General features: G+C 51.9%; 1 protein-coding gene across 2 annotated transcripts; it reads left to right on the top strand.

Annotated features, from left to right (window-relative positions):
- Positions 1–94,850: 94,850 nt before the first annotated feature.
- On the top strand, positions 94,851–143,576 carry LOC144807241 (eukaryotic translation initiation factor 4E type 2-like). Of its 2 annotated transcripts, XM_078673092.1 has the most exons (8): positions 94,851–95,007; positions 98,804–98,903; positions 118,482–118,616; positions 121,648–121,752; positions 121,930–122,082; positions 123,897–124,033; positions 142,578–142,621; positions 142,761–143,576. In XM_078673092.1, the coding sequence occupies exons 1-8, from the start codon at positions 94,988–94,990 to the stop codon at positions 142,925–142,927; spliced, it is 861 nt and encodes a 286-aa protein (XP_078529218.1). In that variant the 5' UTR covers positions 94,851–94,987; the 3' UTR covers positions 142,928–143,576. The 2 variants fall into 2 exon arrangements, with proteins under 2 accessions (XP_078529218.1, XP_078529219.1); XM_078673093.1 differs by lacking the exon at positions 142,578–142,621 and having other exon boundaries at positions 142,761–143,575.
- The last annotated feature ends 603 nt before the right edge of the window (positions 143,577–144,179 follow it).

Here is a 144,179-nt window from a genome sequence, read left to right as displayed (position 1 = left end):
CAAGAGCCTCTCTGGGCCCTTCACAACCACTTTGGCGCCTGGAGCCTCTCTCCGGGCCCTAAGAAATAAATGTGGCCCTCCAGAGCCTCACTGGGCTCTAAGAACAAATGGGCTGCCCCTGAGCCTCTCTGGGCTCCTTAATACAACAATGTGGGACTCAAGAGCCTCTCTGGGCTCTTCAAAACAACTGATGCCCCCACGAGCCTTTCAGGCTCACAAAACAGAGGAATGCCGCCTGGAGCCCTCGTGGCTCGGATACACACTGGCCCCTCTGAGCCTCGCTAGGCTCTCTGTCAGAATGCGGCCACTGGTGGAGCCTAAACGGGCTCAAGACAAACAATGCCCCCTTCTTTGGAGCGGCCCTGCTGACCAGGGGGGGCCGCTCGGTGATACTGTGGCAAGGTCCGGAGCTCTCTCTCCCCCCCCACCTGGCAACTCTCACCGGGCTCGCGCTGGGCTCTCCAGCGACGTCTCTGCTCCGCCGGCGCTTCCCCTCTCCCCGGGGCTCTCCTCACTTTCTTGGAGCCTCGGGGGGGACAGGTGCCGGCTTCTTCTTCTCGCGCTGCTCCTCGCTGGGTCTCTCTCCTCCTGGGGGCCGGGGCAGGACGGGACTTCCGGTTGTCCCGCTACAGCCTGCCTGACTTCCTGTGACTGGGGGCCGCCAATGGCAGCGCGGCCCTCGGTCGGGAGGCGGGCCCTCGAGGCAAACTCCGGGCAGCGGCGGTGAACCCTCAAATTTAGATAGAAGGCGAGGTGGGCTCTCGCTATGGCCACGACAATAGCGGCACAGTCCCTGGCGAGGTGGGCACTCGCCAGGGGCTTCCAAATTGGCAAATAGAGCAGGCAAAAGCACCCAGAGCGCTCTCAAGCGCCAAATGAAATTTAAAGCGCTCCCTGCGCTAAAATGGCAATTTCAAGCGCTATTAAGCGCTGGGTCACAGCAAAGCGCCCTCAAGCGCCAAAAGTCAATAAAAAGCGCTCCCAGGCGCTAGGGGCTAATAAGCCCAGCAGAAGTCCTCCTTGGTAGGCAGGGGGGCAAGACTGGGCCCAGAGCCAGCTCACTGGGTCTCCAGGCAGGGAGACACCCCAAGTGGCGGTCCTCTGGCCCAGCAGCAGCAGCAGCAGCCCCCTCAGGATCCTGGAAGAGAACAACATCTGTGGGGACACAGCCCCATTTTTATACAGTGCATTCCTTTGTTCAAGGGTGTAGAGTGGGGGCGGAACCAGTCGCAGCTGGTTCTTGAGTACTCTGTTTACCTCAACCACCCTCTCTATTCACTGGCAGGGCTTGGGTCATTAGACACACCACAGGGGGGCGGAGCCAGCATTGTGTGGGGAAAACCCAGCCCATCCAGGACACAGGTACACTCCTCCCACACATTACTCATGCAGATCTCCCACTCACCACCGGGCAGACCCATCCAGACTTCCTGGAGCCTGGCATGCCAGCCAGCTCCAGCCAATCACACGCCAGCACCCTCACAGCACACGTACAGCCATGTCTAGAAATGGCGCTTCGCTACTAGACACATACATGCTGCATACACCATCTCGCAGCATTCACTCTCACGAGTTCACACATACCAGACTCAAGCCTGTACACCCCACGCATCAGGAACTACCAGGGACACATACATTCCCCATGCATTCCTATGGGCGGGCAGGCCTAGCTCAGCACATGCACTCAGAGTGCGCACGCACTTTCCACTGGGACACAGTGAAAGTGCGCAGAATCCCAAAAATCACCATTGCCAGGTCACCATTTCACGCAAAAAGTCTAGGGGTGAACCTGCCCTAAGGGCCAAAGTCCAACATAACCCCCTTCCAGCCAAAACGCAGGGGAGAACAATCACCACCGTGATGGACTTCCCTGCTTGGGGCGATAGAACACGGACGCGGGCCCGCAACTGCAGGGACACCCTCCTGTTCTATGCCACGGTGAACCCATGGGATTCCTTCTAAACACACTGTCTGGACCAACTGGGCTACCCCACTGGTACTCCCAAGTTGTCCGCGGCCAGGACCAGGCCCTGGGCCACCCAGGTGCCACTGGTCCATGCCAATTCGCAGAGCGGGGGGTAGTAACCCCTGGCACATAGGAGCCATTCTCCACTCTTCCTGTCTGCAAGATAGGACTAGACTGCCACTGGTACTCCAGCCTAGGGCCTACAACCTCAGGCGGACCAGGAGTCTCAGGGAAGGCTCTCCTCCCCCTACCTCTTCTCCTATTGTTCCTCCTCCCTCTGCGAGGGGTACCCCTAGAACGCCATTCCAACCCAGGGCTAATCCACTCAGGTTGCACCGGGGTCAGAGGTGGGCTCTCCCACCCTCTGCACCCCCTTCCAGAGGTCTGCCCTCTCCCACCTGGAGAAGTTCCTCTGGAAGAAGAACTGGTCAGGACACTGGTTACAGTCGTCCTACCCTTCAGGTCAGGCTGATCCTGAACCTGGCCTTCCAACCTCTGGTCTAAAACCTTCGGTGGAACAATTGCCTGGCACTCCAGGACTTCTGGGGATTCACACGCAATCCCCCTGAGGCTGACACATGGCCCATGTGTCGTGTGACTGTCTGTCTGGCGCAGATCTCCCGCTCCCTGTCCACCTGACAGTGCGCGAAGATCCCCCAGACCAGAAGTGGTGTCACCATGGTCACTACACGGGAACCTAGCCCAACTGGGTAGTCCCTGACCCACTGGTCCAGCCACTGGGGAACTCCCCCAATCACTCCTCACTCTGGACTCCTGTACCCCCCCTACCGGAGCGGTACTGCCAGACTCTAGAACCACAGGAGCTCTGGTTACAGACACTCCAGGTCCTCTACTCACTAGGAGATCCTCCTCAAATGGGCTAACAGGACAGCCTAGGTCCCCAACCTGGTGTTCCCTCAAGAAACCACCCAGGTTCTGAGACAGGGCTTCGGGCCTCTGGGGGCTCTCAGCCACCCACTGACTCCTGCTCCACTGAGCCAGGCAGTCAGCCCCTACACCCTTCTCACTAACCAGGGACCTAGCTGGGCTACACTGAGCCTCTTCCACCACGCTGGGCTGGAAGATCCCTGACCCACTACTTTTGGAGTCACTCACCAATGACTCTACAGAACCTCTGGTCCCTTCCCAGCGGTCTGCTTCCTCTGCCAGCTCACATGGTTCAGACAATCCACACCCTAACAGGTGTTGGCGCAACCCTGGTGAACAACAACTGAGCAACTGCTCTCTGAGAAGCATATCGAACAATAGGTCCCAATCACATTTCGTGGGCTCCCGTACCCAATCACACAGGGCTTCACAACAGTCATCCTCAAAGTCTTCCCAAGACTGATGAGACGGTTTCCTAAGGTTCCTAAACCTCAACCTATTCTCCTCCTCTGGGGAAACAGGAACCATACCCTGGGAACTGGGACTTTCTAGACTGAGATTTAAATAGCTGCCACCACTGGACCCAACCCTCCCTGGGGGATCCAGAAACTCAACACTGCGCGCAGGGGATAGTCTACCCTCCAGAGCTACTTTGCCTCTGGTGGCGGCCCTCTCAGCCTCCTCTATCCTTTCCTGCGCTAAGACCCTCTCGGTCTCCAGCTGTTGCTTTCTAATGCCCAGCTGTGCCATAGCCTGGGCATGCTCCAACCTGAGCTTTTCTAAAGCCAGCTGGTGCTCCCTTTCTCTCCTCCTATCTTCCAGCTCCTCTGGGGACAGGGAAAGGGATGAGGCGCTGCCTCCTATGCTGGACCCAGCAAGGGACTCCCTATCTATGGGGTCCTCACTATCTGCTGGCGTCCCTGTGCTATCATTTTCTTCCTCCTCTTCTGAATCTTCAGGGCTCCCCACAGACCCACCACCCTCCTGGTGTGAAGCCCGGGCCCTTTCCTCACTGCGCTCAAGGTCCCACTGACACTTTTGCCATAGGATCAGGCTGCTCCTAAGTTCGGACTGAGTGTCTAACTCATCCACCCCTATGTCTCTCTCTTCACAGAACCTTACCAACTCTCCCATACTGTATCTAAACAGATCACAGACATCAAAAGCAGGCTCCATTCTGGCAGGCGTTCTAGAGAAGAGATCACACAGGGAACCTAGGGGTCTGAGCTAACACAGGAGTACACAATTCACAAGGTATCAGCAAGCTCTCTATCCCAGAGAACTCCACTCACTTGCCTAGTGCCAAACACCATTCATCCACACACAACCCCCCCCTCGGACTAGTAAGGCAGTTTCTACCACCCCTGACTTCTCAACCTGACCACAAGTGACACAGGTACCAGACTCTGGGCGCGGGGCAGGGGAACAAATGCACGGGACACAATTGCACAATGATACCTTCAGGAGAAGAAAATATGAAACTTCCAAAAAAACAATCCCCTTAAAATGTGGTCATCTAAAATGCAGAGCTTTGTGGTGCAGCCAGCCGCTACTAAGGTACAAGGCAAACACAAATCCTTATCCCGCCGCTTGCCGCCAATGTTGGAAATGGGATCCCCGGCTGGCCAGGGCTTTCGCCAAAGTCAGTCAGAGACCACCACCCCCAAGTCAGGGCAAGGGAGTTACACGCCAAGATAACCCCTACTCACCCTCTAGGTAACGTGGCGCGAGCAGCAAGGCTAAACTTGGAGGCGATGTAGGCTAAGTATTTGCGCACGCACCCCAGCAACAACAACCAAAGGCGCACCACAAAGGAAACTCCACACAAGGTTATATAAAAATAGCCTTTGTATTACACCAAAACACATTAGATAAAACACACACTTTACAATGTGCCAGAGGCACGGGCAGAATTTACAAGGGATATGTACAAGACAGGGCCACCTGGACCACTGTCAGGAATCAGAAGTAGCACTTTCAGAAATAGCACTTAGTACATAGAATATAGCACAAAATAGCACACAACCAGTAATTACTGGTAACCAGGACCTCACTAGCACCACCTGTACTAGGGAGAAAACAACCACCTATGTATTACAATACCTGTAGGGGTGTAAGAGGAAAACACATGATGCAATGCATAACATTCATTCAGAGGTGTAAAGGCACATGACGCATAAACAATACATTCAGAGGTGCATAGAAAAGTACAATTGCGCCAAACTCACGTAAGTCACCCTCTGTGACTGTCCCTAGGCCCTCTGGCCTTGTTGGGGCTAGGACGCCCTGTGTCCAAAGTGTCAGGGTCCTAAACGTAGCAGTTGCCCACAAAGTGCTGGGCAGCTGGTGCAACAATGTTTGAGCCTGCCAGGGCTCAAGAACAACAGTGGGGGCTCAAGAGCCTCTCTGGGCCCTTCACAACCACTTTGGCGCCTGGAGCCTCTCTCCGGGCCCTAAGAAATAAATGTGGCCCTCCAGAGCCTCACTGGGCTCTAAGAACAAATGGGCTGCCCCTGAGCCTCTCTGGGCTCCTTAATACAACAATGTGGGACTCAAGAGCCTCTCTGGGCTCTTCAAAACAACTGATGCCCCCACGAGCCTTTCAGGCTCACAAAACAGAGGAATGCCGCCTGGAGCCCTCGTGGCTCGGATACACACTGGCCCCTCTGAGCCTCGCTAGGCTCTCTGTCAGAATGCGGCCACTGGTGGAGCCTAAACGGGCTCAAGACAAACAATGCCCCCTTCTTTGGAGCGGCCCTGCTGACCAGGGGGGGCCGCTCGGTGATACTGTGGCAAGGTCCTGAGCTCTCTCTCCCCCCCCACCTGGCAACTCTCACCGGGCTCGCGCTGGGCTCTCCAGCGACGTCTCTGCTCCGCCGGCGCTTCCCCTCTCCCCGGGGCTCTCCTCACTTTCTTGGAGCCTCGGGGGGGACAGGCGCCGGCTTCTTCTTCTCGCGCTGCTCCTCGCTGGGTCTCTCTCCTCCTGGGGGCCGGGGCAGGACGGGACTTCCGGTTGTCCCGCTACAGCCTGCCTGACTTCCTGTGACTGGGGGCCGCCAATGGCAGCGCGGCCCTCGGTCGGGAGGCGGGCCCTCGAGGCAAACTCCGGGCAGCGGCGGTGAACCCTCAAATTTAGATAGAAGGCGAGGTGGGCTCTCGCTATGGCCACGACAATAGCGGCACAGTCCCTGGCGAGGTGGGCACTCGCCAGGGGCTTCCAAATTGGCAAATAGAGCAGGCAAAAGCACCCAGAGCGCTCTCAAGCGCCAAATGAAATTTAAAGCGCTCCCTGCGCTAAAATGGCAATTTCAAGCGCTATTAAGCGCTGGGTCACAGCAAAGCGCCCTCAAGCGCCAAAAGTCAATAAAAAGCGCTCCCAGGCGCTAGGGGCTAATAAGCCCAGCAGAAGTCCTCCTTGGTAGGCAGGGGGGCAAGACTGGGCCCAGAGCCAGCTCACTGGGTCTCCAGGCAGGGAGACACCCCAAGTGGCGGTCCTCTGGCCCAGCAGCAGCAGCCCCCTCAGGATCCTGGAAGAGAACAACATCTGTGGGGACACAGCCCCATTTTTATACAGTGCATTCCTTTGTTCAAGGGTGTAGAGTGGGGGCGGAACCAGTCGCAGCTGGTTCTTGAGTACTCTGTTTACCTCAACCACCCTCTCTATTCACTGGCAGGGCTTGGGTCATTAGACACACCACAGGGGGGCGGAGCCAGCATTGTGTGGGGAAAACCCAGCCCATCCAGGACACAGGTACACTCCTCCCACACATTACTCATGCAGATCTCCCACTCACCACCGGGCAGACCCATCCAGACTTCCTGGAGCCTGGCATGCCAGCCAGCTCCAGCCAATCACACGCCAGCACCCTCACAGCACACGTACAGCCATGTCTAGAAATGGCGCTTCGCTACTAGACACATACATGCTGCATACACCATCTCGCAGCATTCACTCTCACGAGTTCACACATACCAGACTCAAGCCTGTACACCCCACGCATCAGGAACTACCAGGGACACATACATTCCCCATGCATTCCTATGGGCGGGCAGGCCTAGCTCAGCACATGCACTCAGAGTGCGCACGCACTTTCCACTGGGACACAGTGAAAGTGCGCAGAATCCCAAAAATCACCATTGCCAGGTGTTGGACCTGGGCCTCTTGGCAGGGTCATCCCTAAACTTTTTGCCTTCCTCCAATACTCTCTCTGACCTGTTTTTGTTGGTTTAATGACTCTGGGCACTTTGCCACTGCTGACCAGTGCTAAAGTGCATATGCTCTCCCTGTGTAAAGTGTACATGTGATTGATGTCCATGATTGGTTCATTGGATTTACTGTTAGTCCCTAGTAAAGTGCACCAGGAGTGCCAGGGCTTGTGAATGCCAACACTGCTAGTGGGCCTGCAGCGCTGGTTGCGCCACCCACAGAAGCAGCCTTAAAATGTGTCTAGGGTCTGCCATTGCAGAACCTGCGTGCAGTCTGGTACTGTCACCCTGGCTGGGCAAGTGCACACACTTGCCAGCCCCTAAACCTTCCCTTAAACTTCATATTAGTCACCCCTATGGTAGGCCTGAGGGCAGGGTGCATTGTAAGTATAAGGTAGAACATGCCCTGATGGGTGTGGCATGTTCTAATAGTGAATTACTGCCAAATTCGTTTTTCACTATTGTAAGGCTACCTGTTCCCTTCTAGGCCAGATGGGCTGCTGGAATTATTACACTCTATAATCCCAGCAGGCTCAGGGAACATGGTAGAAATTCATGTTTAGTATGCCTGAACTCAGAATAATAAAATACTTCTTTTAGTAAAGTTTATTTTAATATCCTGTGTTTGCAAATGCTACTTTTAGAAAGTTAGCATTTGCTTGCCTAACCATTTCAGCCCGCCTCTGCTTGGATGTGGATCTGACTGTCTGGTGTGTGTGAGTGACAGGGCTGGGAGTTGACAGGTAGTGAATAGCCAGATGACACCTTAGTGGGTGGTGGGAGTTTCCCCTGAATGATGCATCAGGCTGTGCTCTGCCTCCACAATGCTGGCTCCGCCCTCCTGGGGAGCGACTGATGACTCAGCCTGCACCTGGCCCAGGAAGGACCGAAGCTTGTCAACAAAGTGCTCAGGCCACTCCTGCCCTCACAATGCCGGCTCCGCCCCCCTGGGGAGCGGCTGATGTGCCTGCACTCACACTGAATACAGAAGCCAGAAGTACCCACAACAAGTACTCAGAGACTGAAGCAGTTATGCAGAGGCCCCCCTGGCCAGTGAGAACAAAAGAAACTGTGTATAAAAGTAGGAGCCCTGCTCCTTGTAAATTAGATCCTGTTTGTGCTACAGAAGAAACTCTGCCCGAAGAGAAGGACCTGGAAGGACAAGGAGGAGTGCTGTCTCTGGCCTGTGTCTGGTGCCTTGCTGCCAAAGGAGAGGAAAGAAAAGACTACCAAAGACTTTTGCTTATTGAAACTTTGTGCCAAACTCTGCTGAAAGATCTCCAAGGGCTTGCCTGTGAACTTGCCCCCTGACCAGCGCTCCAGGAACAGTGAGCGCTACCCCCTGACCCAGGAACCACTGGAAGACGCTGTTTTCCTTTTGCAAGCCTCCCCAGGAAAAAGCGGAGCGCGCTGTGTCCATCGCGCTCCTCAGCAGCGCTCTGGGAGCTGCCCGCCCTCTAAGCAAAGTGACTGCCGCCTGCCTGGCCCAGAAGCATCGTGAAGACCAGCCCAGCTGATCTGAACACCGTGACTGACCCCGAGCTGCAGCTCGCAACGTGAAGAAGGGTGGTGCCCGGTGCCTGCTTGCACCCCTTCGTGTCTGTGTGCCCCTGAACGCGCCGCCGCTGTCCGAGAAACAGCTGTTGCGTGGGGTGCCTGAACGTCGCCTGGTTTAACAGAGGCCTGCGCCGAGGATCTCTGCCCTCTGCGTGTGCCCTCCTGGTCAGGAAATCTCAAGGTGCTCCGTCCCTGTGGCCCGGCCCGCGCCGCAACGCCAACCTCCGAGCTCGAGCCGAGCCGCCGCTCGCTCCAACCCCGGGAGGAAGACCCCGCGACGCGGACCACCGCGCTGACCTGTGGCCGGACTGCCTCGACCCTGTTCATCAAAGACAAAGGTACTGTTGTTGCCCCCGCGGTGCGAGCCTCTAGCTTGTTCGCTCGCACCGCCCTCTGACCTGCCAAGCCCTCGGAGTCGCGTGTGGAGCGCTCCCAGGGCCCCCGCTCTCTCCCCCGCCAGCCGCGCACAGCCGTGCGGCTCGCACAGAGGGGCGGACTCGAGCCAACCTGCCGCCGCTCCCGCTAGTAGCGTGAGCCCGGGCCGGTCGGGCCCATTCAGTCCTCGGAGGTGCGCCAAGGCCCCAGCAGGCAACTCCGCCTTTGTCTTGATAAAACGTGAACAGAAAGGCCCCCAAAGTAATACCATATTTGGGGGAATTGGAAGCTGATAAAGAACTGTTTTGAAACGCTAAAGATTGCCTATTGCTAGAAAGAACTGTGGCAACCCAACTAAGTAAACTGGAACCGCTATTGAAAGTTTGACAACTGTATTTACAAGCCTGCTTGAAATTTATATAAAGAAGATATATTTTTACAAATACAGTTTGGTGTCATTGTGTGGTGGGTTGGTGGTGATGGTGTAATGTTGCAAATGTTTAACCCTACATGCCCCAGAGATTAGCCTAAGACTGCTTAAGCCACACTACCTAGAGGGTAAGCAGAGGTTGTCTTGAAGGTAACCCTCAGCCCTGACGGGGAAGAGAGAGTCCCTGCTTGTCCCCAGTGCTGCACTGCGCCAACTAGAGACTCCCCCTTCCTACATTGGACGCAGCGGTGAGGATCGCGAATTTACATTTGCAGTGTTCATACATTTACTATTGACCATTGCACAGTGATGACAGTCCAGTAACTAAGCCACAGACTTTTTTTTGTGATTTGTGAGAAGAGATCTCCATGTGTTTTGAAGTCATGCCTGTGTCAGTGAAAATGGAAGAGGCAGCATCCATTTCTTCTATTGACTGTGATTGGGAGAAACTAGAAAACTACACTGGGAAACAGCTCAGGAGCTTCTGCAAAAATTTGAACATTTCCATGACCGGACTCTCCAGAAGGGAGCAGTTCCAAAAGGCGCTGAGGGCCTGGGTCAAGGCAAGGAATGCCCCTGGAAAGGATTTTGAATTTGAGGATGCAGAACAGCAGCTGGAGGGACCCCTGACTCCAGAGTGTAGGGGTGCAACCTCCCCATTGGGTAGCAGTGTGTCTGGCCGAGGTCTGTCGCCAGAGGAGCTGGCGGACAGACAGGCAACCCGAGATCATGAATTGAAGTTGGCAGAGCTGGAAATAAATGGGCAACTGGAGCTAGAATCTAGGAGGTTAGCCCTGGAAGTAATGAAAATGGAGCTTGCGCATGACTTAAGAATGAGGAAACTTGACTTGGAGCTCGAGGCGCTTGAGGCCAGGAGGGCTTCAGCCCAGCAACAAGAAATGTGTGTAGCTCAGAGATTGAGCTTTGCTGAGTTGGAGGTGGAGTCCAGCTCAGATGGTGGCAGCAACATTCAGGTATCTAGTGCAGACAGCATAGCGCGCGCACCTAGAGATATGGCACCTGACTTGGAGGGGGTTAACATACACCAGGAGGTTCAAGGGCATGAGGTAGCTCCAGTAGTGCGCAGCGTCCCTGAAGGGAATAGGGTAGCTGGCGTAGGAGTTCATGGTCCTAGTGGTGGGAGGGATTCCCCCATGGTTGAGGTCCTGGTGGGTGAGTGTAAGGACCGCCCAGAAGAGTGTGGGTTGTGTGACAGAGACAGTTCGCTACTGTCTGGCCAGTCTCAGAAGAATGGTGTGGAGTATGTGTGTGAGGCGCTGGATGGTGAGGTGAAGGATAATTTGGTTAACCCTACTAGGGGGCTGTGTAATCCAATTGTGGGAGAGCATACTTTAAGTCCCAGTTTTCCAGAGCTATGCCAACACCTGTTTGAGAGTGAGTTCTCTGGCCCCAGGGAGCTCACATTGGAGGCAGACCTTGTGGTGGATTCCCGAGGGTCTGGAGAGGCATTGGGGTGTGATCCTGTGGGGAGTGTCTCAGGTATCTTCCAGCCCAGAGTGGTGGAAGTGGCGCAGAGTAGCCCAGCTAGGTCCTGTAGTAGTGAGATGGGTGTAGGGCCTCACGTCCTGTCCTTAAGGGGAAGGAGTGAGAATGGGTTTTGTCCCGGTAGTGCCCAACCTCAGTCTCAGAGCCTGGATGGTTCTTTAAGGGAACACCAGGTGGGGAGCCTAGGCTGTCCGGATGAGTCACCCGCTGAGGGGGATCCCCCAGTGGCTAGAGAACGTGGAGGCTCTGTAAACAGGGCTCCTGTAGTTCTGGTGACTGGCAGTACCACTCCAGTTGGGAGGGTGCAGAAGTCCAGAAAGAGGGGCGAGAGGGGGAAAGAGTCCCCAGTGGAAGAACCAGTGGGTCAGGGGCCAGCCAGCAGGGCTGCGTCCCCAGTGAATGACCAGGGGGACACCACTTCTGTCCTGGGGGATCTTCCCGCACTGTCAGAGGGACAGGGGTTGGGAGATCCGCGCCGGGCAGGCTGTTGCACGACACATGAGCTATGTGCCACCCTCAGGGGGGGCAGGCGTGCTCCCCGGAAAGTCCTGGTGCGCCAGGCAAGTGTTCAACTGCAGGGTTGGGTCCCTGAGTTGAGAAGCCAGGGTCAGGTGTTGTCTGACCTGGAGGGCAGGGCCACTGTAATCAGTGTCCTGGCCCATGTCACTTCTAGGGGTACCACTCCAGTTGGGAGTGGGCAGTACTGTGGAAGGGGGTGCAGAGGGAGGGAGTCCTCGCCTCTGACCCCGGTGCAGTTTGAGGGTTTAGACCCTAGGTTTAAGGGCCAGGTGCAGGGTGTCCCCCCTGACCTGGTGCCCCAGTTGCAGGATAGCACCCCTGAACTGGTGGGCGAATTGTGCAGGTCACCTGCCACAGGTGCCCTGACAATTCTGGAAGGGGGTACCACTCCAGGTGGGAGGGTACAGAGCCCCCAGGAGAAGGACCGGGTGTGGGAGAGGCCACCCCAGTCTTTAGTACAGCCGTCAGGTACAGACCTGAGGCTGGTGGGTCAGTGCCAGGATGGCATACCTGACCTGACAGGAGGGAGAGTGGACCAAGGGTGCCAAGCACCTGGGGCTAATGCCCCCCACTCTTTAAGGCCACAGAGGTTTGAGAGCCCTGAGAGGCGTAAGGCTTGGGTCTCATTCCTGACTACTGTCAGTGGCCACTGTGACATTTTTCTGTCTGCCTGTTGGGACACACCTGTGAGCGAATTAAGGTTCAAGGCTGCACAGGTGGTGTCCACAGGTGTAGAGAAGGGTTTCCCATGGAGGGGCTCGGTGGACCCTGAGAGTATGAACAGAGGATTTAAAGTAGGTGCAGATTGGCGTAGAACTGGAATGTGCCCCTGCTGTTGCGGGCCAGGTCCAGGTTCTATCGCCCAAAGCAGGGAAGCCCATCACAGTGGTGATTGGTCTACCCTGCGTTTTGGCTGGAAGGGGGTTGTGTTGGACCTGGGCCTCTTGGCAGGGTCATCCCTAAACTTTTTGCCTTCCTCCAATACTCTCTCTGACCTGTTTTTGTTGGTTTAATGACTCTGGGCACTTTGCCACTGCTGACCAGTGCTAAAGTGCATATGCTCTCCCTGTGTAAAGTGTACATGTGATTGATGTCCATGATTGGTTCATTGGATTTACTGTTAGTCCCTAGTAAAGTGCACCAGGAGTGCCAGGGCTTGTGAATGCCAACACTGCTAGTGGGCCTGCAGCGCTGGTTGCGCCACCCACAGAAGCAGCCTTAAAATGTGTCTAGGGTCTGCCATTGCAGAACCTGCGTGCAGTCTGGTACTGTCACCCTGGCTGGGCAAGTGCACACACTTGCCAGCCCCTAAACCTTCCCTTAAACTTCATATTAGTCACCCCTATGGTAGGCCTGAGGGCAGGGTGCATTGTAAGTATAAGGTAGAACATGCCCTGATGGGTGTGGCATGTTCTAATAGTGAATTACTGCCAAATTCGTTTTTCACTATTGTAAGGCTACCTGTTCCCTTCTAGGCCAGATGGGCTGCTGGAATTATTACACTCTATAATCCCAGCAGGCTCAGGGAACATGGTAGAAATTCATGTTTAGTATGCCTGAACTCAGAATAATAAAATACTTCTTTTAGTAAAGTTTATTTTAATATCCTGTGTTTGCAAATGCTACTTTTAGAAAGTTAGCATTTGCTTGCCTAACCATTTCAGCCCGCCTCTGCTTGGATGTGGATCTGACTGTCTGGTGTGTGTGAGTGACAGGGCTGGGAGTTGACAGGTAGTGAATAGCCAGATGACACCTTAGTGGGTGGTGGGAGTTTCCCCTGAATGATGCATCAGGCTGTGCTCTGCCTCCACAATGCTGGCTCCGCCCTCCTGGGGAGCGACTGATGACTCAGCCTGCACCTGGCCCAGGAAGGACCGAAGCTTGTCAACAAAGTGCTCAGGCCACTCCTGCCCTCACAATGCCGGCTCCGCCCCCCTGGGGAGCGGCTGATGTGCCTGCACTCACACTGAATACAGAAGCCAGAAGTACCCACAACAAGTACTCAGAGACTGAAGCAGTTATGCAGAGGCCCCCCTGGCCAGTGAGAACAAAAGAAACTGTGTATAAAAGTAGGAGCCCTGCTCCTTGTAAATTAGATCCTGTTTGTGCTACAGAAGAAACTCTGCCCGAAGAGAAGGACCTGGAAGGACAAGGAGGAGTGCTGTCTCTGGCCTGTGTCTGGTGCCTTGCTGCCAAAGGAGAGGAAAGAAAAGACTACCAAAGACTTTTGCTTATTGAAACTTTGTGCCAAACTCTGCTGAAAGATCTCCAAGGGCTTGCCTGTGAACTTGCCCCCTGACCAGCGCTCCAGGAACAGTGAGCGCTACCCCCTGACCCAGGAACCACTGGAAGACGCTGTTTTCCTTTTGCAAGCCTCCCCAGGAAAAAGCGGAGCGCGCTGTGTCCATCGCGCTCCTCAGCAGCGCTCTGGGAGCTGCCCGCCCTCTAAGCAAAGTGACTGCCGCCTGCCTGGCCCAGAAGCATCGTGAAGACCAGCCCAGCTGATCTGAACACCGTGACTGACCCCGAGCTGCAGCTCGCAACGTGAAGAAGGGTGGTGCCCGGTGCCTGCTTGCACCCCTTCGTGTCTGTGTGCCCCTGAACGCGCCGCCGCTGTCCGAGAAACAGCTGTTGCGTGGGGTGCCTGAACGTCGCCTGGTTTAACAGAGGCCTGCGCCGAGGATCTCTGCCCTCTGCGTGTGCCCTCCTGGTCAGGAAATCTCAAGGTGCTCCGTCCCTGTGGCCCGGCCCGCGCCGCAACGCCAACCTCCGAGCTCGAGCCGAGCCGCCGCTCGCTCCAACCCCGGGAGGAAGACCCCGCGACGCGGACCACCGCGCTGACCTGTGGCCGGACTGCCTCGACCCTGTTCATCAAAGACAAAGGTACTGTTGTTGCCCCCGCGGTGCGAGCCTCTAGCTTGTTCGCTCGCACCGCCCTCTGACCTGCCAAGCCCTCGGAGTCGCGTGTGGAGCGCTCCCAGGGCCCCCGCTCTCTCCCCCGCCAGCCGCGCACAGCCGTGCGGCTCGCACAGAGGGGCGGACTCGAGCCAACCTGCCGCCGCTCCCGCTAGTAGCGTGAGCCCGGGCCGGTCGGGCCCATTCAGTCCTCGGAGGTGCGCCAAGGCCCCAGCAGGCAACTCCGCCTTTGTCTTGATAAAACGTGAACAGAAAGGCCCCCAAAGTAATACCATATTTGGGGGAATTGGAAGCTGATAAAGAACTGTTTTGAAACGCTAAAGATTGCCTATTGCTAGAAAGAACTGTGGCAACCCAACTAAGTAAACTGGAACCGCTATTGAAAGTTTGACAACTGTATTTACAAGCCTGCTTGAAATTTATATAAAGAAGATATATTTTTACAAATACAGTTTGGTGTCATTGTGTGGTGGGTTGGTGGTGATGGTGTAATGTTGCAAATGTTTAACCCTACATGCCCCAGAGATTAGCCTAAGACTGCTTAAGCCACACTACCTAGAGGGTAAGCAGAGGTTGTCTTGAAGGTAACCCTCAGCCCTGACGGGGAAGAGAGAGTCCCTGCTTGTCCCCAGTGCTGCACTGCGCCAACTAGAGACTCCCCCTTCCTACACCAGGTCACCATTTCACGCAAAAAGTCTAGGGGTGAACCTGCCCTAAGGGCCAAAGTCCAACACGAGCTATTCCATTCAATAGCACCAAACATTTTATATCTCCAGGTCAATGTATCCTGGGGTCACATTGGATGGATCTCTCAAGAGTCTCTTTAACAGGCAGGCCAGCTTTGAACTGCCTCAACTCCCAGCTGCTAGAAAGGTCCACCCCCTCCCCCCTCCCTGACATCAAATGTTTGAGTCATAAGCTTTCCCCACTCGGTACAATGATGGATGTACCCTTTCTGGTCCCCTTCAATCTGAAATCTTACCTTAACATTGCTTTGCTCTCTGCTCTATGTCCAATCAGGCAGGTGTTTAAATCACTTCCGACATCCCCTGATGATTTGCACTACACTTTATTCCACTTGTTCTGTTGTTCTTTATTCAATCAATCCATTTGTTAAATAACATTTCTTGTCATCACTTCCAGAACTAATTCTTTTGCCAATGTTATGCCTTTGTTTAATTCCCCAATCCCCAATGTGTTTCGGGCTGTACCCAAAGCCGCCCTTCTTCAGGGGATGAAATTTTTTCTCGGTTTCGTGTAGGATTCGACCCGTGATTGCGGCGGGATCACTACCGCGGTGTGCTCCTGTTCGTCTTGTAAGGGATGTGGATCATCTTATTCCTCACCAATGCCTCAGTTTTATACTCACCAGGCTGGATGTTCTTGTGTCGTCAGGGCGGATGAAGGTGCGCGTGGGAGCGGAGGTCAGTCTACCTCGCATGCATGAGTGTGCGCATGGAGGCTGAGGTCAGTCTTCATCGAACGGATGAGTGTGCGCATGGAAGCAGAGGTCAGTCTTCATCGAACGGATGAGGGTGCACATGGAAGCAGAGGTCAGTCTTCATCGAACGGATGAGGGTGCGCATGGAAGCAGAGGTCAGTCTTCATCGAACGGATGAGGGTGCGCATGGAAGCAGAGGTCAGTCTTCATTGAACGGATGAGGGTGCGCATGGAAGCAGAGGTCAGTCTTCATCGTGTGGATGAGAGTGCGCATGGAAGCAGAGGCCAGTCTTCATCGAACGGATGAGTGTGCGCATGGAAGCAGAGGTCAGTCTTCATCGAACGGATGAGTGTGCGCATGGAAGCAGAGGTCAGTCTTCATCGAACGGATGAGGGTGCGCATGGAAGCAGAGGTCAGTCTTCATCGTGTGGATGAGAGTGCGCATGGAAGCAGAGGCCAGTCTTCATCGAACGGATGAGTGTGCGCATGGAAGCAGAGGTCAGTCTTCATCGAACGGATGAGGGTGCACATGGAAGCAGAGGTCAGTCTTCATCAAACGGATGAGGGTGCGCATGGAAGCAGAGGTCAGTCTTCATCGTGTGGATGAGAGTGCGCATGGAAGCGGAGGTCAGTCTTCATCGAACGGAGGAGGGTGCGCATGGAAGCAGAGGTCAGTCTACATCGCGCTGATGAGGGTGCGCATGGAAGCGGAGGTCAGTCTTCATCGAACAGATGAGGGTGCGTATGGAAGCAGAGGTCAGTCTACATCGAACGGATGAGGGTGCGCATGGAAGCCGAGGTCAGTCTTCATCGTGTGAATGAGAGTGCGCATGGAAGCAGAGGTCAGTCTTCATCGAACGGATGAGGGTGCACATGGAAGCAGAGGTCAGTCTTCATCGAACGGATGAGGGTGCGCATGGAAGCAGAGGTCAGTCTTCATCGTGTGGATGAGAGTGCGCATGGAAGCAGAGGTCAGTCTTCATCGAACGGATGAGGGTGCACATGGAAGCAGAGGTCAGTCTTCATCGAACGGATGAGGGTGCGCATGGAAGCAGAGGTCAGTCTTCTTCGTGTGGATGAGAGTGCGCATGGAAGCGGAGGTCAGTCTTCATCGAACGGATGAGGGGGCGCATGGAAGCATAGGTCAGTCTACATCGCGCTGATGAGGGTGCGCATGGAAGCGGAGATCAGTCTTCATCGAACGGATGAGGGTGCGCATGGAAGCAGAGGTCAGTCTTCATCGAACGGATGAGGGTGCGTATGGAAGCAGAGGTCAGTCTACATCGAACGGATGAGGGTGCGCATGGAAGCAGAGGTCAGTCTTCATCGTGTGGATGAGAGTGCGCATGGAAGCAGAGGTCAGTCTTCATCGAACGGATGAGGGTGCACATGGAAGCAGAGGTCAGTCTTCATCGTGCGGATGAGAGTGCGCATGGAAGCGGAGGTCAGTCTTCATCGAACGGATGAGGGTGCGCATGGAAGCAGAGGTCAGTCTACATCGCGCTGATGAGGGTGCGCATGGAAGCGGAGGTCAGTCTTCATCGAACGGATGAGGGTGCGCATGGAAGCAGAGGTCAGTCTACATCGCGCTGATGAGGGTGCGCATGGAAGCGGAGGTCAGTCTTCATCGAACGGATGAGGGTGCGCATGGAAGCAGAGGTCAGTCTTCATCGAACTGATGAGGGTGCGCATGGAAGCAGAGGTCAGTCTACATCGAACTGATGAGGGTGCGCATGGAAGCAGAGGTCAGTCTACATCACGCGGATGAGGGTGCGCATGGAAGCAGAGGCCAGTCTACTTTGCGCTGATGAGGGTGCGCATGGAAGCGGAGGTCGGTCTTCATCGAACGGAGGAGGGTGCGCATGGAAGCAGAGGTCAGTCTTCATCGAACGGATGAGGGTGCGCATGGAAGCAGAGGTCAGTCTACATCGAACTGATGAGGGTGCGCATGGAAGCAGAGGTCAGTCTACATCACGCCGATGAGGGTGCGCATGGAAGCAGAGGCCAGTCTACATCACGCGGATGAGGGTGCGCATGGAAGCAGAGGTCAGTCTTCATCGAACGGATGAGGGTGCGCATGGAAGCAGAGGTCAGTCTTCATCGTGTGGATGAGAGTGCACATGGAAGCAGAGGCCAGTCTTCATCGAACGGATGAGTGTGCGCATGGAAGCAGAGGTCAGTCTTCATCGAACGGATGAGTGTGCGCATGGAAGCAGAGGTCAGTCTTCATCGAACGGATGAGGGTGCGCATGGAAGCAGAGGTCAGTCTTCATCATGTGGATGAGAGTGCGCATGGAAGCAGAGGCCAGTCTTCATCGAACGGATGAGTGTGCGCATGGAAGCAGAGGTCAGTCTTCATCGAACGGATGAGGGTGCACATGGAAGCAGAGGTCAGTCTTCATCGAACGGATGAGGGTGCGCATGGAAGCAGAGGTCAGTCTTCATCGTGTGGATGAGAGTGCGCATGGAAGCGGAGGTCAGTCTTCATCGAAAGGATGAGGGTGCGCATGGAAGCAGAGGTCAGTCTACATCGCGCTGATGAGGGTGCGCATGGAAGCGGAGGTCAGTCTTCATCGAACGGATGAGGGTGCGTATGGAAGCAGAGGTCAGTCTACATCGAACGGATGAGGGTGCGCATGGAAGCAGAGGTCAGTCTTCATCATGTGGATGAGAGTGCGCATGGAAGCAGAGGTCAGTCTTCATCGAACGGATGAGGGTGCACATGGAAGCAGAGGTCAGTCTTCATCGAACGGATGAGGGTGCGCATGAAAGCAGAGGTCAGTCTTCATCGTGTGGATGAGAGTGCACATGGAAGCAGAGGTCAGTCTTCATCGAACGGATGAGGGTGCACATGGAAGCAGAGGTCAGTCTTCATCGAACAGATGAGGGTGCGCATGGAAGCAGAGGTCAGTCTTCATCGTGTGGATGAGAGTGCGCATGGAAGCGGAGGTCAGTCTTCATCGAACGGATGAGGGTGCGCATGGAAGTAGAGGTCAGTATACATCGCGCTGATGAGGGTGCGCATGGAAGCGGAGGTCAGTCTTCATCGAACGGATGAGGGTGCGTATGGAAGCAGAGGTCAGTCTACATCGAACGGATGTGGGTGCGCATGGAAGCAGAGATCAGTCTTCATCATGTGGATGAGAGTGCGCATGGAAGCAGAGGTCAGTCTTCATCGAACGGATGAGGGTGCACATGGAAGCAGAGGTCAGTCTTCATCGTGCGGATGAGAGTGCGCATGGAAGCGGAGGTCAGTCTTCATCGAACGGATGAGGGTGCGCATGGAAGCAGAGGTCAGTCTACATCGCGCTGATGAGGGTGTGCATGGAAGCGGAGGTCAGTCTTCATCGAACGGATGAGGGTGCGCATGGAAGCAGAGGTCAGTCTTCATCGAACGGATGAGGGTGCGCATGGAAGCAGAGGTCAGTCTACATCGAACTGATGAGGGTGCGCATGGAAGCAGAGGTCAGTCTACATCACGCGGATGAGGGTGCGCATGGAAGCAGAGGCCAGTCTACATCACGCGGATGAGGGTGCGCATGGAAGCAGAGGTCAGTCTTCATCGAACAGATGAGGGTGCGCATGGAAGCAGAGGTCAGTCTTCATCGAAAGGATGAGGGTGAGCATGGAAGCAGAGGTCAGTCTTCATCGTGTGGATGAGGGTACGCATGGAAGCGGAGGTCAGTCTTCATCGAATGGATGAGGGTGCGCATGGAAGCAGAGGTCAGTCTTCATCGAACAGATGAGGGTGCGCATGGAAGCAGAGGTCAGTTTTCATCGCGCGGATGAGGGTGCGCATGGAAGCGGAGGTCAGTCTTCATCGTGCAGATGAGGGTGCACCTGGGATCAGAGGTCAATCTACATCACGCGGATGAGGGTGCGCATGGAAGCAGAGGCCAGTCTACATCGCGCGGATGAGGGTGCGCATGGAAGCAGAGGTCAGTCTTCATCGAACGGATGAGGGTGCGCATGGAAGCAGAGGTCAGTCTACATCGCGCGGATGAGGGTGCGCATGGAAGCAGAGGCCAGTCTACATCACGCGGATGAGGGTGCGCATGGAAGCAGAGGTCAGTCTTCATCGAACGGATGAGGGTGCGCATGGAAGCAGAGGTCAGTCTACATCGAACGGATGAGGGTGCGCATGGAAGCAGAGGTCAGTCTACATCACGCGGATGAGGGTGCGCATGGAAGCAGAGGCCAGTCTACATCGAACGGATGAGGGTGCGCATGGAAGCAGAGGTCAGTCTTCATCGAACGGATGAGGGTGCGCATGGAAGCAGAGGTCAGTCTACATCGCGCAGATGAGGGTGCGCATGGATGCAGAGGCCAGTCTACATCACGCGGATGAGGGTGCGCATGGAAGCAGAGGTCAGTCTTCATCGAACGGATGAGGGTGCGCATGGAAGCAGAGGTCAGTCTACATCGAACGGATGAGGTTGCGCATGGAAGCAGAGGTCAGTCTACATCACGCGGATGAGGGTGCGCATGGAAGCAGAGGCCAGTCTACATCACGCGGATGAGGGTGCGCATGGAAGCAGAGGTCAGTCTTCATCGAACGGATGAGGGTGCGCATGGAAGCAGAGGTGAGTCTTCATCGAACGGATGAGGGTGCGCATGGAAGCAGAGGTCAGTCTTCATCGTGTGGATGAGGGTGCGCATGGAAGCGGAGGTCAGTCTTCATCGAACGGATGAGGGTGCGCATGGAAGCGGAGGTCAGTCTTCATCGAACAGATGAGGGTGTGCATGGAAGCAGAGGTCAGTTTTCATCGCGCGGATGAGGGTGCGCATTGAAGCGGAGGTCAGTCTTCATCGTGCAGATGAGGGTGCACCTGGGATCAGAGGTCAGTCTACATCACGCGGATGAGGGTGCGCATGGAAGCAGAGGCCAGTCTACATCGCGCGGATGAGGGTGCGCATGGAAGCAGAGGTCAGTCTTCATCGAACGGATGAGGGTGCGCATGGAAGCAGAGGTCAGTCTACATCGCGCGGATGAGGGTGCGCATGGAAGCAGAGGCCAGTCTACATCACGCGGATGAGGGTGCGCATGGAAGCAGAGGTCAGTCTTCATCGAACGGATGAGTGTGCGCATGGAAGCAGAGGTCAGTCTACATCGAACGGATGAGGGTGCGCATGGAAGCAGAGGTCAGTCTACATCACGCGGATGAGGGTGCGCATGGAAGCAGAGGCCAGTCTACATCGAACGGATGAGGGTGCGCATGGAAGCAGAGGTCAGTCTTCATCGAACGGATGAGGGTGCGCATGGAAGCAGAGGTCAGTCTACATCGCGCAGATGAGGGTGCGCATGGATGCAGAGGCCAGTCTACATCACGCGGATGAGGGTGCGCATGGAAGCAGAGGTCAGTCTTCATCGAACGGATGAGGGTGCGCATGGAAGCAGAGGTCAGTCTACATCGAACGGATGAGGGTGCGCATGGAAGCAGAGGTCAGTCTACATCACGCGGATGAGGGTGCGCATGGAAGCAGAGGCCAGTCTACATCACGCGGATGAGGGTGCGCATGGAAGCAGAGGTCAGTCTTCATCGAACGGATGAGGGTGCGCATAGAAGCAGAGGTGAGTCTTCATCGAACGTGTTGGAAATGGGATCCCTGGCTGGCCAGGGCTTTCGCCAAAGTCAGTCAGAGACCCACACACCCAAGTCAGGGCAAGGGAGTTACACGCCAAGATAACCCCTACTCACCCCCTAGGTAACGTGGCGCGAGCAGCAAGGCTAAACTTGGAGGCGATGTAGGTTAAGTATTTGCGCACGCACCCCAGCAACAACAACCAAAGGCCCACCACAAAGGAAACTCCACACAAGGTTATGTAAAAATAGCCTTTGTATTATAATAAATATACATCAGATAAAACACACATCTTGTTACACTGTGCCAACAGGCACGGGCGGAATTTACAAGGGATATTGTACAGGACAGGGCCACTTGGACCACTGTCAGGGGTATCAGCACTTTTAGAACTTAGCACTTGTAGAAAGAAAAATCAGTGTAGCACACAATATAAAAATAGAGCACACAACCAGTAACTACTGGTAACAGGACCTCACTAGCACCACCTGTACTAGGGAGAAAACAACCACCTACATATCATAATACCTGAAGGGGTGTAAGAGGAAAACACATGATGCAATGCATAACATTCATTCAGAGGTGTAAAGGCACATGACGCATAAAAACACATTCAGAGGTGCAGGGGAAGGAAACACATGATGCAGAACCTACATTCAGCGGTGTAAAAGCAAAGCACATGACGCATAAAAACACATTCAGAGGTGCAGCACAAGAGAACACATGATGAATAAATTACCCATTCAGAGGTGTATAGAAAGTACAATTGCGCCAAACTCACGTAAGTCACCACCTGTGACTGTCCCTAGGCCCTCTGGCCTTGTTGGGGCTAGGACGCCCTGTGTCCCAAGTGTCAGGGTCCTAAACGTAGCAGTTGCCCACAAAGTGCTGGGCAACTGGTGCAGGGAAAGTTAGGGCAACGTTGGAGCCTCTCTGGGCTCTGGGCAAGAAAATGGCACCCTCAGAACCTCTCTGGGCTCTCAGACACGAAGGGGCACTCGAGCCTCTCTCAGGGCTCGCAAAGCAAAAGGGCTGGAGCCTCTCTGGGCTCCAGAACGAGGGAATGGCACTCTCAGAGCCTCTCTGGGCTCGCAGACAACGGACTCTGCCTCACTAGGCAGGGGGGGTCCCTCACGGGGGACCCAGGCACAACTGGAGAGCCTCTCAGGGCTCAAAGAACAATGGCCACGTTGGAGTCCCTCTCGGGGGACTCGGGACAAAGACAAATGCCCCCAGAGCCTCACAGGCTCACGAACAACGAACTGCCCCTCCTCGAGCCGTCTCTGGGCTCGCAAAATACAAAATTGCCCCCAGGAGCCTCGGGGCTCCTCAGTACTGGTGGGGGCTTGGTTGGAGTCCCTCACGGGGGACTCAGAGCAGGGGCAACAGCCCCAAGAGCCTCAACCGGCTCTACACCAAGAGATGCGGTACACGTTGGAGCGGCCAACGGGGCCGCTCGAGAAGAACCCGCCCCCGCACTCACCGGGACTTCACTGGTGCTGCGGGAGGCGGGAAACACGGCCGGCTTCTTTTCTCCTGGGCGGCGCGGGCTCCTCGGGCACCACGGAGCCCCGCCTGCACCTTCCGCCGCCGGGCTCCTCTCTCCACTCGGGGAGCCTCGTCACTTCTTGCTGCTGGCTGCGGGGGCGGGACTTCCGCTCCTTCTTCCAGGGCCGCGCAGCGATTGGCCGGCCTGGGAGCTCCTTCCGGGTCGTCGCGGGCAGCGCGGCTGCCCGGCTCAGGCACCGCAGGCGGGGGGTGAGTTTCCCGAGGAGTGGGCTCCCTCGAGGGAAGAAATGCACGGGCAACAGCGGCAATCTGGGGGCAATGCCGGGTGGGCACCGGCTGTGAACGTGCGGCAATGAGCGGGGTGGCACCCGCGCCGCTTGGCACAAAAACACGGCAATTTACAGCGTGGGCAGCCGCAAGAGTAAAGCGCTCTAAGCGCTAGAGGCCACACGAAGCGCTCCCAGCGCTAGGAGGACAGGAAAAGCGCCCCCAGGCGCTATGGGGACAAAGGTAAAGCGCTCTCAGCGCTAGAAATCAGAGACAGCGCTCCCAGCGCTATCAGGAAATCAATAAGGCGCTTCCAGGCGCTAGAGGCTCCAAAAACACAGCAAGAGCCCTTTAAGAAATGCAGCACGCAGTGGGGGGCAAGGCTGGGCCCAGAGCCAGCACACTGGGTCTCCAGGCAGGGAGACACTCCAAGTGGCGGTCCTCTGGCCCAGCAGCAGCAGCAGCCCCCTCAGGATCCTGGAAGAGAACAACTTCAGTGGGGACACAGCCCCATTTTTATACAGTGCATTCCTTTGTTCAAGGGTGTAGAGTGGGGGCGGAACCAGTCGCAGCTGGTTCTTGAGTACTCTGTTTACCTCAACCACCCTCTCTATTCACTGGCAGGGCTTGGGTCATTAGACACACCACAGGGGGGCGGAGCCAGCATTGTGTGGGGAAAACCCAGCCCATCCAGGACACAGGTACACTCCTCCCACACATCACTCATGCTAATCTCCCACTCACCACCGGGCAGACCCATCCAGACTTCCTGGAGCCTGGCATGCCAGCCAGCTCCAGCCAATCACACGCCAGCACCCTCACAGCACACGTACAGCCATGTCTAGAAATGGCGCTTCCCTACTAGACACATACATGCTGCATACACCGTTGCGCAGCATTCACTCACACGAGTTCACACATACCAGACTCAAGCCTGTACACCCCACGCATCAGGAACTACCAGGGACACATACATTCCCCATGCATTCCTATGGGAGGGCAGGCCAGCCATACTACACGCACGCACTTTCACTCTGGGACCCAGGGGAAAGTGCGCAGAGACCCAAAAATCACTGACACAGGGTCACACATAAGGCAAAAAGTTTAGGGGCGAACCTGCCCTGCGGGCCAAGTCCAACACAACCCCCTTCCAGCCAAAACGCAGGGGAGAACAATCACCACCGTGATGGACTTCCCTGCTTGGGGCGATAGAACACGGACGCAGGCCCGCCACTGCCGGGACACCCTCCTGTTCTATGCCACGGTGAACCCCTAGGGTTCCTTCTAAAGCTACCGTAAGGACCAGCTGGGCTACCCCACTGGTACTCCTCAGCTGTTTGCGGCCAGGACCAGGCCCTAGGCCACCCAGGTGCCACTGGTTCCTGCCTACTCACAAAGTGGGGGGTAGTAACCCCAGGCCCATAGTAGCCACTCTCCACTCTTCCCGTCTGCCAGACAGGGCTAGACTGCCACTGGTTCTCCAGCCTAGGGTCTACAACCTCAGGTGGACCAGGAGTCTCAGGGAAGGCTCTCCTCCCCTTACCTCTTCTTTTAGGGTTCCTCCTCCCCGTGCGAGGGGGACACCTAGAACGACATTCCAACCCAGGGTTTAACCCCTCAGGTTGCACCGGGGTCAGAGGTGGGCTCTCCCACCCTCTGCACCCCCTTCCAGAGGTCTGCCCTCTCCCAACTGGAGAAGTTCCTCTGGAAGAAGAACCGGTCAGGACACTGATTACAGTCGTCCTACCCTTCAGATCAGGCTGATCCTGAACCTGGCCATCCAACCTCCGGTCTAAAACCTTTGGTGGAACAATTGCCTGGCACTCCAGGACTTCTGGGGATTCACACGCAATCCCCCTGAGGTTAACAACTGACACATCTGTTGTGTGACTGTCCGTCTGGCGCAGATCTCCCGCCCTCTGTCCACCTGACAGTGCGGGACGATCCCCCAGACCAGAAGTGGTGCCACCCGGGTCCCTCCAAGAAGATCTAGCCCAACTGGCTAGTCTCTGGTCCACTGGTGCATCCACTGGGAAACTCATCCCCCAATCACTCCTCACGCTGGACTCCTGTACCCTCCCTACCGGAGCGGTACTGCCAGCCTCCAGAACCACAGGAGCTCTGGTTACAGACGCTCCAGGTCCTCTACTCACTAGGAGATCCTCCTCAAATGGGCTAACAGGACAGCCTAGGTCCCCAACCTGGTGTTCCCTCAAGAAACCACCCAGGCTCTGAGACAGGGCTTCGGGCCTCTGGGGGCTCTCAGCCACCCACTGACTCCTGCTCCACTGAGCCAGGCAGTCAGCCCCTACACCCTTCTCACTATACTGGGACCTAGCTGGGCTACACTGAGCCTCTCCCACCACGCTGGGCTGGAAGATCCCTGACCCACTACTTTCGGAGTCACTCACCAATGACTCTAGCGAACCTCTAGCCCTTTCCCATCGCTCTGCTTCCTCAGCAAGCGTGTCTGGATCAGTCAACCCATAGTCCAACAGGTGTTGTCGCAACCCTGGCAAACAACTACTGAGCACCTGCTCTCTGAGAACCAGATCAAACAGTTTTACAAAATCACCTTCTGTGTGAACCGATGACCAATCAGACAGTGCATCTTGACATTCATCCACAAACTCTCCCCAAGACTGGTGAGACAGTTTCATACTGCCCCTGAATCTCAACCTATACTCCTCCTCTGGGGAAACAGGTACCAGACTGGGGGAGCTGGGACTGAGATTTCCTATACTGGAATCTAAATAGCTGCCACCACTGGACTCAACCCTCCCTGGGGGATCCAGAACATTATGACTGCGGTCAGGGGATAATCTACCCTCCCGAGGTACTCTCTCTCTGGCAAAGGCCCTCTCAGCCTCTGCAATCCGCTCATTCACACCCAACTGCGCCATCTCTCTGGCATGCTCTAACCTGAGCTTTTCCATGGCCAGCTGGTGCTCCCTCTCTTCTCTCCTATCCAACCACACCTCTGGGGACAGGGAAAGGGATGGGGTGCTACATCTGACACTGGACCCAGCAAGGGACTCCCTATCTAGGGGGTACTCGCTCTCTGCTGGCGCCCACCCACTGTCAAACTCACTCTCCACATCAGACTCTTCAGGGCTCCCCTCAGGCCCACCACCCTCCTGGTGTGCGGCCCGGGCCCTCTCTCTCTCTCTGTGCTCACGCTCCCAGTCACTCTTCTGCCACAGGATCATGTTATCCCTAAGCTTGGACTGGGTGTCTGACTCACTCACTGGGATGTCTCTCTCCTTACATAACCGTACCAACTCATGCACACTGTACTTAAACAGGCCACAAAGGTTAAAAGGCGATTCCATCTTGACAGGATGCTCACAGACACGTGCAACACAAGGGACCTTGCAATCTGAAGTAGGAGTACACAATTCCAAAACTTCCACACTCTCCTTAAAAAAAGAACTCACTCATGCGTCCAGGGAAACACACCATTCATCCACACACACCCTCCCCTCGGATCGGTAAGGCAGTTTCTACCACCCCTGACTTCTCAACCTGACCAAAAGCGACACAGGTACCAAACTCTGGAAGCAGGGCGGGGGACAAATGTACAGGACACAATTATCAAATGACACTCTTCAGGAGAAGAAACAATGGAATTTTACCAACAACAATAATCCCCAAAATGTGGTTATCTAAAATGCAGAGTTTTGTGGTGCAGCCAGCCGCTACCAAGGTACAAGGCAAACACAAATCCTTATCCCACCGCTTGCCGCCAATGTTGGAAATGGGATCCCTGGCTGGCCAGGGCTTTCGCCAAAGTCAGTCAGAGACCCACACACCCAAGTCAGGGCAAGGGAGTTACACGCCAAGATAACCCCTACTCACCCCCTAGGTAACGTGGCGCGAGCAGCAAGGCTAAACTTGGAGGCGATGTAGGTTAAGTATTTGCGCACGCACCCCAGCAACAACAACCAAAGGCCCACCACAAAGGAAACTCCACACAAGGTTATGTAAAAATAGCCTTTGTATTATAATAAATATACATCAGATAAAACACACATCTTGTTACACTGTGCCAACAGGCACGGGCGGAATTTACAAGGGATATTGTACAGGACAGGGCCACTTGGACCACTGTCAGGGGTATCAGCACTTTTAGAACTTAGCACTTGTAGAAAGAAAAATCAGTGTAGCACACAATATAAAAATAGAGCACACAACCAGTAACTACTGGTAACAGGACCTCACTAGCACCACCTGTACTAGGGAGAAAACAACCACCTACATATCATAATACCTGAAGGGGTGTAAGAGGAAAACACATGATGCAATGCATAACATTCATTCAGAGGTGTAAAGGCACATGACGCATAAAAACACATTCAGAGGTGCAGGGGAAGGAAACACATGATGCAGAACCTACATTCAGCGGTGTAAAAGCAAAGCACATGACGCATAAAAACACATTCAGAGGTGCAGCACAAGAGAACACATGATGAATAAATTACCCATTCAGAGGTGTATAGAAAGTACAATTGCGCCAAACTCACGTAAGTCACCACCTGTGACTGTCCCTAGGCCCTCTGGCCTTGTTGGGGCTAGGACGCCCTGTGTCCCAAGTGTCAGGGTCCTAAACGTAGCAGTTGCCCACAAAGGGCTGGGCAACTGGTGCAGGGAAAGTTAGGGCAACGTTGGAGCCTCTCTGGGCTCTGGGCAAGAAAATGGCACCCTCAGAACCTCTCTGGGCTCTCAGACACGAAGGGGCACTCGAGCCTCTCTCAGGGCTCGCAAAGCAAAAGGGCTGGAGCCTCTCTGGGCTCCAGAACGAGGGAATGGCACTCTCAGAGCCTCTCTGGGCTCGCAGACAACGGACTCTGCCTCACTAGGCAGGGGGGGTCCCTCACGGGGGACCCAGGCACAACTGGAGAGCCTCTCAGGGCTCAAAGAACAATGGCCACGTTGGAGTCCCTCTCGGGGGACTCGGGACAAAGACAAATGCCCCCAGAGCCTCACAGGCTCACGAACAACGAACTGCCCCTCCTCGAGCCGTCTCTGGGCTCGCAAAATACAAAATTGCCCCCAGGAGCCTCGGGGCTCCTCAGTACTGGTGGGGGCTTGGTTGGAGTCCCTCACGGGGGACTCAGAGCAGGGGCAACAGCCCCAAGAGCCTCAACCGGCTCTACACCAAGAGATGCGGTACACGTTGGAGCGGCCAACGGGGCCGCTCGAGAAGAACCCGCCCCCGCACTCACCGGGACTTCACTGGTGCTGCGGGAGGCGGGAAACACGGCCGGCTTCTTTTCTCCTGGGCGGCGCGGGCTCCTCGGGCACCACGGAGCCCCGCCTGCACCTTCCGCCGCCGGGCTCCTCTCTCCACTCGGGGAGCCTCGTCACTTCTTGCTGCTGGCTGCGGGGGCGGGACTTCCGCTCCTTCTTCCAGGGCCGCGCAGCGATTGGCCGGCCTGGGAGCTCCTTCCGGGTCGTCGCGGGCAGCGCGGCGGCCCGGCTCAGGCACCGCAGGCGGGGGGTGAGTTTCCCGAGGAGTGGGCTCCCTCGAGGGAAGAAATGCACGGGCAACAGCGGCAATCTGGGGGCAATGCCGGGTGGGCACCGGCTGTGAACGTGCGGCAATGAGCGGGGTGGCACCCGCGCCGCTTGGCACAAAAACACGGCAATTTACAGCGTGGGCAGCCGCAAGAGTAAAGCGCTCTAAGCGCTAGAGGCCACACGAAGCGCTCCCAGCGCTAGGAGGACAGGAAAAGCGCCCCCAGGCGATATGGGGACAAAGGTAAAGCGCTCTCAGCGCTAGAAATCAGAGACAGCGCTCCCAGCGCTATCAGGAAATCAATAAGGCGCTTCCAGGCGCTAGAGGCTCCAAAAACACAGCAAGAGCCCTTTAAGAAATGCAGCACGCAGTGGGGGGCAAGGCTGGGCCCAGAGCCAGCACACTGGGTCTCCAGGCAGGGAGACACTCCAAGTGGCGGTCCTCTGGCCCAGCAGCAGCAGCAGCCCCCTCAGGATCCTGGAAGAGAACAACTTCAGTGGGGACACAGCCCAATTTTTATACAGTGCATTCCTTTGTTCAAGGGTGTAGAGTGGGGGCGGAACCAGTCGCAGCTGGTTCTTGAGTACTCTGTTTACCTCAACCACCCTCTCTATTCACTGGCAGGGCTTGGGTCATTAGACACACCACAGGGGGGCGGAGCCAGCATTGTGTGGGGAAAACCCAGCCCATCCAGGACACAGGTACACTCCTCCCACACATCACTCATGCTAATCTCCCACTCACCACCGGGCAGACCCATCCAGACTTCCTGGAGCCTGGCATGCCAGCCAGCTCCAGCCAATCACACGCCAGCACCCTCACAGCACACGTACAGCCATGTCTAGAAATGGCGCTTCCCTACTAGACACATACATGCTGCATACACCGTTGCGCAGCATTCACTCACACGAGTTCACACATACCAGACTCAAGCCTGTACACCCCACGCATCAGGAACTACCAGGGACACATACATTCCCCATGCATTCCTATGGGAGGGCAGGCCAGCCATACTACACGCACGCACTTTCACTCTGGGACCCAGGGGAAAGTGCGCAGAGACCCAAAAATCACTGACACAGGGTCACACATAAGGCAAAAAGTTTAGGGGCGAACCTGCCCTGCGGGCCAAGTCCAACACAACCCCCTTCCAGCCAAAACGCAGGGGAGAACAATCACCACCGTGATGGACTTCCCTGCTTGGGGCGATAGAACACGGACGCAGGCCCGCCACTGCCGGGACACCCTCCTGTTCTATGCCACGGTGAACCCCTAGGGTTCCTTCTAAAGCTACCGTAAGGACCAGCTGGGCTACCCCACTGGTACTCCTCAGCTGTTTGCGGCCAGGACCAGGCCCTAGGCCACCCAGGTGCCACTGGTTCCTGCCTACTCACAAAGTGGGGGGTAGTAACCCCAGGCCCATAGTAGCCACTCTCCACTCTTCCCGTCTGCCAGACAGGGCTAGACTGCCACTGGTTCTCCAGCCTAGGGTCTACAACCTCAGGTGGACCAGGAGTCTCAGGGAAGGCTCTCCTCCCCTTACCTCTTCTTTTAGGGTTCCTCCTCCCCGTGCGAGGGGGACACCTAGAACGACATTCCAACCCAGGGTTTAACCCCTCAGGTTGCACCGGGGTCAGAGGTGGGCTCTCCCACCCTCTGCACCCCCTTCCAGAGGTCTGCCCTCTCCCAACTGGAGAAGTTCCTCTGGAAGAAGAACCGGTCAGGACACTGATTACAGTCGTCCTACCCTTCAGATCAGGCTGATCCTGAACCTGGCCATCCAACCTCCGGTCTAAAACCTTTGGGCCAAGTCCAACAGAACGGATGAGGGTGCGCATGGAAGCAGAGGTCAGTCTACATCACGCGGATGAGGGTGCGCATGGAAGCAGAGGCCAGTCTACATCACGCGGATGAGGGTGCGCATGGAAGCAGAGGTCAGTCTTCATCGAACGGATGAGGGTGCGCATGGAAGCAGAGGTCAGTCTACATCGCGCGGATGAGGGTGCGCATGGAAGCAGAGGTCAGTCTACATCGCGCGTATGAGGGTGTGCATGGAAGCAGAGGTCAGTCTTCATCGAACGGATGAGGGTGCGCATGGAAGCAGAGGTCAGTCTTCATCGAACGGATGAGGGTGCGCATGGAAGCAGAGGTCTGCCTTCATCGTGCGGATGAGGGTGCGCATGGAAGTGGAGGTCAGTCTACATCGCGCGGATGAGGGTGCGCATGGAAGTGGAGGTCAGTCTACATCGCGCGTATGAGGGTGCGCATGGAAGCAGAGGTCAGTCTTCATCGAACGGATGAGGGTGCGCATGGAAGCAGAGGTCAGTCTTCATCGAACGGATGAGGGTGCGCATGGAAGCAGAGGTCAGTCTACATCGCGCAGATGAGGGTGCGCATGGAAGCAGAGGTCAGTCTACATCGAACGGATGAGGGTGCGCATGGAGGCAGAGGTCAGTCTACATCGCGCGGATGAGGGTGCGCATGGAAGCAGAGGTCAGTCTACATCGCGCGGATGAGGGTGCACATGGATGCAGAGGTCAGTCTTCATCAAACGGATGAGTGTGCGCATGGAGGCTGGGGTCAGTCTTCATCGTGCAGATGATGGTGCACCTGGGATCAGAGGTCAGTCTACATCGCGCGGATGGAGGTGCGCATGGAAGCAGAGGTCAGTTTTCATCAAACGGATGAGGGTGCGCATGGAAGCAGAGGTCAGTCTACATCGCACGGATGAGGGTGCGCATGGAAGCAGAGGTCAGTCTACATTGCGCGGATGAGGGTGCACATGGAAGCAGAGGTCAGTCTTCATCAAACGGATGAGGGTGCGCATGGAAGCGGAGGTCAGTCTTCATCGAACGGATGAAGATGCGCATGGAAGCAGAAGTCAGTCTACATCGCGCGGATGAGGGTGCGCATGGAAGCAGAGGTCTGCCTTCATCGTGCGGATGAGGGTGCGCATGGAAGCAGAGGTCAGTCTACATCATGCGGATGAGGGTGCGCATGGAAGCAGAGGTCAGTCTTCATCGTGTGGATGAGAGTGCGCATGGAAGCCGAGGTCAGTCTTCATCGAAAGGATGAGGGTGCGCATGGAAGCAGAGGTCAGTCTACATCGCGGTGATGAGGGTGCGTGTTGGACTTGGCCCGCAGGGCAGGTTCACCCCGAATCTTTTTGCCCTTATTTGTGACCCTGTGTAGTGATTTTGGGTCTCTGCGCACTTTTCCCTGGGTCCCAGAGTGAAAGTGCGTGCGTGTAGCATGGCTGGCCTGCCCTCCCATAGGAATGCATGGGGAATGTGTGTGTCCCTGGTAGTTCCTGATGCGTGGGGAGTGCAGGCTCGAGTTTAGTATGTGTAAACTCGTGAGAGTGAATGCTGCGAGATGGTGTCTGCGACATGTATGTGTCTAGTTGGGAAGTGCTACTTCTGGACATTGAGATATGTGTGCGTGTGCTGTGAGGGTGCTGGAGCGTGATTGGCTGGAGCTGGCTGGCATGCCAGGCTCCAGGAAGTCTGGATGGGTCTGCCCGGTGGTGAGTGGGAGATTAGCATGAGTGATGTGTGGGAGGAGTGTACCTGTGTCCTGGATGGGCTGGGTTTTCCCCACACAATGCTGGCTCCGCCCCCCTGTGGTGTGTCTAACGACCCTAGCCTCCCCAGTGAATGAAATGGGTGGTTGGGCCATTAAGAGTGCTCCAGAGCCAGCTGAAACTGGTTTTCCCCCCACCCTGCACCTTGAAACAAAGGATTTGTTACTATAAGAAGGGGCTGTGTCCCCTTAGAAAATGTTCTGCTTTTGGATCCTGCCAGAGGGGGCTGTTGCTGCTGCTGGGACCAGGAGGACCGCCACTTGGGGTGTCTCCCTGCCTGGAGACCCAGTGTGCTGGCTCTGGCCCAGCCTTGCCCCCCTGCCTGCCTCCAGCCCCTGCTGGAGCCCTGTCCTGTCCTTCAGTGCTGGGGAGCACTGAGGACTTCGTTGCCTGCAGCCTGAGAGCGCTGCTCTCTGCCCTCCAGCGCTGGGAGCGCTGAGATCGCCTGCCTAGCGCTTGGAGAGCGCTGGATTGTGCCCGAGCGCCGTGAGCGCTACATTTTGGCCGCCCTGTGTGGTGGTTTGACGGCGCGGGTGCCACCCCGCTCATTGCCGTATTATTTTGCCCGGTTTTGAGTGATCTACGAGGGAGCCCACTCCTCGGATCATCTGGGAGCCCGCCTGCCTGCCTAAAGCGAGCCGCCGCGCTGCCCGCGGCGACCCGGAAGTGAAGGGATTGCCGGCCAATCACAGCGCGGCCCAGGAAAGGCCGACCGGAAGTCCCGCCTCCCTCGCCGAGCCGCGAGAGAGCCTGCCGAGGCTCCCCGAGAGGAAAGGAGAGCCCCGGGACCAGCGGGAGAGACCCGCCGCCGCTGGAAAGCCCAGCGCTAGACCGGTGAGTGCCTGCCTGCAGAGGAGGGGGGGGAGCGTCGGGACACATTGCCGGTGTCCGCCCCGCCCCCTCTCTGTAGCGCGACCTCGCGCCTGGGTGTTTTGAGCCTGAGGGCTCAGGGGGCATTTCCTTATTTCACGAGCCCTGAGAGGCTCTGAGCGCCCCACGTTCACGTCGAGTCCCCAGAGGGGGGACTCCCAAAGAGAGGCGCCCGTGTGTTTTGAGCCTGAGGGCTCAGGGAGCATCTCCGCGTTTTGGAGCCACGAGGTGCCCCGGGGGCACCAGTTGATTTAGAGCCCAGCGTGGCTCTTGGCGAACATCATTGCTTTGGGTCCCCAGAGCGAGGGACCCCCCAGCCCAGCGAGGCTGCACCTGTTCATTGCTGGAGCCCTGAGAGGCTCAGCAGCCCCCCCCCTTACTGGTGAGAGAGCCTAAGAGAGGCTCACCAGTGCCACAGTGGTGGTTCTTTGAGCCCAGAGAGGCTCCAACTTTGCGCTAACTTTCCCTGCTCCAGTTGCCCAGCACTTTGTGGGCAACTGCTACGTTTAGGACCCTGACACTTGGGACACAGGGCGTCCTAGCCCCAACAAGGCCAGAGGGCCTAGGGACAGTCACAGGTGGTGACTTACGTGAGTTTGGCGCAATTGTACTTTCTATACACCTCTGAATGGGTAGTTTATTCATCATGTGTTCTCTTGTGCTGCACCTCTGAATGTGTTTTTATGCGTCATGTGCTTTGCTTTTACACCGCTGAATGTAGGTTCTGCATCATGTGTTTCCTTCCCCTGCACCTCTGAATGTGTTTTTATGCGTCATGTGCCTTTACACCTCTGAATGAATGTTATGCATTGCATCATGTGGGTTGGAAATGGGATCCCCGGCTGGCCAGGGCTTTCGCCAAAGTCAGTCAGAGACCACCACACCCAAGTCAGGGCAAGGGAGTTACACGCCAAGATAACCCCTACTCACCCTCTAGGTAACGTGGCGCGAGAAGCAAGGCTAAACTTGGAGGCGATGTAGGCTAAGTATTTGCGCACGCACCCCAGCAACAACAACCAAAGGCCCACCACAAAGGAAACTCCACACAAGGTTATATAAAAATAGCCTTTGTATTACACCAAAACACATTAGATAAAACACACACTTTACAATGTGCCAGAGGCACGGGCAGAATTTACAGGGGGATATTTACAAGACAGGGCCACCTGGACCACTGTCAGGAATCAGAAGTAGCACTTTCAGAAATAGCACTTAGTACATAGAATATAGCACAAAATAGCACACAACCAGTAATCACTGGTAACCAGGATCTCACTAGCACCACCTGTACTAGGGAGAAAACAACCACCTATGTATTACAATACCTGTAGGGGTGTAAGAGGAAAACACATGATGCAATGCATAACATTCATTCAGAGGTGTAAAGGCACATGACGCATAAACAATACATTCAGAGGTGTAAAAACAATAATAATTGCGCCAATCTCACAAGTCACCACCTGTGACTGTCCATGTGTCCCAATGTCAGGGCCTAAACGGAGCAGCTGCCCACGAAGTGCTGGGCAGCTGTGTGAGACAATACTGGGGCCAACGTGGGAGCCTCGCTGGGCTCGGTGCCCCAGAACAAAGATGTGCCCCCTAGAGCCTCTCTGAGCTCTCAATGACACATGCGCTGTGGAGCCTCTCTGGGCTCTTAGTAAACCAATGGCCCCTGAGCCTCTCTGGGCTCTGAATACACAGGTGCAGCCTCACTGGGCTGTGGGGGTCCCTCACGGGGGACCCGGGATACTGGGAGTGCCTCAAGCCTCTCTTAGGCTCAAGCACAAATGCGGGCGTGTTGGAGTCCCCCTCCTGGGGACTCGAAGCACAAGGAAATGCCCCCTGAGCCCTCTTAGGGCTTTAGACCACACTGGCTGCCAAGAGCCTCGCAGGCTCTCCAGAATCACAGGCGCGAGGTCGCGCTAAGGAGAGGGGGCGGAGCGGACACCGGCAATGTGTCCCGACGCCCCCCTCTCCCCTTTCCAAGCACCAGCACTCACCGGGACGTGACGCTGCAGCTTTCCTCTGCCCGGCGGCTCTTCACGGGAGCTCCCGCCCCTCAGGGGCTCCCTTCCCACACTTCTCCCTCTTGTGGGCGGCGGGGCTCTCCTCTCCGCAACGGGGCCCCGCCGGCACCTTCCCGCCGCCTCTCCTCGCTGCTGGGCTCTCCTCTCCGGCGGCGAGGCGGGACTTCCGGTTGCTTCCCCCCGGGGCCGCGCACGGATTGGCCGGCCGGCCCTTCACTTCCGGGTCACCGCGGGCAGCGCGGCGGCCCGATTTAGGCAGGCAGGCGGGGGATGAACTCACCGAGGGGTGGCCTCCCTCGAGGCAACTTCAAATCAAAAACAGCGGCAATGTCCCGGGCAGGGTGGGCACCTGCCAGGGGACTCCTCAATCAGCAAAAGCGGCGTGGGCAGCCGCGGAAGGACAACAACAGCGCTCCCAGCGCTCAGCTGACAAGCAAAGCGCTTCTAAGCGCCAGGGCCGCAAATAAAGCGCTTCCAACGCTTCAGGGGTAAGAGAAAGCGCTCTCAAGCGCTAAGGGCCACAAGGAAGCGCTTCCAAGCGCTAGAGGCAAAGTTCAGGCCCCAAAGTCCTTGTAGGCAGGCAGGGGGCAAGGCTGGGCTCAGAGCCAGCACACTGGGTCTCCAGGCAGGGAGACACCCCAAGTGGCGGTCCTCTGGCCCAGCGACAGCAGCAACAGCCCCCTCAGGATCCTGGAAAAGAACAACTTCAGTGGGGACACAGCCCCATTTTTATACAGTGCATTCCTTTGTTCAAGGGTGCAGAGTGGGGGCGGAACCAGTCGCAGCTGGTTCTTGAGTACTCTGTTTACCTCAACCACCCTCTCTATTCACTGGCAGGGCTTGGGTCATTAGACACACCACAGGGGGGCGGAGCCAGCATTGTGTGGGGAAAACCCAGCCCATCCAGGACACAGGTACACTCCTCCCACACATCACTCATGCTAAACTCCCACTCACCACCGGGCAGACCCATCCAGACTTCCTGGAGCCTGGCATGCCAGCCAGCTCCAGCCAATCACACGCCAGCACCCTCACAGCACACGTACAGCCATGTCTAGAAATGGCGCTTCGCTACTAGACACATACATGCTGCATACACCGTTGCGCAGCATTCACTCTCACGAGTTCACACATACCAGACTCAAGCCTGTACACCCCACGCATCAGGAACTACCAGGGACACATACATTCCCCATGCATTCCTATGGGCGGGCAGGCCTAGCTCAGCACATGCACTCAGAGTGCGCACGCACTTTCCCCTGGGACACAGTGAAAGTGCGCAGAATCCCAAAATCACCATCTCCAGGTCACCCTTTTCCAGCAAAAAGTCTAGGGGTGAACCTGCCCTAAGGGCCAAAGTCCAACATAACCCCCTTCCAGCCAAAACGCAGGGGAGACCAATCACCACCGTGATGGACTTCCCTGCTTGGGGCGATAGAACACGGACGCGGGCCCACAACTGCAGGGACACCCTCCTGTTCTACGCCACGGTGAACCCATGGGATTCCTTCTAAACACACTGTCTGGACCAACTGGGCTACCCCACTGGTACTCCCAAGTTGTCCGCGGCCAGGACCAGGCCCTGGGCCACCCAGGTGCCACTGGTCCATGCCAATTCACAGAGCGGGGGGTAGTAACCCCTGGCACATAGGAGCCATTTTCCACTCTTCCTGTCTGCAAGACAGGACTAGACTGCCACTGGTACTCCAGCCGAGGGCCTACAACCTCAGGCAGACCAGGAGTCTCGGGGAAGGCTCTCCTCCCCCTACCTCTTCTCCTAGGGTTCCTCCTCCCTCTGCGAGGGGTACCCCTAGAACGCCATTCCAACCCAGGACTTATCCACTCAGGTTGCACCGGGGTCAGAGGTGGGCTCTCCCACCCTCTGCACCCCCTTCCAGAGGTCTGCCCTCTCCCACCTGGAGAAGTTCCTCTGGAAGAAGAACCGGTCAGGACACTGGTTACAGTCGTCCTACCCTTCAGGTCAGGCTGATCCTGAACCTGGCCTCCCAACCTCTGGTCTAGAACCTTCGGTGGAACAATTGCCTGGCACTCCAGGACTTCTGGGGATTCACTCGCAATCCCCCTGAGGCTAACAAATGTCACATCTGTTGCGTGACTGTCTGTCTGGCGCAGATCTCCCGCCCTCTGTCCACCTGACAGTGCGTGACGATCCCCCAGACCAGAAGTGGTGTCACCATGGTCACTACACGGGAACCTAGCCCAACTGGGTAGTCCCTGACCCACTGGTCCTTCCACTGGGGAACTCCCCCAATCACTCCTCACTCTGGACTCCTGTACCCTCCCTACCGGAGCGGTACTGCCAGACTCTAGAACCACAGGAGCTCTGGTTACAGACACTCCAGGTCCTCTACTCACTAGGAGATCCTCCTCAAGTGGACTAACAGGACAGCCTAGGTCCCCAACCTGGTGTTCCCTCAAGAAACCATCCAAGTCCTGAGGCAGGGCTTCGGGCGTCTGGGGAACCTTGGTCTCCCCCTCACTCCTGCTCCACTGAGCCAGGCAGTGAGCCCCTACACCCTCCTCGCTATCCTGGGACCTAGCTGGGCTACACTGAGCCTCCTCCACCACGCTGGGCTGGAAGATCCCTGAACCACTACTTTTGGAGTCACTCACCAATGACTCTAGAGAACCTCTGGCCCTTTCCCAGCGGTCGGCTTCCCTTGCCAGTAACTCTGTATCAGTAAATCCAACTTGCAACAGGTGTTGGCGCAACTCTGGCGAACAACCACTGAGCACCTGCTCTTTGACTATAAGATCAAACAAGACTTCAAAATCAGAGTCAGTGTGAACCTCTACCCAAGCCCACAGTGCTCCACAACATTCATCCTCAAACTTCTCCCACGACTGGTGAGGCAGCTTCCTACTGCCCCTGAATTTCAACCTATACTCCTCCTCTTGGGAAACAGGTACCAGACTGGGGGAATTGGGACTGGGATTTCCTACACTGGAATCTAAATAGCTGCCACCACTGGACCCAACCCTCCCTGGGGGATCCAGAAACTCAACACTGCGCGCAGGGGATAGTCTACCCTCCAGAGCTACTTCGCCTCTGGTGGAGGCCCTCTCAGCCTCCTCTATCCTTTCCTGCGCTAAGACCCTCTCGGTCTCTAGCTGTTGCTTTCTAATGCCCAGCTGTGCCATAGCCTGGGCATGCTCCAACCTGAGCCTCTCTAAAGCCAGCTGGTGCTCCCTTTCTCTCCTCCTATCTTCCAGCTCCTCTGGGGACAGGGAAAGGGATGAGGCGCTGCCTCCTATGCTGGACCCAGCAAGGGACTCCCTATCTATGGGGTCCTCACTATCTGCTGGCGTCCCTGTGCTATCATTTTCTTCCTCCTCTTCTGAATCTTCAGGGCTCCCCACAGACCCACCACCCTCCTGGTGTGAAGCCCGGGCCCTTTCCTCACTGCGCTCAAGGTCCCACTGACACTTTTGCCATAGGATCAGGCTGCTCCTAAGTTCGGACTGAGTGTCTAACTCATCCACCCCTATGTCTCTCTCTTCACAGAACCTTACCAACTCTCCCATACTGTATCTAAACAGATCACAGACATCAAAAGCAGGCACCATTCTGGCGGACGTTCTAGTGAAGAGATCACACAGGGAACCTAGGGGTCTGAGCTAACACAGGAGTACACAATTCACAAGGTATTCAGCAAGCTCTCTACCCCAGAGAACTCACACTCACTTGCCTAGTGCCACACACCATTCATCCACACACAACCCCCCCCTCGGACTAGTAAGGCAGTTTCTACCACCCCTGACTTCTCAACCTGACCACAAGTGACACAGGTACCAGACTCTGGGCGCGGGGCAGGGGAACAAATGCACTGGACACAATTGCACAATGATACCTTCAGGAGAAGAAAATATGAAACTTCCAAAAAAAACAATCCCCTTAAAATGTGGTCATCTAAAATGCAGAGTTTTGTGGTGCAGCCAGCCGCTACTAAGGTACAAGGCAAACACAAATCCTTATCCCGCCGCTTGCCGCCAATGTTGGAAATGGGATCCCCGGCTGGCCAGGGCTTTCGCCAAAGTCAGTCAGAGACCACCACACCCAAGTCAGGGCAAGGGAGTTACACGCCAAGATAACCCCTACTCACCCTCTAGGTAACGTGGCGCGAGAAGCAAGGCTAAACTTGGAGGCGATGTAGGCTAAGTATTTGCGCACGCACCCCAGCAACAACAACCAAAGGCCCACCACAAAGGAAACTCCACACAAGGTTATATAAAAATAGCCTTTGTATTACACCAAAACACATTAGATAAAACACACACTTTACAATGTGCCAGAGGCACGGGCAGAATTTACAGGGGGATATTTACAAGACAGGGCCACCTGGACCACTGTCAGGAATCAGAAGTAGCACTTTCAGAAATAGCACTTAGTACATAGAATATAGCACAAAATAGCACACAACCAGTAATCACTGGTAACCAGGATCTCACTAGCACCACCTGTACTAGGGAGAAAACAACCACCTATGTATTACAATACCTGTAGGGGTGTAAGAGGAAAACACATGATGCAATGCATAACATTCATTCAGAGGTGTAAAGGCACATGACGCATAAACAATACATTCAGAGGTGTAAAAACAATAATAATTGCGCCAATCTCACAAGTCACCACCTGTGACTGTCCATGTGTCCCAATGTCAGGGCCTAAACGGAGCAGCTGCCCACGAAGTGCTGGGCAGCTGTGTGAGACAATACTGGGGCCAACGTGGGAGCCTCGCTGGGCTCGGTGCCCCAGAACAAAGATGTGCCCCCTAGAGCCTCTCTGAGCTCTCAATGACACATGCGCTGTGGAGCCTCTCTGGGCTCTTAGTAAACCAATGGCCCCTGAGCCTCTCTGGGCTCTGAATACACAGGTGCAGCCTCACTGGGCTGTGGGGGTCCCTCACGGGGGACCCGGGATACTGGGAGTGCCTCAAGCCTCTCTTAGGCTCAAGCACAAATGCGGGCGTGTTGGAGTCCCCCTCCTGGGGACTCGAAGCACAAGGAAATGCCCCCTGAGCCCTCTTAGGGCTTTAGACCACACTGGCTGCCAAGAGCCTCGCAGGCTCTCCAGAATCACAGGCGCGAGGTCGCGCTAAGGAGAGGGGGCGGAGCGGACACCGGCAATGTGTCCCGACGCCCCCCTCTCCCCTTTCCAAGCACCAGCACTCACCGGGACGTGACGCTGCAGCTTTCCTCTGCCCGGCGGCTCTTCACGGGAGCTCCCGCCCCTCAGGGGCTCCCTTCCCACACTTCTCCCTCTTGTGGGCGGCGGGGCTCTCCTCTCCGCAACGGGGCCCCGCCGGCACCTTCCCGCCGCCTCTCCTCGCTGCTGGGCTCTCCTCTCCGGCGGCGAGGCGGGACTTCCGGTTGCTTCCCCCCGGGGCCGCGCACGGATTGGCCGGCCGGCCCTTCACTTCCGGGTCACCGCGGGCAGCGCGGCGGCCCGATTTAGGCAGGCAGGCGGGGGATGAACTCACCGAGGGGTGGCCTCCCTCGAGGCAACTTCAAATCAAAAACAGCGGCAATGTCCCGGGCAGGGTGGGCACCTGCCAGGGGACTCCTCAATCAGCAAAAGCGGCGTGGGCAGCCGCGGAAGGACAACAACAGCGCTCCCAGCGCTCAGCTGACAAGCAAAGCGCTTCTAAGCGCCAGGGCCGCAAATAAAGCGCTTCCAACGCTTCAGGGGTAAGAGAAAGCGCTCTCAAGCGCTAAGGGCCACAAGGAAGCGCTTCCAAGCGCTAGAGGCAAAGTTCAGGCCCCAAAGTCCTTGTAGGCAGGCAGGGGGCAAGGCTGGGCTCAGAGCCAGCACACTGGGTCTCCAGGCAGGGAGACACCCCAAGTGGCGGTCCTCTGGCCCAGCGACAGCAGCAACAGCCCCCTCAGGATCCTGGAAAAGAACAACTTCAGTGGGGACACAGCCCCATTTTTATACAGTGCATTCCTTTGTTCAAGGGTGCAGAGTGGGGGCGGAACCAGTCGCAGCTGGTTCTTGAGTACTCTGTTTACCTCAACCACCCTCTCTATTCACTGGCAGGGCTTGGGTCATTAGACACACCACAGGGGGGCGGAGCCAGCATTGTGTGGGGAAAACCCAGCCCATCCAGGACACAGGTACACTCCTCCCACACATCACTCATGCTAAACTCCCACTCACCACCGGGCAGACCCATCCAGACTTCCTGGAGCCTGGCATGCCAGCCAGCTCCAGCCAATCACACGCCAGCACCCTCACAGCACACGTACAGCCATGTCTAGAAATGGCGCTTCGCTACTAGACACATACATGCTGCATACACCGTTGCGCAGCATTCACTCTCACGAGTTCACACATACCAGACTCAAGCCTGTACACCCCACGCATCAGGAACTACCAGGGACACATACATTCCCCATGCATTCCTATGGGCGGGCAGGCCTAGCTCAGCACATGCACTCAGAGTGCGCACGCACTTTCCCCTGGGACACAGTGAAAGTGCGCAGAATCCCAAAATCACCATCTCCAGGTCACCCTTTTCCAGCAAAAAGTCTAGGGGTGAACCTGCCCTAAGGGCCAAAGTCCAACAATGTGTTTTCCTCTTACACCCCTACAGGTATTGTAATACATAGGTGGTTGTTTTCTCCCTAGTACAGGTGGTGCTAGTGAGGTCCTGTTACCAGTGATTACTGGTTGTGTGCTCTATTTTCATATTGTGTGCTACAGTGATTTTTATTTCTACAAAGTTCTAAAAGTGCTGATACCCCTGACAGTGGTCCAGGTGGCCCTGTCTTGTAAATATCCCCTTGTAAATTCTGCCCGTGCCTCTGGCACATTGTAAAGTGTGTGTTTTATCTAATGTATTTTGGTGTAATACAAAGGCTATTTTTATATAACCTTGTGTGGAGTTTCCTTTGTGGTGGGCCTTTGGTTGTTGTTGCTGGGGTGCGTGCGCAAATACTTAACCTACATCGCCTCCAAGTTTAGCCTTGCTGCTCGCGCCACGTTACCTAGAGGGTGAGTAGGGGTTATCTTGGCGTGTAACTCCCTTGCCCTGACTTGGGAGTGGTGGTCTCTGACTGACTTTGGCGAAAGCCCTGGCCAGCCAGGGATCCCATTTCCAACATTGGCGGCAAGCGGTGGGATAAGGATTTGTGTTTGCCTTGTACCTTGGTAGCGGCTGGCTGCACCACAAAACTCTGCATTTTAGATAACCACATTTTGGGGATTATTGTTGTTGGTAAAATTCCATTTTTTCTGCTCCTGAAGAGTGTCATTTATAATTGTGTTCAGTGCATTTGTCCCCCGCCCTGCTTCCAGAGTTTGGTACCTGTGTCGCTTTTGGTCAGGTTGAGAAGTCAGGGGTGGTAGAAACTGCCTTACCGATCCGAGGGGAGGGTGTGTGTGGATGAATGGTGTGTTTCCCTGGACGCATGAGTGAGTTCTTTTTTTTAAGGAGAGTGTGGAAGTTTTGGAATTGTGTACTCCTACTTCAGATTGCTAGATCCCTTGTGTTGCACGTGTCTGTGAGCATCCTGTCAAGATGGAATCGCCTTTTAACCTTTGTGGCCTGTTTAAGTACAGTGTGCATGAGTTGGTACGGTTATGTAAGGAGAGAGACATCCCAGTGAGTGAGTCAGACACCCAGTCCAAGCTTAGGGATAACATGATCCTGTGGCAGAAGAGTGACTGGGAGCGTGAGCACAGAGAGAGAGAGAGGGCCCAGGCCGCACACCAGGAGGGTGGTGGGCCTGAGGGGAGCCCTGAAGAGTCTGATGTGGAGAGTGAGTTTGACAGTGGGTGGGCGCCAGCAGAGAGCGAGTATCCCCTAGATAGGGAGTCCCTTGCTGGGTCCAGTGTCAGATGTAGCACCCCATCCCTTTCCCTGTCCCCAGAGGTGTGGTTGGATAGGAGAGAAGAGAGGGAGCACCAGCTGGCCATGGAAAAGCTCAGGTTAGAGCATGCCAGAGAGATGGCGCAGTTGGGTGTGAATGAGCGGATTGCAGAGGCTGAGAGGGCCTTTGCCAGAGAGAGAGTAGCTCGGGAGGGTAGATTATCCCCTGACCGCAGTCATAATGTTCTGGATCCCCCAGGGAGGGTTGAGTCCAGTGGTGGCAGCCATTTAGATTCCAGTATAGGAAATCCCAGTCCCAGTTCCCCCAGTCTGGTACCTGTTTCCCCAGAGGAGGAGTATAGGTTGAGATTCAGGGGCAGTATGAAACTGTCTCACCAGTCTTGGGGAGAGTTTGTGGATGAATGTCAAGATGCACTGTCTGATTGGTCATCGGTTCACACAGAAGGTGATTTTGTAAAACTGTTTGATCTGGTTCTCAGAGAGCAGGTGCTCAGTAGTTGTTTGCCAGGGTTGCGACAACACCTGTTGGACTATGGGTTGACTGATCCAGACACGCTTGCTGAGGAAGCAGAGCGCTGGGAAAGGGCCAGAGGTTCTGTAGAGTCATTGGTGAGTGACTCCGAAAGTAGTGGGTCAGGGATCTTCCAGCCCAGCGTGGTGGAAGAGGCTCAGTGTAGCCCAGCTAGGTCCCAGTATAGTGAGAAGGGTGTAGGGGCTGACTGCCTGGCTCAGTGGAGCAGGAGTCAGTGGGTGGCTGAGAGCCCCCAGAGGCCCGAAGCCCTGTCTCAGAGCCTGGGTGGTTTCTTGAGGGAACACCAGGTTGGGGACCTAGGCTGTCCTGTTAGCCCATTTGAGGAGGATCTCCTAGTGAGTAGAGGACCTGGAGCGTCTGTAACCAGAGCTCCTGTGGTTCTAGAGGCTGGCAGTACCGCTCCGGTAGGGAGGGTACAGGAGTCCAGCGTGAGGAGTGATTGGGGGATGAGTTTCCCAGTGGATGCACCAGTGGACCAGAGACTAGCCAGTTGGGCTAGATCTTCTTGGAGGGACCCGGGTGGCACCGCTTCTGGTCTGGGGGATCGTCCCGCACTGTCAGGTGGACAGAGGGCGGGAGATCTGCGCCAGACAGACAGTCACACAACAGATGTGTCAGTTGTTAACCTCAGGGGGATTGCGTGTGAATCCCCAGAAGTCCTGGAGTGCCAGGCAATTGTTCCACCAAAGGTTTTAGACCGGAGGTTGGATGGCCAGGTTCAGGATCAGCCTGACCTGAAGGGTAGGACGACTGTAACCAGTGTCCTGACCGGTTCTTCTTCCAGAGGAACTTCTCCAGGTGGGAGAGGGCAGACCTCTGGAAGGGGGTGCAGAGGGTGGGAGAGCCCACCTCTGACCCCGGTGCAACCTGAGGGGTTAAACCCTGGGTTGGAATGGCGTTCTAGGTGTCCCCCTCGCACGGGGAGGAGGAACCCTAAAAGAAGAGGTAAGGGGAGGAGAGCCTTCCCTGAGACTCCTGGTCCACCTGAGGTTGTAGACCCTAGGCTGGAGAACCAGTGGCAGTCTGGCCCTGTCTGGCAGACAGGAAGAGTGGAGAGTGGCTACTATGGGCCTGGGGTTACTACCCCCCACTTCGTGAGTAGGCAGGAACCAGTGGCACCTGGGTGGCCGAGGGCCTGGTCCTGGCCGCAAACAGCTGAGGAGTACCAGTGGGGTAGCCCAGCTGGTCCTTACGGTAGCCTTAGAAGGAACCCTAGGGGTTCACCGTGGCATAGAACAGGAGGGTGTCCCGGTAGTGGCGGGCCTGCGTCCGTGTTCTATCGCCCCAAGCAGGGAAGTCCATCACGGTGGTGATTGTTCTCCCCTGCGTTTTGGCTGGAAGGGGGTTGTGTTGGACTTGGCCCGCAGGGCAGGTTCACCCCGAATCTTTTTGCCCTTATTTGTGACCCTGTGTAGTGATTTTGGGTCTCTGCGCACTTTTCCCTGGGTCCCAGAGTGAAAGTGCGTGCGTGTAGCATGGCTGGCCTGCCCTCCCATAGGAATGCATGGGGAATGTGTGTGTCCCTGGTAGTTCCTGATGCGTGGGGAGTGCAGGCTCGAGTTTAGTATGTGTAAACTCGTGAGAGTGAATGCTGCGAGATGGTGTCTGCGACATGTATGTGTCTAGTTGGGAAGTGCTACTTCTAGACATTGAGATATGTGTGCGTGTGCTGTGAGGGTGCTGGAGCGTGATTGGCTGGAGCTGGCTGGCATGCCAGGCTCCAGGAAGTCTGGATGGGTCTGCCCGGTGGTGAGTGGGAGATTAGCATGAGTGATGTGTGGGAGGAGTGTACCTGTGTCCTGGATGGGCTGGGTTTTCCCCACACAATGCTGGCTCCGCCCCCCTGTGGTGTGTCTAACGACCCTAGCCTCCCCAGTGAATGAAATGGGTGGTTGGGCCATTAAGAGTGCTCCAGAGCCAGCTGAAACTGGTTTTCCCCCCACCCTGCACCTTGAAACAAAGGATTTGTTACTATAAGAAGGGGCTGTGTCCCCTTAGAAAATGTTCTGCTTTTGGATCCTGCCAGAGGGGGCTGTTGCTGCTGCTGGGACCAGGAGGACCGCCACTTGGGGTGTCTCCCTGCCTGGAGACCCAGTGTGCTGGCTCTGGCCCAGCCTTGCCCCCCTGCCTGCCTCCAGCCCCTGCTGGAGCCCTGTCCTGTCCTTCAGTGCTGGGGAGCACTGAGGACTTCGTTGCCTGCAGCCTGAGAGCGCTGCTCTCTGCCCTCCAGCGCTGGGAGCGCTGAGATCGCCTGCCTAGCGCTTGGAGAGCGCTGGATTGTGCCCGAGCGCCGTGAGCGCTACATTTTGGCCGCCCTGTGTGGTGGTTTGACGGCGCGGGTGCCACCCCGCTCATTGCCGTATTATTTTGCCCGGTTTTGAGTGATCTACGAGGGAGCCCACTCCTCGGATCATCTGGGAGCCCGCCTGCCTGCCTAAAGCGAGCCGCCGCGCTGCCCGCGGCGACCCGGAAGTGAAGGGATTGCCGGCCAATCACAGCGCGGCCCAGGAAAGGCCGACCGGAAGTCCCGCCTCCCTCGCCGAGCCGCGAGAGAGCCTGCCGAGGCTCCCCGAGAGGAAAGGAGAGCCCCGGGACCAGCGGGAGAGACCCGCCGCCGCTGGAAAGCCCAGCGCTAGACCGGTGAGTGCCTGCCTGCAGAGGAGGGGGGGGAGCGTCGGGACACATTGCCGGTGTCCGCCCCGCCCCCTCTCTGTAGCGCGACCTCGCGCCTGGGTGTTTTGAGCCTGAGGGCTCAGGGGGCATTTCCTTATTTCACGAGCCCTGAGAGGCTCTGAGCGCCCCACGTTCACGTCGAGTCCCCAGAGGGGGGACTCCCAAAGAGAGGCGCCCGTGTGTTTTGAGCCTGAGGGCTCAGGGAGCATCTCCGCGTTTTGGAGCCACGAGGTGCCCCGGGGGCACCAGTTGATTTAGAGCCCAGCGTGGCTCTTGGCGAACATCATTGCTTTGGGTCCCCAGAGCGAGGGACCCCCCAGCCCAGCGAGGCTGCACCTGTTCATTGCTGGAGCCCTGAGAGGCTCAGCAGCCCCCCCCCTTACTGGTGAGAGAGCCTAAGAGAGGCTCACCAGTGCCACAGTGGTGGTTCTTTGAGCCCAGAGAGGCTCCAACTTTGCGCTAACTTTCCCTGCTCCAGTTGCCCAGCACTTTGTGGGCAACTGCTACGTTTAGGACCCTGACACTTGGGACACAGGGCGTCCTAGCCCCAACAAGGCCAGAGGGCCTAGGGACAGTCACAGGTGGTGACTTACGTGAGTTTGGCGCAATTGTACTTTCTATACACCTCTGAATGGGTAGTTTATTCATCATGTGTTCTCTTGTGCTGCACCTCTGAATGTGTTTTTATGCGTCATGTGCTTTGCTTTTACACCGCTGAATGTAGGTTCTGCATCATGTGTTTCCTTCCCCTGCACCTCTGAATGTGTTTTTATGCGTCATGTGCCTTTACACCTCTGAATGAATGTTATGCATTGCATCATGTGTTTTCCTCTTACACCCCTACAGGTATTGTAATACATAGGTGGTTGTTTTCTCCCTAGTACAGGTGGTGCTAGTGAGGTCCTGTTACCAGTGATTACTGGTTGTGTGCTCTATTTTCATATTGTGTGCTACAGTGATTTTTATTTCTACAAAGTTCTAAAAGTGCTGATACCCCTGACAGTGGTCCAGGTGGCCCTGTCTTGTAAATATCCCCTTGTAAATTCTGCCCGTGCCTCTGGCACATTGTAAAGTGTGTGTTTTATCTAATGTATTTTGGTGTAATACAAAGGCTATTTTTATATAACCTTGTGTGGAGTTTCCTTTGTGGTGGGCCTTTGGTTGTTGTTGCTGGGGTGCGTGCGCAAATACTTAACCTACATCGCCTCCAAGTTTAGCCTTGCTGCTCGCGCCACGTTACCTAGAGGGTGAGTAGGGGTTATCTTGGCGTGTAACTCCCTTGCCCTGACTTGGGAGTGGTGGTCTCTGACTGACTTTGGCGAAAGCCCTGGCCAGCCAGGGATCCCATTTCCAACAGTGCGCATGGAAGCGGAGGTCAGTCTTCATCGAACGGATGAGGGTGCGTATGGAAGCAGAGGTCAGTCTACATCGAACGGATGAGGGTGCGCATGGAAGCAGAGGTCAGTCTTCATCGTGTGGATGAGAGTGCGCATGGAAGCAGAGGTCAGTCTTCATCGAACGGATGAGGGTGCACATGGAAGCAGAGGTCAGTCTTCATCGAACGGATGAGGGTGCGCATGAAAGCAGAGGTCAGTCTTCATCGTGTGGATGAGAGTGCGCATGGAAGCAGAGGTAAGTCTTCATCGAACGGATGAGGGTGCACATGGAAGCAGAGGTCAGTCTTCATCGAACGGATGAGGGTGCGCATGGAAGCAGAGGTCAGTCTTCATCGTGTGGATGAGAGTGCGCATGGAAGCGGAGGTCAGTCTTCATCGCGCTGATGAGGGTGCGCATGGAAGCGGAGGTCAGTCTTCATCGAACGGATGAGGGTGTGCATGGAAGCAGAGGTCAGTCTTCATCGAACGGATGAGGGTGCGTATGGAAGCAGAGGTCAGTCTACATCGAACGGATGAGGGTGCGCATGGAAGCAGAGGTCAGTCTTCATCGTGTGGATGAGAGTGCGCATGGAAGCAGAGGTCAGTCTTTATCGAACGGATGAGGGTGCACATGGAAGCAGAGGTCAGTCTTCATCGTGCGGATGAGAGTGCGCATGGAAGCGGAGGTCAGTCTTCATCGAACGGATGAGGGTGCGCATGGAAGCAGAGGTCAGTCTACATCGCGCTGATGAGGGTGCGCATGGAAGCGGAGGTCAGTCTTCATCGAACGGATGAGGGTGCGCATGGAAGCAGAGGTCAGTCTTCATCGAACGGATGAGGGTGCGCATGGAAGCAGAGGTCAGTCTACATCAAACTGATGAGGGTGCGCATGGAAGCAGAGGTCAGTCTACATCACGCGGATGAGGGTGCGCATGGAAGCAGAGGCCAGTCTACATCACGCGGATGAGGGTGTGCATGGAAGCAGAGATCAGTCTTCATCGAACGGATGAGGGTGCGCATGGAAGCAGAGGTCAGTCTTCATTGAACGGATGAGGGTGCGCATGGAAGTGGAGGTCAGTCTACATCGCGCGGATGAGGGTGCGCATGGAAGTGGAGGTCAGTCTACATCGCGCGTATGAGGGTGCGCATGGAAGCAGAGGTCAGTCTTCATCGAACGGATGAGGGTGCGCATGGAAGCAGAGGTCAGTCTTCATCGAACGGATGAGGGTGCGCATGGAAGCAGAGGTCAGTCTACATCGCGCAGATGAGGGTGCGCATGGAAGCAGAGGTCAGTCTACATCGAACGGATGAGGGTGCGCATGGAGGCAGAGGTCAGTCTACATCGCGCGGATGAGGGTGCGCATGGAAGCAGAGGTCAGTCTACATCGCGCGGATGAGGGTGCACATGGATGCAGAGGTCAGTCTTCATCAAACGGATGAGTGTGCGCATGGAGGCTGGGGTCAGTCTTCATCGTGCAGATGATGGTGCACCTGGGATCAGAGGTCAGTCTACATCGCGCGGATGGAGGTGCGCATGGAAGCAGAGGTCAGTTTTCATCAAACGGATGAGGGTGCGCATGGAAGCAGAGGTCAGTCTACATCGCACGGATGAGGGTGCGCATGGAAGCAGAGGTCAGTCTTCATCAAACGGATGAGGGTGCGCATGGAAGCAGAGGTCAGTCTACATTGCGCGGATGAGGGTGCACATGGAAGCAGAGGTCAGTCTTCATCAAACGGATGAGGGTGCGCATGGAAGCGGAGGTCAGTCTTCATCGAACGGATGAAGATGCGCATGGAAGCAGAAGTCAGTCTACATCGCGCGGATGAGGGTGCGCATGGAAGCAGAGGTCTGCCTTCATCGTGCGGATGAGGGTGCGCATGGAAGCAGAGGTCAGTCTACATCATGCGGATGAGGGTGCGCATGGAAGCAGAGGTCAGTCTTCATCGTGTGGATGAGAGTGCGCATGGAAGCCGAGGTCAGTCTTCATCGAAAGGATGAGGGTGCGCATGGAAGCAGAGGTCAGTCTACATCGCGGTGATGAGGGTGCGCATGGAAGCGGAGGTCAGTCTTCATCGAACGGATGAGGGTGCGTATGGAAGCAGAGGTCAGTCTACATCGAACGGATGAGGGTGCGCATGGAAGCAGAGGTCAGTTTTCATCGTGTGGATGAGAGTGCGCATGGAAGCAGAGGTCAGTCTTCATCGAACGGATGAGGGTGCACATGGAAGCAGAGGTCAGTCTTCATCGAACGGATGAGGGTGCGCATGAAAGCAGAGGTCAGTCTTCATCGTGTGGATGAGAGTGCGCATGGAAGCAGAGGTAAGTCTTCATCGAACGGATGAGGGTGCACATGGAAGCAGAGGTCAGTCTTCATCGAACGGATGAGGGTGCGCATGGAAGCAGAGGTCAGTCTTCATCGTGTGGATGAGAGTGCGCATGGAAGCGGAGGTCAGTCTTCATCGCGCTGATGAGGGTGCGCATGGAAGCGGAGGTCAGTCTTCATCGAACGGATGAGGGTGTGCATGGAAGCAGAGGTCAGTCTTCATCGAACGGATGAGGGTGCGTATGGAAGCAGAGGTCAGTCTACATCGAACGGATGAGGGTGCGCATGGAAGCAGAGGTCAGTCTTCATCGTGTGGATGAGAGTGCGCATGGAAGCAGAGGTCAGTCTTTATCGAACGGATGAGGGTGCACATGGAAGCAGAGGTCAGTCTTCATCGTGCGGATGAGAGTGCGCATGGAAGCGGAGGTCAGTCTTCATCGAACGGATGAGGGTGCGCATGGAAGCAGAGGTCAGTCTACATCGCGCTGATGAGGGTGCGCATGGAAGCGGAGGTCAGTCTTCATCGAACGGATGAGGGTGCGCATGGAAGCAGAGGTCAGTCTTCATCGAACGGATGAGGGTGCGCATGGAAGCAGAGGTCAGTCTACATCAAACTGATGAGGGTGCGCATGGAAGCAGAGGTCAGTCTACATCACGCGGATGAGGGTGCGCATGGAAGCAGAGGCCAGTCTACATCACGCGGATGAGGGTGTGCATGGAAGCAGAGATCAGTCTTCATCGAACGGATGAGGGTGCGCATGGAAGCAGAGGTCAGTCTTCATCGAACGGATGAGGGTGCGCATGGAAGCAGAGGTCAGTCTTCATCGTGTGGATGAGGGTGCTCATGGAAGCGGAGGTCAGTCTTCATCGAACGGATGAGGGTGCGCATGGAAGCGGAGGTCAGTCTACATCACGCGGATGAGGGTGCGCATGGAAGCAGAGGCCAGTCTACATCGCGCGGATGAGGGTGCGCATGGAAGCAGAGGTCAGTCTTCATCGAACGGATGAGGGTGCGCATGGAAGCAGAGGTCAGTCTACATCGCGCGGATGAGGGTGCGCATGGAAGCAGAGGTCAGTCTTCATCGAACGGATGAGGGTGCGCATGGAAGCAGAGGTCAGTCTACATCGAACGGATGAGGGTGCGCATGGAAGCAGAGGTCAGTCTACATCACGCGGATGAGGGTGCGCATGGAAGCAGAGGCCAGTCTACATCGAACGGATGAGGGTGCGCATGGAAGCAGAGGTCAGTCTTCATCGAACGGATGAGGGTGCGCATGGAAGCAGAGGTCAGTCTACATCGCGCAGATGAGGGTGCGCATGGATGCAGAGGCCAGTCTACATCACGCGGATGAGGGTGCGCATGGAAGCAGAGGTCAGTCTTCATCGAACGGATGAGGGTGCGCATGGAAGCAGAGGTCAGTCTACATCTAACGGATGAGGGTGCGCATGGAAGCAGAGGTCAGTCTACATCACGCGGATGAGGGTGCGCATGGAAGCAGAGGCCAGTCTACATCACGCGGATGAGGGTGCGCATGGAAGCAGAGGTCAGTCTTCAGTGAAACGGATGAGGGTGCGCATGGAAGCAGAGGTGAGTCTTCATCGAACGGATGAGGGTGCGCATGGAAGCAGAGGTCAGTCTTCATCGTGTGGATGAGGGTGCGCATGGAAGCAGAGGTCAGTCTTCATCGAACGGATGAGGGTGCGCATGGAAGCAGAGGTCAGTCTACATCTAACGGATGAGGGTGCGCATGGAAGCAGAGGTCAGTCTACATCACGCGGATGAGGGTGCGCATGGAAGCAGAGGTCAGTTTTCATCGCGCGGATGAGGGTGCGCATGGAAGCGGAGGTCAGTCTTCATCGTGCAGATGAGGGTGCACCTGGGATCAGAGGTCAGTCTACATCACGCGGATGAGGGTGCGCATGGAAGCAGAGGCCAGTCTACATTGCGCGGATGAGGGTGCGCATGGAAGCAGAGGTCAGTCTTCATCGAACGGATGAGGGTGCGCATGGAAGCAGAGGTCAGTCTACATCGCGCGGATGAGGGTGCGCATGGAAGCAGAGGCCAGTCTACATCACGCGGATGAGGGTGCGCATGGAAGCAGAGGTCAGTCTTCATCGAACGGATGAGGGTGCGCATGGAAGCAGAGGTCAGTCTACATCGAACGGATGAGGGTGCGCATGGAAGCAGAGGTCAGTCTACATCACGCGGATGAGGGTGCGCATGGAAGCAGAGGCCAGTCTACATCGAACGGATGAGGGTGCGCATGGAAGCAGAGGTCAGTCTTCATCGAACGGATGAGGGTGCGCATGGAAGCAGAGGTCAGTCTACATCGCGCAGATGAGGGTGCGCATGGATGCAGAGGCCAGTCTACATCACGCGGATGAGGGTGCGCATGGAAGCAGAGGTCAGTCTTCATCGAACGGATGAGGGTGCGCATGGAAGCAGAGGTCAGTCTACATCGAACGGATGAGGGTGCGCATGGAAGCAGAGGTCAGTCTACATCACACGGATGAGGGTGCGCATGGAAGCAGAGACCAGTCTACATCACGCGGATGAGGGTGCGCATGGAAGCAGAGGTCAGTCTTCATCGAACGGATGAGGGTGCGCATGGAAGCAGAGGTGAGTCTTCATCGTACGGATGAGGGTGCGCATGGAAGCAGAGGTCAGTCTACATCACGCGGATGAGTGTGCGCATGGAAGCAGAGGCCAGTCTACATCACGCGGATGAGGGTGCGCATGGAAGCAGAGGTCAGTCTTCATCGAACGGATGAGGGTGCGCCTGGAAGCAGAGGTCAGTCTACATCGCGCGGATGAGGGTGCGCATGGAAGCAGAGGTCAGTCTACATCAAGCGTATGAGGGTGTGCATGGAAGCAGAGGTCAGTCTTCCTCGAACGGATGAGGGTGCGCATGGAAGAAGAGGTCAGTCTTCATCGAACGGATGAGGGTGCGCATGGAAGCAGAGGTCTGCCTTCATCGTGCGGATGAGGGTGCGCATGGAAGTGGAGGTCAGTCTACATCGCGCGGATGAGGGTGCGCATGGAAGTGGAGGTCAGTCTACATCGCGCGTATGAGGGTGCGCATGGAAGCAGAGGTCAGTCTTCATCGAACGGATGAGGGTGCGCATGGAAGCAGAGGTCAGTCTTCATCGAACGGATGAGGGTGCGCATGGAAGCAGAGGTCAGTCTACATCGCGCAGATGAGGGTGCGCATGGAAGCAGAGGTCAGTCTACATCGAACGGATGAGGGTGCGCATGGAAGCAGAGGTCAGTCTACATCGCGCGGATGAGGGTGCGCATGGAAGCAGAGGTCAGTCAACATCGCGCGGATGAGGGTGCACATGGATGCAGAGGTCAGTCTTCATCAAACGGATGAGTGTGCGCATGGAGGCTGGGGTCAGTCTTCATCGTGCAGATGATGGTGCACCTGGGATCAGAGGTCAGTCTACATCGCGCGGATGAGGGTGCGCATGGAAGCAGAGGTCAGTTTTCATCAAACGGATGAGGGTGCGCATGGAAGCAGAGGTCAGTCTACATCGCACGGATGAGGGTGCGCATGGAAGCAGAGGTCAGTCTTCATCAAACGGATGAGGGTGCGCATGGAAGCAGAGGTCAGTCTACATTGCGCGGATGAGGGTGCACATGGAAGCAGAGGTCAGTCTTCATCAAACGGATGAGGGTGCGCATGGAAGAAGAGGTCAGTCTGCATCACGCGGATGAGGGTGCACATGGAAGCAGAGGTCAGTCTTCATCGAACGGATGAGGGTGCGCATGGAAGCAGAGGTCAGTCTTCATCGTGTGGATGAGAGTGCGCATGGAAGCAGAGGCCAGTCTTCATCAAACGGATGAGGGTGCGCATGGAAGCAGAGGTCAGTCTTCATCGAACGGATGAAGATGCGCATGGAAGCAGAAGTCAGTCTACATCGCGCGGATGAGGGTGCGCATGGAAGCAGAGGTCTGCCTTCATCATGCGGATGAGGGTGCACATGGAAGCAGAGGTCAGTCTACATCATGCGGATGAGGGTGCGCATGGAAGCAGAGGTCAGTTTTCATCAAACGGATGAGGGTGCGCATGGAAGCAGAGGTCAGTCTACATCGCGCGGATGAGGGTGCGCATGGAAGCAGAGGTCAGTCTTCATCAAATGGATGAGGGTGCGCATGGAAGCAGAGGTCAGTCTACATCGCGCGGATGAGGGTGCGCATGGAAGCAGAGGTCAGTCTACATCAAACGGATGAGGGTGCGCATGGAAGCAGAGGTCAGTCTGCATCACGCGGATGAGGGTGCGCATGGAAGCAGAGGTCAGTCTTCATCAAATGGATGAGGGTGCGCATGGAAGCAGAGGTCAGTCTACATCGCGCGGATGAGGGTGCACATGGAAGCTGAGGTCAGTCTACATCACGCGGATGAGGGTGCGCATGGAAGCAGAGGTCAGTCTTCATCGCGCGGATGAGGGTGCGCATGGAAGCAGAGGTCAGTCTTCATCAAACTGATGAGGGTGCGCATGGAAGAAGAGGTCAGTCTACATCACGCGGATGAGGGTGCTCATGGAAGCAGAGGTCAGTCTTCATCGAACGGATGAGGGTAGTAGTAGTAGTAGTAGTAAGTATACTTGTAAAGCGCACTGTTACTCCATCTCGGAGTGTCCTGGCGCTGTATACCGCTGGGGAACCCGTCCTGGCTTTCCCTGTGAGATGGTCCCTCCTGGGCACCTCCAAGGTGAAACCAGGCATCCCCGGCGCTGATGGGGCGGTTGTGGAGATTAAGCAAGCTATTGCCCAGAGTTGCAGAGTGGGACCCATGGTTAGCGTAGGCACCTCGGCGAAATTATCGAGTTCACGGACATTGACCCAAGACCCTGCCGCGTCAGGAATTGAACCCTGGTCCCGGGCCGATCTCTGCTTCAGGGTCTGCCGCTTCTGACCAGTGAGCCACATTTCTCCACTGCGCATGGAAGCAGAGGTCAGTCTACATCACGCGGATGAGGGTGCGCATGGAAGCAGAGGTCAGTCTACATCGAACGGATGAGGGTGCGCATGGAAGCTGAGGTCAGTCTACATCGCGCGTATGAGGGTGCGCATGGAAGCGGAGGTCAGTCTACATCGCGCGGATGAGGGTGCGCATGGAAGCTGAGGTCAGTCTACATCACGCGTATGAGGGTGCGCATGGAAGCGGAGGTCAGTCTACATCGCGCGGATGAGGGTGCGCATGGAAGCAGAGGTCAGTCTACATCGCGTGGATGAGGGTGCGCATGGAATTGGAGGTCAGTCTATATCATGTGGATGAGGGTGCGCATAGAAGCAGAGGTCGGTCTACATCGCTTGGATGAGGGTGCGCATGGAAGCAGAGGTCGGTCTACATCGCGTGGATGAGGGTGCGCATGGAAGCGGAGGTCTGCCTTCATCATGCGGATGAGGGTGCGAATGGAAGTGGAGGTCAGTCTATATCATGGGTGTTAGACGGGGACCCTGAGGGTCGGCCGGATACCGAGGGAGAGATCCCCGAGGGGGACCGTCTCCGGCGATCGTACAGACAAGTACCCTCCCTCCCCACAAACAGGCACCACACCAAGTCGAGTTCAAGGCTTTATATAAGGTTCTTAAGGCAAGGATATCAGCGATACAGGATAACTTGGACCCGGGGGTCCTCTCACTTCTAGTCTCTGTAGGGAAAGGGGGTAGCGGGACAGTCTTGGTACCGGATCGGTACAGGTAGTGGTAAAAGGCGAGCTCACAATCCTCGAGCTGGAGGGTCTGTGGATCGGGCCGCGGCAGCGCCAGCAGGCCAAGGTGATAGTCTCATAAAGCAGAGGGCCGCGGCAGCGCCAGCAGGCCAAGTCGATGGTTTCACGAGGCAGAGGGCCGCGGCAGCGCCAGCAGGCCAAGTCGATGGTTTCACGAGGCAGAGGGCCGCGGCAGCGCCAGCAGGCCAAGACGATGGTTTCACGAGGCAGAGGGCCGCGGCAGCGCCAGCAGGCCAAGACGATGGTTTCACGAGGCAGAGGGCCGCGGCAGCGCCAGCAGGCCAAGACGATGGTTTCACGAGGCAGAGGGCCGCGGCAGCGCCAGCAGGCCAAGACGATGGTTTCACGAGGCAGAGGGCCGCGGCAGCGCCAGCAGGCCAAGACGATGGTTTCACGAGGCAGAGGGCCGCGGCAGCGCCAGCAGGCCAAGTCACGGATGAGTTCTTCTCGGGTCTCTCGACTCCAGGATACAACTGCCTTCCTGGTCTGGCCCTGCCCCAGTTATAGGTCTGGTCCCCTTTGATGTCCGGACCCTCGCGCCTGGGGGCCGGGAGGTCCGGGATGAGGGAGTCCAGACACCCAGCAGGGGGGTGGAGCCAGCGCCCAGGCGGCCTGGGGTGATCGACACCTGGCGGAGGAGAGCCGTTGACGATTCCTTCTCCCATTGACTTGCCAAGTGATCACTCTGCCTCCTGGGAGGATGGTGGGGCCTCGATGTCGGGGCCGGCCGGGCCCGGGGTTAGGGTCGAGTTGAGGCCACGCGGCCTCGTGCTGCAGTGCCCCAAGATGGCGGCCGGGTCGATGTCGTGGGGTAGATGGTGACCCGGGCCAGCTGGGTCCGGAGCTGGTGTCTTGTAGTGGAGGGATTGCAGGGTACTTCGGGTGGTCGTTTGTGGACTCTGGCTGGGGATGCAGGGAGAGCCAGGGTCCTGGTCCCATTGCGGGGAGGGGGGGCAGCTCGAACATGCGGCCTGTCCAACATGCGTCCCCCCCAGCTGAAGGCGGGGAGAGTCAGCCATCTTCCTGGGGACTCTCCTCGCTGAGGCGGAAAAAGCGTGACAGGCCGTCGGCGTTGGCGTGGTCCTGGCCTGGACGATGTTCCACCGTGAAGTCCATCCCCTGCAGGGAGATGGACCAGCGCAACAGCTTCGGGTTCTCCCCCCGCATTTGCATCAGCCATTGCAGGGGTCGGTGGTCTGTTTGCACCCGGAAGTGGGTGCCGAAGAGGTATGGCCGGAGCTTCTTGAGTGCCCAGACTACGGCGAAGGCCTCCCTCTCAATGGTGCTCCAGCGCTGTTCTCGGGGCAAGAGGCGTCTGCTGATGAAGACCACCGGATGGTCGACCCCTTCGGTGTTGAGTTGGGAGAGGACGGCCCCCACACCATGATCGGAGGCGTCCGTCTGCACAATGAATTCCCGGCTGTAGTCGGGAGCCTGGAGCACGGGGGCCGTGCACATGGCGGTCTTTAGCTTCTCGAAGGCTGATTGGCAGTCCGGGGTCCAGTTGACGGTTTTGGGGCTCTTTTTGGAGGTGAGCTCTGTGAGGGGCCCCACGATGCTGCCATAGTCCTTCACGAACCGCCGGTAGTATCCGGTGAGCCCCAGGAAGGCCCGGACCTCCGTTTGGCTCGTAGGGGGTTGCCAGGCCTGGATGGCAGCAATCTTGAGTTGGAGAGGGGCCACCAGCCCGCTTCCCACTTGGTGTCCCAGGTAGGTCACGGACCCTTGGCCAACTTGGCACTTGCTGGCCTTGATGGTGAGCCCGGCTTGCTGGAGGACGTGTAGAACCTCCCGCAGGTGGCGGAGGTGGTCGGTCCACTGGTGGCTGTACACAGCAATGTCGTCCAGGTAGGCGGCGCTGAAGTCTTCCAGGCCCGCCAGTACCTGGTTTACCAGCCGTTGGAACGTTGCCGGGGCGTTTTTCATGCCGAAGGGCATGACTTTAAAGTGGTAGTGCCCGTCTGGGGTAGAGAAGGCGGATCGTTCTTGGGCCCTAGGGGTGAGGCCGATCTGCCAGTAGCCCGCTGTTAGGTCGAAGATGCTCAGGTAGCGGGCGGCCCCCATCCGGTCAATTAGCTCGTCTGCCCGGGGGATGGGATGAGCGTCGGTCCGGGTAACTGCATTCAGCCCTCGATAGTCCACGCAGAACCGGAGCTCAGGGGCAACGCCCGGGGCAGCTGCTTTGGGAACCAGGACGACTGGGCTCGCCCAGGGACTGTCTGAGGGTTCGATCACTCCTAGGGTCAGCATCTTGGACACCTCGGTCTGGATGCAGGTTCGTACCCGGTCTGGTACGCGGTATGCTCGGTGTCGAATAGGAGGGCTGTCCTCGGTGTCCACATCGTGGAGGCACCAGGGGGTGACTCCGGGGGTGAGGGAGAACAGGGAGGCGAACTGCCTCAGGAGCGTTTGGCAGTCTTGGCGTTGCTCCGGGGACAGGGCCTCGGAGAGCTGGACCCCTTCCACTGAGCCATCCTGCTCGAGGGCCCTCAGTAAGTCCGGAAGGGGTTCGGAGTCTTCTTCTGTCCCAGTATCGGTAGCCATCAGGAGGCTGAGTTCGGATCGCACAAAATGGGGTTTGAGCCTGTTGGCATGGAGGACCCGTAGGGGGTTCCGGGCAGTCTCCATGTCGATTAAATAGGTGACGGGCCCCTTGCGTTCGATTACCTTGAAGGGCCCGGACCATCTGTCTTGGAGGGCACAGGGCTCAACCGGGGACATCACCCAGACCTGTTGTCCAGGTTCGAACTCAATGGAGGACGTGTGCTGATCGTACCACCTCTTCATGTCCTCCTGACTGGCCTCGAGGTTGGCTTTGGCGGTGTCTCGGAACCGCCGGGTCTGGTTGCGGAGAGCCAGGAGATACCGGTAGATGTCCGGGGGAGTTTTCTGGGGAGGCTGCTCCCAACCTTCCTTGACTAGGCTGAGGGGGCCCCGGACGGGGTGCCCGTACAGTAGTTCAAAGGGGCTGAAGCCGAGGGACTTCTGCGGGACCTCCCGATAGGCAAACAGGAGGCATGGAAGCAGTACGTCCCACTGGCGTCGAAGGGGTTCTTCTAGACCCATAATCATCCCCTTGAGGGTGCGGTTGAATCTCTCGACCAGTCCGTTTCCTTGCGGGTGATAGGGGGTCGTGAATTTGTAGGTGACCCCGCATTGCTGCCAGAGGGACTTCATATATCTGGAGATAAAGTTCGTGCCCCTGTCACTGACGACCTCCCGGGGGAACCCCACCCGGGAGAAGATCCCCATCAGGGCCCGGCCCACCACGGGGGCCGTCACAGTCCGAAGAGGGATGGCCTCGGGATAGCGGGTGGCGTGGTCTACAAGGACCAGGATGAACCGGTGTCCTTGGGCTGTTCGAGGGTCGAGGGGCCCCACAATGTCTATTCCCACTCGTTCAAACGGGGTGGTGACGACAGGAAAGGGTTGTAATGGTGCTTTGATTTTTCGGCCACTTTTTCCGCTGGCCTGGCAGGTGGGGCAGGCCTTGCAGTGGTTGGTGACATCCTTCCGCATGTGGGGCCAGAAAAAATGGGTCACCAGGCGGTCGTAGGTTTTATCCTGCCCCAGGTGTCCGGCAAGGGGGACATCGTGGGCTAAGTTCAGGAGGAAGTCTCGGAAGCGAAGGGGCACCACCAGCACCCGACTGGCCCCTAGTTCTGCAATTTTCTGCTCGCTGTAGAGCAGGTCTTGGTCCCAGTAGATCCAGTGGGCCCCCGAGGTATCCCCGGTGCTCTGGGCCAGGGCTTGCTGCCGGAGTCCTTCGAGAGAAGGACAGGTTTTTTGCTCGGCCCGGAATTGTTCCTGCGTGGGGCCTCCCTCCTGCCGCCATTGTGCCAGGTCAGGGACGTCCCGAAGCTGGTCGGGTCCTTCTTCGGTTTGGGTCAAGGGAATGGCTTCTGGAGCGGCCTCCTCTGGGATGAGCGCGGGAGGAGGTTCTGGCCACTCGGGCTCTTCTGGGCTGGGGACCGCGCGGGCGGTCATGGACCGGGTCGTGACGCAGACCCATTCGGGGAGGCCAAGCATCCCCAGGTGCTCCCTCCGTTCGACAGCTGCCCAGGGAGAGCTTTCAAGGTCGTTTCCTAGGAGGCAGTCCACGGGGGCATCATCGCGGACAGTTACTTTTAACATCCCTGTTACTCCTCCCCACTCGAAGGGGACGCAGGCCATGTGGCATAGGCTTTCGGAGTTGTCGGCTGATCGAACAGGGCAAAGAATGTTCGGCAAGATTTGGTCTGGAGTGACGAGGTGGCGTCGGACCGCCGTTACACTGGCCCCGGTGTCGCGGAGGGCTTCCGCCCGGCGACCATTGATGTTAACCCATTGACCGTACTTCTGTGTGTTGGCGGGAAGGGGGGCCCGCGGAATCATGTCTCTCTCCCCTAAGCAGACCAGTGCCATGGCGGCGGGTGCCCATTCCGAGGGATCGGTCTCGTACTCCTCTTGGTCTTCCGGGATTATTTCTTCCCCTAGGGCCGCCGCTGCAACTTGGCGGGGAGTCGTGTTCGGATTATTTGGGCAGTTGGGATCACTGGCGTAGTGGCCGGGTCGCTGGCACCTGTGGCACGTAATGTTGGCCCGGAAACCGGCCCGGACGGCAGGGCTTCCCCGGCCAACCGGGGTCGAGGGGTTTCTGGGGGGTGACGAGGGGCCGGGGTCTCTCCCCCGACCCTGACTTCCTCCTCCCCCTCGGGGGCGATACGATCTGGATACCTCGCTGGGTGCGCTCCGGCCAACTCGGGTGCTTTCCCACCGGTCGGCTTCGGCGGCGAGTTGTCGAGGGTCGGTTAGCTTGCTGTCCAGGAGGTGTTGCCGGAGCTCCACGAAGCAGTTGTTCGACAGGTGTTCCCATACGATAAGGTCAAAGAGTTGTTCGTAGGTGGTTACTTTGTTGCCCTTGATCCACCCCTCGAAGGCTCGGCTAAAAAAGTTCACGTACTCCACCCAAGTTGTACCCGGAATCCGTTTGCAGTCGCGGAACCGTTGGCGGTACATCTCAGGTGTGAGCCCGTATCGAGTGAGGAGGGCGGCCTTCATGTGGTCGTAGGAGGTCATCAGCTGGTCCGGGAGTTGCAGCAGGGCGTCCCGCCCTTCGTTGACAAACCTCCCCCATAATCCGGCTCCCCAATCGCTTCGGGGAATCCGGTGGGAGGTCATTGCCACCTCATAGGCTTTAAACCACTGCTGGATATCATCGTTCTTGTGGTATTCCCGGATGACATCTTTGGGGATGTGAACCTTGGGCTCGGTCGAGGCAGACGGGGTCGGTCGTTCGGGGAGCCCGAGGTCTTTATTCTGTTTCTGAATCTCCAGTGCTTTGAGATTGCGCTCATGTTCGTATTCTAGTCTCTTTTCCTCTAGCTCCCTCTGTCTTTGCTTGTCTTCCCGCTCTTCCCTGAGCCGTAAGTGTTCCAGGGTTATTTTTTGTTCTGCCAGCTTGAGTTCCCCATCCAAGCGAAGTCGGGCAAGTTCTAATTCGTGGAGTCTGGTTTTTTCTCTTTCTCGGATCTCTTCCAGGGAGAGATCCGCTCTTTCTTTAGTTGGTGCGGGGCTCGTTTCGGTTGTTTGTGTTCGGGGTACGGCCGTACCCGTTTCTGCCCAAGCTTCTAGGGCTCGTTTGAAGTCTTCCTTTGTGCTAAGACCTGTGGTTGGAAGTCCAAGTTCTATGCAATATTGCTTCAGTTCCCGGTGGTTGTAGTCTTCCAATTTTTCCATCTGAAATTTTTCCGTTGTTCCGCTCTCTATTGACATGGTTGTTGTGTGTGGTGGGGCGAGTGACTTTCTGTCCGATTATGCGTAGGTTCGGATCCCGTCGCTGGCCACCAATGTTAGACGGGGACCCTGAGGGTCGGCCGGATACCGAGGGAGAGATCCCCGAGGGGGACCGTCTCCGGCGATCGTACAGACAAGTACCCTCCCTCCCCACAAACAGGCACCACACCAAGTCGAGTTCAAGGCTTTATATAAGGTTCTTAAGGCAAGGATATCAGCGATACAGGATAACTTGGACCCGGGGGTCCTCTCACTTCTAGTCTCTGTAGGGAAAGGGGGTAGCGGGACAGTCTTGGTACCGGATCGGTACAGGTAGTGGTAAAAGGCGAGCTCACAATCCTCGAGCTGGAGGGTCTGTGGATCGGGCCGCGGCAGCGCCAGCAGGCCAAGGTGATAGTCTCATAAAGCAGAGGGCCGCGGCAGCGCCAGCAGGCCAAGTCGATGGTTTCACGAGGCAGAGGGCCGCGGCAGCGCCAGCAGGCCAAGTCGATGGTTTCACGAGGCAGAGGGCCGCGGCAGCGCCAGCAGGCCAAGACGATGGTTTCACGAGGCAGAGGGCCGCGGCAGCGCCAGCAGGCCAAGACGATGGTTTCACGAGGCAGAGGGCCGCGGCAGCGCCAGCAGGCCAAGACGATGGTTTCACGAGGCAGAGGGCCGCGGCAGCGCCAGCAGGCCAAGACGATGGTTTCACGAGGCAGAGGGCCGCGGCAGCGCCAGCAGGCCAAGACGATGGTTTCACGAGGCAGAGGGCCGCGGCAGCGCCAGCAGGCCAAGTCACGGATGAGTTCTTCTCGGGTCTCTCGACTCCAGGATACAACTGCCTTCCTGGTCTGGCCCTGCCCCAGTTATAGGTCTGGTCCCCTTTGATGTCCGGACCCTCGCGCCTGGGGGCCGGGAAGTCCGGGATGAGGGAGTCCAGACACCCAGCAGGGGGGTGGAGCCAGCGCCCAGGCGGCCTGGGGTGATCGACACCTGGCGGAGGAGAGCCGTTGACGATTCCTTCTCCCATTGACTTGCCAAGTGGTCACTCTGCCTCCTGGGAGGATGGTGGGGCCTCGATGTCGGGGCCGGCCGGGCCCGGGGTTAGGGTCGAGTTGAGGCCACGCGGCCTCGTGCTGCAGTGCCCCAAGATGGCGGCCGGGTCGATGTCGTGGGGTAGATGGTGACCCGGGCCAGCTGGGTCCGGAGCTGGTGTCTTGTAGTGGAGGGATTGCAGGGTACTTCGGGTGGTCGTTTGTGGACTCTGGCTGGGGATGCAGGGAGAGCCAGGGTCCTGGTCCCATTGCGGGGAGGGGGGGCAGCTCGAACATGCGGCCTGTCCAACAATGGGGATGAGGGGGCGCATGGAAGCGGAGGTCAGTCTTCATCGAACGGATGAGGGTGTGCATGGAAGCAGAGGTCAGTCTACATTGCGCGGATGAGGGTGCGCATGGAAGCAGAGGTTGGTCTTCATCATGCGGATGAGGGTGCGCATGGAAGTGGAGGTGAGTCTACATCGCGCGGATGATGATGCGCATGGAAGCAGAGGTCAGTCTACATCGCGCGGATGAGGGTGCGCATGGAAGCGGAGGTCAGTCTACATCGCGCGGATGAGGGTGCGGATGGAAGTGGAGGTCAGTCTACATCGCGCGGATGAGGGTGCGCATGGGATCGGAGGTCAGTCTTCCTCGCACGCATGAGTGTGCGCATGGAAGCAGAGGTCAGTCTTCATTGTGCGGATCAGGATGCGCATTGAAGCGGAGGTCAGTCTTCATCGCGCGAATGAGGGTGCGCATGGAAGTGGAGGTCAGTCTTCATTGAACGGATGAGGGTGCACATGGGAGCAGAGGTTAGTCTTCATCGCGCGGATGAGGGTGCGCATCGAAGTGGAGGTCAGTCTTCAACCCATGGATTCTTTAAGTTGACTGAGAAGCAAGGGAGTTAACAACAAATTTACATTTTAACTTTTTTGTGTCGCATATCTTGTTAATATGGTTTCCCACATCTGTGTAATTTTCCAAGTTGGGTTTATGCCATATGAAAAGTGTCAAAGAACACAATTAAATGATAGTTAACTGCAATGTCACTTCAAATCAATCAATCAATTAATCAATCAATACATTAGTACAGCGCGCTACTCACCCGTGAGGGTCTCAGGGCGCTGTAGGGGGGGGGTGCCGCTACTGCTCGAATAGCCAGGTTTTGAGGTGTTTCCTGAAGGTGAGATGGTCCTGGGTCAGTCGTAGGTATGCTGGGAGGGAGTTCCATGTCTTGGCTGCCAGGTAGGAGAACGATCTTCCTCCGGTGGTGGTTCTGCGAATCCGTGGGACGGTGGCGAGGGCGAGTCTGGTGGACCGGAGCTGGCGGGTGGGGGTGTAGAACGAGAGGCGGTTGTTGAGGTATTCGGGGCCCATGTTGTGGAGCGCTTTGTGTGCGTGGGTGAGCAGCCTGAACGTGATCCTCTTGTTGACGGGGAGCCAGTGCATGTTTCTCAGGTGGGCGGATATGTGGCTATGGCGAGGGATGTCGAGGATGAGTCGTGCGGAGGCGTTCTGTATGCGCTGAAGGAGTTTCTGCAGTTTGGCTGTGGTTCCTGCGTATAGGGCGTTCCCGTTGTCCAGTCGGCTGGTGACGAGGGCCTGGGTGACCGTCTTTCTGGTTTTGGTGGGGATCCACCAGAAGATCTTTCGGAGCATGCGCAGGGTGTTGAAGCAAGAGGACGAGACTGCGTTGACTTGCTTGGTCATCGTGAGGGAGGAATCCAGGATGAATCCCAGGTTGGGTGTGTGGTCCGTGGGTGTTGGTGCAGTGCCCAGCGCCGTGGGCCAGAGGACCTCCATCTTGTCCGAGTTGAGCTTCAGACGGCTGTGCTTCATCCATTCTGCGACATCTTTCATTCTGTCCTGGAAGTTGGTTTTGGCGGTGAATGGGTCTTTGGTGAGGGAGAGTATCAGTTAGGTGTCGTCGGCGTAGGAGATGATGTTGATGTTGTGTTTGCGTGCGATGGTGGCGAGGGGGCTCATGTAGATACATTTCAGAGAACAACAAAGACCTATAACTTGTATAAAGGTATTTAATTTTGATGCATAGAGTTAGCAGAAACCTTTGCTGATAATGTGCTGCTAATCTTTACTAAAGTGCGACATATATGTTTGCTGATTATGTGCTGCTTACCTTCACTGATGATGTGCTGCTGATCTTTGCTGATGATATGCAGCTTATCGTTGCGGATGCTGTGTTGCTTATGTTTGCTGATGATGTGCTGCTTACCTTTGCTGATGATATGCAATAAAATGAAGTCAAACAGTTCTTATGTACAAGTCTGTCTACATTCAAAGCACACAGTCACCTACAGGCCAGGTCTTGTCCACACTAAATCTGACTACTAATGCATACATAAATAAATAAAATACACATACTTATATACACAGAAACACATACATGTGCCAACAAATACTCATGCATATACAGTTACATATATATATACATACCCACCTACAGACATTCACAAACACACATACTTATACCTACATACAGAGAAATAAACACAGATACACTCATGCAAACATACTACGATAGACACACGCATTGATACATATATGTGTATACATACTGTTAGAACCGGGAGTCTCTGGTTGGCAAAGGTAAGTACCTTGGCCCAAGTAGGGACCCCTAGCTCCGGTCAGGGCGACGGAATAACCCTCTGAGATAACCCCTGCTCACCCTCTAGGTAGCATGGCGCGAGCAGTCTAGGCTAAACTCGGAGACAATGTGGATAACATTTGCACTTAACACAACAGCAATTCCCAATCCACCACAAACTGAGACCACACAGGTAAGTATATATAAAATATAACTTTATCTAGTTTCAGCATGTAAATGAAGCAGTTGCATGATAATCACTTCTTTAAAACACATAGCATTTCTAACTTAAAGGTTGCACGTTAAACACTTCATTTAGAACAAGGTTGCACTTAATTCTTAGTAGGTCCTGTAAATAGGCAGTTCTTAGCATAAAAATAAAAATAGTCTCTAGTCCCTTAAATCAGCACTTAAGAAAATATGGCCACTGATTTATACTGTGATGCTCTCAACATGAGCAAAGAAAACAAGGCCCACGTGTACTTATATCTGTGGGCTTCATGCGCTGTTTAAACTCCCTCGCGAGGCCCAGGGACTCTTTCTCGTCCCCGGGGCAGCCTCGCGTCTTCCTGGGACTCAGGCGCACCACTGCGCATCAGCCGTGCAGACTGCACGCGTCCCCGCCCCGGCCGGTCCCCTTTCCTCTCCCGCCCACTCTCGACAATCCAACGAGCGGCGGGGGAGGCGGTGAAGCTCACCTGATGGAGGGACGGCTGGCCAGGGGTGCGGGACGCTTCCAGGTCCCTCGGCGGGGTCAGAGCTCTTCCCCGGTCCCGGCGGTGATTTTGGGCAATTCTTCGGCACCTCCCGCAGCTTCAGCGGAGGCAGCCAATCCGGTCGCGGCCCTCAGTCGAGCCCCTCTGAGCGCGAGGCCGCCAACCAATGGCAGCGCGGCCTCGCTGATGACGCTCCGCAGGCTCAGCCAATCACGGCACACCACAGCTGATGACGCTGCGCTGCGCGGGCCAATCCCGTCGCGGCGTTAGTGAGGGGGCTCGGCTCCCTCAGCCAATGGGGTCGCGGCGGCTTCGTTCTTCGCCGCGGCCGCTCCTGGTCACGAACAGCAACTTCCAGGGGTGATCCTGGCCCCGGGCTGCGACGGTGATTTGGCGGCAAAGGGTTTTAAAGGGCGCTGGTCAGAACTAGACCCCCCTCTCGACCTTGCCACCACCTGGGAGCAGATTTCATGAGGGGAGGCTCCACAAGCCTCCAACCCTCACGATTAATGTGCCGATGAGCACACCGATCTCCTCCTCACGCTCCGCAGTCCAGCACCACGCGTCCCGGGTCCCAACAGCACGATTTTGCAGCTGTTTCCTGGGAAAGCTTTAGGAACCTTTAGTCCTGGGTTCCCAACAGGAGGCCAGCTCTTCTCAGGCCCTTGGAGATTCAGTTGTAGACACAGCACACAGCAGAGTCTTGGCAGTTTCAAGTAGGCAGGGTCACAGCACACAGCAAAGCCCCTTTTCTTCTCCTCAGCTTCCAGGTAGACAGTAGAACAGGTCAGCCCTTAGAGCACACAGCAAGGCAGTCTTCCTTTAGTTCCCTAGCTGTCCTCCTTCCAGCAGAGGTTCCTTCTTGGTTGCAGAATTTCAGAATCTAGTCCTCTGCAGACAGGGGTCCTTTCCTTATACCCCCCAATGTCTTTGAAGTTCTTCGTGCATGGAGGCCCTGGGTCCAGTCTAAACCAGTTCTGGGGGTTGCGGAGCACTGAGGTGTCTCTGGCTTTCTTCTTCCTGTCAGCTTCAGGGCCCGTGGGGTCAGTTGACCACCAGGAGAGAGCTAAAGTGGGGGAGGTAGGCAGGCACAGCCCAGCACTTATCTGGCATTCCTTCCTCCCTCCTCCCAAGCAGGCAGATGTGCCCTTTCATCCCCGGGATGGCTCCGACCCTCTCCTCTGGGGCTCTGCAGCCCCTTCCTGTCACATCCAGACCAGGCAGACATTCCACATACCCAGTGTTGGAAATGGGATCCCCGGCTGGCCAGGGCTTTCGCCAAAGTCAGTCAGAGACCACCACTCCCAAGTCAGGGCAAGGGAGTTACACGCCAAGATAACCCCTACTCACCCTCTAGGTAACGTGGCGCGAGCAGCAAGGCTAAACTTGGAGGCGATGTAGGCTAAGTATTTGCGCACGCACCCCAGCAACAACAACCAAAGGCCCACCACAAAGGAAACTCCACACAAGGTTATATAAAAATAGCCGTTGTATTATAATAAATAAACATCAGATAAAACACACATCTTGTTACACTGTGCCAACAGGCACGGGCGGAATTTACAAGGGATATTGTACAGGACAGGGCCACCTGGACCACTGTCAGGGGTATCAGCACTTTTAGAACTTTGTAGAAATAAAAATCACTGTAGCACACAATATGAAAATAGAGCACACAACCAGTAATCACTGGTAACAGGACCTCACTAGCACCACCTGTACTAGGGAGAAAACAACCACCTATGTATTACAATACCTGTAGGGGTGTAAGAGGAAAACACATGATGCAATGCATAACATTCATTCAGAGGTGTAAAGGCACATGACGCATAAAAACACATTCAGAGGTGCAGGGGAAGGAAACACATGATGCAGAACCTACATTCAGCGGTGTAAAAGCAAAGCACATGACGCATAAAAACACATTCAGAGGTGCAGCACAAGAGAACACATGATGAATAAACTACCCATTCAGAGGTGTATAGAAAGTACAATTGCGCCAAACTCACGTAAGTCACCACCTGTGACTGTCCCTAGGCCCTCTGGCCTTGTTGGGGCTAGGACGCCCTGTGTCCCAAGTGTCAGGGTCCTAAACGTAGCAGTTGCCCACAAAGTGCTGGGCAACTGGAGCAGGGAAAGTTAGCGCAAAGTTGGAGCCTCTCTGGGCTCAAAGAACCACCACTGTGGCACTGGTGAGCCTCTCTTAGGCTCTCTCACCAGTAAGGGGGGGGGCTGCTGAGCCTCTCAGGGCTCCAGCAATGAACAGGTGCAGCCTCGCTGGGCTGGGGGGTCCCTCGCTCTGGGGACCCAAAGCAATGATGTTCGCCAAGAGCCACGCTGGGCTCTAAATCAACTGGTGCCCCCGGGGCACCTCGTGGCTCCAAAACGCGGAGATGCTCCCTGAGCCCTCAGGCTCAAAACACACGGGCGCCTCTCTTTGGGAGTCCCCCCTCTGGGGACTCGACGTGAACGTGGGGCGCTCAGAGCCTCTCAGGGCTCGTGAAATAAGGAAATGCCCCCTGAGCCCTCAGGCTCAAAACACCCAGGCGCGAGGTCGCGCTACAGAGAGGGGGCGGGGCGGACACCGGCAATGTGTCCCGACGCTCCCCCCCCTCCTCTGCAGGCAGGCACTCACCGGTCTAGCGCTGGGCTTTCCAGCGGCGGCGGGTCTCTCCCGCTGGTCCCGGGGCTCTCCTTTCCTCTCGGGGAGCCTCGGCAGGCTCTCTCGCGGCTCGGCGAGGGAGGCGGGACTTCCGGTCGGCCTTTCCTGGGCCGCGCTGTGATTGGCCGGCAATCCCTTCACTTCCGGGTCGCCGCGGGCAGCGCGGCGGCTCGCTTTAGGCAGGCAGGCGGGCTCCCAGATGATCCGAGGAGTGGGCTCCCTCGTAGATCACTCAAAACCGGGCAAAATAATACGGCAATGAGCGGGGTGGCACCCGCGCCGTCAAACCACCACACAGGGCGGCCAAAATGTAGCGCTCACGGCGCTCGGGCACAATCCAGCGCTCTCCAAGCGCTAGGCAGGCGATCTCAGCGCTCCCAGCGCTGGAGGGCAGAGAGCAGCGCTCTCAGGCTGCAGGCAACGAAGTCCTCAGTGCTCCCCAGCACTGAAGGACAGGACAGGGCTCCAGCAGGGGCTGGAGGCAGGCAGGGGGGCAAGGCTGGGCCAGAGCCAGCACACTGGGTCTCCAGGCAGGGAGACACCCCAAGTGGCGGTCCTCCTGGTCCCAGCAGCAGCAACAGCCCCCTCTGGCAGGATCCAAAAGCAGAACATTTTCTAAGGGGACACAGCCCCTTCTTATAGTAACAAATCCTTTGTTTCAAGGTGCAGGGTGGGGGGAAAACCAGTTTCAGCTGGCTCTGGAGCACTCTTAATGGCCCAACCACCCATTTCATTCACTGGGGAGGCTAGGGTCGTTAGACACACCACAGGGGGGCGGAGCCAGCATTGTGTGGGGAAAACCCAGCCCATCCAGGACACAGGTACACTCCTCCCACACATCACTCATGCTAATCTCCCACTCACCACCGGGCAGACCCATCCAGACTTCCTGGAGCCTGGCATGCCAGCCAGCTGCAGCCAATCACGCTCCAGCACCCTCACAGCACACGCACACATATCTCAATGTCCAGAAGTAGCACTTCCCAACTAGACACATACATGTCGCAGACACCATCTCGCAGCATTCACTCTCACGAGTTTACACATACTAAACTCGAGCCTGCACTCCCCACGCATCAGGAACTACCAGGGACACACACATTCCCCATGCATTCCTATGGGAGGGCAGGCCAGCCATGCTACACGCACGCACTTTCACTCTGGGACCCAGGGAAAAGTGCGCAGAGACCCAAAATCACTACACAGGGTCACAAATAAGGGCAAAAAGATTCGGGGTGAACCTGCCCTGCGGGCCAAGTCCAACACAACCCCCTTCCAGCCAAAACGCAGGGGAGAACAATCACCACCGTGATGGACTTCCCTGCTTGGGGCGATAGAACACGGACGCAGGCCCGCCACTACCGGGACACCCTCCTGTTCTATGCCACGGTGAACCCCTAGGGTTCCTTCTAAGGCTACCGTAAGGACCAGCTGGGCTACCCCACTGGTACTCCTCAGCTGTTTGCGGCCAGGACCAGGCCCTCGGCCACCCAGGTGCCACTGGTTCCTGCCTACTCACGAAGTGGGGGGTAGTAACCCCAGGCCCATAGTAGCCACTCTCCACTCTTCCTGTCTGCCAGACAGGGCCAGACTGCCACTGGTTCTCCAGCCTAGGGTCTACAACCTCAGGTGGACCAGGAGTCTCAGGGAAGGCTCTCCTCCCCTTACCTCTTCTTTTAGGGTTCCTCCTCCCCGTGCGAGGGGGACACCTAGAACGCCATTCCAACCCAGGGTTTAACCCCTCAGGTTGCACCGGGGTCAGAGGTGGGCTCTCCCACCCTCTGCACCCCCTTCCAGAGGTCTGCCCTCTCCCACCTGGAGAAGTTCCTCTGGAAGAAGAACCGGTCAGGACACTGGTTACAGTCGTCCTACCCTTCAGGTCAGGCTGATCCTGAACCTGGCCATCCAACCTCCGGTCTAAAACCTTTGGTGGAACAATTGCCTGGCACTCCAGGACTTCTGGGGATTCACACGCAATCCCCCTGAGGTTAACAACTGACACATCTGTTGTGTGACTGTCTGTCTGGCGCAGATCTCCCGCCCTCTGTCCACCTGACAGTGCGGGACGATCCCCCAGACCAGAAGCGGTGCCACCCGGGTCCCTCCAAGAAGATCTAGCCCAACTGGCTAGTCTCTGGTCCACTGGTGCATCCACTGGGAAACTCATCCCCCAATCACTCCTCACGCTGGACTCCTGTACCCTCCCTACCGGAGCGGTACTGCCAGCCTCTAGAACCACAGGAGCTCTGGTTACAGACGCTCCAGGTCCTCTACTCACTAGGAGATCCTCCTCAAATGGGCTAACAGGACAGCCTAGGTCCCCAACCTGGTGTTCCCTCAAGAAACCACCCAGGCTCTGAGACAGGGCTTCGGGCCTCTGGGGGCTCTCAGCCACCCACTGACTCCTGCTCCACTGAGCCAGGCAGTCAGCCCCTACACCCTTCTCACTATACTGGGACCTAGCTGGGCTACACTGAGCCTCTTCCACCACGCTGGGCTGGAAGATCCCTGACCCACTACTTTCGGAGTCACTCACCAATGACTCTACAGAACCTCTGGCCCTTTCCCAGCGCTCTGCTTCCTCAGCAAGCGTGTCTGGATCAGTCAACCCATAGTCCAACAGGTGTTGTCGCAACCCTGGCAAACAACTACTGAGCACCTGCTCTCTGAGAACAAGATCAAACAGTTTTACAAAATCACCTTCTGTGTGAACCGATGACCAATCAGACAGTGCATCTTGACATTCATCCACAAACTCTCCCCAAGACTGGTGAGACAGTTTCATACTGCCCCTGAATCTCAACCTATACTCCTCCTCTGGGGAAACAGGTACCAGACTGGGGGAACTGGGACTGGGATTTCCTATACTGGAATCTAAATGGCTGCCACCACTGGACTCAACCCTCCCTGGGGGATCCAGAACATTATGACTGCGGTCAGGGGATAATCTACCCTCCCGAGCTACTCTCTCTCTGGCAAAGGCCCTCTCAGCCTCTGCAATCCGCTCATTCACACCCAACTGCGCCATCTCTCTGGCATGCTCTAACCTGAGCTTTTCCATGGCCAGCTGGTGCTCCCTCTCTTCTCTCCTATCCAACCACACCTCTGGGGACAGGGAAAGGGATGGGGTGCTACATCTGACACTGGACCCAGCAAGGGACTCCCTATCTAGGGGATACTCGCTCTCTGCTGGCGCCCACCCACTGTCAAACTCACTCTCCACATCAGACTCTTCAGGGCTCCCCTCAGGCCCACCACCCTCCTGGTGTGCGGCCTGGGCCCTCTCTCTCTCTCTGTGCTCACGCTCCCAGTCACTCTTCTGCCACAGGATCATGTTATCCCTAAGCTTGGACTGGGTGTCTGACTCACTCACTGGGATGTCTCTCTCCTTACATAACCGTACCAACTCATGCACACTGTACTTAAACAGGCCACAAAGGTTAAAAGGCGATTCCATCTTGACAGGATGCTCACAGACACGTGCAACACAAGGGATCTAGCAATCTGAAGTAGGAGTACACAATTCCAAAACTTCCACACTCTCCTTAAAAAAAAGAACTCACTCATGCGTCCAGGGAAACACACCATTCATCCACACACACCCTCCCCTCGGATCGGTAAGGCAGTTTCTACCACCCCTGACTTCTCAACCTGACCAAAAGCGACACAGGTACCAAACTCTGGAAGCAGGGCGGGGGACAAATGCACTGAACACAATTATAAATGACACTCTTCAGGAGCAGAAAAAATGGAATTTTACCAACAACAATAATCCCCAAAATGTGGTTATCTAAAATGCAGAGTTTTGTGGTGCAGCCAGCCGCTACCAAGGTACAAGGCAAACACAAATCCTTATCCCACCGCTTGCCGCCAATGTTGGAAATGGGATCCCTGGCTGGCCAGGGCTTTCGCCAAAGTCAGTCAGAGACCACCACTCCCAAGTCAGGGCAAGGGAGTTACACGCCAAGATAACCCCTACTCACCCTCTAGGTAACGTGGCGCGAGCAGCAAGGCTAAACTTGGAGGCGATGTAGGCTAAGTATTTGCGCACGCACCCCAGCAACAACAACCAAAGGCCCACCACAAAGGAAACTCCACACAAGGTTATATAAAAATAGCCGTTGTATTATAATAAATAAACATCAGATAAAACACACATCTTGTTACACTGTGCCAACAGGCACGGGCGGAATTTACAAGGGATATTGTACAGGACAGGGCCACCTGGACCACTGTCAGGGGTATCAGCACTTTTAGAACTTTGTAGAAATAAAAATCACTGTAGCACACAATATGAAAATAGAGCACACAACCAGTAATCACTGGTAACAGGACCTCACTAGCACCACCTGTACTAGGGAGAAAACAACCACCTATGTATTACAATACCTGTAGGGGTGTAAGAGGAAAACACATGATGCAATGCATAACATTCATTCAGAGGTGTAAAGGCACATGACGCATAAAAACACATTCAGAGGTGCAGGGGAAGGAAACACATGATGCAGAACCTACATTCAGCGGTGTAAAAGCAAAGCACATGACGCATAAAAACACATTCAGAGGTGCAGCACAAGAGAACACATGATGAATAAACTACCCATTCAGAGGTGTATAGAAAGTACAATTGCGCCAAACTCACGTAAGTCACCACCTGTGACTGTCCCTAGGCCCTCTGGCCTTGTTGGGGCTAGGACGCCCTGTGTCCCAAGTGTCAGGGTCCTAAACGTAGCAGTTGCCCACAAAGTGCTGGGCAACTGGAGCAGGGAAAGTTAGCGCAAAGTTGGAGCCTCTCTGGGCTCAAAGAACCACCACTGTGGCACTGGTGAGCCTCTCTTAGGCTCTCTCACCAGTAAGGGGGGGGGCTGCTGAGCCTCTCAGGGCTCCAGCAATGAACAGGTGCAGCCTCGCTGGGCTGGGGGGTCCCTCGCTCTGGGGACCCAAAGCAATGATGTTCGCCAAGAGCCACGCTGGGCTCTAAATCAACTGGTTCCCCCGGGGCACCTCGTGGCTCCAAAACGCGGAGATGCTCCCTGAGCCCTCAGGCTCAAAACACACGGGCGCCTCTCTTTGGGAGTCCCCCCTCTGGGGACTCGACGTGAACGTGGGGCGCTCAGAGCCTCTCAGGGCTCGTGAAATAAGGAAATGCCCCCTGAGCCCTCAGGCTCAAAACACCCAGGCGCGAGGTCGCGCTACAGAGAGGGGGCGGGGCGGACACCGGCAATGTGTCCCGACGCTCCCCCCCCTCCTCTGCAGGCAGGCACTCACCGGTCTAGCGCTGGGCTTTCCAGCGGCGGCGGGTCTCTCCCGCTGGTCCCGGGGCTCTCCTTTCCTCTCGGGGAGCCTCGGCAGGCTCTCTCGCGGCTCGGCGAGGGAGGCGGGACTTCCGGTCGGCCTTTCCTGGGCCGCGCTGTGATTGGCCGGCAATCCCTTCACTTCCGGGTCGCCGCGGGCAGCGCGGCGGCTCGCTTTAGGCAGGCAGGCGGGCTCCCAGATGATCCGAGGAGTGGGCTCCCTCGTAGATCACTCAAAACCGGGCAAAATAATACGGCAATGAGCGGGGTGGCACCCGCGCCGTCAAACCACCACACAGGGCGGCCAAAATGTAGCGCTCACGGCGCTCGGGCACAATCCAGCGCTCTCCAAGCGCTAGGCAGGCGATCTCAGCGCTCCCAGCGCTGGAGGGCAGAGAGCAGCGCTCTCAGGCTGCAGGCAACGAAGTCCTCAGTGCTCCCCAGCACTGAAGGACAGGACAGGGCTCCAGCAGGGGCTGGAGGCAGGCAGGGGGGCAAGGCTGGGCCAGAGCCAGCACACTGGGTCTCCAGGCAGGGAGACACCCCAAGTGGCGGTCCTCCTGGTCCCAGCAGCAGCAACAGCCCCCTCTGGCAGGATCCAAAAGCAGAACATTTTCTAAGGGGACACAGCCCCTTCTTATAGTAACAAATCCTTTGTTTCAAGGTGCAGGGTGGGGGGAAAACCAGTTTCAGCTGGCTCTGGAGCACTCTTAATGGCCCAACCACCCATTTCATTCACTGGGGAGGCTAGGGTCGTTAGACACACCACAGGGGGGCGGAGCCAGCATTGTGTGGGGAAAACCCAGCCCATCCAGGACACAGGTACACTCCTCCCACACATCACTCATGCTAATCTCCCACTCACCACCGGGCAGACCCATCCAGACTTCCTGGAGCCTGGCATGCCAGCCAGCTCCAGCCAATCACGCTCCAGCACCCTCACAGCACACGCACACATATCTCAATGTCCAGAAGTAGCACTTCCCAACTAGACACATACATGTCGCAGACACCATCTCGCAGCATTCACTCTCACGAGTTTACACATACTAAACTCGAGCCTGCACTCCCCACGCATCAGGAACTACCAGGGACACACACATTCCCCATGCATTCCTATGGGAGGGCAGGCCAGCCATGCTACACGCACGCACTTTCACTCTGGGACCCAGGGAAAAGTGCGCAGAGACCCAAAATCACTACACAGGGTCACAAATAAGGGCAAAAAGATTCGGGGTGAACCTGCCCTGCGGGCCAAGTCCAACACCCAGGCACACAGAAAAAGGTTTAGACAAGAGAACAGCCACTTTCTAAAAGTGCTATTCTCCAACACAGGATTTAAAAACACCCTTCACTAAAAGATGTGTCATTAAATTCTGAGTCCAGGGATATCTTTCACTTATGTCCCATCTTGTTCCTAGGGGAAGATAGGCTGGTATCACATGGGCCCAGCCCCCTCCATGTTACTCTATGGAGCAAGATAGCCTTACAGCAGTGAGCACACAAAATGGCTGCAGCCCACTACCAGAGCATATTACCTGCACTAGCACATGCTCTACCTTATCCATACACTGCACCCTGCCCAGGGGGGTACCTTGAGCCTTCCATAGGGGTGACTGATGTGCACAGACAGGGAAGGGTTAGACCTAGCCAGTGGGGACACTGGCCAGGCTGACATGGCAGTCACTGACTGCACACAGGCCCTGCGCTGGCAGGCCTGAGTCGCCCTTTTAAAGCTACTCATGTGGGTGGCGCAATCTGCGCTGCAGGCCCACTAGTAGCATTTGTCATCACCAGCCCTGGCACACACAGTGCCCTCTACTAGGGACTTCGTGGTGATACAAATATGCCAATTAGGTATACTCAATCAATATCACAATTTACAGAAGGAGCACTTACACTCTGACACTGATCAGCAGTGGCAGAGTGTCCAAAGCATCTAAATCAGCAAAAACGAAATCCAGCACAGCATCAAAACACATGAGTCAGAGGCAAAATATGGGGGAAGAATCACGCCAAAAGGTGTCAGGTCTAACACGTGTCCCCTCCAGCTGAAAGTGGGGAGAACTACCCAACCTCTTGGGAGTCCTCATCACTAAGGCGGAAGAATCTGGACAGACCGTCAGCATTGGCGTGTTCTGTACCAGGGCGGTGCTCCACCGTAAAATCCATCCCCTGTAGGGAAATGGACCACCTCAACAATTTTGGATTCTCCCCCCTCATCTGCATTAACCATCTGAGGGGCCTGTGGTCGGTCTGAACACGGAAGTGAGTCCCAAACAGGTAGGGCCTCAGCTTCTTCAGAGCCCAGACCACAGCGAAAGCTTCTCTTTCAATGGCACTCCATTTTTGTTCCCTGGGGATCAGCCTCCGGCTAATGAAAGCCACAGGTTGGTCTCCTCCCTCATCATTGATCTGTGAGAGCACTGCTCCCACGCCTTGCTCTGAAGCGTCAGTTTGCACAATGAATTCACTTGAAAAGTCAGGTGCCTTAAGCACCGGTGCTGTGCACATGGCAGTTTTGAGGGTGTCAAAAGCAGTTTGACAGGCCTCAGTCCAATTCACTTTTCTAGGCTGATTCCTAGATGTCAGCTCGGTCAAAGGGGCCACAATGGTGCCATAGCCTTTGACAAACCGTCTGTAATACCCGGTGAGACCTAGAAAGGCTCTCACCTCAGTCTGGGTCTTGGGGGGTTCCCAAGCCAGAATGGTATCAATTTTTGCCTGTAGGGGCGCCACCTTGCCGCTCCCCACCTGGTGTCCCAAGTACACCACAGATCCCTGCCCTATCTGGCATTTACTGGCCTTGATAGTGAGGCCTGCCTTCTGCAGAGCCTTCAACACTTCAGTGAGGTGTTGCAGGTGTTCCTCCCAAGTGGAGCTGAACACCGCAATGTCATCCAGGTAGGCTGCGCTGAATTGCTCCAGCCCTGCCAGTACCTGGTTGACCAATCTCTGAAATGTGGCGGGGGCATTTTTCAACCCAAAGGGCATGACACGAAACTGGAAGTGTCCTTCTGGCGTTGAAAATGCTGACCTCTCCTTTGCCCCGTCAGTTAAGGCAATCTGCCAGTACCCTGAGGTCAAATCAAAAGTACTCAGGTACTGGGCAGCTCCCAACCGATCCACCAGCTCATCAGCTCTGGGGATGGGGTGTGCGTCAGTCTTCGTGACCGCATTGAGCCCACGGTAGTCCACACAGAACCGAAGTTCTGGGGGGCCACCGGGGGTAGCAGCTTTCTTAGGCACTAAGACCACTGGGCTAGCCCAGGGGCTGCTGGAGGGCTCAATAACCCCAAGCGCCAACATCTTGGAAACTTCTTCCTTGATGCTAGCTCTGACCTTGTCAGCCACCCTGTAAAACTTCTGTTTCACAGGCATGCTGTCTCCAGTGTCCACGTCGTGGACGCACCATTTGGTGACACCTGGGGTCAGGGAGAACAGTGGGGCGAACTGACCCAACACTTGGCGACAGTCCTCCCGCTGTTTTGGGGTCAGGGTGGGGGAGAGGACCACACCATCCACTGACCCATCTTGCTCCTTGACTGCCAGGAGGTCAGGGAGAGGATCACTATCCTCCTCCCCTCCAACATCTGTAGCCATGAGCATAGTCACTTCAGTTCTTTCAAAGTGGGGTTTGAGGCGGTTCACATGTAGTACTCTCAGGGGCTGCCTGGGAGTCTTCAGGTTAACCAAATAGGTAACCTCGCTCTTGCGCTCCACCACCTCATATGGGCCAGACCACTTGTCACGGAGCGCACAAGGCTCCACTGGCGCCATCACTGTTGGACAGGCCACATGAAGGGCCGCTCTCCCCCGGCCCAACCAGGCCCGAACCAGCCACGCAAGTACCACACACCACCATTGCCCGTCCACCGTCCCCGCAGGGACCCCTACACTCGAACCTGTTGACCGCGTAGGCCGACCCACTACCGGCCTGCGCGCCCATCCTGGGCGCCATCTTGGACACTCCACCACGAGGCCGCCTGGCCCCCGATCGACCTCAACCCTGGGCCTGGCCAGGCCTCAGACATTCCGGCACCAACATCCACCCAGGAGGTGAGCGGGCTACTTGGTCAGTCAATGGGAGCAGGAGGTGTCGATGGCTCTCCCCCGCCAAGTGCCGCTCGCCCATCGCCTCCCCGGGCGCTGGCTCCACCCCCCTGCTGGGTGTCTGAACCCCCTCATCCCGGACCTCCCGACCTCCAAGTGCGAGGGTCCGGACATCAAAGCACACCAGCCCTATAACTGGGGCAGCTCCAGAGCAGGACGGCAGTTGTATCTTGGAGTCGAGAGACGCAAAGAAGAACTCATCCTTGACGGACTACTGGCGCTGCCGTAGCTCTGTCTTGTGCACCCTCGTCTTGCCTGCTGGCGCTGCCGCGGCTTTGGGAACCACCCTATCCTTCATCATCGTCGGGACCTGCTGGCGTGGCCGCGGACCGTTTGTAACCACCACCTTCATCGGGACCTGCTGGCTCTGCCGCGGACCGTCGTCTTCCTTCATCCATCTCGGGACCTGCTGGCTCCGCCGCGGCCCGTTCATCTACACCACCGAGCTCGAGGATTGAGAGCTATTTTCCATCTTTTTGGTAACAAGACTGTCCCGCTACCCTTTTCCCAAACAGAGACCAGAATAGAGGGGACCCCTGAGTCCAGACCTCCTTGTACCATTCTACCGTACTTGAAGAATTGTCTATAAAGTATCGTTGAACTTTATCATTGTGTGGTGTCCGTCTGTGGGGGGGAAGTTACTTGTCTGTACGATTCACTGGAGACGGCTCTCCCCGGAGACCTCTCCCCGTATCCTCGGCCGACCCTCCCGGTCCGTCTAACATTGGTGGCCAGCGACGGGATCCGAATCACCGCATAAACCGTACAGAGAGTAGCTCACCCCACGGCGAATCACGATGTCAACTAAAGACAGCGGATCAACGGAGAAATTCCAGATGGAGAAATTGGGCGAGTACAGCCATCGTGAACTTAAACAGTTCTGTATCGAATTAGGTATCGCTACCACCGGACTAAATACCAAAGATGACTTTAAGCAGGCCCTGGAATCTTGGGCAGAAACCGGGGCTGCCGGAACCCCCGATCAAGACGTCGCAGCACAAACCCCCATGGCCCCTGAAGAACGAAGAACGGGTCTCTCGCCAGACGAGATCCAGGAACGAGAAAGAACCCGACTACACGAGCTGGAAATGGCCCGGCTCAAAATGGACGTTGAACTAAAGTTGGCCGAACAGAAAATCAACTTAGAGCACCTGCGTCTCCGAGAAGAAAGAGAGGAGAAGCAGAGACAAAGGGAGCTCGAGGAAAAGAAACTGGCATATGAACATGAGCGGAAATTAGCTGAAATCGACCTACGCAAACAGAATAAAGAAACAGGGGTGCCCGAGCAACCCCACACTCCAGGGGCAACAGAGAAGAAGGTACACATCCCCAAGGATGTCGTTCGAGAATACTTCCGAGAGGACGACATCCAGCAATGGTTTAAGGCCTATGAAATCGCTATGACTGCACACCGGATCGATAGAAGCGATTGGGGGGCCGGTCTGTGGGGGAGATTCCTCAATGAGGGCCGCGACGCCCTGCTGCAACTCCCGGACCAGCAGATGACCTCCTATGACCATATGAAAGCTGCACTCCTCACCCGCTATGGCCTCACACCCGAGATGTACCGTCAGAGGTTCCGAGACTGCACCCGCATCCCAGGTACAACTTGGGTGGACTATGTCAATTACTTTAGCCGAGCCTTCGAGGGCTGGATCAAAGGAAGCAAGGTCACAACCTACGAACAACTGTTCAATCTTATGGTATGGGAGCATCTGTCGAACAATTGCTTCATTGAACTTCGCCAGCACCTCCTCGACAGCAAGTTAACGGATCCCCGGCAGCTCGCAGCCGAAGCAGACCGGTGGGAGATCACCAGAGTGAGTCGAAATGGGTCCTCCGAACAGAACCGGAACAACAATGGTCAGCACCGTCCCCGAGGAGGTGGAGGCCAAGGACGCGGAAGAAGCAACGCTCCGGTCACCCCCACTACCAGCCCCACCCCCCCGGCCAACCGGGGCAGCACCCCAGCGCGACCGGGACATCGAGCCAATGTTACCTGCCATCGATGTCAACGAGTCGGACACTATGCAAACGACCCAAACTGCCCCCAGTACCAGAGCCCAAGACCCCGCCAAGTAGCCGCTGCTGCTCTGGGGGAGGAACAGATCTCAGAGGAACAAGAAGAATATGAACAGGAACACCAAGAATGGGAGCCAGCCGCCATGGCTCTCGCCTGCCTAGGGGGGAGAGACATGGTCCCGCGGGTCCCCCTACCCGCTAATACCCAGAAGTACAGCCAATGGGTGGGCATCAATGGACGCCGGGCTGAAGCCCTTCGTGACACTGGGGCCAGTGTAACAGCCGTCCGCTGTCACCTGGTGACCCCCGATCAATACTTACCAAACATTCTCTGCCCTGTACGTTCAGCCGATAACTCAGAAAGTCTGTGTCGGATGGCCTGCGTCCCCTTCGAATGGGGAGGGGTCTCCGGCATGTTGAAGGTGACGGTCCGAGATGATGCCCCCGTAGACTGCCTCCTGGGTAATGACCTGGAAAGCTCTCCATGGGCAGCAGTCGAACGAAAAGAGCACCTGGGGATGCTGGGCGTCCCGGACTGGGCGTGCGTCACCACCCGGTCCATGACCGCCCGTGCCAACACCCGCCCAGAGGAACTCGAATGGCCGGCGCCACCGCCTCCGGTCGCCCCCGCCGAAACCACCGACCGTGACGTCCCCCCCGAACCAGCTCAACCTCCAGACCTCGATAACCTCGACCAGTGGCCTCAAGAGGGGGGCCCACGCAAGAACAATTTCGCCAAGAACAAAAGACCTGTCCCTCCCTCGAGGGACTCCGCCAGCAAGCGCTAGCCCAAAGCGCAGGGGATACCTCCGGAACTCACTGGGTCTACTGGGACAATGATCTGCTGTACAGTGAGCAAAGAATCGCGGAGCTGGGGGCCAGCCGAGTCCTAGTGGTACCCCTCCGTTTTAGAGACTTCCTGCTAAACCTGGCCCACGATGTCCCCCTGGCAGGACACTTGGGTCAAGACAAAACCTATAGCCGCCTGGTGACCCACTTCTTCTGGCCCAAAATGAGGGACAATGTACACCAGCATTGCCGATCTTGCCCCACGTGCCAAGCCAGTGGGAAGAGCGGCCGCAAACTGAAAGCCCCCCTGCAACCGTTTCCCGTGGTCACCACCCCGTTCGAGAGGGTCGGAATCGATATCGTAGGGCCCCTGGACCCGCGCACAAAACAAGGCCATCGATTCATCCTGGTGCTAGTGGACCACGCCACCCGCTACCCGGAGGCTGTTCCCCTGCGGACGGTGACAGCCCCGGTAGTCGGCCGGGCTCTGATGGGGATCTTCTCCCGGGTGGGCTTCCCCCGGGAGGTCGTCAGTGACAGAGGCACGAACTTTATTTCGAAATATATGAAATCTCTCTGGCAACAGTGCGGGGTTACCTACCGGTTCACGACCCCCTATCACCCTCAAGGAAACGGACTCGTTGAGCGGTTCAACCGCACGCTCAAAGGGATGATCGGGGGGTTGGAAGAGCCCCTCCGTCGCCAGTGGGATGTACTGTTGCCGTGCCTTCTCTTCGCATATCGAGAGGTTCCCCAGAAGTCCCTGGGCTTCAGCCCATTTGAACTGCTATATGGACACCCCGTGCGCGGGCCGCTCAGCCTAGTTAAGGAAGGCTGGGAGATGCCCCCTCTAAAGAACCCACCAGATGTTTTCCGCTACCTCCTAACACTCCGCAACCAGACCCGGCGATTCCGAGAACTAGCAAAAGCCAACCTAGAGGCCAGTCAGGAGGACATGAAAAGGTGGTATGACCGGAATGGATGTATGACGTTACAACGCATACTTTTACTCCGCATACCATTACAACGCGGTATTTACAACGAATACCGTTACAACGCATAGCGCTTTGGGGTGCTGGATAGTGGTAAGTATAATTTACTATTCTAACTCCAGTCCCCGTGGACCCTAGGGAAGGTGTTGGATAGTAAATTAAACTTACCTCTTATCCTAGAGCGCCCCCCAGCGCAATGCGTTGTAATGTCATGCGTTGTAATGCCCGCGTTGTAATGGTAGTGCGGAGTAAAAGTTGCGTCGTAACGGGTGTATACCGACCGGAATGCCTCCTCCATCGAATTTGAACCTGGGCAACAGGTATGGGTGATGTCCCCCACCGAACCCTGCGCCCTACAAGACAAGTGGACAGGGCCCTTCAAAGTGGTCGAGCGCAAGGGTCCGGCTACCTATCTCATCGACTTGGAATCTTCCCGGAACCCCCTCCGGGTCCTCCACGCTAACAGACTGAAACCGCACTTTGTACGGACAGAACTCAGCCTCCTGATGGCCACAGACAATGGGGCTGAAGAGGACTCCGAGCCCCTCCCGGACCTCCTACGAACGCGGGAGGAAGACGGTTCCGTAGATGGGGTCCGACTCTCAGAGGCCCTCACCCGAGAGCAACACCAGGAGTGCCAAGTTCTCCTGTCACAATTCGCCAGCCTGTTCTCCCTCACCCCAGGTGTCACTTCCTGGTGTACGCACGATGTGGACACGGGGGACAGCCCCCCTATCCGCCACCGGGCCTACCGCGTGCCAGATCGGGTACGGGGCTGCATCCAGGAGGAAGTAGCCAAAATGCTCACGCTCGGGGTCATCGAGCCCTCAGACAGCCCCTGGGCCAGCCCTGTAGTCCTGGTCCCCAAAGCAGCTGCCCCCGGCACCACACCAGACCTCCGGTTCTGCGTCGACTACCGGGGCTTGAATGCGGTCACCAGGACAGACGCACATCCCATCCCCCGGGCAGATGAACTAATCGACCGCATGGGAGCTGCCCGCTACCTCAGTATCTTCGACCTGACGGCGGGCTACTGGCAATCGGCCTCACACCCCGGGCACAAGAACGTTCTGCCTTTTCCACTCCCGATGGCCATTACCATTTCACAGTCATGCCCTTCGGCATGAAGAATGCCCCAGCAACGTTCCAACGGCTCGTCAATCAGGTCCTGGCGGGGCTCGAAGGATTCAGCGCCGCCTACTTAGACGACATCGCTGTATACAGCAACCAGTGGTCCGAGCACCTCCACCACCTCCGAGCAGTACTGCACGCCCTTCAGCAAGCTGGCCTCACGATCAAGGCCAGCAAATGTCAAATTGGGCAAGGGTCTGTAACCTACCTCGGGCACCAGGTGGGAAGCGGCCTGGTGGCCCCTCTGCAGCTAAAAATCGCCGCCATCCAGTCCTGGCAGCCCCCCACTACCCAGACCGAGGTACGAGCCTTCCTGGGCCTCACGGGCTATTACCGAAGGTTCGTGAAAGACTATGGTACTATCGTGAGGCCCCTCACAGAGCTCACGTCAAAAAATCAGCCCCAGAAAGTCAACTGGACCCCAGAGTGTCAAGCTGCATTTGAACAATTGAAAGCCGCCATGTGCTCCGCCCCTGTGCTCCAGGCCCCCGACTACAGCCGGGAGTTCATCGTCCAGACGGATGCCTCCGACCATGGCATTGGGGCAGTCCTGTCCCAAGTGAACACCGAAGGCCATGACCAGCCGGTGGCCTTCATCAGCCGGCGACTCCTACCACGGGAACAACGCTGGAGCACCATAGAGAGGGAGGCCTTCGCGGTGGTATGGGCCCTCAAGAAGCTCCGGCCCTACCTTTTTGGCACACCCTTTCGGGTACAGACCGACCACCGACCCCTGCAGTGGCTGATGCAGATGCGGGGGGAAAACCCGAAGTTACTACGCTGGTCCATCTCCCTACAAGGGATGGACTTCACAGTTGAACATCGGCCTGGGCCCGATCACGCCAACGCAGATGGCCTGTCCCGGTTCTTCCGCCTCGACGAGAAGAGTCCCCAAGAGAATGGGTAACTCTCCCCGCCTTCAGCTGGGGGGGACGCATGTTGGACAGGCCACATGAAGGGCCGCTCTCCCCCGGCCCAACCAGGCCCGAACCAGCCACGCAAGTACCACACACCACCATTGCCCGTCCACCGTCCCCGCAGGGACCCCTACACTCGAACCTGTTGACCGCGTAGGCCGACCCACTACCGGCCTGCGCGCCCATCCTGGGCGCCATCTTGGACACTCCACCACGAGGCCGCCTGGCCCCCGATCGACCTCAACCCTGGGCCTGGCCAGGTCTCAGACATTCCGGCACCAACATCCACCCAGGAGGTGAGCGGGCTACTTGGTCAGTCAATGGGAGCAGGAGGTGTCGATGGCTCTCCCCCGCCAAGTGCCGCTCGCCCATCGCCTCCCCGGGCGCTGGCTCCACCCCCCTGCTGGGTGTCTGAACCCCCTCATCCCGGACCTCCCGACCTCCAAGTGCGAGGGTCCGGACATCAAAGCACACCAGCCCTATAACTGGGGCAGCTCCAGAGCAGGACGGCAGTTGTATCTTGGAGTCGAGAGACGCAAAGAAGAACTCATCCTTGACGGACTACTGGCGCTGCCGTAGCTCTGTCTTGTGCACCCTCGTCTTGCCTGCTGGCGCTGCCGCGGCTTTGGGAACCACCCTATCCTTCATCATCGTCGGGACCTGCTGGCGTGGCCGCGGACCGTTTGTAACCACCACCTTCATCGGGACCTGCTGGCTCTGCCGCGGACCGTCGTCTTCCTTCATCCATCTCGGGACCTGCTGGCTCCGCCGCGGCCCGTTCATCTACACCACCGAGCTCGAGGATTGAGAGCTATTTTCCATCTTTTTGGTAACAAGACTGTCCCGCTACCCTTTTCCCAAACAGAGACCAGAATAGAGGGGACCCCTGAGTCCAGACCTCCTTGTACCATTCTACCGTACTTGAAGAATTGTCTATAAAGTATCGTTGAACTTTATCATTGTGTGGTGTCCGTCTGTGGGGGGGAAGTTACTTGTCTGTACGATTCACTGGAGACGGCTCTCCCCGGAGACCTCTCCCCGTATCCTCGGCCGACCCTCCCGGTCCGTCTAACAATCACCCACACCTTCTGACCAGGTTGGAACTCAACCAGAGAAGTGTTCTGGTCATACCACCTCTTCATTTCCTCCTGGCTAGCCTCCAGGTTCTCTTGAGCGAGCTTCCTGAAGCGCTTGGTCTGGTTGCGAATGGCCAGCACATAGCTGAACACATCCTGAGGGGTTTTCCCACGGGATTTCTCCCACCCCTCCTTCACCAGAGCCAGAGGCCCTCTGACAGGGTGGCCATACAGCAACTCAAAGGGACTGAACCCTAATGATTTCTGAGGCACCTCCCTGTAGGCAAACAACAGGCATGGCAACAAGACATCCCATTTCCGCCTCATGGGCTCTTCCAGGCCCATAATCATGCCCTTCAAGGTGCGGTTGAATCTCTCAACCAAACCATTTCCTTGAGGGTGGTAAGGAGTGGTGAATTTGTAGGTCACCCCACACTCACTCCACAGGGACTTCATATACTTAGAAATGAAGTTTGTCCCGCGGTCCGAAACGACCTCCTTCGGAAATCCCACCCGGGAAAAGATCCCCATCAGGGCACGGCCCACCACTGGGGCGGTGACTGTCCTGAGCGGAAGGGCTTCCGGGTACCGAGTGGCATGGTCCACCAAGACCAGGATAAACCTGTTGCCTAGGGCTGTCTTGGGATCCAGGGGCCCCACGATGTCAATGCCCACCCGCTCAAAAGGGGTGCTCACCACGGGAAAGGGTTGGAGGGGTGCCACGCGCTTCCCTCCACTCTTGCCACTGGCCTGACAAGTCTGACAAGACTTACAAAAGGCAGAGACGTGCGTCTTCATCTGGGGCCAGTAGAAATGGGTGACAAGCCTGTGATAGGTCTTGTCTTGCCCCAGATGTCCTGCGAGAGGCACGTCATGAGCCAGACCCAGTAGGAAGTTCCTGAAGCGCTCCGGTACCACCAGCACACGGGCTGCGCCGGGCTCAGTGAACTTAGGCTCACTATAAAGTAAGTCATCCTCCCAATAGATCAAATGCTCCTTGGACCCCAGGCCTGCGGCCTGGTCGGCAGCCTGCTGCCGCACACCAATGAGAGAAGGGCACTCCTTCTGAGCCTGGCAGAATTCCTCCCTGGAGGGACCACCCTCTTGCTGCCACTGGGACAGCTCAGGCAATTCCCCTAGTTCGGCCACTTGCTCCCCTGTAGGTTCCAGGGCATCCCCTTCCGGGTCTGCCTCCTCCTGGACCGTGGGAATAGTGGGGGCCGGTTTCCCGCGCCCTCTACCCCTTCCTCTCTTGGCAGGTCCCTGGGCCATTGTTCCAGGCTCCAGCTCTGTTAGACCGCCCTCTCTTGCTGTCATTGCACGGGTGGACACACAGATCCACTCAGGCAAACCTAACATCTCCAAGTGAGTCCGGTGCTCCACCTCTTTCCATGGGGAGCTCTCCAGGTCATTACCTAATAGACAATCTACAGGCAAGGCATCACTTACTACAATCTCCAAAATACCGGAGACTCCTCCCCATTCAAATGGAACTTTCGCCAGCCTGCAGTAGCGCACTGAACTGTCAGCTGCCACCACAGGCCGGAGTACCTGGGGAACAATTTGCTCTTCAGACACCCACTGACACCTAACAGATGTCACGCTGGCCCCTGTGTCTCTCAGAGCCTCCACCACCTGTCCATTGATGGTCACCTTCTGCCCGTATTTCTTAGTGTTTTGGGGCAGCAAGGTTTCCTGGGCCATCTCTCGGTCTCCTAGAGAGACAAGGGTCATCAATGCTAACCCCTCCTCCCCACTAGAAATCAAATCCCCTCCCAAAGCTACACTGGCTATCGCCGGAGCTGGAGCTGGAGCACCAGTGGGTGCAGATTTCTTCTTTGGACAGTTTGGAGCAATGTGACCCACCTCCCTACATGCATAGCAAGTGAGGGTCTTCTTGTCCTGCGGGCCCTTATGGGGCCAGGACTTCTTAGACTTGGGGGGTTGAGACACCTTCTCTTGGGAACTACTTTGGGGCCCTTTAGAAGACTCCTTTTGATTACCCGTGTCCCCCCCACTCTTCTGCTGGGGACCCTGTCCACCTTTGGCGGGGGTACTTACCACCCCCTTGTGGACCCTGGTGCTAGTCCACCGGTCCGCCTCTTTAGCAAGCTCACTGGGATCAGTTAACTTACTATCCAAAAGATGCTGGCGCAGCTCTGGGACACACAAACTACTTAAGTGCTCCCTACTAATCAAGTGACACAACCCCACATAATCAGTAACTTTGCTGCCCTTCATCCAACCTTCCAGTGCACGCGTGTACATACTCACACACTCCACCCAAGTACTTGAATCAAGCTTCTTGAAGTTCCTAAACTTCTGGCGGTACTGTTCAGCAGTGAGCCCATACCTGAGGCACAAAGCCTCCTTCATGGCGGAGTAGGACAAAGCATCCTTTGCTTCTAAGGGTGCCAAAACATCCCTCCCAGAGGCCTCAAAATGCTTCCACAATCCTGCTCCCCAATTCTTCTCAGGCACCTCATTCATCTTTAAGGCAAGTTCATACGCTCTGAACCACGCATAAATATCCTCACCCCTCTGATAATTCTGTACCAGATCCTTTGGTATGTATACCTTACCCGCCTGTACTGGTTGTGCGCTGCCACCATTAGAACTGGACCCCCTCTCTTTATATTTGAAATCCAATTCCTTCATGCTCCTCTCATGAGCCAATTGGAGCTTCTTTTCCTCCAAAGCGAGAGCATGCCTTCTTTCCTGTGCCGCTCTCTCCTGCGCCTCTTTCTCAACTTCTAGGCGTAGTCTCTTCTCGTCGGCTTCCGCTTTGAGCTTCAAAAGCTCAATCTCATGGGCCCTAGCTCTCTGATTCTCCTCCAACTCCTCTGGAGAAATAATCCTACTGGAGTGGGTGCTGCCGGCCCTAGACGCTGGCTTCGCCACTGGCAATTCACTGGGCAAAAACCCAATCTCCTGTGCGCCACCCTCTTCAATAGTAGCTTCTGGGACACCATGTTTGGCCTCCCACCAGGCCCTCAGAGCTGTCCGTAGCTCTTCCTTATTTGCGCCGCCCCTTACTGGGCATTCAAGCTGTCTGCAGAATTTTCTCAGTTGCTCCTTGTTATAGGTGAGCAACTCCTGGCTTTCAAATTCCACTTCCCCTTCTGCATTCATGCTTTGCGCGGTCTGAGACATGTTACCTCCTACCCCTTTTTCAACTAAAAAGGTTTCACCAAAAAGAAAAAATCCTGCGCAACCTGTTCCGCTAAACTAGACTAGTGATGTACAAGAAATCACTGCAGGTCAAGTGCAATCATTAGTTCAAAATCCGCACCGCGAGCCACCAATGTTAGAACCGGGAGTCTCTGGTTGGCAAAGGTAAGTACCTTGGCCCAAGTAGGGACCCCTAGCTCCAGTCAGGGCGACGGAATAACCCTCTGAGATAACCCCTGCTCACCCTCTAGGTAGCATGGCGCGAGCAGTCTAGGCTAAACTCGGAGACAATGTGGATAACATTTGCACTTAACACAACAGCAATTCCCAATCCACCACAAACTGAGACCACACAGGTAAGTATAAATAAAATATAACTTTATCTAGTTTCAGCATGTAAATGAAGCAGTTGCATGATAATCACTTCTTTAAAACACATAGCATTTCTAACTTAAAGGTTGCACGTTAAACACTTCATTTAGAACAAGGTTGCACTTAATTCTTAGTAGGTCCTGTAAATAGGCAGTTCTTAGCATAAAAATAAAAATAGTCTCTAGTCCCTTAAATCAGCACTTAAGAAAATATGGCCACTGATTTATACTGTGATGCTCTCAACATGAGCAAAGAAAACAAGGCCCACGTGTACTTATATCTGTGGGCTTCATGCGCTGTTTAAACTCCCTCGCGAGGCCCAGGGACTCTTTCTCGTCCCCGGGGCAGCCTCGCGTCTTCCTGGGACTCAGGCGCACCACTGCGCATCAGCCGTGCAGACTGCACGCGTCCCCGCCCCGGCCGGTCCCCTTTCCTCTCCCGCCCACTCTCGACAATCCAACGAGCGGCGGGGGAGGCGGTGAAGCTCACCTGATGGAGGGACGGCTGGCCAGGGGTGCGGGACGCTTCCAGGTCCCTCGGCGGGGTCAGAGCTCTTCCCCGGTCCCGGCGGTGATTTTGGGCAATTCTTCGGCACCTCCCGCAGCTTCAGCGGAGGCAGCCAATCCGGTCGCGGCCCTCAGTCGAGCCCCTCTGAGCGCGAGGCCGCCAACCAATGGCAGCGCGGCCTCGCTGATGACGCTCCGCAGGCTCAGCCAATCACGGCACACCACAGCTGATGACGCTGCGCTGCGCGGGCCAATCCCGTCGCGGCGTTAGTGAGGGGGCTCGGCTCCCTCAGCCAATGGGGTCGCGGCGGCTTCGTTCTTCGCCGCGGCCGCTCCTGGTCACGAACAGCAACTTCCAGGGGTGATCCTGGCCCCGGGCTGCGACGGTGATTTGGCGGCAAAGGGTTTTAAAGGGCGCTGGTCAGAACTAGACCCCCCTCTCGACCTTGCCACCACCTGGGAGCAGATTTCATGAGGGGAGGCTCCACAAGCCTCCAACCCTCACGATTAATGTGCCGATGAGCACACCGATCTCCTCCTCACGCTCCGCAGTCCAGCACCACGCGTCCCGGGTCCCAACAGCACGATTTTGCAGCTGTTTCCTGGGAAAGCTTTAGGAACCTTTAGTCCTGGGTTCCCAACAGGAGGCCAGCTCTTCTCAGGCCCTTGGAGATTCAGTTGTAGACACAGCACACAGCAGAGTCTTGGCAGTTTCAAGTAGGCAGGGTCACAGCACACAGCAAAGCCCCTTTTCTTCTCCTCAGCTTCCAGGTAGACAGTAGAACAGGTCAGCCCTTAGAGCACACAGCAAGGCAGTCTTCCTTTAGTTCCCTAGCTGTCCTCCTTCCAGCAGAGGTTCCTTCTTGGTTGCAGAATTTCAGAATCTAGTCCTCTGCAGACAGGGGTCCTTTCCTTATACCCCCCAATGTCTTTGAAGTTCTTCGTGCATGGAGGCCCTGGGTCCAGTCTAAACCAGTTCTGGGGGTTGCGGAGCACTGAGGTGTCTCTGGCTTTCTTCTTCCTGTCAGCTTCAGGGCCCGTGGGGTCAGTTGACCACCAGGAGAGAGCTAAAGTGGGGGAGGTAGGCAGGCACAGCCCAGCACTTATCTGGCATTCCTTCCTCCCTCCTCCCAAGCAGGCAGATGTGCCCTTTCATCCCCGGGATGGCTCCGACCCTCTCCTCTGGGGCTCTGCAGCCCCTTCCTGTCACATCCAGACCAGGCAGACATTCCACATACCCAGGCACACAGAAAAAGGTTTAGACAAGAGAACAGCCACTTTCTAAAAGTGCTATTCTCCAACACAGGATTTAAAAACACCCTTCACTAAAAGATGTGTCATTAAATTCTGAGTCCAGGGATATCTTTCACTTATGTCCCATCTTGTTCCTAGGGGAAGATAGGCTGGTATCACATGGGCCCAGCCCCCTCCATGTTACTCTATGGAGCAAGATAGCCTTACAGCAGTGAGCACACAAAATGGCTGCAGCCCACTACCAGAGCATATTACCTGCACTAGCACATGCTCTACCTTATCCATACACTGCACCCTGCCCAGGGGGGTACCTTGAGCCTTCCATAGGGGTGACTGATGTGCACAGACAGGGAAGGGTTAGACCTAGCCAGTGGGGACACTGGCCAGGCTGACATGGCAGTCACTGACTGCACACAGGCCCTGCGCTGGCAGGCCTGAGTCGCCCTTTTAAAGCTACTCATGTGGGTGGCGCAATCTGCGCTGCAGGCCCACTAGTAGCATTTGTCATCACCAGCCCTGGCACACACAGTGCCCTCTACTAGGGACTTCGTGGTGATACAAATATGCCAATTAGGTATACTCAATCAATATCACAATTTACAGAAGGAGCACTTACACTCTGACACTGATCAGCAGTGGCAGAGTGTCCAAAGCATCTAAATCAGCAAAAACGAAATCCAGCACAGCATCAAAACACATGAGTCAGAGGCAAAATATGGGGGAAGAATCACGCCAAAAGGTGTCAGGTCTAACACATACACGCACACATTCATACAAAGAAACATGCATACACAAATACGTACTTACATAGATATACAAACATTGATGCATGCACAGATATATACACCCACATTCATACATACAGATACATACAGGCTAATATGCATGCCCACTTGCATACATGAACACATACAGACATTTACACGGACATACATGTACACAGACACATACATACAGTAGTTGTCTTCACAATTGGGAAGCTCAGCCAGTGGGCCTCTGACTATTTATCTAATGCAGAAGCTGTTCCACCCGTGCACAGGCACTGCAATCGCAGGGCAAATGTTGGCACATTCACTCCAGTGAAGTGGGAGGTTGTTCTTTCTTTGGCTGCCAATCTGGGTCCAGGGGTGTGGGCAGCATTATCTGGTTGGGGGGGTGGGGGTTTGGGAGGAAGGGGAGGAGCAATGTGGCGCTATTTGGGCATCGCCCACATAGCGCCAGTGTGTACGGTGGCAACTGCAAGTTCACCGTCCACCCTGGTACATATGGCTGAGGGGGTTGATTTAGGTGTTTTTATGGTTGTGGGGCTGTTATTGTGGAGAAGCAAGCACAGGAAGGCAAACTGTTCATCTGACTGGAGAAAAGATAGGCGGAGTAAGAACCAGTGAAGTACAATGGAGCCAAGATTTGGGGCAAAACAAACACAGCTGCAACTATGCAGTATGTTGGTTGGCCCCTGACATTGAGGCAGTGGATGGCAGCTTCCTTTTTCAGGTCAGTGCGTGGGTTGATTTATTTTATTTGGCTGTTTGTAGGCTTGTTAGGTGTTGTACACCAAGTTTTAATTTTGAGTTCCCCGAAATTACACCAAAACGGCTCAGCGGTCCTTGCTGCGGCAGGCTCAAACGAGCGGATTGATCGCTGCAAATCACCTTTGCAGTGTATGAAGTGGCGGAAGGCCTGCTGTCAATAAAGTCCCCAAAGGCTATGAGTGACAGGTCCCAGTGTGGGCTGATTTGTTGTGGCTGTTGGTGGGCGCGCTGGATCTGGTGCATTCTGTTTTACTCACTGCTGATTTCTCTGCTATACAATCCTTGCTGCAGTAACCTTGAATGCAGAGTCAGCATCTCCCATTCCTTGCAAAACATCTATAGAGCGTATTATATGGGGGCTGGCGGCTTCCTTTTCATTGCTGGCCTGCCGCCTGTGCAGTGCTGTCCAGAGGGGTAGCTGTGGTGGTCAGTGTGCCAACTGATTTATTGTGGCTGTTTGTTGGGTTGTTTGGTCTGGTGCTCTGGGTTTTACTGCTGAATTCTGGATAATACAACAAACCTTGCCTGATGTATCCTTAAATAAAGGCAGTCGCCCATCCCTTGCTCCACACCTACAGTGTGTGAAATAGCAGGCGGCAACTAAGAGCTTTCTTAGGTATGACAGGTCAGAGAGTGGGCTGATGTTTAGGCTGTTTGTCGACCTCTTGAGCCTGGTACGCTGGAGTTTACTTTTGATTGTATTACCACAAGCCTTGCTCTGCAGCAAGCATAAAATAACGCAGTCTCCCATACCTTGAAAATCACCTGTATAGCGTGGCTTTATACGTTCAAAATTGCCCCTATTTGGAAATGTGGGCCACTCTTTTAGTTGTCTGATTTGCTAATGGGGGCCACTTTTATTTTGGTGTCTGGGATATTTTCTGTCCCAGTCCAGGCCTGGCAGGTGATATTTCCTCACTGGTCTGGCTGGCAGACACAGGCGAGCTTTCTGACAGCTCAGGCCTGACCTTCCACAGCTCTTATACTTACACAAATCATCACTGCCTGCTGCTACAGCCTGGTGGCCCATCTGCCCAGCCAAAGAACCTGGAAGACACTGAGGGCAAGAGCTCATCCGGGTAGACACACTCCTTAGACTCCTTAGACACTTCTAGTGGCACACTCTAGTGAGGTGAGTTATGCACTCACCCTGCACTGAAGCTCACTCAACTCTGCAGCATGTGCATTACTCTCCTAGGCTGTCCTTTGAGCTTTCGATATATGGTACTGAAAAGAAGAGGCAAGTTATTCTTAATTTCATTATATTTGGAGACACATTGGTCTCTACAACTTAACTGGTGCCTAATAAATAATGTCGATCCACGGTTGGTGTCTTGTCAAACTAATGATATGGCTCAGCAGGCCCCCTGCAAACTTCTTCATTGTGCGTATTATTTGCAATGAATGATGGTGCCACAGTTGTTTTACAGTACTGTCATCTTAGAAAGAGCTGTAGGGTAGGAGCCTTCCATTTCCGGAGTTTTGCATTTGTTTCAAGATAATTTCTGATATTTAGCTCTTTCAATGCACTTTATTGCTTAGTTTTACTTGCAAAAAGGTGTCACTCTCAGTATCACACATATGACAGTTCAATGTCATTCATTAGTACATCGAAACCATGGAAATGTCACACATACGCAATCTGAAAACTTGGCAGCTATGGAAATAAATTTTTGATTGACAGCTGTGTTGACAGTAAAGAAAAGAAAATAATCCTGACCTCTCCGTTCTTAACAGAATTGCAAATTCTTGATGCGATAGCTAGAATTTCTTTTACTGCGTTGCATATAATTTACAGGCACTTGAAAATATCACAAGTTTCCTGTTAAAATGTACCTGAACTATTAGTCGATTTACTAGTTTCATCATTACTAAAATTGTCAGACTACAGAAGAAAAATAGATTCTTAAATAAATTACTTATTTCTGAGATGCAAAATCTAGGGCCAGATGTAGGTAAATGTATGTTTGCAATTCTTTAATAGCGATTTTTAGGGAATAGCTATTAAGGAATCGCAAAATGCCATGTAGGTAGGAATCGCAATATTTTTTGCGATTCCTTAATATTCCTTAATTGTGAATTGCAAATTGCGATTCGCAATTAAGGAATACCTTCCCATTCATTCCTAAATGAATGAATAGGAATTCCTCCCGCAATTTGCGAGTCACCAAGAGACACTCGCAAATTGCAGGCACAATTTCAAAGGTGCCAGGGTTCCAAATGGACACCCTGTTGCACCCCTGAAATGTGCATGTGTGCCTAAGGGCATGAATGTGTGCCACATGGCACTTAAAAAAAAGCAAAAAAGTTATTTTTTTTTTTTAAAGGAAATCGCTAATTACCACCAACTTAAAGTTGGTGGCAATTAGCGATTCCTTAAGGCTAAAGTGCCCTTTCTTTTGTGCTACTTACATTGCATTTAAGGAATCGCAATTTTGCGATTCCTTATTCTGCTAGTAGGTTTCAATTTACCTACATTGCTTGCTGCCAAATAGCGATTGCAAACGCTGTGCTCGCTATTTGGCCACCTACATCTGGCCCTAAGTGTCTATTACAACTGCAATGAAGAGACTGATTCTAGCTTGAACTTTTTTTTACGACTTTACCTGTTGTGAACCCCGTAGATTTTGCATCAATGTTGACGTTTTACAATTTATACATAGTTAAAGGGCCTGCGTTGCCACAGATGTCCCTGCTGCATTACTAATACTATCAAGGCCTCCTATGGAAAGTCACACGTTTTTTTCCTTGCAAAGTGAATTTTTGGATTGGTTAAAAGCTGTATTCATTCAATTTCACGGAGCCTATTAAAAATCTGAAACCATCTAAAAAAAATACTTTTGATGACATTAAATATTCGTGCATGGGCAATAATGGGATGTAGGACACTTTAGGGCTTTTCCGACTTTCTGTGCGTGGTAGAGCCCTCCTTTGACATCTATATATTCAATATGATTCACAGAGTAGTCGAGCAAACACATGCCCAGCAATGAGAACGCATTTATTAAAACACTTTGGGGTTTCAGTCTACATGCATATGCCAAACAGTCCATTTACAGGCTTTTCACTGCGCATGCGCAAGCGTGGCAACGCGCAGGCTCAGATGGTTGACCCTGGTGCGCATGCGCAATAGTTCACAGCACGTGCTCGGAAGCGTGATCCCGATATGAGGCTCCGTGCGCATGCGCACTAATTTGAGGCGCAGAGTGGCGAGCCCCGTGCGCAGGCGCACTAGTCTAAGGCGCATGCGCAGAAGGGCGTCCCAGTGCGCAGGCGCGGAAGTAGGGATGCGGTGCCTGGCTGTGCTCGAGGGCCACCACTGACGAGCGAGCAGCTGCCGGGCCCCGGGCCCCAGAGCGGCCTGCGCCGGCCCAGCACCGAGGCCATGAGCGGAGGGGAGACACGGTGAGTGCGGGCGGGGGGTGGAGGGGCTGAGGGCCCAGCAGGGGGCAGAGAGGAGGCAGGAGAGGGCAGACAGCTGGAGGGTGGACAGGGGAGGAGGGCAGGGGCCCTAGAGAGTGGGCAGAGTGCAGGGGAGGGGGTGGTGTGCTGCCTGGAGCAGAGACACAGAGGAGGCAGGTATGTAGGCAGGAGGGTGGGGTAGTCGGGGGCAGAGGGCTGGGGTCCTATAGATGGATCAGTGGGCAGGAGAGGGGGGCTGGGGTGTGTTATCTGGAGCAGAGACATTGAAGAGGCAGGTATGGAGCAGGAGGGTGGGGGTAGTCTGGGACAGAGAGGAGGCAGGAAAGGGCAGAGGGCCAGGATCCGAGAGAGTGGGCAGAGTGCAGGGAGAGGGGGGGTGATGTGCTGCCTGGAGCAGAGACACAGAGGAGGCAGGTATGGGGCAAAGAGGATAGTCGGGGGCTGGGGTCTTCGAGATCGAGCAGTGGGCAGGAGGGGAGGACTGGGTGTGCTGCCTGAAGCAGAGACTCAAACGAGGCAGGCGTGGTGCAGAAAAGTGGGGGCAGAGAGGCCGTAGTAAATGGCAGAGAGCTGGGGTCTTACAGTGGCCATGGGAGGAGGGATTGGGTGTGCTGCCTGGAGCATGGACACAGCAGGCAGGTATGGTGCAGAAGGGCGGGGGTAGTCTGGGGCAGAGGGCAGGGGCCCTAGAGACTGGGCAGTGGCCTTGGGAGGAGGGATGGGGTGTGCTTCTTGGAGCAGGGACACAGAGGAGGAAGGTATGGTGCAGAAGAGTGGGACCTGAGATGCATGTAGCACTGACACAGTGAGCCCCTAATCATGGGCAGAAAAACTAAGTAGGATTCTAACTCCTAACGTCTCCGGAAGTGGAATCCTACAATCCTCGACTCTGAAGAGCTCGTAGGAAGTCATGTCTACTCTTCAGTGACGCCACAGGAAGTGACATGCATTGGACATTATATGGAGAACAGCAACCCTGTCGGACAGTGAAAGTGCCCTGTATCTGTGCTTGCTTTTGGTAGCATTGATTTAAACACATAATTACACTGCACTCAATGTAACATACACTCCAAACAATACCACTCAGTGCCACATAATTACACGCCACACAATTATACTCTACTGAATACAACATACACTCTTCATAATACCACTCAGTGCCACATAATTACACTGCACTCAATGCAACATAAATACACTCCACATAATACCACACAGTGCCACATAATTACACGCCACAAAATTACTCTACTGAATGCAACATACACTCCAAATACCACTCAGTGCCACATAATTACACGCCATATAATTACTCTTCTCAATGCAACGTAAATACACTCCACATAATACCACTCAGTGCCATATAATTACACACCTCATACTCTACTCAATGCAACATAAATACACTTTATCTGTCTATCGCCCTCACTCTATCTGTCTGTCTATCGCCCTCACTCTATCTATCACACCACCACAGCATCACTCGGGGGCACCACAACATCACTATGCGCTACTACAGCATCACTGAACGCCACATCATCACTCGTCGCCACACAGCATCAATCTGTGCAACCATTCAACAACAACTGGTTCAAATATGTTCTCTCAATGTTTCAAGCTTTATTACAAATGTCACAAAAAGATGTTAATATTTCACTTCTGTTCTTGGATTTTTGTCACAATAAAATACAATGAACATAATCTTCACAAAAGTTATTTACAAAAGCTATTGCCATTACAAATTACAATAACTTTTATTTAAGTATTAATTATTAAAAAAATTAAAAGCCATTTTTATTTGTAATATCAATACATCTAAGTCACGTAAATACAACACATATTGCATTACAAATGCTATAGGTGTCACATTTGCGAAAGTTAAAACTATTGGCAGTGTAAATGACAAAGCTATTAATTTCGCTATTTTCAAAACCAACATATAAATAAAAAAATTGTAATTTACAATACCAATAGCTCAAACTTTCCTAATGCGAACCCTATTGCATTGCAAATGCTTGTTAATGGTGTATGTCAGCCGGGGATAATATAGGTAATTCATAACACACCTGCCCCATTACAACTATAGCCATACATCGCTAAGATCTCCACATCAAACAAAAATTCCTCCTACACGGAGAACATAAGAATCTTAAGAGCTCTGGACAAGCCCGCCTTACGCTTTTAAGGTACTAGTGTAATTGCACCCCTATGGTGATTCATGCGTGAAGTGCAGATGAGGGGGTTGTGTAATTTTTAAATATTGTTTCTATGTATCTACACACAGTACCCAGATTATGTAACCATGTCAAACTAGGAGCTAACCATCTGCTCAGTTTCCAAACAGAGCCTGTTAGTCTTTCAATTTTGACAAAGCCACGAGGTTGGCTGATGCCTGTCAAAGGCAACACTTTTTGGTTGTGCCATAGCTTGTTTTTCTTTGGCTCTGTTATGCTATGTTTAGATTCTGACTATTATCAAGATGTTTGGTTTTTGTGTATCTGTCATACCTGGTTTTCACTGCACAGCAAAAACCTTCAAGTCGCGTTTCAGTGTCCTGCATCTGACCATGTTTTGATCCACAACTTATTGGAAAGTTGACGCTTATCTTACAGAAAGAGGCAGTTTAACTAAAAGTGAAGCTTTGGTTAAAAGGGAATGATGTGCCTATGCCCACCACCCACCCCTGTGTGTTTGTGTATGTAACTCCACACTTTGGTCCCAAAGTAACCATACTTTGACATCCCCTGCAGACCACCAGTCCTGATTCCTGCCAAGAGGCGCTGAGGCTTGTTGTTCCAAGTCACTGGCGAAGTCATTGCTTACCGCAGAGCTCCAAATTTACGATCTCTTATTGTGAGAGCTGAAATCAAGCAAGCTGTAACAAATGCAGGGGTTCATTGCTGTGACTCTAAAAGATGCATCACGTGTGAATACCTTTTACAAACATCATCAGTTACTAGTTATGTTACCAGAAGGACCTATGCAATAAGGCAGCATCTAGCATGTCGCTCAACATGCATTATTTATGTGATTCAGTGCCAACGGCAAAGCTGTAAAAAACAATATGTAGGCCAAACAGTGAATGACCTCCGCACACGATTCAGGAACCACAAATCAGCAATAATTAATAAGAAAATTGACCAGCCTGTAGCCAATCATTTTAACCTTGTGGATCATTCACTATCAGATTTGAAGATTTTCCCCGTAGAACATGTCTCAAAGGAAGAACTACTGGACTCCCAGGAAAACTTCTGGATGTACCGTTTAAAATCATTGCATCCAGATGGACTGAACATTACTGACAATACAACCTGATTAATGCATATCTCAAGAACTCTCAGGGCTGCATTGATTCCACATTCCAAATGGAATCTTCACTCATGATGCTTTTTGAAAATTCAGCTGTGTCATCTGTGCAGCCACTGAGCTTACCATCTTGAAACTACCTGAGGAAGGCGGAAGCTGAAACGTTGTAGTGGAAATATATTTTTGTTCTTTGGTGAATCTATCTGTTTGAGTCACTACTTTCTTATATATTTTATTTCTTTGTGACTCATTGTATCCTTTGGGATCCAGATTTTTGCCCTGGCTGGCTGTTGTTTTCTTGTGATCCTTCATCTTCAATATATATATATATATATATATATATATATATATATATATATATATATATATATATATGTTTCGGCAACCTTAATACTGCAAGAACAAGTGCAACCCTACCCCCACTGCACTTTATTCATTTTACATGGGCTTTGTTTCACCTCCTCTTTTGCAGACAAAATGATGAAGAGAGTAATGACCCTGCTGAAGTACCACCACAAAGTGAGAAGGAGACCTGCAGCACTGGGACGGTGGAGACCACCATAAAATACAAGGTATGGCGTAGGACAGGAACCCGCCCGCAAAGATTCATGGTCTATCTTTTATATTTTTCAATCTGAAATGTGGGCAGAAAGTAAAATAAACTGTTTCCTTATCTGTATCTTTTTTTTTTTTAAACGTAAAAAATGGAAATAGGGACATAAAGTTGTCTCCCCATGCTATCAGTCATGAATTCAGGCAAATAACTGTTCACATTGACAGCACGGTGTACTGAAAACAGGTTACCTAGTGATGTTTGGAATTGCGTCAAATGTATTTTCCTGCACTGCTATTTGCTGCTTTCTGTAATGCAGTAAAGTATATGCCATTTTCAGCTATATAGCCTTTAGTCATCCAAGCATAGCTAAATTAATGTAGAAAGTCTTTTGCAGTTTTTTTGCCATAAAACTGGAAATATGTATGAATAAACAAAGGTACATGGATTGCGAAATAGCAATCCAATATCTTTTTTTGCTCATCACTGTTAGTGAGTTTTACATTTAAAAGAGCTAAAAAGAACAATAAAACCAGTAGTGCTAAAATATTATGGAAACTTGTCCTAAAAGTTTCATTATGCTAAACCATGTCTGCAAATATTAACGTTTCCTGTCTTTGGGCAGTAAAATCTTGTGAAGTTTGCCAATCGGACACTATATTACCACTTGTGAAAAATGTATAAATACCCCATAGAAATGTAAAATAAAAAATACTGTGAAACGGAGATCTCTACTTAAAAACCTATTGCTGTGGTGTTCGCCAGTGGCCAGTTACTGCAGCTTTAAAATCAAGGCGTTCACGCCTTCCACCGTTGTGGCCCCACTGTTTTCTTTGTGGGCTTTTGTAGATTGCCTTTTTGAAGTACTGCGACTGCCAGCCTTCATTTACCAACGTCTCTTCTATTTTTGGGGGGGAACTTTGCAAAGCAATATTGATGACTTAGCAGTCTTGGCTCTAAACTAGTGTATATATGCTGCGTTATCCAAAACCAGCTTCACGACTCCGCTTTATGTACCTTTTTTGTGTTTACATTGCCAGTAAGTAGAAAGAAGAACGACGTTCCCTAGAGTTCCATTTGCTTTCTGTTGCCAAATCCTAATTTTGTTTCTTAACTGCATTCACCAGCAGACATGCAAGTGTCACATTTTTTCTGCCTGCTCAGCCATGCTTCTAAAATCCTTAGCAGAAGCCTGGTAGCACCAGCGCTTAGGCACTGCAACAGACTTGTCTGAATGGGTTGTGCAAATGTTGACTATAATTCTTGGGAGGCTTGTACCTTCAGGGTGCCTACTCTTCTGCACGCTTATGTGATTCCATATTTGAGGATGATGCTCATCAGAAATTGCTCCTGCTCTGTAACTAGGCAGCTGCTTTTAAATATTGTGTACAGTTTCATTAAGTGCTTTTATGCCTCCGGGCAAGAATCAATCCTGATATGGTGATCTTTTGATGATGTTTGTCTTCTCTCTCTTCATTTAGCTTCTATCTCATTATTTAGCTTAACAATGTCGATGTCTTTATGGGTTTTCTACAGCACTTGCCGTGTTTCCTTGCAGACACTTTACTTGCTTTAAGAAAATTGAGGGTGTAAACCAAAGGTTACTCGTATGAGTATGAATAAGTAGGAGGGAACCACACATCTGACATGACCCGATCAAAGCTTTAAAGCACTTCTAAGCACTGTGACATCTCTATACATTACATATTTTCAAGTTTTGTTTCCTTCCGTCTGGCCCCGTAATCTTGTTAGTACATTCATAGGTTACCCAGGAAGAGTCCTGGAAATTGAAGTTGTAAAAAGTAGGGAAAGCTAGAGGACTTCCATCATGGCACTTCCATTTCTCCCCTTGAAAAAATCTTTGTAGCTATATAGAATGAACAAAATGGAAATCAAAAGAAGTAAAGAAAATTCACACAATGGACTGTAGGGTGCTATTTAGTGCTAAAACTCTCTTCTGCACTGGAGTTTCTCTTGTGCACTGAGACCAAGCCTGTACATTGTAAGTCCTGTTCATGGGATAGATCTGAATAGATTGTGAATGCTTTTTAATACAAGTGAAGGTCTGAAAGCAAGTGACTACTTTGAGCCCCCTCGTGCCGAAAATCCACTGAATAATTCGAATCAAGGAAAATATTATTCATCCATGGGCCATTTCACATGCGTGGGATCTGGCCTCTGGTCCAATTTTGACCAATCCATGGGGAATAGGTAGAAACAGTACTCTCACTGAACTGGGATACGATCCGGCTTGTGGTTTCCTTTTTGGAAACTGCTGACCTGATCGTGTGCAGAAGATGGAGGTGAGCTTACATTCCCAGGGGTTGGAAGCATAATCGGACGTTCCTGACCTAGACAGTGAGATGGGGTTATAGGAGACCAGCTTTCCCTTAATAATTCAATGAAGTCCTTTTGCTATAAAAAAAAAGCTGCTGATCAATCTTCCTGTCTACAGCATTTTGGTGTAGATAGGGTTGCAGCCTTTGTTCAGAATGTGAGGGTGCTTTAGAAGATGCCAGCCTTTTGTCCCTTTTCTTGATTGCTATCGGTGTGGCAGTTGATAGTCTGGGGCAGAATGCTCCCCACCTCTTTGTGCACCTGTTATGGGTGCTGCAGCCTGTAGATAACCCTGCGGTGAGGCGCATCACTCTAGGCAAAGATGGAGCCGGTAAGTCACATGCAAGTAGAGCCCACCCAGACCAGTTCTGAAAGAGCAGTCCAAGAACGCACAGCCCCTCTACTGCACCTCTAGGAGAATGGAACAGTTGACCCTCCTGTTGTTCTAGTTCCAAGTTCTCTCTGACCAAGGAGAGGTTGCTCCACAGAGCGTCTAGAAGAATACTGCATCACCAGAGCTGGTATCTGCTTGATAGGTTCCCAAAGGTGAGTGGGCATCACTTGAAGTCTTGTCTGATAGAACGGTCTCCCTGTCCTGGACCTTCAGTGTTGTTCTTGGAAGCGGAAAAGGAGAAACTGTGTGATAGTGTTTGCTGCATTGTTTGCTATACACGGAACCTACTTGGGTCAACATTGACTCACAACTCTTGTACTTTGAGCAAGACTGTCTCGGGCTCTGTTAAATGACGGATTCCTTTTAGGGTCATCCGATTGAGGAATTGAGCTCCACGTCAAATTCTTCCGTGACATTTGGTTTTCATGCCATGGTAAGTGTTACTTGCCAAGAAGTAGCTCAATTGCAACTCTGAACCAGGCGCAAGCACTTGGAGAGTCTTGAGGGTCTTTCTTTCGTTCCTAGGAATGGTGGACAATCCAGCTTGGTCTTTTCACTCCTTTCAAATGTATCTTCGAAATTCTGAGGTTAACATTTTCTAAAAATCAGGATCTTGAGGCAATCTACCAATATCCTGTTGCCACTGCTAGTTGCACCAGTCACACTGCGTATGACCCCGACAGTTAGTTACTTCAGTGCGATTTCTCTCTGCTCTCTTTCAATCCTGATGCCTAGAAGGTAACACTATTCTGTTAAGGGGCCATTACATCTGTTGACCGCTTCTTCACCGTCTTCTGCCTCATGAGGAACACGTCATAGTACACATCTTTAGCTGTCCTTGGTCCTCCCTGGACAGAGGCCAGCCTGGATTTGACATACTAGGATGTCGCCTGTACCCCTCAAAAATAGGCAGTGTCTAGTCACCACTGATGTCTTCCGGTCTATGATGCCATATTGCACTTTGCTTGCTCATATGGGAGAAGTTAAAATATTAGATAAAGACTGCTGAGTAGAAAACCAGCATTTCCTCAAGAGGTAAGATGATTGCAACTGTGTTTACTAAGCTGAACTTACACCCAGGCAGAGAAAGCGACTGAATGTATGCTGTTAGGAGTACCTCCCGTATGCCAAGCCTCGAAAAGCACACAATGGATGGGATTTTGATTAAGTGTATAGCTGAAAACGCTGCTGCTACATTTTAGTATCTGGTCTCCTTCTGGATTTAGAACCAATCTCCGTCTTCTTTTTGCCCTTATTGGTGCAATATCCAGGCACACCATGTACTCCACAACATGGGATCTCTCGTCTATTCAGGAACTATTCCAAGATATTCTGGGAAGATTGCAGAGTGCTGTTGTGAAATAATTTAACATCAGCAGAGTTGGAGACTCTTAATTCCATATTTCAGCTTGACTGTTCGATAGGAAGGGATCAAGGAGTGTGTTCACCCTCAAAATATAGTTGTAGGTGGGACAGATTAGGTGTTTCCACTCTGGAGACAGTTCTTATTCGTAATCACTCAAATCTTTTGCTGAACTCCAGGAAGAGTTTGGCTTGCTGAAAATGTCTACAACTACGATGTGCATAATACCCATACATAAGGTGCCTAGACTCAATACCTGGCGTGAATCCACTGAAAGCCAAGTTTACCCTCGAGGAACTTCGTGAGCGAACGGTCTTCCTCTTATACAGATCTTTAGTAATCAATACACCAAACAACTTTGACAAGCTTGAGTAGTCTGGTAGATAGATGTAGACTCAATGGAGAACGTGAAATGGTAGGAAACGTTGACAGTACCCCAAGGAATGGCAATTGCCATAACATTTCATATGATACAATTTAAGTACCTATACAGGATATACTATCCCAGAGTTGTTCTAGTGCATTAAACAAGATTAGTCACCTGTATGCAGCTTAGATGTCAACCAGAGGAATGGAAATCATTGTACACTCTATGGCGCTGCGGAGTCTGGAAGGGGATCGGGGGTGGGGGAGGTGGATGAAGCATGCAACAATGTTGTGTGCACTCTGGTTTCTTTCATCCCATAAATACTACTCCTAATAAATATTCTGGATGATCTGGGCTGTGAGATACCAAAACCTATTTTATGGCTTGGGTTTGAAAGTGGCAAAAAGAGAGGGAGAGACCAAGACTGTCATAATCCAGTAGGGCCAACTATTCAAAGCTGGAAGCACATCGTCGGTGAGGTAGACATCTGAAGAGCCCATTTAGGAAGCAAGGGGTTGCCCTTTAAATCACCAGAACATCTTGGAAGCTTGGGCTCAATGTCCGGTTTCGTGGACAGAAAGTAATCTAGTTCCTACTCCACGAGACTGCAGAATTGGTTCCTGTATAGGTATTGGGAAATTATATAATGAATGTAAGAGTATGTACTGTGAAGGTTTTAAAGGCCTGCATTGATTGTTACATTGTATTACTTCTATCAACAATGGGTACTCTGGAACTGTTTAAAGTTCTTAATTTATCAAAAAAAATTAATCTGCACCGATTCTGACCTACCGCATTTAATTAATTGGTACAGTGTTGAGCTCACATGAGCAAGCGCTTGGAGTCACTCTGGTGGTCCAGGGTTCAAGATGCAGGTCCTATCCTTTTCACTCGGGCTGCACAGTAGCATTCCTTCTTGCAGCAAAACAGCTCTCCTGAGCCTTAAACAAATCCAGAGGAGTAGTGAAGATTTTGGCTGAGGGTCCAATATTTATACTTGGTGTCAGCTTTGAAGTTGGAGAAGGTTTTGGAGGTTTCTATCCCCCCCAGAGGTGTCTTGAATTTCCTGCCTCCCAGCCCTGAACCCCAGCTTGTGTAGGGGCACAAAAGACTAGTGTCAAACCTCGTCTGAGTGTGCTCAGAGCATTTGGAATGTGGAAGTGTGGTAAGTTACTGCATCACACACCATACTCCCCCAATCAAGTCCGAATTGGCCCAACCTGCCAACACCTATTCCCCTCTTTCTCGCTGCTAGGAACAATACACAAAGGCCAACTGCCAGCTACACCTAGTCATGCGACCCAGGGTACAGGCTGTAGGCACCAAGTGATTCAGGCAAGGAAAGTCAAACTTTCCAAAAGTGGAATTTTCAAAATCTAGACTTAAAATCTGACCTTACCATTAAAGATGGTTTTAAATTACAATTCTTCAGACACCAAACCTGACATTCTGATGTGCTCCCAATTGACAGTTATCACTTAATAAATGTAAAAAGTTAACCCAATGTTAACATATCAGAGAGAGGCCTTGCCTTAGTGAAAAACAAATTTTAGTTTTTCACTACCAGGACCTGTAAAAGTTAAAGGCACACGTCCAACTATTTAAATACACTGCACCCGGCCCTATGGGCTGCAGGGCTCAAAAAATCCACTCGCAATGTCGGGCAAGATTTAACAGGATGCGCTATTTCTAGTTGGTCTTCCTACATTTGTTTTCCTTTCTGTGACAGAAGTTAGAGGATTTTGTAAACCGTGCACTACCACATAATGCTTTAGTAATATATTTATGAAAAGTGAGTTTTTAAACATGAACTGGGAATTACTGCTCCTGCACAGATGACAATGCGATTAGTGAACTAAGAGGCCAGTCAAGGATCATGTGTACCCTATATATGGGCTCGATTCTTGTAATACATGGAGCACACATTTAGTCTACTAAATAGATTTTTTTTTGTACTGCAGAAATGGTGAACTTGCATATTTGAAGGTGCTCTCTTATGTGATAATGAAAAAGGCTGCTCCGTTAGACAAAATATTTGCCTAGGTGATGTATCCTGATAGAAATGAATAGTCTCCACAGGATATGTTGATAATGAGGAATTTATTGAGAAGCAGTTCAGATCTCCTGTTGAGCCCATGCCAACCGCTGCACTGGAATCACAGGAATGCCTAGGCATAGGATTCCACATTCCAGTGCATGCGGCGGAGTAAACATTTACAAGCACGAGGATACAACACAGCCCCCTTTCTAGAAAAGAAAAGAATTAACCACAACATAAGATTCATATAGGCAAACCATGAAAGAATAATTTGATAACAGTTTGATGACTAGCTATTAACGAAAGAAATTACATAACAGTATGATGGTAGAAAATCATACACCAACATTGTAGTCTTTGTGCCAAGTAGGAGGTCTCCTCAGACGGGGAGAACTCATACCTCGGGTGTGAGTGGGAACTGGCTGATGAGTATGTGAGAAAGCAGGACGGCGACATGAACTGGAAAAAGAAAATGAGGTCCCTGGTTGATTAGGAGGGAAGGAACTACTAAGGTGAGGCGGAACTCTGACAACCTTGGAGAGGCTCCAAACATTTCCGTCAGACAACTCCACAACTTGCCTACCTACTCTAACTATTAATAACGGGTCAGAAAAATGTGATACACCAGATCTAAGAAAACCAGACTTCCTCACCCGTACCCAATCACCAACCTTGCATGGATTGTTGGAAGTCGCAGGCACCACCGGAGCACAACGTCTGAGACGCTTATCATCTACTAGATTCCACATCCAGGGTTGGCTTAAGTTACACATACCTTTCCTCCCCCTCATTTTTTCAAAAGGAGACAGATCACCATCGGACTTAGGAGTATTCCGATAACTCCATAGAAGTTTTCTAACAGCCTCGTAGCAATTCTCACCATTGCATACAGCAAGTTGTAAACCCTCCTTGAGCACCCTGATCCACCTTTCTACCATGCCGTTACCTTGGGGATAGTATACTGAAGAATGTTTGTGTAATATGCCATGGTTGCTGCAAAAAGTTTTCATCTCTGCAGAGGTGAACTGTGTGCCATTATCAGACAAGATGGAAGTAGGGAAACTTTCTTTTTCAAAGACTGATTTTAAAAAATCGATAACTACTCTAGAAGATACATGGGGTACGAATTTCACTTCTGGCCAACTGGAGAACTGGTCTATCAACACTATAGCATAAACCGGACTGTGACCTAAAGACATCGGACCAGCAATATCTACCGAAACACACTCCCAGGGTTTTGAAGGTCTCGAGACAGAATCATGCTGATATTTTATGGGTTTCTGTGATTTATCGCTCACACAACATTCAACGCAAGATCTTACTTTTTCCTCAATCAACCTGTCGACCCCAGGCCACCAAAATTCACTCCTTATTCTCCTCTTCACGCTGGACATGCCAGGATGACCCTCATGTGCCATGTCTAGAATAGTGTTCCTCAAACTGTGCGGCACAACCAAAAGCAAACCCCTCAATAAAATTTCACCCTGGATGGATAATTCTTGAGCTACATGGAAGTACGGTAATACATTGGGGGATAAACTGTTCTTGGAAGGCCAACCATTTTTGATAAAAGACATGACATCCAAGTAGTCACGATCATTACCACAAGCCAAAACCCAATCATCTTCACGGATGCACCCATTGGAGACTTCGCAAATTGATACCACTTTGTCAGGATCATTATCAGGAGCAACATGATTATCATCTTCTACAGGTAATCTAGAAAGAAAGTCAGCTAGAATATTCTTTGCACCGGGAATATATTCAACAGAGAAATGAAAATCCTGTAATTTGTACTGTCATCTTGCAATTCTGGAAGTGGCTTTACTACATCCCTTGGTCGTAAAAAGGTCTACACGGGGGCGATGGTCAGAGCGTACAACAAAATCTGTGCCGTATACAGATCTGCGAAAGTACTCTATACCCCACCAGCAAGCTAATGCTTCTTTTTCAAGAGTGGAATATTTCGATTCAGCACCCCGTAACGGTCTTGATGCGAAAGCAATTGTGACCAGAACACCGTTTTGCTTCTGCATCAGAACCGCCCCAATGCCAACGTTACTTGCATCTGTGACAATAAATGATTTACAATTGGTGTCAAACGGGGATAAGGCGGGAGCAGAAATAATAATTTTTTTAATAAAATTAAATTGACATTTGCAATTGTCATCCCAAATAAATTGTTGTTGGTTTTTCATCAACTTACGTAAGTGAGAAGTTTTATCAGAGAATGTAGGAATGAACTTGGCATAATACTCGGCTAAGCCGAGGAAAGATCTGAGTTGATCCTTGTTGACAGGTTCAGGTGCATTTTCTATCTCCTTAATTAAGCTAAATTTGGGAGAGATGCCCTTTTTACTGATGGAATGGCCCAGGTAATCTACAGAGTTTTTTCCAAATTTGCACTTTTCCTTGGTCAAAGTAAGACCATTGTCTTGTAAAATGGACAGAACTTTAAACAAAATTTCAGAGTGTTCACATTCGTCCTTGCCGAAAACCAAGATGTCGTCCTGAAAATATAATACATTAGAGACCTTCTTAAACATGTTGTGCATTACTCGCTGAAACACTGAGGATGCGGACACTAATCCGAAAGGCATTCTTTTATATCTGTATGCACCCTCAGTGGTTATGAACGAAGTCAGATGTTTACTATCATCATGAAGAGCTATCTGATGGTATGCGTTAGATAAATCCAATGTGGTGAAGATAGATGCATCCTTAAGTTTAGAGAACATCTCTCCAATATTGGGTAGAGGATGTCTATCAACCCACACATTGGAATTTAAATCGCGCATATCCACACAAAGACGAATTTTCCCATTGGGTTTGTGAGCAACGACTACAGGCGAAAGCCACTCCGAGGATTCGATTTCCTCAATTACATCTAAATCACATAATCTCTGAAGTTCTTTTTTAACAGATTCACGTAAGGCTAAAGGTATGTTGCGCACTTTGTGTACCTTGGGAATGGCATTATGTTTGAGGATGATTTTGTGTTTAAAATTTTTGAGCAAACCCAAATTGGGGGAAAAGACTTGTGGAAACATAGTTTCCCATTTGTCGTCAGAGGTAATATCAACCGAATTAATGAAATCAGAATATCCCAAAACTTGATCAGGATGATTGGGATCTAGTTTCATCATTAATTCTCTTTGTTGTGGCCAACCCAATAGGTATGACCCATCTTTGGCAACATATACTTTAGCATGTATTGATTTGCCCTTAAATGACAAAGTGGAGGGAAAGTACCCAAATACCTCAATGGGTTTTTTACCATATCCCCTTAATTTTATGTCAGAGGGGAATAAAGATATGACATCAGGAAATTCTTTTAACAACACATCATCCCCAATTAAGGTGTACTTAGCACCAGAGTCTGCCATGACTTTTATGGATTTGGATCCAATTTGGAGCATGCAGAAAGGTGAGTCCTTTTTTTCTTCTCCAACTTCATAGATGGTGCAAACATCATCGTATTCGTCGTCATCAATGTCTACTGGTTGAACCTCCGAGAATCTGGGACGTCTAGAATTTGGATTAGAGTATCTTGGTCTGTTGCGACTTTTGCACATTCTAGCGAAATGACCTCTAGACTTACAGTAGTTGCAAAATTGTCCTATGGCGGGGCATCTCTTGTCTGTTGCCACGTGGCCTGGAAAACCACATTTGAAACAAACCACTTCTTTTCTGATATTTTGATGTGAGGTAGAAGGAAAGATTGGTTTGTTGGAAGGAAATTCAGATGGATTTTTCTTGACATTTTGAACAACAGAGATATTGGGTTTTTCCGAAGAAGATTCTTTAGACTTTTTATCGGATAATTCTTTGATGCCCAATTTCATATCTTCAAATCGGTGTGCAATGTCAAGTGCCTTAGAGAGTGATAAATCTTTTGCATCGAGCAATTTCTCTTGGAGTTTCACATCAGAGACGTTATGTACAAGCTGGTCTCTTACCATTTGATCATCGAATTGTTGATAGTTGCACTTGGCAGCCAAAATCCTTAAATCCTTGACAAATGAATCAATTGGTTCAATGGGAAGTTGTTGTCTACTGAGAAATTTATGACGTGCCACGACCTCATTGACCTTTTTGATAAACTGTCTATCAAGCTGCATAATAGCATTTTCATAAACGTCGGCTTCTTCTTCGGAGGAATTGTCTAAAGTCAGGGGAGGAAGATGAGAAAGAACCTGTCTTCCTTCTGCACCAAGCGAATGTTTGAGGATGGCGAGTTTGCGTTTGTCGGTATAATTCTCACCCCCAATGGCCTCTAGGTATGCTTCAAAACCTTCATGCCACTGTTTCCATTCTAAGGGTGGTTCACCAGGACACGCCAAAAATGGAGGAGGAGCATTGAAACCCTCCATGAATTCGGCTCTGAATTATGGAATATGAATAAAAATGGTGAAATATTGTTTGATGTTAATAAAATGTGTTTTAGAACTAGAGGCAGTGATGTCACAAACAACTGTGATGTAAGTTCTTGAATAAAAAAATAAAAAAAATGTCAAGAGAGAGTCATTGTGACATATTAGAAGTCTTTTGCAGGATTAAAGGTTGAATTTCCTTGAAAGAGGGCTTTGTGACGTCACAAAGGCGGATGAGTAATCAGCCTACGAATTTCCCCGTGTTGGCGCAGCTTGCTTCTGCTGACGCTGCTGTGCTGAAGTCAGATGTTTACTATCATCAGATAGCTCTTCATGATGATAGTAAACATCTGACTTCGTTCATAACCACTGAGGGTGCATACAGATATAAAAGAATGCCTTTCGGATTAGTGTCCGCATCCTCAGTGTTTCAGCGAGTAATGCACAACATGTTTAAGAATGTCTCTAATGTATTATATTTTCAGGACGACATCTTGGTTTTCGGCAAGGACGAATGTGAACACTCTGAAATTTTGTTTAAAGTTCTGTCCATTTTACAAGACAATGGTCTTACTTTGACCAAGGAAAAGTGCAAATTTGGAAAAAACTCTGTAGATTACCTGGGCCATTCCATCAGTAAAAAGGGCATCTCTCCCAAATTTAGCTTAATTAAGGCGATAGAAAATGCACCTGAACCTGTCAACAAGGATCAACTCAGATCTTTCCTCGGCTTAGCCGAGTATTATGCCAAGTTCATTCCTACATTCTCTGATAAAACTTCTCACTTACGTAAGTTGATGAAAAACCAACAACAATTTATTTGGGATGACAATTGCAAATGTCAATTTAATTTTATAAAAAAATTTATTATTTCTGCTCCCGCCTTATCCCCGTTTGACACCAATTGTAAATCATTTATTGTCACAGATGCAAGTAACGTTGGCATTGGGGCGGTTCTGATGCAGAAGCAAAAATGTGTTCTGGTCACAATTGCTTTCGCATCAAGACCGTTACGGGGTGCTGAATCGAAATATTCCACTCTTGAAAAAGAAGCATTAGCTTGCTGGTGGGGTATAGAGTACTTTCGCAGATATGTATACGGCACAGATTTTGTTGTACGCTCTGACCATCGCCCCTTTGTAGACCTTTTTACGACCAAGGGATGTAGTAAAGCCACTTCCAGAATTGCAAGATGACAGTACAAATTACAGGATTTTCATTTCTCTGTTGAATATATTCCCGGTGCAAAGAATATTCTAGCTGACTTTCTTTCTAGATTACCTGTAGAAGATGATAATCATGTTGCTCCTGATAATGATCCTGACAAAGTGGTATCAATTTGCGAAGTCTCCAATGGGTGCATCCGTGAAGATGATTGGGTTTTGGCTTGTGGTAATGATCGTGACTACTTGGATGTCATGTCTTTTATCAAAAATGGTTGGCCTTCCAAGAACAGTTTATCCCCCAATGTATTACCGTACTTCCATGTAGCTCAAGAATTATCCATCCAGGGTGAAATTTTATTGAGGGGTTTGCTTTTGGTTGTGCCGCACAGTTTGAGGAACACTATTCTAGACATGGCACATGAGGGTCATCCTGGCATGTCCAGCGTGAAGAGGAGAATAAGGAGTGAATTTTGGTGGCCTGGGGTCGACAGGTTGATTGAGGAAAAAGTAAGATCTTGCGTTGAATGTTGTGTGAGCGATAAATCACAGAAACCCATAAAATATCAGCATGATTCTGTCTCGAGACCTTCAAAACCCTGGGAGTGTGTTTCGGTAGATATTGCTGGTCCGATGTCTTTAGGTCACAGTCCGGTTTATGCTATAGTGTTGATAGACCAGTTCTCCAGTTGGCCAGAAGTGAAATTCGTACCCCATGTATCTTCTAGAGTAGTTATCGATTTTTTTAAAATCAGTCTTTGAAAAAGAAAGTTTCCCTACTTCCATCTTGTCTGATAATGGCACACAGTTCACCTCTGCAGAGATGAAAACTTTTTGCAGCAACCATGGCATATTACACAAACGTTCTTCAGTATACTATCCCCAAGGTAACGGCATGGTAGAAAGGTGGATCAGGGTGCTCAAGGAGGGTTTACAACTTGCTGTATGCAATGGTGAGAATTGCTACGAGGCTGTTAGAAAACTTCTATGGAGTTATCGGAATACTCCTAAGTCCGATGGTGATCTGTCTCCTTTTGAAAAAATGAGGGGGAGGAAAGGTGTGTGTAACTTAAGCCAACCCTGGATGTGGAATCTAGTAGATGATAAGCGTCTCAGACGTTGTGCTCCGGTGGTGCCTGCGACTTCCAACAATTCATGCAAGGTTGGTGATTGGGTACGGGTGAGGAAGTCTGGTTTTCTTAGATCTGGTGTATCACATTTTTCTGACCCGTTATTAGTAGTTAGAGTAGGTAGGCAAGTTGTGGAGTTGTCTGACGGAAATGTTTGGAGCCTCTCCAAGGTTGTCAGAGTTCCGCCTCACCTTAGTGGTTCCTTCCCTCCTAATCAACCAGGGACCTCATTTTCTTTTTCCAGTTTATGTCGCCGTCCTGCTTTCTCTCATACTCATCAGCCAGTTCCCACTCACACCCGAGGTATGAGTTCTCCCCATCTGAGGAGACCTCCTACTTGGCACAAAGACTACAATGTTGGTGTATGATTTTCTACCATCATACTGTTATGTAAACATTTACAAGCACGAGGATACAACACTAGGATCACACAATTTATGACCAGGTCACGGGTCAACTACATTATAGTTAGATTGAGTAGATTAATCAAGTTACTAGTCCTGCATTTCTAGTATAAATTTCATTTGTTTTTTAGCCCTTTTAGGGCCTACCCTAGGGGTAACTTATATGTATTAAAAAGGAATGTTTAGGTCTGGCAGAAGGTTTATTTTGCCGGGTTCAGTGGGCAGTTTAACACTTACAGGGTGCAAGGGCAGGCTTGAGACGTTTTTAAATTGCTACTTGCGTGGGTGACACGAGTGCTGCAGGCTGACTACAGGTCTCGGGGAAATCTACTTCCCACTTGCTATGGCGAGGCAGATTTCATCAGGGCGAGCTATTTCTAGAGCCTACTGGTAAATTGATAAAGAGCAGTGGTTCTGTTCTCTCAAAGTGAATGAGCAATAAAAAGCCTTTGCATCTTGTTTTTATCTTGTCACATGCTCTGTGTTCAGACACAGAGGTCGAATTTCGGCTTATGTCTTAGAATTTACAGTACGAGAATGAAAAGTAAATGCAACCTCAAGCATCAAATAAGCAGCAATTGTTGATGCTTTTCTAAAGTGAACTGTGACAATCGTGCCGTACAGAGTGCGAAATAAAAGGCTGTATGTCAGTTTTTTCCCTAAAACAAATTATTTAAAACACTTGTTAATGAACTGTTGACCACATCAAAACATGTTCTAGTATTTATGAAACAACTTTTGTTTTGTAATTCTGTGAGACTGAAAAAAGGTTTTTCATGGATGAAAACAAAACACTTTGCTGGGAGATGACGAAATGATAAACATTTTTGCTGAAACCCAGTTTTCACAGATTGTTTTATACGCTATATAGTCCTAAAACTGCATGTTAGTGGGGACGTTTGCTGCCATTTCAATGGAAAAATTGCTCTTTGGAAATGCCAGGGCACTAACACCTCACGTTTTAGTAATACATTTATTAAAAGTGAGATTTTAAACATGAACTGAGAAACATTCCTGTCCCCGGCCTGATGACAATGCAATTAGTGTACTAAGAGGCAGGTCAGAATTATTTGCACCCTGTATGAGGGCTAGATTCTTATACACGGAGCAAAGGTTTAGTCTAGTAAATCAAACAAATTGATTTTCGTACAGCAGAAATGCTGAAGTTGCATATTCGAAGGTGCTCTCATATGTGATAATGGGGAGGGGGGGGGAGCAGCCCATTAAAATTACATTATTTGCTAGGATTATACCATTTGAGACCAGATTATGGGACAAGCACATTAGTTAGGTCCAGTAGATTATTCAAGTCGCTGGATCTTCCGGTCTAGTAAAATGTTTAGTATTTTTCGAGGCCTGCACTAGTAGCATTCAACTTACTGATCCTGGGTACATGTAGTACCACTTTACTAGGGACTTGCAGGTAAATGTGCCAATTGGGGGATAACCTATAGTAACATCTTTTCGTTAGCCCCTTCGCAGCGGGGGTAATTCCCCCCGCTGTGCTGGCGGGGCGGGGGGCGCGCATGGTGCCCCCATGCTCATGACGCGATCAGCTCGTCATGAGGCACAGTGCTCAGGTGCTCATGATGAGCTGAGCTCGTCACGGCCACACCCATTCCCATGGAACGCTCAGCACAGCAGGGGAATTATCCCCGCGTGTGAGCGTTCCACGGGCCATGACGAGCTTGGCTCGTCCTGAGTACTGTGCCTCATGAGCACCGATGGGGTTCAGGCCAGCAAAAACGAGATTAGCACAAAATAGAGCAGAAAGGCAAATGTTTTGGGGGAAGACCACCCTCAGACTGCCAGGTGTAAAGCCACTTCATTCGGGAGAGGTGGGAAGCTCTCCGTTGTGCAGGATCCCGTTCCGCCAGGCATAAGGGATCTACTCAGCTGGTGCAAAGAGTTGCGCCTTCTCCATGGGGTTTTTAATAACGTCACAGTCCTACAGGTTGTAAATGTCGGCTGATGAGAAGCCATTCTTTGGAGCTTCAAAATCCCCACTTTCTTGGCCCTTCAGCATCCGCATAGCATTTGTTGTAAATTCATTTGAGGCCAGCCTGGATTTCATCATATTTATTTTCATTGCTGGGTATGCATGTGCCCCAATGCATAGTCAGTTAGACTGCTGGAGTACACGGTTACATTTTCAAGTTAAATGGGAAATTTTCTAAACACTTGTCTGACATGAAACACATGATTCTCTTTGAGAACAAATGGTGGATTGACACCCATCTGCGATATGGCACTTGGTACAGCAAAATCACCACAGTGATCCCCATTTGTAAATGAAAGTAAGTAAAACCAGTGTGTAGTTGGAAACCTTTTCTCTGGCTTGCAGTACTTGACTGTAGGCTGAGCCACTGGAATTATGTGACGGGGTCGACCAAATTAGGAGGCAAGTAAGGCAAATTATACAACATCATACAGCATTTTAAAAAAATATTTCTTTATTATTTTATACTTTTTATACATGGTAATACTGTTGGGGCAAAGATGTCATCTCATTAGTATCATTGTAAATACAGTAAAAGCAAGCGAAAGATGACCAGTTTACCTCTGCAAAGGCCCTCTTCTGCGCTTTACCCCACATCTCCAATGTTTTAAATAACTTTTGATCCATTTGCGCTAAAAGCAAGTTTTTTTTGTTAAAACTTGCAGATTATGTAGATATATTATGTGACAAATCCATATTCATGGAAAAAATAACTGCTGCTTTGAAATCGCATAATTCCAGTGGCCCTGACTATAGGTGACTTGTAATTTTGAGTATGTTTATTGTTCACAGAAGCTTTTTTTTTTATAATTGGGACACGCTAAATGCCACTTTGTAAGTAAAGATACCGCTTCATGAGTTGCTTGTTGTTAGACCCGGCCTTGTGGCGTGGGCCTCCCTGACCCGTAGTGGCCCAACCCTGACCCATACACCACACCAGGCCCCTTGGTTACCCCCGGACTACCCAACTCACTCCCTCCATGAGCCCACAGATAACACAGGACTTCCCCTGCATCACCCTCCATCTTCCCGGTACCAGACGCCCCCTCCCCGCCCCAAACACTATCGGCCCCAAGGGCCTCCGGTGCCCAATCCCCTGCACCTAAAATGGCCGACCACAGCGCCCCAGCGCGACCTAGGCCATAGACGCGCCATGCCCGGCTGGGGGGGTAGAGAGTTCCCGGGAGCAGGACAGGGAGGAGTAGTTTCGCTCACACCTCCGACCTCCTCTCGAGAGATGGGTTTCAATCGCCCTCCAGCCCCCCTGGGGGCTGGCTTCATGCATGCTGGGTGTCTGGGATCCCTCCAGACCCAACTTGAAAGGATCAAAGGGCCGAGTGGCAGAAAACCCCGACAAGCGTCCCTCAGGCGCTAAGACCCCTGCCGGCGAGGACTCCGGACTTCAAAGGAGAAGCGACCTATAACAAGGGGTGTTCTGGAAAAGATCGGAGTTGAATCCTGGAACGAAGAGAGCCCTGCTGACGTGGTCGCGGCTCGACAGAAACATCAAAGACAAACTACTGGAACCCTGGAACCTTGGTGAGCCCTGCTGACATAGTCGCGGCTCAAGCTTAGCAGAGAAGGACTCCTGCCTGAAACATCTGAGTCCTGCAGACATCGTCGCGGCTCAAGCTTGGCAGAGAAGGACTCCTGCCTGAAACATCTGAGTCCTGCAGACGTGGTCGCGGCTCCCTTGCAACCTTGAGAACACTTGAGCCCTGCTGATTGGATCGCGGCTCCCCAAAGATCGTAAGAACTTCCGGGGCCTTCCTGCTTGAGCCCTGCTGACTTGGTCGCGGCTCGGGGACTAGTCTGGCCCGGCTGGACCCAAGATCGTAGTGTATCCCTCGGCTCGAGGATTGAGAGCTGTGCGCCGGATACGCACCTGCATTGACCCTGAACCTTAAGACTGTCCCGCTACCCCTATCCCTACAGAGACTCTATGAGCCCTTGCTCTGCTTGTAAATACGAATCCTGTGGACCATAAAGGTCCAGTTCCTTGCTAAGATAAAGAATACGTTCTTCAGAACCTACGGTGTGGTGTCCCTTTGTCAAGTGGTGCTAGCTCCGCGCGTGCGATCCTAGATACGAGAATCTTCCTCTGAATGGTCTCCCGCCAGTGCTCGGCAGTGTTCCTAGGAGAGGTGGGTCCCAGGGTGGTCAGGTACACATTCTGTCCTCCCCTGAGGTCGCCCCTTCTAACACTTGTCTTTTAACCGATGTCGCTTAAGAGACTAAGAAGCTAAATTTCACTGAAAGGACATTGATCGTCGCACTCCCAAATAACTACACCGCTTCCTTTACACATTGAAACCCCAAAGTTGATTTCACCTTTAGCATTTCATTATGCAAATTGCTTGATCCAGACATACACCCTGCCAAATGTTTGCTCCCATGAAAAGGCATAAAACAATTTAGGCATTCAGTTACTGTGTTTGAGTTAAGTTTCACATGTGGGTGAACATTTGAGAGTAGAATTTGCCTACTTCACAGAGTTGAGTTTATGTCCTATAGGTCATATGGGTCTTGTAAACAAGTACTCCATTATTATCATAGTTTGTAAGTAGTAAAACAAAAATAATACCCATATATTGTGGCTCTGTAGAATGGAACCTACTGCGAGACATGCTTAAAGGTAAGGATTTGATCTAGGAGACTGAAGCCATGAAAGGCGTATGGTTTCAAATCAAGGTCACGGCGATCTTCGGAGTATAATTAGTTTGAAATCCTTGGTGGCATTCTTCGAGTAAACCAAATTCCCTCCTTAGGTCTATAGGGAGCATCTGCGTGAGGACTCTTGGTTTAGCCGATCCAGCAGAGCTAAAGCGGACGGATGCAGCCCGCAAAGCCCATAGCACTGCTTCTAAATCTGTCTTTGCAGCAGCGACTTGCACATTCTCATAGAGTTAATCCCCTGAAGGTCAAAGGGTAACTGCTCCAAATAATTAAAATATCTTCCCTTACATCAAACAATGAAACTATTCATAATTGGTCAATATACAAGAACTCTTTCGATTTTGTAATACCTGTTTATTTTTAAATTGTTGCCCTATATCTCTTGACTGATGAACTGTATCTTTTTTATGCGATGCCCATTTTTATACAGGCTTTATTTATTCTGAAGATTGCTGTTGACTTGTATTTTTACTTTTATAATGTTTTATATCTTGAATGTACTGTTGATTTGTATTGTTTAACTATGCTTTTATGCATACCTCTGGTATGCGAATGAATGGAAAAAAAATGATGACTGTTAAACTCTAAAAAAAAATTGTTATAAAATGTTATAGTAATAAAAACCTCTTTATTCTAGAGATGAAACAAATTAACAAACTATACCTAAACCACCCTCTTATAATCAAGAATAATTTCCTCACCATTCATCTATTATTAAACATCAGTGCACCACGGTGAGAGCTTACTTTACAGAATAATGCGTATAGAGTAACGTTAATCTTAACTTTTTAACATGGCGTTTTGGTGACCTTCACCTTCATCAGCGCAAACGGATAATCAAGCAAACATATATTTACATTGGCTTCAAGAAGCATCCTACAAGGGAGATCATTTTTACAGTTACAAAATGTCTATTTCGCTACGTGCGTTCTTGTTGCAAATTCCCTTGTTATGTTTCTAGCATATAGTGCACTCGTGTGTTCCCTTCGCTATGGGCTGTAAGGCAAAGCTTGCACCAAAGGGACAACGATATTCCCAACAAATGACTATTTCCATGAATTCTCCATTTGTAAAGTGTGGGTCATGCCTTCTTAAGACCACGTGACCACTCCTATGGCAGCGCTAACCTTTGACGCACCCCTTAGACCGCGGCACTGTTGTGTTACTGTTCCTCAGGCAGCCGTGATGCTGCTGCTGCTTGAGATTCATTGATCTGGGCAAAGGCTGAGGTTTGGTTTGATGCCTCATTGGCGAGTGCTGAACATTCATTCAGAAACCTTTAACTGATTCTTTTGTGATTTTGAGTATATATTCTGCTGCTTCATTCCGTAACATGTTCTCTTCCCTGTCTAGGTTGTGAGCCCAGGAGTCGGTGAGCACCCCCTTCAGTATAATTACACATTCTGGTACTCCCGGCGCACCCCCAGCCGACCCGCCAGCACCACTAACTATGAGCAGAACATCAAGCAGTTTGGGACGGTGGCTTCGGTAAGAATCCTTCCTGTAAATTTAGGTCTGAAATCAGTCAAACGTTTGCATTGCTGCATCGTACGTTGCAGTCAGGCTTGTGAGTTAACTTAAAAAGGCTTAATACACCTAGGGTGCACCCTACCAGCAAATGGGGCAAAGTAAGGGCGATGGATATATGTAAGGCTAGCCCTTGGAGTTCTGTCTTCATCTGCAAGTGCCACCATTGGATGAAAATGAGAAGCAGGAATGGGGCAGGCAGTGCTATGAAGGCTGTTTGCTGTTACTGCCTCTTGACACCCCTCCATATTGGGAGTAAGAAGACTGCCGCCGAGATGGCTTACATCTCGCAATGTCAATTATTTATGCATCAAGCGAGTTAAGTTACCTGTAACCACAGTGTTCAGCTGACAGGTTCCCACGTGCCCCCAGCGATAGAAATATGCTTAATACTTTAATTTGTATTATTAAACACTTCAACCACACATGGCACAGTGGCACCAGGAACTACGGTATGAAGATGGAATTGTGGTGGTGGGCGTTGTGGATTTCAGAATCCATCTCCCAGTAAAGTGATTTAGGGATCCTCGGTCAATGGCTCCAAATTTCAATTTTGCTAAAATAAGACTTGTTACAAGCAAAACCACTGCACGGCACAACTATGCACAGCATGCGACCCCGTGACAAAACACGCGACAACAAGGTACCGATTTTTTTTATTAAAAATGGTTCTGAAAACCAAACTACCCAGATCCAGTACAATTAGTTTGCAATTAGTAATTTCAAACACTTAAATAGGATTTCTGAAATGTAATAGCATTTTATAAATGAGATGATAAAAATAGATCCTCACTCAATTTCTCAAACCATTGCATTTATAATAGTTGCAAGTACTGACCTATGGGATGGCCGGCTCCATGAGACCGCTGTTCTGAACAGGGTGGATGAGGCTCTGGAAAGGGTAGCAGCCTAGGTTCCTCAGGGAGGAGTGTTTGCACACTTGACAACCTGCAGGATGTTTAGTCTGTGGACAGGATTGTTGGCAGAGGGAGGAGAAAGCGGTAGATTATATGGGAGGAAATCCCAGTGCAACCTGAATTATTAGGATCAGTAATTGTCTGTCTAGTGAAGATGTTGTGGAGCTACAGCACCTGCAGAAAGTGTGAGGAGCTTGGCACTGCGGGATGGAGAGGTGTGTGTTTGAGAGTTATTGCAGACAGGTGTGGCTGTGCAAGGAACGAGGAGTAGAGAGATGGCCAGGGAAGATGAGACCTGTGGGTTGAGCAGAGTTTGGGGGACTGTGGTAAAAGGAACATTTCATGAGGGATGCAAGAGGGGCTGAAATAGCAGGCCCATGCAGTATGTAGGTCTCACGTACATAAACCGTAGCTCTGAAACAAGCCATGCATCTGATCGTAACATAGCAGCCATATATGAAGCGCACCGTTTGAAGCAGTTTCAACTGGGGCATCCTGTAGAGGTCAGGTCTGCCTTCTAACGACTGCGAGATGAAAGTCTGTGTGGCAAGAGCTGGACCCTTCACAGTTATGAATCTTCAGCTTGTCTACGCAGTACAGTGTCCACTGTGGACCAGACTGTCTCCTGGCCATGTGGGGAGGGGCGCACTGTACGTTTGTAGTTATAGGCTTCAGGTTTTCATGTAAACAGAACTTGACTGTTCTGAAACTCATTGATTGTTGTAAAAGTGCATCGGTGTTTAAGTACAGAGTGTATACAAGGAAAGTATGATATGTGCATTTATATAGATTACGAAAAACTTTCATATTGTTGTTGACCAAACCGCCCTCTCAGGACCGTTTCCGAGTGATTTGAGTACATTTTGTTGTTTTTCGATATTTCACAGACATTCGCATTTCCATTAAAAATGTTTTTTTTGGAATGCAAATACTGGAAACTTATTTCCCAGTCTGCTCTTCTTTTCTCTCCAACTAATTAGTCTTAGCATAACCATGCCTTTAAATACTGAAAACATCAAACCTCGCTGTTCCGCATCATTGTTGCTGTTTGATTAGCATTCTCTCCATGAGGGGTAAAGAAAAGGCGATCATTGTTCAGGTTCCAGGGTATTTCAGCATGGACCAGGAAATTATGAGGCACTAAGATGTTTCTGTATCATTCCATTTTTATTTACTGCCCACCAACCTCTCCCCCCAAAACACAAATAGTACCTCTGTCCTTAGAAGTGGCTTATGCGGTATGTCTGCCGGACCTCTGGCATACTATCTGATGGCAGTGCTTCAAAGGGAAGAGCCATTACAGACTTGTTCCATTCCGGTTTGACTGTGGTGATGGAGGGTAACTCCCCCCATGCCCCCAGTTTGCCATCTCCTTTTTATTTCTTTGTACTTTTTACTGGTTCACCCCCTCCAAAACTCTTATTCCTTTCTCCACCATTATCTGCATTTTGAAACCGCACCCCACCCCCGCCCTCCCAGACTACCCGTTTACATTGTCTCCACTGCTGTTTTCTAAAAAATGTAGACACTATACCCTGCTATTTCCTTCTCCTTACTACTTTCAAACCTTTTCATATTGGTAACAGCTCCCTGCTGCTCTTTTATGTTTATTAATAACTTTTCTTTGTGTTAGTATACTTTTTTTTAGAGCTATACCACATTTTCCCTACCTTTCACCACCTGTTCTGGGATTTAAACCACTGTTTTAAGACTCCTCTGCTGGGATTTGAACCTTTTCCTTTCGTCAGCGTCCTGGTTCTATGTACAGCTCTCTCCTCTCAACTTTACGATTAGTCAAGTTGACCTTTTTTTCTAAGAGTCCCATCTGTGTGTAGGATTTTGGGATATGTGGGTCAGCTGCTGGGAACAGTGCCTTAGGGGATGGAGAAATTAGGTCTGGACTGTGTTTTCCCATCTTGCGACGCTGTATTGTGACATGGGAGTAATGTTGTCATTCCATAGTCTGTAGCAGTGGTCACTTGAACCAGGAAATCCTTCCCGCCTATGTGGTGAGTGCCTGTGCCTGGTAATGCTGTACTTGAGGTTAATCTGTACCCTCATCTCATTCTTTTCAGGTGGAGCAGTTCTGGAAGGTGTACAGCCACTTGGTGAGGCCAGGAGATCTCACTGGCTACAGCGACTTCCACCTGTTCAAAGAAGGCATCAAACCGATGTGGGAGGTAAGGGAGGATGGGTTACAGCAGTGTGGATCCTTTCAGTAGGGAGAGATGGGGGGTATCTATGCTAATATCTGCCACTTAGTCTTTTCATAGGAGAGTAGGTTGGCCAGTGTTTGCTTGACATTCATGACCTCCATACTCTGTTGCTGAGGGATTAATCCCCCTGTGTTTCCCTAGGATGAAGCGAACAAGAACGGGGGAAAGTGGATCATTCGCTTGCGGAAAGGATTGGCCTCGCGTTTCTGGGAGAACATCATCCTGGCCATGCTGGGGGAGCAGTTCATGGTGGGCGAGGAGATCTGCGGCGTGGTCGTCTCCATCCGATTTCAGGTGCATACCTGCAGCGGAGCTGGTAGCCATGGCAGGCTGTGTCACTGGGGCTCGGGTCTGGGCTACTGATCTTTGTAGAAGTTGCACTCGGGATCGAAGCCATTCCAAAGCATATCTGTGCAGAAAAAAACTCTGTTAAATCTTATGGAGTAATGTAGAAAAACGACTACTGAAGAGCATTTGTGTGTGTGTGTGTATATATATATATATATATATATATTTTATGAATATTAGAAGTTTTAAAACCGAGCTGCTGGATTGAATTTCAAGCTCCAACTCTTACTTTAACCTATAATTCTAACAGTTCCCATATTCTAATCTTGACCAGTCCCGCCATTTAAATCTTTCTTATTTTAGCTAATATTTTAAAACATCTTTTAAATGCTCACATGCCCATTGTACTTTATCAGTGTGCACATTCTGCCTGAGCTCTGTAATGACTAGGAGTTTTCGTGGCACTGCTATTTTTGTAAACGTGCTCTTTGTTACTTTTATTTGAGAAAGTTCACAGACAATGTTGGGAGAACAACTATGGTATAAAAAGGGGGTGGTGATGGACGGAGCATCTGAACCAATCAAACACTCACACCCAGTCAACAGATCTGGGTTTAATCCGGTCCAGGGAAGACATGGCTTGGCAGTTCGGGCTGGACTGTTCCCATGAGGCACAGGGTCAGACTGATTTGCATATAGCCATGTCTGAACTGGGGGAGCAGAGTGGGCTTAAGAACGGTGATGGGTCAAACCCAGATCTTTTGACTGGGTGTGAGTGTTTGATTGGTTCAGATGCTCCGTCCATCACCACCCCCTTTGTACCGCGGGAGAACAAATATAGCGCTCAGATTCTCATTATATTGCTATGTACCCAAACCCTACCCTGCCCACATCTAAGGCGGTCTCCTTCCCCTTTACACCTCCAGATGAACCTGGAGACATTCCTGTTCTGGCAGTTGTAGTCTGCCGCTACATCCAGGGCCTGTCTTTGACCTACAATCTCATCCTCATTGCGAAAGGCAACCATTAAGGACTGGAAAATCTATCAGACGCTTTCACAAATTTGTAACCTATGTTTCATAATACAGTTTATTTTGCACACCAAGCTTACTCACTCTTAGCCCAGCCAGTTCGTGCTGGACTGTTCCCATTGGACGAGGGTCAGGACTGATTTGCATGTAACTGAAGTGGTATGATGTTCAAAATAACTAAGGACTGGGATGTGGCCCGGATAAATTACCATTGGCTGAGATTAATTCGGACATTCCATCCACCGCTTTTTGTATCCTTCAGTGTGTCACCCTAAGTGGGATTGCTCTGCCCAGACGTGGGTCCCGTGCACACTGTGCCACTGGTATCAAGTTATACCGAGCTGACCATCCCCAACCATGTCCGAATTTTGTTTTATATGGTCTGATGAGCCTTTGAAGCGACTGCTGGGTGTATTGTTCCATGCTGAAGAATCCTTCCTGTTCTTCAGGCTAGCCTTTAACACTCCCATGCCTCAACCCACTTTCAACCTTCTCCCACTCCTCCTGCAGTTCACTTTCTTTTCCTTCAAAGTATATCCTGGTTCTTCACGTTTTCTATGCCCCATCGTTTCATAGTCAGAAGTAACAAGCTTAAATGTCTTTTTTTTTTTTTTTTTTTTTTTTCCCTGTGAAAAATGTGTTTTTCCCCTGCATGTAAAGTACTGTTTCTAGGGTAGGTGGGTGGCATCTTGTACTTGGATGTTTACCATGATTTTACAGTGACTTGAATCCTTTTATAAAGATAAACCCCAACCCCTCTAATGTAATTCATATATATATTCTCCATAGGAAGACATCCTCTCCATCTGGAACAAGACTGCAAATGACCAGCACACCACAGCGCGCATCAGAGACACATTGCGGCGTGTGCTGAACCTTCCGCCAAACACCATCATGGAGTACAAGACTCACAACGACAGCCTCAAGTAAGTTCAAGCTGCAGTTGGTACCTCGCGGTGCTCTCTTCAAGGCTGGCAGTTCCACTCAGCAGTGATGTGCCAAAGCAGTCTTGCGGCACCACAAGTAAGTCTGATCCAGGGTCACGACCAACTGGTGCCTTCCCGCAGTCTGGCACCTCCATGCAAGCGGTGAGTTCCCTGCAGCCATGCTGCACCTGTGTTGGCTCTGCAGAACTACTCCACAATGATTCTGGTGGTCAGCTAAAAGAATTAAGCTCCTGCATCTCCCCAACCTCGGGTTCCTTATCTGGGATCTTCTTGATTCTAATCTCACTGATCATATCATTAGCGGTCTGCCAGGAAGGCGACATCTGTCACACATCTGTGTCACTGCCTCGTCCCCACATGTTACAATCACCTTTGATTAACTACAAATCGGGCAGTAGGCGGGCTGGATTACGCTTTTTCAAGCCCTCCGACCACAATTGTGAAACTTTATAACTCCTTGACCTTCCAAGTTTAAAAACTTACCGAAGCTAAACTACAGCCTCTCTGATAGATTACCGATGTCAGCTGATAAACGTAACCAATCTGTTTATATTGGAGTATTTTAAAACTTACCAAAAAATACCAATGTTACAGGTGATAAACCTAAACAGAGCCCCCCCAGCCTGTTACAGCTGATAAACCTAAACAGAGCCCCCCCAAGCACCTTGAGACCCTCAGTAGCACGTTTCACAATTCTCTGATTGATTGATGTGTAACCAGTCTCCTGTTTATATTGGAGTATTTGAAAACGTACCCAAGCTAAACTACACACTCTCGGATAGACTATCGATGTCACAGCTGATAAACCTAACCACTCTCCTGTTTATATCGAAGTATTTTAAAACTTACCCAAGCTAACCTATAGGCTCTCTGATAGACTATCGATGTCACCGCTGATAAATCTAACCAGTCTCCTGTTTATATCGAAGTATTTTACAACTTACCCAAGCTAAATATAGGCTCTTGGATAGACTATCGATGTCGCAGCTGATAAACCTAACCAGTCTCCTGTTTATATCGAAGTATTTTAAAACGTACCCAAGCTAAACTACAGGCTCTCGGGTAGACTATCGATGTCACCGCTAATAAACCTAACCAGTCTCCTGTTTATATCGAAGTATTTTAAAACTTACACAAGCTAAACTATAGGCTCTCTGGTAGACTATCGATGTCACCGCTGATAAACCTAACCAGTCTCCTGTTTATATCGAAGTATTTTACAACTTACCCAAGCTAAATATAGGCTCTTGGATAGACTATCGATGTCGCAGCTGATAAACCTAACCAGTCTCCTGTTTATATCGAAGTATTTTAAAACTTACACAAGCTAAACTATAGGCTCTCTGGTAGACTATCGATGTCACCGCTGATAAACCTAACCAGTCTCCTGTTTATATCGAAGTATTTTAAAACTTACACAAGCTAAACTATAGGCTCTCGGGTAGACTATCGATGTCACAGCTGATAAACCTAACCAGTCTCCTGTTTATATCGAAGTATTTTAAAACTTACACAAGCTAACCTATAGGCTCTCGGGTAGACTATCGATGTCGCAGCTGATAAACCTAACCAGTCTCCTGTTTATATCGAAGTATTTTAAAACTTACACAAGCTAACCTATAGGCTCTCGGGTAGACTATCGATGTCGCAGCTGATAAACCTAACCAGTCTCCTGTTTATATCGAAGTATTTTAAAACTTACACAAGCTAAACTACAGGCTCTCGGGTAGACTATCGATGTCGCAGCTGATAAACCTAACCAGTCTCCTGTTTATATCGAAGTATTTTAAAACGTACCCAAGCTAAACTACAGTCTCTCGGGTAGACTATCGATGTCACCGCTAATAAACCTAACCAGTCTCCTGTTTATATCGAAGTATTTTAAAACTTACCCAAGCTAAACTATGGGCTCTCGGATAGACTATCGATGTCACAGCTGATAAACCTAACCAGCCTCCTGTTTATATCGAAGTATTTTAAAACTTACCCAAGCTAAACTATAGGCTCTCGGGTAGACTATCGATGTCACAGCTGATAAACCTAACCAGTCTCCTGTTTATATCGAAGTATTTTACAACTTACACAAGCTAACCTATAGGCTCTCGGGTAGACTATCGATGTCACAGCTGATAAACCTAACCAGTCTCCTGTTTATATCGAAGTATTTTAAAACGTACCCAAGCTAAACTACAGTCTCTCGGGTAGACTATCGATGTCACCGCTAATAAACCTAACCAGTCTCCTGTTTATATCGAAGTATTTTAAAACTTACCCAAGCTAAACTATGGGCTCTCGGATAGACTATCGATGTCACAGCTGATAAACCTAACCAGCCTCCTGTTTATATCGAAGTATTTTAAAACTTACACAAGCTAAACTACAGGCTCTCGGGTAGACTATCGATGTCGCAGCTGATAAACCTAACCAGTCTCCTGTTTATATCGAAGTATTTTAAAACGTACCCAAGCTAAACTACAGTCTCTCGGGTAGACTATCGATGTCACCGCTAATAAACCTAACCAGTCTCCTGTTTATATCGAAGTATTTTAAAACTTACCCAAGCTAAACTATGGGCTCTCGGATAGACTATCGATGTCACAGCTGATAAACCTAACCAGCCTCCTGTTTATATCGAAGTATTTTAAAACTTACCCAAGCTAAACTATAGGCTCTCGGGTAGACTATCGATGTCACAGCTGATAAACCTAACCAGTCTCCCGTTTTTTGTTGCAATCTTCAAAATAAGGGCATGATGGTACTGGGTGCCAAATGTGTGTAAGGTCATACAAACTGCAAACTGCGCGCTCTATAGATCTAAAACATCTAATGTAGTGGGCCATGGGATATTTATTGTAAAATGAAAACCTGGCCCGTAGGGCAATAACCCACAGTCTGTCTGCCAACAGGGATTACCAGGTTTCACTAACTAACCATGGCTCCTTTTAGTTAGCTGGACAGAAAGCTGTGGCAAAGTTTAGAGAATCTGCAGAACAGCCACAAAGTGTAACAATGGGACACGAAATAAAGTGTATACAATGGCCACACCAAGTGTAAGTCTGAGCAAAGCGGAACTGATATAATGCGAAAGCATTCAAGAAGAGAGAAAGATAACCATGAAGATCATCAGCAGTCCAAATGAGTGTTAAAAACATTGCATCTCACGCCTTGAAATACTTCACTTCATTATGCTGATCGGCATCTACCTCCAGATCAGGTGATCAGTCCAAAAATACTCCACAGGAGGTCTGCACTTTTTGCACGAAACCCCCAGTCACCTTGCATCAGCATTACTTTTCAGGTTCCGCCTTCTAGAGATAGAAAATATGAAAGCCTTTTATTCCCCTTTCAAATTTTCTGAACAGGTCTCCAGTGACCCTGTCCACTTAAAAGAAATGCTGCGGCACACAGGGAGTGAGCAGGTAGATCACATCTAGTTCACCTTCTACAAGTGGTTATAGTACACCTGAGATCGGCAGGTAACTAGACTTCTGAACCGTTCAGTAATTTCCTCTGGACACTCATCCTCCAAGCGGCCAGCAACTCTTCTGGCTCCATGAGGGTTTCTAGACAGCGGAGTGCCTAGAATTACAGTAAAGAAACATCTAGGAGCCTAATGTCATGACGTAACATAACTAACTGTAACTGGACTGGCCATATATAGACATGGTATGCAATATACAGAAATATAGAATGCAATATACAGAAATATAGAATGCAATATACAGAAATATAGAATGCAATATACAGAAATCCAGTACGGAAAACGCAGAAATATAGTATACAATTTACAGGAATATAGTATATAATATGCTAGTTTTGACTATAAAACACCTGTCTGTGCCCCTGCACGTGCTAAGGCAGCCCTCAGTCGCAGAGCTGCCCTGCAGGTGCATGTAGATTTTATTCTATCAATGCTCAGCCTACAACAGAATCCCAAATCCAGCAATCCACACCGTTCTTAGTCCTAATTATTGTTTCGGACAGATTACGTTTCTCACTCTACATTAAAATGCTTGCCTTAGCCGTAAAGAAATGTTAGTGGTTCTGAGGACACCGATCAGATTTGTTTTGCGCAGTCTAGCTGTGGAGAATCTTCTTTTCTGACCTGGGAATGTTCTGTGGCCTGTTGGCGGTGTCCTAATAATTAAACTGCTTAAAGCTGCTCGTGGTGACCAAGATTGGGAATACAGTGTACTGTTTGTCGAGTCATAGACTGGAAATGTTCCACTAACTGCTGGCTGTTTAATTTGTACTGGCTTTTGGTGTACACAACTGGGAGTAAAATGTTCTAGTGACTGCTAGGGGTTCTGTTGTGCCAGCCGACTGCTAACGATGTCCTGTCTAGGCTACTGACAGCTGGTGGTGTCTTATTTCTAGTGAGTGCTGGAAGGGGTTGATTGTACCCACAAACTACTGGTAGTGTATTGGCTGATAGTGGTGTTCATGAATTGTGCACTTGTAGTGTTCTAGTGACTGCGGGTGCTGTCCTGGTGTACCAGCTGCTTCTAGTGTTTGACTGGGTGTGCAGTCTGCTGCTTTGTAGACTGGAATGTTCTACTGACTGCTGACTCTACCCTATTGCACTGTCTGCTGGCGGTGCCCTATGGTACCTTCAGCTGGCGGTGCCCTATTGTACTCTCTGCTGGCGGTGCCCTATTGTACTCTCTGCTGGCGGTGCCCTATTGTACCTTCTGCTGGCGGTGCCCTGTTGTACCTTCTGCTGGCGGTGCCCTATGGTACCTTCAGCTGGCGGTGCCCTATTGTACTCTCTGCTGGCGGTGCCCTATTGTACTCTCTGCTGGCGGTGCCCTATTGTACCTTCTGCTGGCGGTGCCCTGTTGTACCTTCTGCTGGCGGTGCCCTGTTGTACCTTCTGCTGGCGGTGCCCTGTTGTACCTTCTGCTGGCGGTGCCCTGTTGTACCTTCTGCTGGCGGTGCCCTGTTGTACCTTCTGCTGGCGGTGCCCTGTTGTACCTTCTGCTGGCGGTGCCCTGTTGTACCTTCTGCTGGCGGTGCCCTATTGTACTCTCTGCTGGCGGTGCCCTATGGTACCTTCAGCTGGCGGTGCCCTATTGTACTCTCTGCTGGCGGTGCCCTATTGTGCTCTCTGCTGGCGGTGCCCTATTGTACTCTCTGCTGGAGGTGCCCTATTGTACTCTCTGCTGGAGGTGCCCTATTGTACCTTCTGCTGGCGGTGCCCTATTGTACTCTCTGCTGGCGGTGCCCTATTGTACTCTCTGCTGGCGGTGCCCTGTTGTACCTTCTGCTGGCGGTGCCCTGTTGTACCTTCTGCTGGCGGTACCCTGTTGTACCTTCTGCTGGCGGTGCCCTGTTGTACCTTCTGCTGGCGGTGCCCTGTTGTACCTTCTGCTGGCGGTGCCCTGTTGTACCTTCTGCTGGCGGTGCCCTGTTGTACCTTCTGCTGGCGGTGCCCTGTTGTACCTTCTGCTGGCGGTGCCCTATTGTACTCTCTGCTGGCGGTGCCCTATGGTACCTTCAGCTGGCGGTGCCCTATTGTACTCTCTGCTGGCGGTGCCCTATTGTGCTCTCTGCTGGCGGTGCCCTATTGTACTCTCTGCTGGCGGTGCCCTATTGTACCTTCTGCTGGCGGTGCCCTATGGTACCTTCAGCTGGCGGTGCCCTATTGTACTCTCTGCTGGCGGTGCCCTATTGTACTCTCTGCTGGCGGTGCCCTATTGTACCTTCAGCTGGCGGTGCCCTATGGTACCTTCAGCTGGCGGTGCCCTATTGTACTCTCTGCTGGCGGTGCCCTATTGTACCTTCTGCTGGCGGTGCCCTATTGTACCTTCTGCTGGCGGTGCCCTATGGTACCTTCAGCTGGCGGTGCCCTATTGTACTCTCTGCTGGCGGTGCCCTATTGTACCTTCTGCTGGCGGTGCCCTGTTGTACCTTCTGCTGGCGGTGCCCTATTGTACTGTCTGCTGGCGGTGCCCTATTGTACCTTCTGCTGGCGGTGTCCTAGTGTACTGTCTGCTGGCAGTGCCCTATTGTACCGTCTGCTGGCGGTGCCCTATGGTACCTTCAGCTGGCGGTGCCCTATTGTACTCTCTGCTGGCGGTGCCCTATTGTACCTTCTGCTGGCGGTGCCCTATTGTACCTTCTGCTGGCGGTGCCCTATGGTACCTTCAGCTGGCGGTGCCCTATTGTACTCTCTGCTGGCGGTGCCCTATTGTACTCTCTGCTGGCGGTGCCCTATTGTACCTTCAGCTGGCGGTGCCCTATTGTACTCTCTGCTGGCGGTGCCCTGTTGTACCGTCTGATGGCGGTGCCCTGTTGTACCTTCTGCTGGCGGTGCCCTGTTGTACCTTCTGCTGGCGGTGCCCTGTTGTACCTTCTGCTGGCGGTGCCCTATTGTACTCTCTGCTGGCGGTGCCCTATTGTACCTTCTGCTGGCGGTGCCCTATGGTACCTTCAGCTGGCGGTGCCCTGTTGTACTGTCTGCTGGCGGTGCCCTATTGTACCTTCTGCTGGCGGTGCCCTATGGTACCTTCAGCTGGCGGTGCCCTATTGTACTCTCTGCTGGCGGTGCCCTATTGTACCTTCTGCTGGCGGTGCCCTATTGTACCTTCTGCTGGCGGTGCCCTGTTGTACCTTCTGCTGGCGGTGCCCTGTTGTACCTTCTGCTGGCGGTGCCCTGTTGTACTCTCTGCTGGCGGTGCCCTATTGTACTCTCTGCTGGCGGTGCCCTGTTGTACTGTCTGCTGGCGGTGCCCTATTGTACCTTCTGCTGGCGGTGCCCTATTGTACTCTCTGCTGGCGGTGCCCTGTTGTACTGTCTGCTGGCGGTGCCCTATTGTACCTTCTGCTGGCGGTGCCCTATTGTACCTTCTGCTGGCGGTGCCCTATTGTACCTTCTGCTGGCGGCGCCCTATTGTACCCTCTGCTGGCGGTGCCCTGTTGTACCTTCTGCTGGCGGTGCCCTATTGTACCTTCTGCTGGCGGCGCCCTATTGTACCCTCTGCTGGCGGTGCCCTGTTGTACCTTCTGCTGGCGGTGCCCTATTGTACTGTCTGCTGGCAGTGCCCTATTGTACCTTCTGCTGGCGGTGCCCTATGGTACCTTCAGCTGGCGGTGCCCTATTGTACTCTCTGCTGGCGGTGCCCTATTGTACTCTCTGCTGGCGGTGCCCTATTGTACCTTCTGCTGGCGGTGCCCTATTGTACCTTCTGCTGGCGGTGCCCTATGGTACCTTCAGCTGGCGGTGCCCTATTGTACTCTCTGCTGGCGGTGCCCTATTGTACTCTCTGCTGGCGGTGCCCTATTGTACCTTCAGCTGGCGGTGCCCTATTGTACTCTCTGCTGGCGGTGCCCTGTTGTACCTTCTGCTGGCGGTGCCCTGTTGTACCTTCTGCTGGCGGTGCCCTGTTGTACCTTCTGCTGGCGGTGCCCTGTTGTACCTTCTGCTGGCGGTGCCCTGTTGTACCTTCTGCTGGCGGTGCCCTATTGTACTCTCTGCTGGCGGTGCCCTATTGTACTCTCTGCTGGCGGTGCCCTATTGTACCTTCAGCTGGCGGTGCCCTATGGTACCTTCAGCTGGCGGTGCCCTATTGTACTCTCTGCTGGCGGTGCCCTGTTGTACTGTCTGCTGGCGGTGCCCTGTTGTACTGTCTGCTGGCGGTGCCCTATTGTACCTTCTGCTGGCGGTGCCCTATTGTACCTTCTGCTGGCGGTGCCCTATTGTACCTTCTGCTGGCGGTGCCCTGTTGTACCTTCTGCTGGCGGTGCCCTGTTGTACTGTCTGCTGGCGGTGCCCTATTGTACCTTCTGCTGGCGGTGCCCTATTGTACCTTCTGCTGGCGGTGCCCTATTGTACCTTCTGCTGGCGGTGCCCTATTGTACCTTCTGCTGGCGGTGCCCTATTGTACCTTCTGCTGGCGGTGCCCTATTGTACCTTCTGCTGGCGGTGCCCTATTGTACCTTCTGCTGGCGGTGCCCTGTTGTACCTTCTGCTGGCGGTGCCCTATTGTACCTTCTGCTGGCGGTGCTCTATTGTACCTTCTGCTGGCGGTGCCCTATTGTACCTTCTGCTGGCGGTGCCCTGTTGTACCTTCTGCTGGCGGTGCCCTGTTGTACCTTCTGCTGGCGGTGCCCTGTTGTACCTTCTGCTGGCGGTGCCCTATTGTACCTTCTGCTGGCGGTGCCCTGTTGTACCTTCTGCTGGCGGTGCCCTATTGTACCTTCTGCTGGCGGTGCTCTATTGTACCTTCTGCTGGCGGTGCCCTATTGTACCTTCTGCTGGCGGTGCCCTGTTGTACCTTCTGCTGGCGGTGCCCTGTTGTACCTTCTGCTGGCGGTGCCCTATTGTACCTTCTGCTGGCGGTGCCCTATTGTACTGTCTGCCGGTTGATCCCTATTGTACTGTGTTGGTGGTGCCTTATTTTATCAGCTGCTAGTATTGTCTCATTGCACCCTTTCCTGGGGGCGCCCTATTCTTCTTTTTTTTTTTTTTTTTTTGCAGAGTTTTATATAGCGCGAACTAGACCCGAACTGAATCGGGTATCAGAGCGCTTTACATAGCACCAGTTACGTTACATGAGGACGAACACACATTCATTTTAGGCACGGGAAGATTAAGTGATTTGCCCAGAATCACAGGAGGTTTTTGGCGTCGTTAGCGAGTGGCTGCTTGTGGTGGCTACATTTGGAGGTACACTATTCTGTTCATAGACTGGAAATGTTCCAACTTTTGTCAGTGCCCTGTTGTACCAACTGTTGGTGTCCACGGTTGGGTGTGCAGTTTCTTTGTGTCGTAGACTATGAATGTTTCCTAACTGCAGACGGAGTCCTGTTGTACTGCCAGTGTGTGGTGTACACGACTAGGAGTACAATGTTATAGTGACTGATGGCGTTGTCTGTTGTGCCAGTCAACTGCTGGTGGGGTCGTGTTCGTACTGACAGGTGGGGCTGTCTTAGCGTAGGCTGGGAATGTTCTAGTGACTGCTGGCAGTGGTAGGTTGTGCCCACTGACTGCTGGCGGTCTATAGGCTGCTTGTGGCTCTAGTGACTGCTGGCAGTGGTAGGTTGTGCCCACTGACTGCTGGTGGTGTAAAGGCTGCTTGTGGCTCTAGTGGCTGCGGGCGCTATCCTCTCTACTTCTAGTGTTTTCGACTGGGAGTACAATCGTCTGTTTCGTAGAGTGAAATATTCGACTAACTACTGACTGTGCCTTATCATGCTGGCTGTGTCGGATTGTACCGTTTTCTTGTGGTGTCCATAAATGGGAGTACAATCTTCTGCTTCGTAGACTTGGGTTGATGATAGCTGCTCCTACTGTAGTGGCTGTATGGCTGCCGATACTACCCTGTTGTACTGGCTGCTTGTGGTGTTCGATTGTAGCAGCTGCTGGCAGTTTCCTGCTGTACCGCCTGCTGGTACCGCCTGCTGGTACCGGATGTGTGTGGTGTCCACAACTGGGAGTACAGTGTTTTAGTAACAGGTGGCAGTGCCATCGACAAGGAAGATGTCCTACCGTCAGTGTGGGTGTGGACTGGCAGCATTGCCCTCACTGCTTTGCTTTTGTAGATTGCGAATGGTAAAGACATGTTTGTTCTATAATGATCTGGTCTGTGGACTCTGGTTGACGTGTAAATAGAGTTAATTCAGATCCTGTTTTGGAGGACGTGATGGTGCTCCACGTGTTCTGCCTTCAGCTCAGACTGTTGTTGTAAAGTGAAGCCTGCTGCCTGGAGACGCACAACTGAGAGCAGTCTGCCGAGGTGCATCCATCTCTACTTCTCACTGCATGCAAACATTGCACATAGGAAGGAAGTTGTCACAACTTAAAGCATTCTTCGATTTTATTTCAGTTGACCTTGGAGGGGCACCATCAATGTGAACTGTGCCTTTTCAGTTGTAGACCCCTGTAGTAGTATTGGCACACAGTGGGATTATGTTTGCTGCTTTTTCTGTGAGCAATACATGGGCTGTCGGTAGTGTCTTACATGCAAAACTTTATTTATGACCAGCTCGTGCAGTGTTATCTTTTAATGTTTCCGTATTTTACATAAGGAAGGAATGTCCCCTCTTTCAAGATGGTGAGGCGTCATAGTTACTGCAAGTTGAATGTGAATTGTTTACAGCTGGTGGCCGCCAGTGCCTTCTGAAACCATGCCTCACCTGTTACATCCTAGAAATACCTGCCCTCTGTTTCACCTGGGCTAGCACTGCAACTATGAATTGTTGTCAGTAAGCTGCCCCTGGAAGGATTACCTAGGAGTAGGGAATGGTGAACAAGGACCGTTTCAATAAAAAGCTTTTCATAGTATAGATCATACTTATTTTGAGACCCTTGCCACCCAAATACATTTTATTCTCAGTACATGTTAAAAATGTGCAGTTTCCTTGTAACTAAACTTGTAGCAACCACTAACAACCATATCCCTAAGGGGTTGCTTCCTTCCCTCAGGCTCCCCTGCCTAGGTGTAGACACTGCCCAGCCTTGCTCTCATACCTCCCTTCGCTCACCCACACCTACATATACACTCGCACTGTTTGCGTAGCATCCTCCATAGATTGAACTCTTTAACATTACCTGAGCTTAGGGTCATTGACCGATCAGCTGCTGTTCCTAGGCAGTCCTATTACCTCCCTGCTGGTGTGGATTGTGGAGGACTTATTGTAATTGAATTTATATAACTCTTTCTACCCCTGGCGAGGCATCAAAGTGCTTTTCGGCAAGTAGCACGCTACTCCGGAACCCAAAAAGGATTTGTGATGAATTAATATAAGGTGAAATGAAATCTAATTTGAGCTGTGGACATGAGTTTATTTGGATTGAAAAAGAATAGCGGAGGAATTGAAGAGGGAAGGGTTTGAATTTATATAGTTCTTACTACGCCTGATGAGGCTTGGAAGAGCATTTCGGCTGATAGCACGCTACCCCGGAACCCAAACTGAATCCGTGGGGAATTAGAATAGGAAAATATTACATTAATTTGAGCGGTGGACATGCGAGTCTGTTAATTGGATTGAAAAGTGGAGAGATAGAAGAGAGAAGGGTCAAGAAACTGTCTATTTGTAGATCATAGCAGTAGGAGGAGGTTTGGGATGAGTAAAGGGAGGGGGAAGAGTCTAGAAGTTATTTAGAGAGAGAGATGAGGTATCGGATGATTCTAGGAGGGATATGTGAGGGAAGGGTTTAGTAAGGCTGGTTTGGGAGATCTGAATAGTAAAAGAGATTTGAGATAATTCAAGGAGCAGTAGAGGAGGGAAGAGTCTAGAAAGGGTTATTTTGGGGATACTAGTAGTAGAATGGGGTTTGGGAGGAGTGGTATAGGGTGAGAAATAGTTTGCTTCATTGGAGATGGTGGTAGAATGAGTTTAAAGCACACTACTTACCCGTAAGGGTCTCAAGGCGCTAGGGGGTGGGGGGCTGCTACTGCTCAAAGAGCCAGGTCTTGAGTAGTCTCTTGAAGGTAAGTAGGTCTTTGGTCTAGGTTGAGATGAGTCCGTGAGTGGAGGGAGGATATATTGACAGAGGCATAGTGTGAGAGATGGGGTAGTGCATTTAAGAAGCTGAATTAGAAGTAAAGTAATAAATATAAAGATACATAAGTACATGGAAGTTGTATATGTATAAGGAAGGTTGTATATATCGATTTAAGTTGTTTAATAAACAGACTTTCAAGTCTTGCTGTACTTTAAGCAAATTTGTTTTTATGATTTATATATTTTTGTAATTAAATAGTGAAGCAATTGTAGATAATTATGATAAAGATTCGCTTATTTATGCAGTGACCTAAATACGTGTTAAACATAGAATAATATACCCATAAGTAATATGTACATTTGTTAAGCAGAAAAAACAAATATCTATATATTTATAAACCTAAATATTATATGCATTTATACAGAGGAATGCACATGAAGGGACACACATAGTCCGAATAAATGCTTATATACACAGGGAAATGCTGTATATTTAAGTATGGTGGGTATGTGGAGAAGAGCCAACTCTGGAGTAGTTCAGCCTCTCATTCGACTGTCCCTTCTCACGCTAGCTTCACTGTGAATGTCACACGAGGACCGAAGACTGTTAGACAGAGCCGCCGACCTCCCCATCCTTATGTAGGTCTCAATGCTACTTTTACGTACGAGCTGGAGTCTCGGCCTTTGTCTGATTTAAATTCTCCATTGAGAGCTCTCCGCAGCCGAAGGGAAGGAGACCCAGGATGATTTCGCAATGTCCCACAACAGCCTGTTCTGCCTCATTTCTTGTGCTGTACAGCAGTGTCATGGAGGACACAGAAGCAGGCAGTGTATTTCAGACTCTGAATATCGCTCTGTCCCACTTGCCTGCATCGGCTGTCGCCTGAGCAGACGCAGCTGGAGATGGGGGTTAAGGAGTCTGCTCACACCGACCAAATTCGGATTGAAATGGTGCAGTGTTTTCTATCGACTAAGATAAGTGCTGCTAGTTCTTGTACGGTGAGTACCGAGGGCAGTCTGTGGGTCTTCAGTCTCTATAAGAAAAGGCAGGATGCTTCTCTTTCAGAGCTGCAGAGAGGGTTGGTGATGAAGGTTTCACACACTTTGCGGACCTTGGTATAGGATTAAGGTATGTGGCAAAGCCCGTTGTGTTTTTCCATCTACCCAACCAGAGTTTGCGGCATGTACTTCTGGTGATCAAGAGTGGGTACAGCATGCACTGCATCGCCCGATTGTGTTAATTCTAAAGTTCTTTCACCTCCCACCAAGAACGGGCAGCGAGAGTAAATCCCTGGATCAGCGCTTGTCTATTTTACCTCCGCTCTACACCTATTAAATTTGTCTCCAGCATCTCTGGTGACCCTGGAAATATGTTGGAAGCCTTCACCAATTCCTCTGCAAGTAATCATGGTTGGATTTACCGCCACGCCTTCGTACGATCATTGCATTATTAGCATATGCATCTTTCAGCGCTCCATCTTTTTCTAATATTCTATAATATTGCTTTTGTACAAAGTTCCAACTTTTACAAAAGCAACTGCTTGTGTGTAAAGCTTGCCATCCCACCACTTCTGAATCCTTGAAAATCCTTTTCACTTCATTTTTCCCAACTTAGCCCTCCAAGATCTTCAGTCGTGCATCAGTTCTTGGAGCAAACATGGTTTCATTCTGAAATGCCCTCCTTAAACTAGAATATTAGTTTAATTTTTTTGATGTTTGACTTTTCTGTACTAATCAATCTAGATAATTCTTCTGTAGCTAGTTCCAATCTCCTCTTTGGTAGATCAGAGGTTCAAGAAACTATAATCCAGCGTAAAACTTAATATTTACTATGCACACAGATTTCTTTAAAGAAGTTAGTCCTAGTTAGAAACAAAAGTGCAGCTTTTGCGCTGATAAGATGATAATTTACACAAGATGCGCCTTCTGTGGCATGCATTATTGATGCATGTAGAATTTCAGTAGATCAGGGTTTCCATGGACGTTTCTTGCTTGCTTCTCTACTAAGTCTTGACTCTCAGCCCAGTGTTCAAATTGTACCTTTTTATAGTTCTTTTCCACAAGTGTGTCCCAGTTAAAAAAAATATTTGTATGTTTTTTTTTTTGTACAGTAGTAGGTGGAGAGTATATCACCATAGATTTTTAAAAACAAATACTTACCTTTGGCCACATTTTAATAACAATAAATGAGGAGCCGAAGGGGCTTCTTTCTCCTTAAAAAATCAGTAACTGCAGTGTAGGTTCTTTAAACTGTTTGTAAACCTGTTATAATGTTCTTATGTTTGTCTTCCATACCTGTGTCCAGCTGGCTTCATATTGCTACAGCAACACATGATGGACGGAATGCGGAGTAAATCAAACCTTCACCCCCCTTCATGAGATGTGGGTTAAATCCGTTGTTCTTTAGCTCACTTCGCCACCCCAGTTCAGACATGGCCATATGCAAATCAGTCTTGACCCTGCTCCTCATGGGAACAGTCCAGCCCAAACTTCCAAGCATGGTTCTCACTGGACTGGAAACGAGCATCCTGGGACCGGTTTCGTGGTTTCACCTCATCAGCCATGTTAACTTGAATCCAGCGGCACAGCAAGCAAGGGACCGATGTCTGGGCATGCCCTTCCCACTTAGGGTATAAAGTGCTACAGCAACAAATGATGGACGGGATGCTGAGTAAATCCAATATTCACCGCAACTGGCATGGTGTAGTGAGCAGAAGAACAATGGATTTATCCCAGACCTCTTGACTGGTGGTGAATGTTTGATTTACTCAGCGTTTTGTCCATCATTTGTTGCGGCAGCACTGTTCGTCCTAAGTGGGATTGTTATGCCCAGATGTGGGTCCCTTGCTCACTGTGCCACTGAATTGAAGCTACAAAAACAGTCCCTGAAAGGGAAATACACACAGGAGAGAATAAATATAGACTCTGAATCCGAGCTATATTAATGCTGTCCAGCTGGACAGTGAAAATTTAATGGTATTGAGTTTCTTGAACGAAGAAATTATCTCTGACACAAGCCTGCGTCGAACACAATACATTTAACACAAAAACAAACGCTCAGGCAGGGCAAAAAGCTTGTGTGTTATACAGAAAATAAAACAAGCAGAGCTAAGCAACAACACAGTTACACATGTATAGCAAGTTAGGTCGTGTTTACAGTGTACACTGAGTCGACGACGTTTCGATCCCGTAAGGGAAATAGTGGGATCATCATCAGGACATAATATTTACATGCCTGAAATAGGATGTATGCCATGCACTATGCACAAGGGTAGATAGGTGAGTGAGGTGTGCTCAGTGAGTGAGTGCCTCACTCGCCGAGCACACCCGGACACCGGACATCCCTACTCACTGTTTAAAAAACATTCACGGCTGACTGATGTCTGCTATAGTTGCGGCTTCCTGAATGAGCTGCATGTTGTTACTTCTGAGATGGATAGCGACTTCAAAGATTATTTCTTGCTTTATAGCACGTATCCAGAGTTGGGATTGGAAGTACATGTACCGAAAAAGGAGCTTCATGGAGCATGAATTTGGCTGTAAATACTATGTACTCGCTTTCATTAAATCCTGTAATATAGCTTAACACTCTCCAAAGAGCATAACATCCCTCCCTTTCCCGAACTAGCATTAACTCACTGCTTCTCCTCCTCCCATCAAGTAAGCAGCAACTCCCTGCTCCTCACCTCTGGAAAGGGCATGATGGACACCTGCTCTTTCTTCCCATGAATAGCAGCTGTTTCCTCCCATGTCTCACAGAGTGGCATTGGCTCTGCTCCTCTCCCCGACAAAGCTGCTTTTTCTCTGATGGGCTCCCTTTTCAGAGACTCTGTGAAAGTCCTCAGTGCGCTTGGTGACAGGGGCTACCGCCAGCCTACTTCTATCCCCTGAGCACTGCTACTCTCCAATAGGATTGGTTAAATAGGGCTCACGTCCAATAATGTTGGCCAGATAGGACGATGAAAAGTTTAAAGAAAAAAGAGAATCCGGCCACCTTGTTTTATAGTGTCCTGTTGTTCATTCAAGCAGGCATTAGAACCAAGATATCTATTTTATTGGTTCTGGCTTAATTGCTTTGCCAAAATGTCAACATTTATGAACAAAATTTCCTTATTTTCATACAAGCCTGAGCATGAGGCGATACACTGTACAATTTAAACAGATCATAAACTACAAATAGTGAAACAATCAATAATAGATCGGACATTCAATACAGTGCAAATGAAGTCACGTTAATCATTAAACATGTTACTCCAGTCTTAGGTTTTGCAGAAAAGTAACCTAACAGTACTCTCATTACACAACTATTTCATTCTCTTCTCTGAGAGTTACTGGCCATGGGGATGAAGCTTAATGTCTGCGGGGATGAAAACATTGTTTAATATCCCATTTGTGACTTGTGGGCAACATTTAATCAGATTCCCTCGTGGATTGCGTGTGGAAAGGTGCCGACGCGTTTCAAATCCCTGTGTTAGTCATGGGATTTTCATCAGGGCAATGACACGGTGTAATCTGAATTTTGTAGGATGTTCTTCTTGTTGAACTCGTTTTGCTTTTGAAAATGAGACCGCTAATTTATTTTCAGTTTTGACATGAGCTTTAACCGCGTTCACGGTGGGTGACTGTGTCTCTTTGTTTGCCGTGAGTCCCGTTTATTTTGTGTTTACTTGTCGCCGTTCATTTCATGAGGAAAGTGGTATGCTTATCAATTCTGCACGTAATTTTACTTTTTGTTTGACGAAAGCGGTAGACTCTTTGTAAGTTATGACAATGGACGGACACGGCACAGTTCACCGTTCTCCTGTGGGTTCTTTTGCTTGCCTCTGGTCTGCCACAGTTGGTGAAGGACTTTTTCACTGATTGATTAGTCGGCAAGAGGGATTGGTGCTGCGCCCATGAGCCTTTACAGCCTCCATCTTTTGAGCATATCGCTCACTAATCACGAGAGACCCAAAGTTGGAATAAATTAGTAACTAAAGGGCCATTGCTGCTTGCTTTAATTGACTTGTATGCAGCCCCACCTACCTTACACACTGGTGCTTTAAAGATCCGCCACATGGTGGCCGTTGGGTGGAATGTGTTTCAGAACGCCTCCGCCTCTTTGGCTGGAGTTTCACACGTGGTGAGGTGGATTTGAAGCTCATGGTAGTGTACCGCATCCATACATGTTTATGCCACTTATGCTACTGTTCGAAATGTGCCTGGATCCCCAGTCTGGTGATAGCATGTGATTCTGTGGAAGATACCACCACTGGAGAACTGTGCTTAGAGGCAAGTATATGACGCTATAAGCAATAGGCGTTCCTAAAATCTCAGTACATTTACAGTACTCCCGATCCTGGGCCCATAGTGATGTTGTGAAGGCCCTGACCTCAAATTATGTTGCACTAATTCATCAAGTAGTTATGTTCCAAAATAAAACGGTTTGTGGCCTCTGCGATGTGAAGTAAACTATTTTCAGTGTTTTTCATAAGTAGTTTTTTGTATGTAGCCAGTGTAAACTCTGTGCCTTCCTTTTGCCAATCTGGTGCCGCGTGAACATATTCCTGCCTTTTAGCATCTCCCTGTGCTTAAAGTAAACCAATCTACCTTTTGCTGGTTGTTTATGGAGCTGCAGTTCTGGGTTTTGTGGTTGTCACCCGAACTGTCCCAACACATTATAAACCAATAAATACAAAGATGTTGGGGTTCTGTTTAGAGGAAGTGCTTCTCAGACTAACTTTGGTCTCAGTTTACAAAAGCTGTGCCTCAGAAGAGAAGGTATGCTCGAGTTCTTACCCGTGCTGGCTCTGCAGCATCCAGCAGCAGCACGGAAAGTAATCCTCATGGAGTAACTCCCGCTTTCTTCAGTTTGTTTTTAAACAAAACAACTCTTTTAAACTGTCTAGAAGCGAATGCTGCTACTAGGAATGTCTGGTCCTTTAAGGAGAGATTGTTGAAAGACTATAGAGTTTTGCAAATTTGGGAAAATATTGCCTGTAAGCAAAAATTCCTGCAAAAAAGTTTTATGAAGCATTTTCCCCTCAAACACTATTGGACTTCATTTGAAAAGTTTTGAATAAACAGTCTTCAAACTTAAGAATTGAATAGCTTTACACACACTTGATACAAATTCTAGATTTAGAAATGCCCTACTTTTAGCATTTGGATCTAACCCTGGAATTAGGAATGCCCAGACAACTGAGACCAGTCTAGGTGTATATATATAGAGTTTCCTAAAGTCTGACAAAGATAAATGCTGTTGTGTAGTCTTCTATCACAGTTGGTGAGATAGAAGCGGCTGATCCTGATTCATCCATTGTAGCTGTGCAAGGTTCCATCTGCCTTTCCAGTATGATACGAGGCCTATTTGGGATGGAAAGTGACCATCACTCCCCTCTGGCTCAGGCCAGGGAAACATGCGCTCAAATCTGGGCATGGGCTTTGGTTACGTCCGCTATCTTAGGACTCCTGTTTACTGGATAAAATGTTCATGGGCCGAGCAGCCCGCCATTTACTTTTAAAATCAACATGGGAACGTGAGTGCCCCAGGTTGAAACTGGTTTTAGGCCATTCATATTTTGGTCTGTCACACATTTGTCTGCCAGAGACTTGGATGGAGGGTTCTGTGCTCCACATGGCCGGAGCTGACCAGATCTTGGTCAGTCCCAATAAGAGTTGGTTGAATGCCAGGTTAGTTCAACTGCAGGATCATTCATGGGTTGTTTAACAAGAAACTTCAGCTTGGTGTAAAGAGTTCCAAAGGGGCTTTGAGTAGTAGCTACAAAAACTCTGCCTTCTACAAAGAACTCTAACTCTTAGCTTTGGAGGCTTTGTCCAGAGTGCTCGCTGGCACTTCAGTTGTTGCACCGCCGATGTCAATCAAAAAGTGATGGGTCCAATCTTTGAACAAGAAGCTGTGCTGATCCAGGGATTGCTGCCTTTTTTTTGGGTGGGTGGTGGGAGGAGGGGTAGTAAGCATTCCAAATTGGGTGACTTTGCCTGTTTGCAATTTTTCTCTGGGTCACCAGAAATATATATTTTAAAGCATTTTGGCTAGGACAGCCCTATGAGATAATGTGTTTCGTTTCCGTAGGGGTCCAGGCAAGCCGCATTTAACCAGCATGTTCACAAGCTCTGGTAAGTAGAAGGTTAAACACCCTGGGACTTTTCCTTACCTTTCGCAACATGCCTAAAATTTGGTCTTCAGTCACAGAATGTAGTAGTTCATTTGGCTCCACAGAAGCATTGTCACAGTGTTCTTTTTTTTTTTCTCCAGAGATAACTCCAGCTTCCGCAACACAAAGATTGCCCTCTAGGAAAATCAACTTGTTCCGGCCACCTTCCAGAGTTTCCGAGGTGGACAGTAGAGCTGGCAAACCGCCACGTGACCTCGGCGCCGACGACAAATGGAAGCTCAGCCCTTCTGTGAGCCCATGGAGCTAATGCTTATTTTAAGAGACTGTCTGCTGCCTGGACTTTAGATCCCAGAATTTGGGCGACTACCTTACCATGTGCTGTTAGGTCACCTTTCAAAATGGTCTTGTACACACACAAGTTGCTGTCTGCAGGCAGCTGTTTGGATGTAGTTCTGCGTCAGTCAGAATGCAAGAAAACATCTTCTGAAAAAAGTTACATACAGCCTTGGGGTTTTTGAGGAAAACCATATAACCTCCTGTACCTTTTGTCAGTCCCTTACTTAAAATGTTGATACCGTTTAAAAAATATATTTGATGGTAAGTTTGTTTTGGTGGGAGGATATTTTATTGTGTGACTGCCGATCCAGACCATTTTGGTAGAGATAGCTTGGTTCAGCAGGACACGCAGACTTAGAATGAGATATAGAATAGTTGAGAGAATGAATGAGGGTGTTTATTGTCGCCATCTTCTTTCAGTGGATTTCCTCTCACTGGCTGATCAACTCACGTTTTCCTTCGCAGTCGCTTACCTAGAATTGAACGGTCTCAGCTGTTCTGTGGACTGTCAGAATTGCCTCTCTTGTAAAGATGAGGCAATGAAACTGGAAACCAAAGCAATCAGTTTACACTCTTTTCAATCGGAACATTATGGGTTAAGTCTTGAATGCTATGAATAAAATTACGTTTCCTAAAAATGTTGTGTTCTGCTCACGCCTTTATTTATTGTTCGACTTGTACCGTCCAATCAGTGGAGGGGTCTGAGCTTCCCGACCCCAGCGGTCTGTTGGTCTTTTGATTATTTGTGCATCTGAACAACCTTGCAGTGCACATCTGTGTGACTCTGGTTTCTATGGCCAGTGTTTCTTGTACTCTGAATGTCGCTGGGATTTGTAGGGTACGGGGGAGTGGTGTGACGTGTGATGGTCTGGTACTACACCAGACGAAGTCTTGACGTCCCAAAACATCCGCTCAACTATTGAGTGTGTCTGTTCTCTGCATTCGGATGAGAGGCGCACGGAGATTGCGCCAGCCCCGTTACACGATACATGCACGACATTGCGCCATATTTTCCTTGATAAGAAATCCAAAATCCCTGTAAGAACTTGTTCCTTTATAATTATATAGTGGCTAATGAAAATATGCTGGTTTGTCGGCACGGTAAGAGAAGTTGCTGCTATTACCAACCAATCATACCATATTTCGTGTCCACCGGAGGACACTGATTTGAAACTTTGACCTACAAATCTCATTTGTTGTGAAAGGTAAACACTGACGTTGCT

The sequence above is a fragment of the Lissotriton helveticus genome, unplaced genomic scaffold (genome assembly GCF_964261635.1).
Source record: "Lissotriton helveticus unplaced genomic scaffold, aLisHel1.1 SCAFFOLD_787, whole genome shotgun sequence".
Taxonomy (NCBI): domain Eukaryota; kingdom Metazoa; phylum Chordata; class Amphibia; order Caudata; family Salamandridae; genus Lissotriton; species Lissotriton helveticus.
The sequence above is the reverse complement of the archived record's forward strand: the minus strand, read 5'-3'. Positions and strand labels throughout refer to the sequence as shown.

Bases quoted from the DNA above. Each gene is read 5' to 3' on its own strand.
- LOC144807241 (XM_078673092.1), top strand. From the start codon at position 94,988: ATGAGCGGAGGGGAGACACG. The intron at 121,753-121,929 runs GTAAGGGAGGAT...GTGTTTCCCTAG, and splicing joins GCATCAAACCGATGTGGGAG to GATGAAGCGAACAAGAACGG. The intron at 124,034-142,577 runs GTAAGTTCAAGC...TCGTTTCCGTAG, and splicing joins ACTCACAACGACAGCCTCAA to GGGTCCAGGCAAGCCGCATT.